This window comes from Centroberyx gerrardi, chromosome 21, assembly GCF_048128805.1.
Source record: "Centroberyx gerrardi isolate f3 chromosome 21, fCenGer3.hap1.cur.20231027, whole genome shotgun sequence".
Lineage (NCBI taxonomy): Eukaryota > Metazoa > Chordata > Actinopteri > Beryciformes > Berycidae > Centroberyx > Centroberyx gerrardi.
The window spans coordinates 3569677-3713855 of NC_136017.1; the positions used below are offsets into that span (position 1 = coordinate 3569677).

Below are 144179 nucleotides of genomic sequence, written 5' to 3' on the forward strand. Positions count from 1 at the left end.
GCATTCATTGTGTGGTAAGCCCCACCCATCTGGTATTCCAAGCAGGTTAAAACAAATGCAATTAATTATTTGCAAATACTAATTTGACTCAATGAATTTGGCTGAACACGTCGGCCTGATTGCCTGCTTTTATAACATCCTTCAGATGACGGGAGTGTGTGTGTGTGTGTGTGTGTCACAAGAACATGATTCCACTTGAAATTTGATTAATTTTATGGAGGCGGCAAACATGGAAATAAAGGAATCCATTATAGCTTTAGCTCAGCTGCAGCAAAGAGATGTCAGTCCTCAGTCTATGCCTGGGTCAATTAGTGTATATACATACATATATAAGTAATCCTGTTTGTTTTAGGATAGTAGAAGCACCAGATGGGTGGGGTTTACCACATCCAGACAGTTCAGATAATGAATGTGTCAGATAACTTGTCCTGTGTCAGATAAGTTGTTTTAATAAAACTGTACACAAGATTGTTATGCTTTTAATTACATGGTACATTAATTTCAGCCCAAAACAAAAAAAACAAAGAAAATCTCATCCGAGCAATTTAATAACTTCTCCAAACAAGAGGCGTTTGGCAGTATGTAACAAATATTTACGTATATATTTTCGTGGTTGGCAGCCAAGCATCTGTGGTGACTTGAAATTAAACTGACGTCTTTCGTGTTGGGCATTTTTCCAAATGTTTGAGCTGACATGAATAGATAAACAAGGCTTTAAATTTAGAAGACGATGACAAGTATAATCAACACGCCATAAGCTTTAATGAGAAGCACATCTGAACGCCATCTGGCTTCAAGGAGGAAGGGCTCTTCATGTCATCACGCTGAAAAAAAATGTCCTTTTTAACAAGTCATTTCATCTCACGAGTTACCTCCTCTTAACAGGTGATAGCAAATCATATTGAGCTTTACAATGCAAAATATACATCTCAACAAGTCATTTAATCTAGTATTTAGTGTTTAAAATCGTATTTATCTTTTTAAAACATGAAAAAACCTGACAATAGTGAGAGATTATTCTACTGTTTCCAATGCAAATCAATGTTTTTCTAGAATTTTCTGGAATCAAGAGTCGTCTTTTCTTGATACAAGTGGAGTAATCTGCTTTATTCTGCCTTGTTTAAAGATATAGAGACACTTGTTCCTAGAAAATGGCAGAAAAATGACACTACACTGGAAACAACAAGAGTTATCTCACACTATTGGCAGAATTTTCACCTGAAAAATAAAATTTTCAGACTAAATATGAATATAAATGATTTTAGATGGACATTTTTTGCAGTGTAAAATCTTATTTTCCCTGAATTGAAGAATCTGATAAGTAGATGAGATCATGCGATGATACTTCTGATCCAATTAAATGTGTTTCTAGATCTTTTAAAGCAAGTTACCATGTCTTGACATATGGCAGATCACCTCACTTGTTGCAAGATGATACCAAAATACTTTAATATTTTATGTAAGAAAAATAGGATTTCAGCACTTGAAGTGAAATTAAATTACTGGATAAGATGTGTGTTTTCTTGCAGTTGCATAGACTTGCTGGTTGTTAAATTCTGTGTGATTTGTAAAATAAAAACGCTGTGTTGTGTTGTGTTGTTATCATCTGTATGCAAAACTGTCTCACTTCTTCAAAGCCATTTAATTAGTCAATGCATTTGTCAGCCTCTTGGACACACAATATAAAACAGTGCCAATGTTTTCATTTCATTTTCTTTCAGAGAATGGAGATGTCGATTAGCTTTTTTCTCCACAAAACACTAATAACACACACAAACTGCCTCACTAATGCTCCCAGGATGAAAAAAGGGACTATTGTTAAAGGTTAAGACACAACATGATGATTATTGGATCCCTGAGTAACGTATCTTTGTAATTGCAGTCGCACCGGCCTCGCAAATAACCGTTTGCAGAGGATTATGTGCAAAACAACAAAGTGAAGATTCCTGCAGTTGTGTGACTTGAAGCACAATAATAATAAACGATTTTCCAGCCTTCTCAGTGTGAATAACCTGCACAGCAAGCGATTAGTGCAGCCATAAAACGATTTAAACCGCAATTATGCTTCCCCCCCCCCCCCCCCCATTTCCTTGTGGATTTTTTTTATACAACACCTGCCAAATACAATGCACAAATTACAGAAAATTAACTGTGCTTCATATACACGCTGTGGAAATACGTCCACGCATATTTTGATTTGGAGTTATGGTTATTTACATGCAGGCGGTGTTTGCAGTTCACTCACAAAGAAATGCCTGTGGCTGTCTGGCAGTTTAATACATATCTGGATTGCTGTAATCCCTACTGAGATATACTGCTGCTGGTTTTGTTTTGGTGTGTTTTTTCTTACTAGAGTTGGAAAGGCTACATGGTTGTTGGGTTTCATGATGCTCAAGCACTTGGAGCCTGTCATTGTTTTGTTTTTCATCCGGCAACGGCGATGCGATGCGATGCGGTCAAGATTCAAAAACAGCTTCATAACTTATGGATGAGTTCTTCAGAAAGGAATGTCTTCCCCTCGGACCGAGAGGAGGAACAACTTTCGCAAAGCAACTCGACGCTGTTTTCTGTTTGATTTTTAACTAATAGAGTTTGGCAGTTTTACTTCTTGCACATTTTGAGAACGGTCAAAGGAGAGGCGCTGGGATTGGTGCAGTCAAATTAATCTTCTTCTTCTTCTTCTTCTTCTTCTTCTTCTTCTTCTTCTTCAGGAGGGAGAAAGGTGGCAAGACGAGGTCACAGGTTTGATCCAAGGAAAAGCCAGAGTGTCAATCAACAGCCTGTCCTTCTTAGTCTGATAAGAAGACATTTCTTAGGAGATCTCATACATTAAAAAGGCTCAGCGCTCATCGCATGACCTGGAATCTCTCTAGCCAGATGCCTCCTCCTCCTCCTCCTCCTCCCTCCCCCAGCAGCAACCTTGGGAGAGTGGCGTCCCCCCAGAATGCCTTGCGGGCGCTGACCCACCGCCCCGCCGCTCTCTCCACATGCCATCCTGTGGAAGACACGCTTCCCTGCAGCGTAACGGCACTGCCTGCTCCCCAAACACGCCTCGCTTCCCACCAGCGTCTACACACAGTCTTTCCTATTTAAATGTTCCAGCTTTCTGCATTTAAAGATGCTACATGTAGCGTTTTTAAACATCAATTATCAGTCATGCCTCATTTCACTGCCTGTGGGACTCTGCAGGACTGTTGAATTATGCAGGATTTTAAAACATCTTGCAGGACAGGCCATATTCACATAGTCAATCTGGGTATTTGTTGCTATAGAATTTGTAATACCGGTTGGACACCCTCACATTGCAAAGAAAGGCTGTCCCAACTCTTCTTCATACCTAGGAAAGTCTTTCCACAGGTATGGTCCATTACTGCAGTGATTCTCAACCTTTTTCATATCAAGGACCCCACATTTACTCCACATTAGAACCCCCATTTGATGAGATTTTGTCTCTCGGACCCAAATCTGAGAATATTTTTATTGTCAGATATGATTTTGTCCAGAATTCCCTGACTATATGATCAAAACAGCCATTATTCTGCATTTTCTAATAGTGTTAACTATCTGTAAATGAAATAATGCTGAAGTTTAATAATTCATCAATTTGCTGGGGACCCCCTGGAGCCTCCTCAAGGACCCCTGGTGGTCCCTGGACCCCACGTTGAGAACCACTGCATTAATGCAACACAATGAAATACTCTTAATAAAAGGACATGCTATAGAGACCCAGCAGCTTGGTGGATTTGCAAACTAAATAATATAATAAACCAGTTTGGATGCAGCTTCACATGCACTTACTGCAAATGTCTTTCAAGTAGAAAATGTGTCAACAATGGCTGCTCCTATGAAGGGATTTTTTTTTTTCCCCCACAAAATCTCTTTCTTATCTCATCTGACATGGGAGAGTATAGACTTGGCTGAACAAAAGAAAATGTCTGTTATGTTGATGATGAACAAAGACCAGTTTTGACCAGTAATCACTACTCATTTGTCCTCTGCAGTCCAAACACAACATGATCTCATAAAAAGTTGTGAAATGAGCACAAACTCTGAAACGCAGATTTACGTGCTGCGGATACGAATTATGTGAAAATTACGTTTCTCCACCATGAATTGCATTCTGTGACAGTTGAGTTTAAGCAACTAAAACTTAAGGTTAAAACTTGGTTAAAGGATAAAGCCGGTGTTTTTTTAATGCATTGCTTACCGTCAACAAATCCTATGAAAATAACAAAATCAACAATGCGTTTGCTCTACTCCCGCTACTTTCTGACTTCCCACGTACCGTTTTTAGCCGTCAACCCGGAAGTCATTGGCTCCAATTGTAAGTTAAAAACCTTTAAATACAGCTCACAAAGACATAGTTTACATTTTAAAAATCGCTAACTGTTACCACGAAAAGTCAGGCTGTTGTAGTTATTACCAAATCAAATTCAAATGGGAACAAATTCTTCATTACGCCGGGGACTATTTTCTGTGCTACGGAACTACTTTCCTGAGATCGCAAACGTGTTTACAGCCGGCTTATTAAGTTGTTTGAGGGAAAAGTCGGCCGGCCCGGTGCATCGTGATGATGAAATATGTTGCCCAGAGCAACGGCATGGCTCTTTGATGTGTTTTTAACCGTTTTTTTAATACAATGGAGTTCTATGGCTGCTGGGACATGAGGCTGCATTGGGCACCGACTACATGGACGAGACTTGTTGGCAAAACAAAATCATTGCTGATCAAGTGCATATCCTGTATTTTTACTGCTGTTTCAGACACACAGTTGAGTTTTACTGAAGCTCATTTTGTGGTTGGCTTTGGTCACGGTCAGAAAATGGAAGCCTTCTCCTCCTCCTGTTTGAAACTCTCTCTCTACATGCCTTTAGAGGCATTTCAATGACAAATTAGACTGCCATGTTTCATATTTTGACTCATGTTTTCCCTTCAGATCAGGGTTCAGTTTAGCCGTGTCTTACCGGATTTCCCATTGACCCGTAATTCTCCTCACTCTCTCTCAGACCTGCATACCTTTCTCATGAAAATGTCTATCTTTCATATCAATCTTGCTAATAAACCGAGGGAAAACAGAGTTGCATTTAACCCACTACTATGCCAGGTAGTATGTCAGGGTTTGATCCAGAGTTACTCATTAATTTTCCCAGGAGTACTGTTGAGTGCAACCAGCGACAAACATATTTTTAGGTGCAAGTATTTCATGTACAAAGATGAGTGAAATCTGGCACGTTTTTCCATTGACTGTAAGGTGGAAATTTGGTAAAACGGATATTGTTCATAGTTAGAGAGGTACATTTCTTACCTAAATGTGTCCAGAATATTGCTTAAACTTGTGTTATGTGATAAAAAATGAAGTATTATGTGTAAGATTCATCAATTTTCTGACTCTAATAATAACTGTATTGGAATGCTACTTTTCTTACACAGTCACAAACTGCTGCAAAATCAAATTAGTGTCAGAAACAACAAAAGTTATGAGCCTGAGACACTGATGTAGTAACAGCAACATGCTTCAAGCTCCTGGAGAACATTTCCACTTTTTTTTTCACTCAACCGCCCGTTTGAAATGTCTGTTTTTGGTCACAGCAGGAGATTACCATGTTCGTCTCCACATGAGACGGCCTGCTAGGATTCTCCCATAAGCCCCGGCTGATAAGAATCGATGCGATGGGAAACGGCGAGAGAGAGAGAGAGAGAGAGAGAGAGAGAGAGAGAGACGTCTTTGAAATGGTGTTTTTGCGTTGAAGTTGAAAAATGTGCTCTTATTTAACTCCAGCCAAAGCATAAGTGTGTCTGTGAGAGTGTTTTCATCTGATTTCTGTGTGCACTCCATGTCTGTGAGTGGGTTGGAGCGCCTGTATTTGGGAGTGGAGTGTGTTTGATAAGGACTGAGCGCAGCTCGATATCGCAGGGAGGATTGGAGCGCAGCAACAAAGTGGAGAAAAAAAAACAAAGTCAAGAGGATGGGGAGCTGGAGAGTCTGGGGAGCTGTTAGTCAGAACGTGGCGAGCATGCGGATGAACTGCCACACAAACTAGGCCGCTCACAGAAGTGGAAGAACGCAAGTCATCCATATATAACTCTATACACTCCATCTCATCTCAAGTCATTCAGTCTCATATTCAGCCTTCAGATCTTATTGTTCTTAAACCAAGAGAAACATTCTGCAGTGAGGAGAGATAACTCCACTTGTTTCCAATGCAGCTTCACTTGTTTCAGGAGTTTTCTAGAAATGAGTGTCAGTCTGTTGAAACCAGTCAGAATAAGGCAGATCACTGCATTGCTGTCAAGAAAATGACTCTTGACTCTACTAAATTCTTCAAACAAGTCGATTTGCATTGGAAACAAGTGAAATTATCAAACCTCACTGGCAGATTTTTTCACTTATTTTAAGAAAATTATGCTTTTAGGACGCAATAATCGACTAAATGACTTGTTAAGATGGAGATTGTTTGCAGTAGGTTTGATGCACACAGGAACACTGGCTGCAGAGACAATTCAGTAAAATTACAGGCTTACCGTCACATTTTACTTTACTAGGAACACCTGTACACCTGCTTACTCATGCAATTATCCAGTCAGCCAATCATGTGGCAGCAGTGCGATGCATAAGATCATGCAGATACAGGTCAGCAGCTTCAGGTAAAGTTCACATCAAGCATCAGAATAGGGGAAAAAATGTGATCTGAGTGACTTTGACTGTGGCGTGGTTGTTGGTGCCAGACGGGCTGGTTTGAGTATTTCTGAAACTGCTGATCTCCTGGGATTTTCACGCACAACAGTCTCTAGAGGTTACACAGAATGGTGCGAAAAACAAAAAACATCCAGTGAGCGGCGGTTCTGCGGACGGAAACGACAGAAAAGCATCTCAGAACGCACAACACGTCCAACCTGGAGGCGGATGGCACTTTGGTAATTGATACCTACCCAGTATTAGTACTGAGCACTTTATTAGGAACACCGTGTTCCTAATAAAGTGCTCGGTGAGTGTACAGTGTGTATGTAGGCGAAGAGATAACAGAGATAATAGAGATAATAGAGATAAAAGGGATCAGCTGCCGGTCCTCGTCTCTCTCCGCCTCCAGCCACTCAGCCCCGCCCAGCCTGCCACATGCAATATGCAACTTTTCTGACATTAAAATAACAATAAATGCACAGTATATATTCTACATGATCAGTCTGTCACCCTGTGTGTTCAGGCCTAAATCCCCGGTTTGCCTGAAATTGGCTTTTCAGTGACATTGGCAACGTTTTGGGGGCGTGTACCATCTCCTGTGGGCGTGTCTTTAGGGGCGTGGCCAGCGGCGAGCCGGTTGCGGCGACCAAGGAACGCAAGGAAGTCATAACAACAACGACAACAACAACAATGAGAGGAGAGGGAAGCAGGAAGAAAAGAAAGAAGAAGAGCGAAGCTAAACGTTCAGAAACACGGGGAACATCAGCGTCAGATCGGCTGTGGAGGCGTTACACTGCCTGATGACATCATCAAGATGACTGACAGGTGTTGGGGTGGTGGTGCAGTGTGGCGATGGTTGTGTGCCAGTAGCTCGATTTGAACACGCCATTTTGATGTTATCGTCACATGAAAAGGTTCGCTAAGGGTTACGTTTAGGCAAGTAAAACAATGGTTCAGGTTAGCTTCAGATTTTGCTCATGGTTCAGTAAATGAAAACTTGTTGTCATGAGTTGGGAATTGAACCATCCGTCCCCTTTATACATTTCTTTTGGCTTAGATGATTATGAAAAACTTGAACTGTGTTTTAGAAAGTGCAGCTTCCATATTGCTCGCTTCATTTGTAAAGCATGTGGGGAAAAAGGCAGAATATTTTGTTTGATATCTTTGTGATATCTTTTTTTTTATGATGTACACCCATGTAACTAAGTGATAGTCTCATGTAAATCCATGTGGGCTGGGCACCTTGTGTGTATGACACTTAAATAAACTAATCAATCAATCAATCAATCAATCAATCATCTTCCGGTTTCTAGTCGTGTCTCCTCCTCCTAATCCTTTCCTGCTGGGAAACACATTTCTCTCACTTTTCCTGCACGGAGCTCCGTATTTGCATTTTAACACATCATGCTCATTTCATGAAATTTCTAAAGACCGAGCTGAACTGGAGGATCTGGATTCAAGTTCTCGTTTTGGCAAGCATCTGCTGAAGTGTCCTGAACCCCTACCAGCTCCTCTGTAGCTCAGCCTGACCTCTGACCTCTGGTGATGAAAGGGGAATTTTCCTACAAAGCACTTCTAGACACAAATACACAAAGGCTGCCTTGGTGTTTGTGGTGTGCAGCTTGCAGCGCTATAAGACAGATTGTGCAGCTAAAGATAAAAATAAACCCCCGAGAGACTTTTAAAAGCACCTCATCTCAAAAAAAACATCACACACCAATCCAGTTTGAGGTGCGTTTGAGATTCAGCAGCAGCAGAACGGAGACTCACGCTGTTCTTTTATCAGCAGACAGAGTATTCAGGCGCTCCATCGATCTCCCAGACCGTCCTGAAGCCGAATCCGAGGGGAGAAAGGTTTGTTTTCCTGCTTCCCCGTGTTGCCTGGACTGCATTGATCCATAACCTTCACCTCCCCAAACACACAGACTGCCTTTTGAGGATTAACTGCTTTATTGGTAATAGACTCATGAATCATAAGACATGTCCACTGCAAAAAACATCTTATTAGGTCATTTCATCTAGTATTGACTCCTATGTTTGAGATAAATTCATTTTTTTCCAATACAAATCAACAGTTTAACTTGAATCAAGTGTTTTTCTTGGTTTTAGTGGTGGGATCTGCCTTATTCTGCCTTGATCCAAGAAAATTCATGAAAAAAGTGTAAATTATCTCATCCATTTGGAAGATTTTTTCACTTGTTTCAAGAAAAATGAGATTTTAAGACTGTTAAGATGGACAGGTTTTGCTGTGTATCCCTCAGCCAAAGAATGCATGAGGGGTTGTTTGCATTTTAGCGGTTATCTAATTCATCATTTAGTCCTAAAATCTTAAATAATAATAATAATGATCTGCCAGTGTGGGGAGATGATTTCACTTGTTTCCAATGCAAATCAACTTGCTTCAACAGTTTTCTCGAGTCAATTTCCGTGATACTTGTGGAAATATCTGCATTATTAAGAAAATTCATGAAAAAAGTGGAATTATCTCATCCTTTTGGATTTTTTTTTTTCACTTGTTTTAAGAAAAATAAGATTTTAAGACTGAATACGGGGCTAAAATACCTGTTAAGATGGACAGTTTTTGCTGTGTATCCCTCAGCCAAAGAATGTTTGTTGTATGAATCTAATTCATCATTTAGTCCTAAAATCTTCAATAATAATAATCTGTGGTGAGATGATTTCACTTGTTTCCATGCAAGTCAATTCATGACATTATATCAAAACATGTGCCTTATTTCTAGATATATTGTCACTTGTTTCTGAAAAACTCTTGAAACAAATGAAATTGCCTCAGAAATAATGAAATTCATTTATTTTACCCTACTGGCAGACTGTTCCATTCATATTTAAAAAAGAAAAAAGGAGTTGAAATTGTGATTAAACGATCTGTGAAGGCGTTTTTGTCAGCGCAGCAGGAGGATATCTGCCATTTGACAAGACTGTTTCCCCCGCTAACAGATCATCACATTTGCAGAGAAGTGACATTTTCTCTCTGCTGAACTTTTCACAGCTTGTCTAGGCAGATGAGTCCTTTTTCATTCGGTTGCCATGCGGGGTGCGTTGCCATTTAGCGTCTTTCTCTATACCTGGAAGATGTTGTCATGGTTATGCAACGCTGAGTTCGACATTTTCAGCACAAAGCAAGCAGGCGATCAGATGACGTCTTATCTTGCCGGGGGTGTTTTCTTAAGCATTGAATGAAGCGTCCAGACACCAGAGGAGATTATGCTTCCTTATGGCTCCGCGCTGGTGTCTTGCGTCAGCCCTTATTCTGCGATAATAGGCAGCTCACTGTGTATTATCCCGCACTTACGACACGGCTTTGTTGAATACTCAACTCTGATTGGCCAATGAAGGCATTCTGAGGTCTGATATTTCTGAATAACAGGCCGCTGTTTCACATCTAGATGTCTGGTCCGTTTTGATCATTTCTAATCAACTGGCAACACCTTGGCAAAAAGACGATACTGCCTGGTTACTGCACAGTCCTATTGGACTAGTTTTTTGTCAGAAGCTTATCAATTTAGCGTGTAATTAGCTTGTAATATTATCAACTGATTAATGTCTTTGGTAAGCATGTAATAAGTGAGATAATATACAGTGGGTCTCTCTGCTTCACATCATACTGCAGAAAATGGCAAGTTGTCCAATCTGTTTCCAGACCTATCAGCTTATTTCATGATATTTTTAGTCAAATTCTCTCACTGCACTGGCAGATCATCTGCTGGTTTCAGTAAATTTCACTTGATTCATGCCAATATGACTTCTTCTTTCAAGAAATCATCATAAAACAATGAAGAAAATCTGGAAACAAGAAACTTTCTCCAAGACAATTTCACTTTTACCAAGAAAATGTCCTGAAACAAGTTACATTCTCCTGGGAAAAAAGTCACATTTGTTGAAACCGGTAAAATTATCTGTCAGTGCAGTAAGATGGTTTCACACAAAAAAAAAAAATCCTAAAATAAGCTTGATGAGTCTGGAGACACAACACTGTTCAAGTCAATGATGTTCAGGGCAAACTGTTGAGAAAACTGTGAAATTTCACTGATTTGTTTACGTGTATGTGTGTGTGTGTGTGTGTGTGTGTATGTCTGTGTGTGTGTGTGTGTGTGTGTGTGTGTGTGTGTGTTACTGTCAAAATCAATAGAGTGGGAGAAAGACGAGAGAGAGCGATATTGATCTTGATGCTTCGGCAGCATTTTTTTCTACTTTCATGCTAGTTTGATAACACCAGGAGTTACATCACAACGTCACATAGTTACGAAAGCGAGAGGGCGTTATTTAATGCGATTAGTGATGCAACAGTCCCCATAATCACAGTAAACAACATCCTCAAGAGTGTTATGGTGTTTATACAATGGGTATACCGATGCATGTGTACTTTCTGAAAGGCTTTCTCCAAAGTAGTGAACATACATACAAATCAAAAACAGGAGAAAATGAGAAAAGATGGCTAACTAGCTCCCTGGTTACCACAACTTGGTATATGATTGGAGTTGCTGCAGTTTTCTTTTAGGTTGGTGGATTGGAGTTGCTGCATATATTTCCTGCCTCATAGTACAGTAGATCTCAGCAGCTGCCACAGGATCAAGCATGAGTCTCTGGTGTCTTCTGTTGGTTTTGAACCACTTCCAGGTTAAACAAACAAAGCTGCTTTATGGATTATTGTATTGGATTTTGGCAGACTGTGTCAGAAGTGTTGTGTGAAGTCGTGCTCACATAAAAAATGAAAACAAGAACAAGCTAATAACTAGCTCCCTGGTAGCCAATATGGGTTTTATCAGCATGGTTTAGAGTAACCCACGGTCAGAATATTTGTAGAAATGTTGTAGAAATGCCAATAAAGCATGTTGAATTGTACTGAATTGAGCCTATCAGTCAACACAGTGTACGCTAAAGTGTTAGCATGGAGCCTACTATCGCTCAACATAGTGTATGCTAAAGTGTTAGCATGGAGCCTACTATCACTCAACATAGTGTATGCTAAAGCGTTAGCATGGAGCTAATATCACTCAACATTGTGTACGCTAAAGTGTTAGCATGGAGCCTACTATCGCTCAACATAGTGTATGCTAAAGCGTTAGCATGGAGCTAATATCACTCAACATTGTGTACGCTAAAGTGTTAGCATGGAGCTAATATCACTCAACATTGTGTACGCTAAAGTGTTAGCATGGAGCCTGCTATCGCTCAACATAGTGTATGCTAAAGCGTTAGCATGGAGCTAATATCACTCAACATTGTGTACGCTAAAGTGTTAGCATGGAGCTAATATCACTCAACATTGTGTATGCTAAAGTGTTAGCATGGAGCCTACTATCACTCAACATAGTGTACGCTAAAGTGTTAGCATGGAGCCTACTATCGCTCAACATAGTGTACGCTAAAGCCTTAGCATGGAGCTAATATCACTCAACATAGTGTATGCTAAAGTGTTAGCGTGGAGCTTATATCACTTAACATAGTGTATGCTAAAGTGTTAGCATGGAGCCTACTATCACTCAACATAGTGTATGCTAAAGTGTTAGCGTGGAGCTTATATCACTAAACATAGTGTATGCTAAAGCGTTAGCATGGAGCTAATATCACTCAACACAGTGTATGCTAAAGCCTTAGCATGGAGCTAATATCACTCAACATTGTGTACGCTAAAGTGTTAGCATGGAGCACCAGAGCAAATTATCTACTGGGGACACATGGGTGATTTTGGGGTCTATATGTTCTCATCATTCCATGGCTAAGTTGACCAACATCTCCCCAAAACCTGGTGTATTAAAAATCTCTTTTTCAAGGGAAAACTGTCTGAGAGAGCGGCGTAAAAGTTGCCGACAAACAACATACAAAAATGTGCACAAGCAAAGTAGAGTACAAAATCACATACTGTAAAAGATAGCAGTGCCACAGTGGATAAAAGATGAGAACTGCCCCTTTAACCCCGTGCTGTATTCCTTGATCGTCAGGTAAATATGTTTCATCCAGGATGCTGCATGTGAGATAGAGGATATCAAACACTGCCTCCCTGCTGAAAAGAGAAACTCATTCACTCATTCAGTCTTTCATTTATTCAGTTTGGTCCCATTTAGGTCAAGGATGTGTTTTTATGCGGGAGACCAAACAAGACATAATGAAAACATTTCATAATAAAAAAAGGTAGAGAATGAAAACGAGAGAGAGAGAGAGAGAGAACAAGCAGAGAACAACATCCTGTCCGCTATTATATTTTCACCCAGGTCCAGAGAGTGTATTTCTCGAGAGATGGGTGACTCGTTGGTATAAATTTCATTACCGATCACTCGGCCCGCTTAAGCATTCAGTTTGGTCGATGCGTCTCGGCACCCCAAGGCCCTTTGGTGCTCAAGGCCGCATGCAATTCATGAGCATAAAGCCGCGCATCTCAAATACACATTCATATGCTTCACTTGTGCTTGAGCGATGCAGTTTGCGGCCCTGGATGAGAATTCATTAAAACGTCATTTGAAAGGAAAAACATGGCCTGAAGTTCATCATTTCTCTAAAAGGATCTAAGATGCCGACTATCTTTCTAAAAACTGCCATTATTTGAAGAGTTTCCCTCTCCTGATCTTGAAGTAATTGCTGGTATCAAAGTAATACTCATTTTGAAAAAACACATTCAAATTGTTAGCTACTTTAAGATCTCCGCATGTCAAATTCAAGTGTTTTTGAAGAATACTTGAGAGGTTTTTCCACTTCTGAGCGATGAATTTCCAACAGCACCGCACTCTAAAAATGGATATTAAGGGATTTGGAGCGAAACCTTTCATTCGTTTGAATTTTGTGCGATCAGTAGTTTTGAGTGGGTGTCACTTTTTACAGAGAGAAAGAAAGAAAGGGAGAAAAAGAAAGAAAGAAAGAAAGAAAGAAAGAAACACACAGATTGGCTTGCCCTTTGTGTGACTCTCTCTTCCTCACATCTCCCTGCAGGATGAAAAGACAATTTCACCCCAAACATGTATAATTAAATATTTTAAATAATTAAAAAGAAACTTTGGAGAGTGAACTCGAGCGTCTGGAGCCGCATATCGATCACTCAGCCAGGTTCTCTCATGAGTTTCAAAACTACTGACCCCGGATCTGACCTCACATTTCATCACTCTCTTTAATTATCCAGAGGAGGAAAAACATGCTCAGCTCAGATTGGGAGTTCAGATCTGACACCAAACTCTACCTCCTCATTTATTTGTTTTTTTTATATACTTTATTTATCCAGGGGTGGATGTTGCTGAGCATATGTTTTTCCAGCACCGCCTTGCTTTACATTCACACAGCTACATACAGCACAGTGGTGACTGGGAGCTTCCCAGTACAACCAGTCTGCTGCTGCTGGCCACTGAGCCGCTCCAGAGTCAGGACTGGGACCGGGTGCCTTGCTCAAGGGCCGCTAAGGACAGTCAATACAAAATTTATGACAAGCTTTTGGTCTGTTATAGACCTTCAACAGAGCAATATATCCTTGACTTTTACGATTATTATTGTTAGCATTATTGCTAACAGGAGGGACTGACTCATTGTTATCATAATCATATTACTGTAAACCAGAGGTGTGACTGAGTCAACTCTGCTCGAGTCCCAAGTCAGTCTCAAGTCTTGAGGCGCAAGTCCCAAGTCTAAATGTAGATTACCAAGTCAAGTCCATATCATTAATGTCAAGTCTTAAGTCTAAATGTAGAACAGCAAGTCAAGTCAGAACAAATCAAGAGTCCAGTATCAATTTAATATCTTAAAGAAAACTAAATATCTAGGACTTTTCAATGCAATATGGTTTTAATAGGATAAAAACTTGGTAAGAGCATCATGAGTTTGATTTCTGTAATCAGTTTCAACTTCAATAAATTCAATCATTCCATACAAATTCAGAAAACAGAATTTAAATTCAGTCGTCCGCTGGAACAAATCTCATCACTTTCAATCTAAGTCATTTACACAAACACAAGATCTCAAGTCAAGACTTTAGAAACCTTTTCAAGTCATCAAAGTACAAGTCAGAGTCAAGTCCCAAGTCACCAGAACCCAAGTCAAGTCAAGTCTCAAGTCTTCTCTTCATGCATCAAGTCAAGTCATGTGACTCGAATCCCGACCTCTGCCGTAAACATAAAGTAACGATTATCTGACAAAATTGATTTTTGTTTGTTTGATCACTGACTAAAGGTCAAAGTTCACCCACCTTTTTATTTACCACTACATCACTGACTGTCACATCCCCCAAACTGTCGATTGCATCTTCACTTACCATTAAAAATCACAGTAACTCATAACTGCACACTTGCGTAATTTTCCTCTGTAGCCTGTAACTGTTGTTGGTCTAATGTAAGTCTAATTAGGAGTGCAGAAGTGTTTTTTCACCACCTGTGTGTTAGCACAATATCTCCAAACATTACAAACAAATTTGGCTGAAATCTGGTGGACAGAGAGCGTCTGGTCCAGCCATTAGACAATTTTTGCGTTTTAGCCATTAACTATCATGCTCTGTTCATGTACTGGGAGGGAAAGTCTGACATCCGAGACTTCCAGACAAATGATAAACAAACTTAAAGCATTGCAGAGGCTACTGCTTTCCAAATTGGAGAATTATTCAGCGTTGATGGAGGTTTGTAGTCCTGCTGAATGCCTTGTAGTTTTACATTTGTTTCCTTTCTTCAGGTAAGGTAACGCTACATGAACAGCATTTCCGTAGCGTGTAAAGACCGCGGGAAAAGACAGAACATAAATAACAGTGAAGGTGTGCTCTCTCCTGCCTCTCTCTCTCTCTCCCTCCCTCTTTTCTCTCGCTGAATGAAAGCAAATTGCCTTTACACAAACATGGAAATCTGCGCTTCCACATGCCACCGCCTCATCTGCAGCTGGCGGACGGTGGGCGGCTGCTAATGTAACCGCTCGGCGTCTGATAATATTGAGTGACAGGCTAAATAAGACGGCCTGTCACATCTTAATTCGGCGTCTGGATAACTGCGACACCTGCCAGCCGAGCGCTACATCCACTCCGGTATCCATTACTGCAGGGCGAAACCCCCGGTAACTTCTCGCCTTCATCCTTTCTTCAGCTGAAAAAAATGAAAATATGTGACTCTATCGTCTATCGGCTGAGTGAGACTGAATTATTCATAATGGGAATACGGTGGCTTCTTTGTACAAGAAGAAGCCGGCTTTTATGTTCCTATTACTGAAGCCCAGACTTCTTTGAAGACAGGTCTATACGTAGTTTCCCCTGATCTTAAGTAGATTTCTTCTTCTGTCTGTCATAGAGGTGCAGAGATACTCAAACAGATTACTCATGCCTCGTCTCCACTTAATCATTTCCCCGAAACAGAATAGAACATGAGTCCTCGCGGTGAGAGTGCTCAGGAAGGGTTTTATAACGCTCATGCAGGATGTGACACTTCACGCTTCCCTCCTCCTCTAATTTCACCCTTTCTGCCCTGATTTCCCCATCAAGCACTTCACCTTTTCTCCTCTTCTTCTTCTTCTTCTAATCTTCTGAAAGACGCAGGAATGTTTATTACATCTACAGTCTGTTGGTTTGATCCTTTCACACCGTACAAATGGTCGCTTGTAATGTTGGGAATCAAGGAATTTAAAGAGCAAATCAACACTAAATCACATAAGAAAATTGTTGCACTTTCAGGCACGTTGCACTTCTGGTGCACCTCAGTGATGTCGACGCAGGTGTTTTGCATCCATGCAGGGGCGCGTTCAATCGCCCCAACACACAGCAAACGGGAAGTTCAGAGGGAAGCGGTAGTGAGTTGAACTCCTCTTCGAAGAATTCTCTGAGCCAATTGCGGATCTATGTGACAGCCGTTTGTACGTATAGCCAATGAAAATGCAGAATCACCCCGAACGGGATCAAACGCACCTCAAAATCCGTTGCAAAATGTTTGACACCGTTGGGAGCAAAACACGGAAAACAAGGCCCAGGTGCTGTGATTGTGATTGTTCAAAAATCTGTGATGTTTTATTGGTTGGAATCTTTATTTATTTCTCCTGGTACATGATGAGGTCACTAGTAAAGATTTTCTGTTTTCCATGAAGTAAAAGTAATGAGATTTTGATATAAAAATAAGATAAGATACAATTATTGGCAGTTTTTTGGGGCAAAAATTGTCAAATAGGTGTATGGTATGTATGATAGAAGGAGCTAAAATGATGAAAAAGTAATTTTTTATTGCAATTTTATTTATGTGACTTGCATGAATGAAATGCATAACGTAATTCCTCCATATAATGTTCCTTCTTTCAGGCATGAGTCCGGCAGTCTATAAAAAAAAGACGGAGCTTTTTAGGTCTGCACATGTCCTTCGTCTTAGTCTGAGGAAACGACTGAACAGACTCTTCACACACTTCCCCGTTCACCAGCTGCCATCCACAGATTCACATCTCGCTCCTCTGCAGCTGGACGTTATGAAACTCCATCATGGTGTGGAAAAAATTATTTTCTACAAATCAAGTCTCACGTAACCTAATATATGTAATATCCATAGAAGAGATGAAGGCAGTTGATCAGCTAGTAGGGAGGCAGAGAATCACATTCAATAAACTGATAATTGATTAGCTCTATATGTGGGCGTCATAAATGCACCGTGGGACCGGAAACTCTGTACTTGATTTTGTGTCTTGTGTAATAGAGACACACACACACTCATGGTATAAGACATGGTCCAGACTGGGATTACACACTTGTTGTAATGCCACACAATCCCCTAATCTGACCAAATTCAGTCTGAACCAGAGTAGAAAGCAAAGTCTTTGGTCTGAACCGTTCAGACCAAAGAAAACGAACTGCACACTGCAAAAAACGACAAGCTGCCCAGTGATTTTCTCTTGTCTCCAGACCTATCAGCTTATTTCATGATGTTTTGAGTCAAATTCTCTCACTGCACTGGCAGATAATCTGCTGGTTTCAGTAAATTTCACTTGATTCATGCCAATATGACTTCTTCTTTCAAGAAATCATCATAAAACAATGAAGAAAATCCTGAAACAAAAAACTTTCTCCAAGACAATTTCACTTTTACCAAGAAAATGTCCTGAAACAAGTTACATTCTCCTGGAAAAAAAGTCACATTTGTTGAAACCGGTAAAATGATCTGCCAGTGCAGTGAGATGGTTTCACAAAAAAAAATTGCTTAAATTAACTTGATAAGTCTGGATACAAGGTGTCAGTTTTTGCAGAGTAGGTGTGATTCCACCCTAAAAGTCATGTAGTGTGTCCCCAGCTTTAGTACTGTAGTCACTGTAGATCGTTTTCCAGTGTTTTTATCACGTTACGAGATATTTTTTCTCATCTCGTTTTTTTTTTCAAATTCAATATTTTTAAATAAATGCTGTATAAATATTACGAGGGCAGCAGTTTTAAGACGTAATTGTGTAAAATTTAGCTTTAATTTCTGTTTCATTTCACAGACTATAGCTGGCGGAAGCGTCTTGGTTTACTTTGTCTGTTGGTTTGACTCTGGGTTGTGACTGACAGGAGGCGGGGCCTAACGTAACCACAGAGGACAATTGCTATTGGTTGAAAGATTTACTTTGCAGAGGAAAACGTGGAAATCAGAGAAGCAGAAAACAGAAAGAAGAATGAATGGGAGTGAATGAGCCTGAGAGGCAGAACTGATTTAAAAGCATCTTAAATCGTGGTGCGTGCATGTAAAAACTGTCAGAATTAACATTAAAGGCGTGGAAAATGTAAAAAAAATGAGGGGAAAAACTGTCCGTTAAGCAGACAGTGACACAGTTGGGGGTCAACTGGGTGCAGCGACGCCTGTGTTCAATCAATTCAACTCAGCTTCACGAGATCCATTTATCTTCCTGCTCGTCCTTTGTTTTGTCAAGCGCTCCTGTCACCATCCCTCTTTTAAAAACAGACATGAATTATTCCAGATTACACATTTCCTGGGGTATAATTTGCTGCGGGGCCTGGTGAGGTCATGCGTAAACACGGGCGGCGGAGGCGGACCCATGTATTGTCTCGTGCTTCGATTAGTGTCATCCACACACACACACACACACACACACACACACACACACACACACATGCAGCAGAAAACCTAACAAGGTTAATCGATGCGTTGTGACCGAGCCTACAGGCCTTCAGAAATAGAATTTATCCATAAGGAGCGGGGCGACTGCAGGAGCATGACTAGACATAAAGGATGGGGGTGCGTGGAGCGTAAATCCACCGCTAACAGGATCTCCACACACACAGAGACAAGGGCATCCTTCCTCAGCGCGTCTTCCCTGCGTCACGTCACCCGTCCTTCAGCTTCTCATGCTACCACATATACATCCATCTTGGTATCTTGGGTCGTGTCTCTTCCTCCATGATAAAACCCCCAAATCAGTGATTCTGTGATCTGTTGCTCCGGTAGAGGAGACCGGAGATATTGTGTTTTTTTTCTCTCTCCATTCACTGCCATTGTATGGAGGAACAGTCTGAAAATCACTTCTAGCACATAAAGGAACGCCGACAAAGCAGATTCTGACAATGTATAAAAAACTACTCATGCTGCTGAATTGTTTTGAAGTGAATCTCTTTCTTTATGTTTATTAAACCTGAAATCCGGTCATTTACCAATACGTGTAAATAGGAGAAAAAAAGGTGGGAGAGAGGCCTTTGACATTTCTGCCAATATATAAAAAAAACAGAGTCTCTCACTCCTCCCCCTCAGTGGCTCGAGTTCCCGCCCCCATCCCCTGTCAGTCATCTTGATGATGTCATCCGTCCCGAGGCTGCGGTCGTAAAGCCTCCACATGGCGCTGAAGAAGCAGACGGAGGAAGAATGCAGCAGATCATTCAATCGTTTTGTCTCAGTCTCATTTTGCAGAAACACCGAATCTATTGTTTGGTTTCAAATATCCTGAGAGTCCACTGAGTTTGTTTGTCTCTCATCAGGTCAGGTTAAAACCTCCAGGCTGTAACTTACATCATCAGCATGATGTCACAGATCACCGTCTCAGAGTGCGTTCAGGTGCTGCTGGGAAAGTCCGACATCCTGGACTTCCGAGTCGTTGCATTCAGGTGCGATTTTGTCATAAAATCAAACCAGGAAGACAAAACAAACACAGAAAAGGATGATGTGTATTTGCTTTTAAAATGTTATATGAAGGTTAGTCTGGCTTAATACAAACATGTAATAAAGGTTAGTATGTGAGTATTTTCTGACATGTTGATAAGGTTAAAGGTTATTATCATTGCGCCGTAACTCGGCAACTCAGGTAGCAAAATTTTCTCTGACTTTATGACTTTATCATCCAACTTTAAATGCCGTTTATGTGAAATTTAGGAAGTAGGAAACTAATTTTTCTGATATTTTTCCGATTTCCAATATTAGGAAAAGAACAGCACGTGTTTTTCTTTTCATCTCCTGTGATAAATACTCCATAATATTCGAAATATTTTATAATAATCCTGTATTTATTACTATAATATTTCTACAGTGACTTTGAGTTTTGCTGTGCCGTACCCCCAGAAGATTCCCTAGTGTTTCCTTGTGTTTCCCCTTCCCAGTGTTCCCAGTGCTCCCCTGTCTCTCTCTCTCTCTGTCTATGTTTTGTTTGTGTGTGTGTTGGCGTGGGCGTGGTCTCCCTTCCTCGTTCTCCTGGCTCCCGGCTCTGCTCGTCCTGCACACCTGTCTGCGATCGGCTCATCGCCTCTCCCAGTCTGCTCACCTGCCTCTCATCAGCTCACCTGCCTGCAGTATATCTGCCCCGGCTCTTCAACCATTCTTCGCCAGATTGTTGTTTCAACCTCAGTGGTAGATACGCTTCCAGGCCAATTTAGTTTGAACTAGTCCTAGTGATTTTGTCTCTTCGTGTTTCCTGTGACTAACCAGCCTCTCTCGTGTCCCAGGATCATCACCTGTCTTCCTGCCTGCCTGCTAGCCACCTCCTAGCCTCCAAACTCCCCCTGCCTCCCCTCATCCCACGCTCACGCCAAGCCCCGCTCCTCCTCATCATCACTCCCCCCCCAGCTGCCACCGGATTCCCACTCCCTGCCATCAGCCCCTCATCCAGATCCTCCTTCACAATAAAACCTTTTTTCTTACCAACACCACTCTGTCCGTGTCCTGCGTCTGGGTCCCTCCTGTGTTCGTAACAAATGTATTATATGGTTATTGCAATTCTTTTTCATGAGGGACATTTGTTCTCTAGAGAAACACAGTCTGTCAGGTCCTGATGGGTGTCATGATGGGTGTCATATTCTTCATAAATCCTCAGAGAGAAGACAGAAGTGAATGATGCTGCATCACTGCAGACTGCAGCCTCACTGCAAAAAATGACAAACTTGGCGAGACGATTTAACCTTTATTTTATCTCCATTTTGATTTTAGACTTTATTATACTCGATTTCTCGACACTGTCACACCTTATTTTACGTTTATCATTTTAATTTGGTTCTTTATTTTAATCTTTATTTATCTTTACTATTTTTTTTATTTTATTTTATTTTATAGGCTACTTAGGCTATTTTTACACTTTTAGACTATTTTTATACTTTATGTAATTAATGAGGTTATTTTATTTATCTTTAAACTTAAGCTAAAATGATCAGATAATTTCACTGGTTTCAATAAATCAGACTTCATGATGATGTAACTTGATCCTAATGATCCTTGAAGGAAGTCACACAGACTCGTTAGTGTCTATCAAGTGAAATTTCTCAGCAAAATTATCTCCCGGTGCACAGTCAGCCTGTATTTGACTGACGATACATCCTGCTGTGAGTTTGCCAAGTCTGGACAGAGGATAAAATCATGTTCCTTGCTTGTCATTTTTTGCAGTGCGCGCAACAACAGCCTATTTAATGAGCGAGCTGCCGGAGAGGAGCCGTCAGTTCATCTGAACGTGGGAAACGAGGCTTTACAAGCGTCAGCAGCCAATTACAGTGGAGTTTAGACTGAACACGAATTAAATCAGATTATTTGCGCGCATCAAACCGAGGAGTTACAGCTGATGTGAAGTGGGGGCTTCAGTTACACCGGCTGCCTCATCCTCATCGGATGCTGTTCCATTTACAGATATGTTTCATGTTTAACTCTTCTACCGGGGTTGACGCCGCGTTTTGGGAAAATGAAGTTGGACTCTTCTGCCGCGGGAACAGAAATGCTCTGCCGCTCAGCTGCAGGCTGCCGAAGGACGCTGGATATTGAGAAGCACTGGTTTCACTCACCTACATTGCATCAATATGTGAATTTATAGACTGTGTGTTTTTTTTCTGCGAGGGGAACCGAGGCTCTCACCGCGCCGTGCGTAATTGGATAACCGAGCTGTTCCACTTTACGCGCAAGCCCGAAATCCAACAAACCGAGGCGATGCCACGCGTGTAACCCACAGCCGACCATGTTCTCCGAAGTGACCGACGTCAACCTGACCGCCAACTTCAGCGATGACGACCCGCTGACCCCGCTGGACCAGGGGTGGAGCGACGGCCCGGCGGAGCGGCTCCCGCGGACCTTTCACCGGGTGGTGTCCGTCTTCCTGGGCTCCATCATGGTCTTCGGCTTCCTCAACAACCTCGTGGTGCTGATTCTGTTCTGCAGGTTCAAAACGCTGCGGACTCCCGTCAACATGCTGCTGCTCAACATCAGCGTGAGCGACATGCTGGTGTGCGTCTGCGGCACCACGCTGAGCTTCGCGTCCAGTCTGCGGGCGCGCTGGCTGTACGGGCGGCACGGCTGCATGTGGTACGGCTTCGTCAACTCCTGCTTCGGTAAGTCGCTCCAGCTCAGCGGTGTCCGAGCTTTTTTGGGATATAAATGACCTCCATTCTCTCAAAATTGGGTAAAAATCGGGTCAAGGGTCCCGTTCTGCAAAAAATGTCGCTCTTAGCGAGTCATTCAGCCTCATATTCAGTGTAAAAATCATATTTTTCTCGTAATAAGTGAAAAATCTGCCAATAATCCCATTTCTTTTCAGTGCAGTTCACTTGTTTCAGGAATGTATCTCATCCCAGTGGCCGATTTTTCCACTTGTGTGAAGAAAAATAAGATTTTAAGACTCAATTCTAGATAAAACGGCGTGTTAAGATGGATATTTTTTTGCAGTGTAGTGGAGAGAGTGAAACCTCTGATCAGAAAAGTCTTTCTCACACATTCTGTTATTTTATCATTCTGTCACTAACTACATGAAACAATAGTGGAATTTTGATGGAGGGGGAAACCTGGGAAAACCTCAAAGACTTTGGGAACCGCTGCCCAAACTCATTTATTACCACTCTTAATCAGAACTGATGTGCCATGAAGTCCTAAGGTGTGTGTGTGTGTGTGTGTGTGTGTGTGTGTGTGTGTGTGTGTGTGTGTGTGTGTGTGTGTTTCATTCACCCCCATAGCCTATACAAACAATAGTAAGGCTCTTATCAAATGGGAAATGTGAGGAAGGTGGTATATTAGCGGCATAGGTCAATGGCAATTAGACTCCCTGATAGGTAATTAACCAATCAAATCAAAACTAATGAATATGGTAATTAACACTGTAATGCCCAGTGACAGCTGAGTGGCCTGTAAGGACTGCAGCAAAGGCACTATAGAGCTTTTTCAGGGCATTTTCTGAGTCTCAAGAGCCTCAAGTCTATAAATACTAAACAGTATGAGGAGGTTGGTCCAGTGGGAGACATTCCCACAATCCACCACTGCTGAGTCTGAATGTGCCCCCCCCCCCCCCCCCCACCCTCACTATTGTGAAAATGTGACTTTATTGTTTGCGGATAGACGTAGATATTTAAAGTTATATCGCGAATGCAATAAGTGTCAAAACTATCCAAATCTGATATTTTGTCCATATACCATGTAGCCATAATAATTGACTATTTTCCACATACTCTTCCCTTACTGCTCTACTGCACTTATTAGTGTCAACATTGTCTTAGAGCGTGAAGCCTTTAGGATGATGATGTCACAAGGCAATTTTTGAGGCAATGAAGATGGGCAACGCCTCCAGCAACAGGCAACAAAGTGAGACACGGGGTCAAAAATGTATTCAATAAGGAAATAAGTTGCTTCTGTATGATTACACTGGCAATGCTGAGGCCCAAAATGTTCCCTTGTTTATCACTGCTCATCACACCTACAGTTCATTTTCTTTGGTCCAAACCACAGTGGAAACTTTAATTTGTTCCATGTTTGTATTTAGTTCAATTACTGACCAATTACAAGCCAACCAGGGCTTGTAAACAAAATTCACGACTCAAGTTTATTGGACAGAGTTTTGGAAACCTCGCCAGGTTAGAAATTCAAAACAAATGTGCTTCCAGTTCCTGTAACTTTATCTCAGCCTGATGGACTTGTCTGTCTCTTCTTCTGTGGTGTTCATACCAGTTAAGAACACATGAAGAAACAGCTGAATATGAACATCCGTCCAGACTTCATTTTGTTCTGCTAGGCTTTCCAAGCATGAGGAACTGCATCCCGTCTCCTTCTACCCATAATCCCTTGCGTTTCGGGGTGGTTTCCTTCTAGTCGGTTGGATTAACGAACCGCACCGCAGTTCTCTTGTTAGAGGACTGAGACTCTCGGTGCCATTATTTGGTGCCACCAGAGTTCAAAGGTCATCGTTCTCACCTGGACAAACAACCTGCTCAGTAAACCTTTCCTGGATAAGTAAAAGTTAAAATTATACACTGAAGAGAGAGGCAAAGCACTGGAATATGTTCTTTTTGCTTCACATGCAAGTCATCAAAGGGTAATTCATATTTTGCATGTGATATTCAGATGGCTCCTTTGACCTGATGGTAATCTATGATATTGAACTGGGATGTACAGCCTGTTTTTCATTGAACAGCCTTACGAGTGTCAGCAAAACCTCACAATGACAAACCAATGGGAGTCACAGGGCCGAGTGTGAAATCAAATGGGCTGCAGATCATCTTCATGGAGCATGAATTAAAGACTTGTTCTTGATGTAAGGTGATTTAAGGCAATTTACACTAAGGATTATAAAACACAAATTATTCCCGTTTATTTCCTCCTTTCCTTTCTCCTGTTTTTTTTCCATGTTTTTGTTTTTATCGTATTTTATTGCTACATTTTTTGTGGTTTTATATTGTGCAAATAAACAAAACTACCCTTATATATCCTTAAAAGTGTATAACTGAAGCAGTAGTATGTGTATTGTTACCTTAGAACAAAACTATGCATCCCAGTTTCACCTGGTTCTTAGTGAAGAACCAGCTTTGTTGCTTTAATCACATAAGAGCAACTTGCCAGGAAACATATGAATACAGTCTCAACCCTTTTCTCACTTTGTTGCCTGTTGCTGGAGCTGAGATTGCCCAAAATAGTTTTGTTGAAGAGTGAGAAGAATGATGGTGTGAAGACAGAATCTACTTGATATATGGATTCATTCTCTGCACATTCACACTGATCTGGGTCCAACAGTATTTGCAGATAATTTGGTTTAACCTGAACGGGTCCTGCAGCAGGTAGAAGGTTCAGTGCCTTGCTAAAAGACTCTTCAACACATGTGGACACTGGGACTGAACCTGCGACCCTCTGGGTACGGGACAGACTCTCTACCTTTCATGTTGCTCCTTTCAAAACCTTTAACGTTGCATCTCCACTCTCCTCCACACACAAAGGATGAAATGAAAAGGAACAAAACAGAAAAACATTGTGAACTTCCAGAGGGTTTAAAACTTGCACTTTTTCCCCTCTCCATCCCTCAAATTAGGTGAATAAAATGCCTGAGATTCCCAGTTTAGATGGAGGATTTGTGGCAGTTGATGCAACATTTTCATATTCCGTTTCATTTTCCCACCATGAGTTATTTCAAGAGATATTACTCCACTTTCTGTGGGCCGGTGTGGCTCAGTGAGTAGAGCATGGCACTAACATTAGCAGGGTTAGCGGTTTGATTTATAATGGGACCACCTGTACTAAAAATGTAAGCACTCAGGCCACTGAAAGGCACTTAGAAACACAGATTATATGGCATATGCTATTCACACACAAAATACTGACAGGGAAGAGATGGTTTCTTTATACCTTTTGATCGAAAAGCTAAAAGTCACCGCCTCTTCTCTGGGGGTTTTCGATGGTTATTCTGGGAAATGTAGGGAATAAAGTAGAAGTAGACGAGGGAAAGTAGGTTCACCCAAAAAGTAAATTACAATATTTCATCACAAAATAACTCGTGGAATGAACCGAACATCACAGATTGATGATATCTAACAGTGTATGACGATCCGAGGGGGGATTCTCCTTTTAACTTTGTCATCTAAGTCACGGCCCTGTGTAACTCAATGGGTAGAGCGCTAACTCTGAAGAAGAGAAGAGAAAACACACACCTATATCAACATATATTGCACTTGTTTGGGATTAAACATCACATCATCTCAGCGGCATATATAGTCTACAAACAACAGGTGTTCCAAATCACAGGCCAATCAGCATGAGCCTAGAAATTGAAAGAGCGTCTAGAAAGGCCATTCCACAATTTAACATTGCGATGCTGTCCCGCCAAAATATTGCGATATACTATATTATTTCCTGCCTAGAAATTTGATCTTACTATTCAAGCGAAAACAATGGTCATTTGGTGTCATTTGTATGGAAAAGTGAATATCGCAGAAAATATTGCGATATTTACCGTAGACATTAAGCTCGGGCCAATATTCGATAATATTGAATGCCTACAATATTCAACGAGTCACCAGATTTAATGTATATAATAATAATAATATTCACAGAGTAGAAAAAACAGTAGAAAAACATACAAGTAAGTAGCTATAAATGGAAAAAAGTAGTAGGTCTACGACAGTGGAGAGTTCAATAATGCAGCCCAGTAAGAAATGCATGAAATCTTCCATCAAGTAGAGTAGAAAAAGAGCAAAAATAAAAAAATTTGAGTCAATGTATACATATAACTACATGCATTTTTGGATAAAAGCATCTACCAAACAGCGCACGTTAATGAAGAAGATGAAAAACCAAAGATGAAGGTTCAGTCTCAACACGGACACTCGATGGGAATCTGTCACTCAGTTGCAGGTGCAGCCATGAATGCAACACAATGGCGTTTTAGTTGGAAAAAGGAGCGGTATGCGGTTGGAGCTCGTCGCCTTTCAGAAGCGGCCATGTGTGCAGACCGCCACAAAAACCCGCGAGGGGAATTAGCAGCTCCGACACGTCTCGCTCCAGTTAACGTGCCAAAGGCCAGCAGGACGCACAAAGGGAGGTCAGGGCGCCGCGGCGGCCGGCGCTCCTGTGATGATGAGGTCAGCGGCGAGGGCGACCGGACCGGATGCTTCACCCGAGCGTTCTTATTCTGGGTACTTTGTTGATGTTCTATCTCGTTAGCAGTATTTCATCTTTGGGTTCCCACTCTATCTGCACCCATTGCACTCCAGACTGTCTCACATTTGATTTTCTTAATGAGGTTTTTGTGGGGTTTTTCCTTTTGTTCTCATTGAGGATCTAAGGTTAGAGGTGTTTTAATTTCCGTGTTCATGTCTAGTTTACATTTACAGTTGATGAAGTGATGAAGGATTATGCAAATAAACCGGACTCACTGTCTGGGTTTAATCATCAGCAGAACAGGAATTATAATTAAATGTTCCCTGTCTACATTTCCTGTTTTCTGTCTTCTTCTTCGGGACATTTTCACGCTCTCTATCAGCGCTGTATCTGTACAGACCAACACCACACACACACACACACACACACACACACACACACACACCACCCTGAAGCTGCAGAACAAACAACTTGTTGAAAATCAGATATGTAACTGAGTCAGGCCCAGTACATTGTAATTATGTGTATTTCATGTGTATCATCTGTTGCACTTATCGCTTATGACATTTTCCTGTAATAGTACTGGTACTGCTATTACTACTACTATTAACACTACTACTACTACTACTACTACTGTGACAACTACCACTACTACTCCTATTAATACTATTACTACTCCTCCTACTACTACTACTATTACTACTAGTTCTACTGCTGCTACTACCACTGTTACTGTTACTACTACTACTATTACTACTACTATTGCTACTAGTTCTACTACTGCTACAACCACTGTTATGATTACTATTACTACTGCTTGTCCTACTACTGCTATAATTGATGCTAATTAAATGTTAGAGTCAGAGGTGTAAGCTGTGTGTAGCTCCGCCCCCCGGCCCTACAGCAGCAGCAGGCCATTCTGTATCTTCAGGTTTGGTCGGACTGTTTTGCCAACTGACTGAAGGCTGTTTGCAGTTGATAAGATCAAACGGCTTTCCAGATAAGAGCCGCGGCCTCACAGAGCAAATTCAACTGTTGAGCACTTTGTCTCAGTGGGCTTGTTTCAGGAAAGAGCTGCTGACAGTGCGGAAAAACCACACAACTGCAATTGTGGTGTTTTTCTTACTTGAATGGAGAGTTTACACGGTCAGTTTGTTGTGGTAAGAGAGAGAGTGAGGTTACAACTTCACTGTATGATTTCAAAAATACACAGGTGTCAAGTAAAAAATACATATTTATTTCTTCAGTCCTGAAAAATATACTTTCTGCAGATATACTGTATGGTAATCGATGTGACTGTTAGCTTGTTTCAGGATTACACAATGTGTGGTGGAAACGTGCTCGTCCTGCAGTCACATGCACTCACATTAAATAACACACATACTGTATATGCATGTCAATTAATTTGTTGCACTTACTTACTTACTGCAGTGTTAACTAATGAACCTCACAAGAAGGAAAGGTCAACATTTATTAAGAGTGTGGGAAGAAAACGCTTCAACAAAAGAGATTCCAGTGAGAAGAGCTGGGACCAAAAATGTACAACATGTAATAATTGCAGACGTTGTTGGTGATTTTAATCCCGATGCAAATCTGCCGTGTTTGTAACTTGTAAGTAAAAATTAAAGCTGCAGTAGATAACTTTTATGGATTAACATTTATTTAGAAGTAATGAAAATAAATCGTCACGTTTGGAGGCCGAAGACGAGCAGGATAATCTGTCAGAATCTCAGAAACAGCGGCAGCCCCGTTCCTCTGCTGTTCTCATTTCAAAGTGAAATATGTCGAAACCCATTTGACCAATGAGGAAGAAGTCTGAGGCAGAAGGCGGGACTCTGGCCTGTCAATCACTCCTCCTGTCACTCACTAGAAGGAGTGGGAGGCGTGGCATTCCTTGTGTTGGGTTTGAATTTCTGGAGATTTAAGTAAAAGTTTGGTAAAGACAAAGATCCTCTGATAATAATCCCATCCCACAATAAATCCCATGCAAGTCAAACGCTTTTTGGTGCAGAATTTATTTTTCTTCTTCATCTAGACGCACAATTTTTTACCTTCATCCTGTCATGAAAAATAGAGGCAGCGGTGGAACCTGTAGATGAAGGTTTTCAATGCGTTTTCGGCACAAACTTTAAAGTTTTGCAAGCGACTCATTTAAAAATCGTAACCTTATACAGTTATACAGTATCCAGGTTACTGTGGGGATTTCAGCGAATTTCATTATCCTATGCAAATGTATCTCATGAAAGGCAGAGCTTGGGGGGAGTAATTCATTAATTACACGAGGTCTCGATGTAATACTAGTCCCATGCAAATTAAGATGGATATCTCTGCAGTGCGGTAGATTTAAAACATTTAGCCGATGCTTTTATTCAGAGCGACTTACAAGGACGAGGAAAGTTTGAAAAACACGCGGCTTCTGATGGGCTGGGATTGAACCTGCGACCCTCCCGCTGCAGGAGAGAGTCTCTACCCGCCTCTCCGTCCCGTGTTCCTCCCTCTCATGTTCCCCATCAAAGGCGGATTGTCTCCCTCCTCACCTCTCACAGAACTGGACTCAAACCCCGGAGTGGAAGTGAAGTAATATCCCAGCATCTGCTCTCTGAGACCCCAATTTCCCGCGCCGTGCTCGCCAGTCAAAACAGATGATGAACGGTGCGTCGATCAAAGCCAAGGAACTCTGCATAATCGCGCTGGTGTTGAATAATGTAGCCGTTTCTCTTTGATAATTGATCATTTTGTTCGGGGGGGATCTTTGATGGCTGCCAGGCAAAGTCAGCCTGACTTTGAGAGAGCGAGCGGGAGGTTCGGCTCCACTGATCACAGTGGGAGAAAACAGGTGGAAACACTGTGAAACCCGACGGTTTGGCTAAGCACACATGACAACTTATTTTATCTGAATTACTTTAATCGGCAAGCACAGTAAACATACAGAAATGTATGTTTTCAGTACAAAATGAGGCATTCGTCATTCGAAAAATGTGACCTGCTCAGACAAAACTAGTGATATTGGAAAATTAAAACAACTTGTGGCACTTTTTTAAAGGTCTAAATTTAAGTCTGTTGTTGACAAAATTACAGACTGTCTTCTTCTTATTAGTATTGCCAGTAATCTCTGCATTAATATCACCAAATGACTGACAGCACACGTATTATTCTGTGCAAAAAAATGGATTGTGCTTAAAATTTTAAGCTTAACTCCTTAGAGTATAAACAAATGTCAGTTTTCTTCCCCTTTATCTCAGACTGATTTAACACAATAGTGATTCAGCCTATATCTTGGTACTTGGACAAAGACAACAAGTCAAAACGTGTCAGTTTGTAACAATAAAGAGAGCTGTTTTAAGAGAAACAATGTTGCAGTCAAGCAGCCCTATCCCAAGAAAATATGTTTTGTTGCACCGGCACAATACAAGAAATCAGCCTGTATCTAGTTCATCCAATATGGCCGCCAGAGGGTGTGTCACATCACCTGAAAGCTTTCTAAAGCTACAGGAATATTGTCAGAGCCTCAATCCTGCTGCCTTGTAATTTTGAGAAATTGAAACTTATAGTCTTGACTTTATTGTAGATCATTCTGGATTGAGAACATCAGCTAGTTAAATTCCTAAAAACGTAGGGATGGGACGATATATCGAAATTCAATATATCGCGACGCAAAAATGTGACAATACGTATCTTGGGGCAGAAAAATAAATGGCGACATTATCTCCTTTTTATTCTGCTGTAGTAATCACAACTGAGACGCTTGACCATCACAGTTTCACACGCTCTCCATCCAAATTATATTATTGTCACTTTGTAATGACATTTTTAAATTGTTGTTTACATTCTAGCAGCCAATGACATCGCTGGAAAGATTTGTGTCTCAGAAATAAACAGAATTCTGCACAGTGTATAAAAACTTGATAAATACATAAATAAATAGAAATATGATGCTGTTGAACAATGGGATTGGTAATCTTTTTTTTTTGTCAGACATGAAAAAATGTCCAAAACTTTATTGCGATTTGCATTTTTACCAGGCAAAAGTAGACACTTACTGGCCATGCAAATTCAAATTTTGATGATGTTAAGTAAAACCTGTATGATATAAATAGACATTTAGCACGCAGAAATGTTGAGCATATGTGTGAGATAATGAATGAAAGCTCCACAGGGAGAGGTGGGAAACACAGTGGGATTAAAAATGCATCCCCTGCTAGTAGATTCCCATCCAAACCCTTTATTTCTACATCATTAATACACGATAAACATCTTTTAACACTTGAGACTAACAGCTGCATTTTCAAATACACCAGTTAAAATACAACTATCTTGTGGAGGGAACTAAATATTTGAGAAGGGGGGCGTTGCTATGACTAAATACTCGAATTGAAAAGCAGCAGTAAAAATGTTTATTATCATCATTTTATTATCTGTTAACCACTAAAAAAGTCAATGGATTTTGATGATCTAAGAGAAGCCGTTAATCGAAGAGGATGAATATATTTATGGCTACTGTTTCCTTGTATGATTTGGTAAATCTAACAACGCTGGTTCGCACATAAAGTCGATTTAGGGAAATTTCTAGAGGGACATTTTGAAAGCTGACATGTTTCATTGCTAAAATTCAAAACAGCAGAATCGGCAGAAGACTGAAGAACTGAGAAATGCTAAAAGGCTTAAAGAGACAACAGCAGCTGAGTCCCACATTAACAGCCCTCTAATCGCTCCTTCACTGCAATTCACTATTGATTTTTGTAACTACTCTGTAAATATCGGCACTCGATATCTGTACATTTTCAGGTCTCCTTTTTTACATTGTATCAATTTAGCTGGCACTGGCACATCCACAATGACTTAGATGACAAGTGCAACAGTAAAATAGGATTTAACTCCTACCGCACCAACCAATGCAATCAATCGATCAATAGTAAGAAGGTGAAGGGTCAGAGTGAAATAATGACTATAAATAATATTCCTGTAACACAGTTGTCAAGCTCCTTTTAAAGTCTAGCTTTTAGATAACTGCTATACAAATAAAGTGTATTATTATAATGTATGACTGAGAGCCTCCTACCCAAATTCCCCTCCACAAAGCTCTTCTCGTCTCCAGTGTAGAGATAATATTTTTCCAACCACAAGTCTGGAGAACGGCCACCATGACACCCACTAAATGTCAGTACAGATTTCAGTTGCAAATGCGAGCCACTTATCACAGCAGGACTCTTCAGTTAGCATTGGCACATATTCCGTATTCAACAAGCCTCATTTTTCCAAATTGTCCCATTACCAGAGAGTTTGTGTTCCTGTTGAGCAGCAGAGCTTTTAATAAATGAACTGTTATCCCACCTGGGGCTCCACAGCAAATCCTAATGACTACATCTCCAAAAACACAACGAACAGCTGAGCAGGTAGAGAACAATTATTACATTTCACACACACACAATGTGACTGTAGAAGATTATTACGTTAAACAAAACTCACTTTTCACAGAAGTAAATATCCATTCTGCTACTCTCTGTTGCTGATTGATTTAACACAACAGTGATCCGACCTCTATCCAGTTCATGAAAGCTTTTACATTTGCTGTTGCTAACAAGGTGAGAAATGCTACATGCTAACAAGCTGCTAACAAGTTTATTGCTGTCTTAACGTACACATATTTAACAATACACGCCTAAAAATGAACACAATTTTCACGTTTTTATATCAAAACCCCACTACTTTTCCTTCCTGGAAAACTGCATATTTTTTGTGGTTGCTGCAGATTTACAAAACAATTCCTCCCATCATATAAAACCTACAATTTTACATCTTTCAAGGCGACAACAAAGACAAAATCGTCCTCTTCTTCCACTTCCAGCTCTCAGAGGGTTTCGTCTGCTTTCTGCTCCAGCAGCGGGGTGATGGAGGTGTTGGAGGAGGAGTGCAGGCTGGCATTTAGTTCTTCTGAAACACTTTCCATGATTGCTACGGTCCAGGCTTTCCTCAGCACTCTGTTTCAACTGGAAATATGTCGAATTCATGCTGTTTTTAACCCTCGTGTTGTCCTCGGGTCAAAAGTGACCCGTTTCTGAGTTTAACAGCAGTGAAAACCTCCTAAATTTATTTTTTTCTGCATGAAATTCGATGACTTCTCCTGGAGTGATCTTACAATTAGAATTTAGATTCAATTTTTTTATATAAGCTGTACACTATCAGGGACAAAGATTGTCTTCGGGTCATTTTTGACCCGACAGTTATTAAATCAATTACAGACTAAATAAAATTTTATAAAAAATGTATAAATGATTTGTAGTAACTACATATGAAGCACTCTTTTTCTCGCGAGAAAAATGGTTTTCTCGCAAGAAATAGAGTCAGGGGTGGTTCAGTACTTATGATGTATATTTTACAGTAAAACCGTACAGCACTGTATGTACACTGAATAAATACAGAACACCTGGACTGTGAGGTAGGAAAACACAGTTATTCCCCAAGCTGTTGATATGTGACAGGTTGTTTCTTCATGCAAAATAGATTTTGGGTTAAAAATTAAATGAAGAGGCTTTATAGGTTACTAGGAGGGACAGTGAGAGTGGGTAACTTTTGACCCGAGGACAAGGGGAGCATACAGAATATGAAGACATCACAGGGGTGAAGTGCAGTGCTGCAGAAGGAAACCTCACTGAACACACTCACTCTCTTTCCCACGCAGCGCCTCACTTCAGATTCACACAGGTACACACATTCACACCTGGGAGCCGCCCAGTTCAACCGCGGCGTTTCTCCTTCACTTTTCTCTTCCGCTTCCGGAGCCTCTCTGCCGCTCAAACCGGCGCTCTCCCGGTCGGCTTCGCTGACCTTTACGCTCCCGCCGCCGCCCGTAAATAATACTTCGACTAGACAGGGGCTTGAGCAGAACCTGGGCGCTAAATCAAACCCCGCGGACGGTAATATGATGTACGGCTGGCGGCGGCTTGACGTGTGATGAATCTCTCTCTCCCTCTCTTCTCCTTCTTCTCTTCCTTGAGAAAGCCGGTAGATAAAAACACAGGGTTAAATGCAGTTGATGGATCAAGCGGCCGCTCATCTGCTGCGACAGGTTTACTCCCTCGGGGCCGATGACTCTCCATCCTTTTCCACAGCCCCTCCCTCCCCCTCCTCCCCCTCCCTCCTCCTCCTTCTCCTCCTCCTCCTCCTCCTCCTCCCCCCCTATAGACATCTGCGCTCCTGTCGGATCCGATGCCGCCTGCTTTACCGAGTCAAAGACATGGAAGTGAGGAAATTCAAGAAGTCCTATGTGGAACGGCACGCTCTAATGCCCGTGTGTTGCCTGTTCACACACTCAATTCCCGAAAACAAGACGTGCTTTCCCTCTCTGGGTGCGTTTGATAACATTTCAAACACGCGAGAGTTGTCAGTCTAGAGAATCTGAAGACAGAGTTTTTGAAGATACAAACTTTTGAGCTTTTTTCCGCCACGTTCAGCCAATTCCAACTCTCTAATCTCACTTGTATTTTCTGTTTTCTCGTGCCGCTGTGAATTTGAGTGATGCTGAATTTATTTTCCCTCTCTGGTTGTGACTGAAAGGCAGACATTTTTGATTGAAACTTGCATGCGTACGTCAGCTGCAGCGCTGTACTCTTATCTTGTTAGACTTGCATTACAGTAAAGCCGAAGCATACATACGGATTATTTTCTTTTCATAAAAACACTTCTTGCACTTCACTTTCCTGGCTTATTTGAAAGGGGAAAACATAACATTCACACCATGACAACCACAGCATCCGATTGCACTCTATGTTCGCTGTCAGGTGAAAAACTCAGGGTTTTGAAAGGAATTTATCAACACAAGGATGGTACACTGCAATCCATTTAAACAAGTCCATCTCAATAAGTCATTCAGTCTCATATTCAGCCTTCAGATCTTATTGTTCTTAAACCAAGAGAAACATTCTGCAGTGAGGAGAGATAACTCCACTTGTTTCCAATGCAGCTTCACTTGTTTCAGGAGTTTTCTAGAAATGAGTGTCAGTCTGTTGAAACCAGTCAGAATAAGGCAGATCACTGCACTGCTGTCAAGAAAATGACTCTTGATTCTACTAAATTCTTCAAACAAGTTGATTTGCATTGGAAACAAGTGAAATTATTAAACCTCACTGGCAGATTTTTTCACTTATTTTAAGAATATGATTTTAGGACTCAATAATCGACTAAATGACTTGTTAAGATGGAGATTTTTTGAGGATTTTTCTCAATTTATAGACGACCATGTAATCCTTCAATTTAAGTTAAAATCAAAAGTGGAGTTACAGGTTTGTTTGTTTTTTGGCAAAAAGAGACTCTGAGAAGAATAGTTTCATGTGAACGTTTCATGTGTACTTTGCACTTGAACACGGAGCTTCCCATGCTCATAATTACATGCATCACTTTCTCCTCAGCATCACTTCCTCATGGCAGACTGGGCCGACACACGGTGCCGCATGTGGGCTGCTTCAACACACACATTAAATATATAAATAGACGGAAATGTGCTGTATGTTCCACTGTCTAGTGTGAGACTCTGTAAGGTGTTGATGGGACTAAATTTGCGTTTTTATTCTGAATATCACTGCTGTCATTGGAAAAAATGACAACAGTAACTCTCATTTTGGTGATTCTCATATTTTCCCATGAACTGAAGATTTAGAAGGAAAGTTTCATGATCCAACAGCTGTTAGAAACCATTCAAAAGCTGTGATAACGTTTCAAACATGCTGGGTTATCAATGTTAAAGTGATGATGAACTTTGGTAGTAGTTTCCCACCTTTTTTGCCTATTTACAATTATTGGTGAACGTATTATTTTCTTCGTTCCATCGGCATAAGTTTCCTCCGATCAGATTTCGGTGTTCCACTTGTTCAGACTGAAAGGTTTAATACACATAAAGAAAGAGATTCACTTCAAAACAATTCAGCAGCATGACTAGTTTTTTATATATTGTCAGAATCTGCTTTGTCGGCGTTCCTTTATGTGCTAGAAGTGATTTTCAGACTGTTCCTCCATATAATGGCAGTGAATGGAGAGAGAAAAAAAACACAATTCTCCAGTCTCCTCTACCGGAGCAACAGATCACAGAATCACTGATTTGGGGGTTTTATCATGGAGGAAGAGACACAACCCAAGATGCTACCAGAGTCACACAGCACTTTAACATAACTATCTTCTTCTGAATCCATATAAAAATTGACTTTTTGAAAAATACAAAGTTTTAAGGACAGTCAAGGAGTTACTTTCAGCACTTTTTGACACCTAGACAGTAATTCACATGTTGCATAAATCACAATTTGCCAAGACAGCATGGCAAATGTATGCATGCATATAGATAGCCTGTCATTTAGGTTGACAAATAGGAGGTGGGAGTGGACCATATGGTGCAGGATGCTGTGTTTCCTACCTGCACACTCAGGATGACAGGTCACTCAGCAGCATCCTGATCCCCCGCTCCGCCTCGCCTCCTTTCCCCCGAGTCGAAACACGCACACACACACCCGCTGATGAAAACAAATCCATACAGACACAACGGAGATGGGAATTATTTACATGGTTGTGTCACAGCATTTAGCAAAAAACAGTCAATATTCCATTAGGAGGAGCCCGAACATCTGCATAATGACATCCTGCGTTGAGGGAGAAACTGCGGAAAATGGATTTTTCAGTTTAGGATGAAATTTAAGGATATTTGGTATTACAGAACCACGATTCCTAACTGCATTTAGGAAAAAATCCTATCTTAAGATAAGAATTTAGCTGTTACAGAAGCGTCCTAACTCTGAATCCTATTTTTAGAATAACATGTTTTGACCCTATTGTCCCATTGTTTTCCATCACATTGATCGATTCTGGCCAAAATGTAGTCCATTTCCTCATTATAGAGCTTTACGTCTTGCTTGACAGTGCAGCTCAACAATATAATCAATACAACCGATCCAGTCCTAACGGGGCAATGGACTCTCAATCAGCACCCAAAGCATTTTTCAACATATTGATGTTCACTATTTAATGAGACATGTTGGTAAAAAGATGTAAATGAAAATAATGTTAAGTCAGTTTTGATGCTACCTTGTATGGTGTAAAGTAATGCAAAACAAACAGTGAAAGTTAGAGTGCATACATATAATTTATTTTTTCATTCTTGTTTCATCTCCCTGTAGATTTTTCCTTGTGTTTTTCCAGAGGAAAAACACAAAAAGCACATTTCCTCTCAGATTTCTTAGCACTTCTGCACATTGCTTCTCATTTAGACTTATGATTAGTTGATTATTTAGTCTTTTAATCTTGTGTATTTCTCTGCAAATAGACTAAAATGACACTAAACCATTACAAACACACTCTCAAACACACTAGACCTAACACATTTGAGGTTTGAGTCGGGTTGAATGCGAGTACAAAGAATTTCCCCTCTTGCTGCGCTCTACATCTCTTCATTTACAAATCCCCCCTGCCTCGTTCCCACCGAGATTAAAGCGAGATGAGTCACATGTTTCTGTGAACGCCACACACTCAGCTCCACGGGAGGCTTTCAGAGACGAGTTCGACTGCAGCGAGGAGTCAAGACAGAAGTGTCAGGGACGCGTTGACAACTGACAGTAGGCCTACAGACTGTACTGACACAGTTCAGGGAAAATAAGACCTCACATACAGTTCAAGGCATGTGATCGACTGATAGACACTGGACAAGACATAATACTGTACATATAGACAGCAGAATATGCATATAAGTCTATAGAGAGCAGCTGTAACACCCAATTCAAACCTGCAGCGATTAACAGCTGCAAAAGGAAGAAATTCAATTTATTTCCTATGTGAAACAGCTGCTAGTCGACTTCCTCAGAGTGTTCAGAGCGGCAGCCAATCAGAGAGCAGAATTACCCGTCACCTGATTTTGCAAGTTTAAGCAAATATTTTACGTTGTACAAAGAAAATGCGTCTGGTCAGGGATTTACAGATGTGATGTGATGTGATGTGATGTGTCTTCACATGGGGTTTTTTTCCACATGTGAACTTCATGTGGTTTTTCTGTAAGGGCCGAACCTCAGCAGCCAATCCGCTGCGTCGCTGTTGGTCTGAATTGGCTGTAAAACTCCAATCCGCTATACATCACTCTACATTTAAACAGCAGACTGTACTCCATCCCTCCATGATAAAACACGGCGGTTAGGAGTTAGGAGTTTAATGGTAATCGCTCCCGGGCCAAGAATGTGTTATAAGTCTTTCAATCAGATCTGCAGTAATCGCCAGCGAGCGATTGCCAATTACTTTCAGCCGAGGTGCTCAGAGTTTTTCCCAGGAGTCCTTTCTCTCTCCGGCGCCGCCCCGCCTGCCTCGCTGACGGGATACATGTCTGATTTAATCAAAGCCGCTCACTGATGAAACAGCATTTAATATATCAGCGATGGATCAGCTGGACGCCTTGGGTAGTTTTACTGAAAAACATGAACATGATGCCTGAGACAGAAGTTGCATTAAACATATGTTCCTAAGTCTGAAGACAATATTTCACTGCTTTAAATTTACAATCTTTAACAGTCATTTTCCACATTTCACTACGAAGCCACACCCCTTAATTTTATCCCTGAAATATCCTTAATTTCTCCATTACATAAACATTAATTATCCATTAAAAATAACAGCTTTTAAAAAAGTAAGGTTCGTATCATGGGTTTTATAAAGGGATTTATTCATGGGTTCACAGAAACTTCACAGAGATTTTTTTATGCCTTTTGTGCAGGTTTACAGAGTTATTAATGGAAAGTTCCTGTCTCCCTGAATTTTTCATTCAATTAGAAAGTAAGGAGTCAAGATTAAAGGGGTGTTTAAGAAGGTTAAGAAGGTTTCCATGGGGTCTACTCCATTAATAACCCCCTTAATTAATTTCTAAGGGGATTTTGCATGAATTAAGGGGTGAATTCATGTAAACTAACGAAAATGTAAGGTTATTTTAAGGGATTACTGGTTCGTAGAGATTTCCAGTTTGGGACGGTGCATGTTTGAGTTGCAACACATCACTATGAACCACTAAAGATCAGAGGAAAAGATCACAGCTAACAACGTTCTCTTCTCTAAAAACTGACTACTTCTACTGAAGTAAAATATCAAAGTAACAGTACTTCTACTTGAGCAGGACACCAGTGGTTCTCAACGTGGGGTCCGGGGACCACCAGGGGTCCTTGAGGGGGGTTCCAGGGGGGCTCCAGCAAATTGATGAATTGTTAAACTTCAGCATTATTTCATTTATAAGAAGTTAACACAATTAGAGAATGTAGAAGACTGACTATTGATATAGTTTCTCTGTTATCTCTCTACCTACAATACAGACAGTCATGGACTTCTGGACAAAATCATATCTGACAATAAAAATATTCTCAGATTTGGGTCATCAATGGGGGTCTGTGGCTCTAATATGGACTAAACTAGGGTCCTTGATATGAAAAAGGTTGAGAATCACTGCTTTCCACCCCTGTTTCTATGAAGATGTGATCGAGTCTTACCTGTTTTAACGATGCCGTTGTCTCCTCAGGAATCGTGTCTCTGGTCTCGCTGGCCATTCTGTCGTACGACCGCTACAGCACCCTGATGGTGTACAACAAGAGGGCGCCGGACTACCGCAAGCCCCTGCTGGCCGTGGGCGGGGCCTGGCTCTACTCGCTCTTCTGGACCGTGCCCCCCCTTCTGGGCTGGAGCAGCTACGGGCTGGAGGGGGCGGGGACCAGCTGCTCGGTGACGTGGACGGAGCGGACGTCGCGCTCGCACTCCTACATCATCTGCCTGTTCATCTTCTGCCTGGGGATCCCGGTGCTGGTGATGGTTTACTGCTACGCCCGGCTGCTGTACGCCGTCAAGCAGGTGGGACACACACACCAGACAGATATTTAAGTGCTTAAATGCTTTAAAGGGGCGTTAAGTAACTTATGACTTCTGTCGCCCTCTATGGGCGACCAGCAGGAATTGCAACAACATTGAGTTGCAGTTCAACTCATGTGGAATATGTGGAATTGTTTAGATGTAGAAATCAAACAAAGTACAAATATATAAATCAGTTTAAGAAGAACTACAAAAAAAAAAAAATTAAAAAGAGGGGAGAATAAAATAAGTTTTTACTTCTTCCTACTCCTTTTGGATGTAATATTGGCTACTTTTGTTTCTTTTTTTGCCTATTTTGGATGGATTTTCTTGTTTTGTTTCTTTTTTTTATGTTGTTGTTACAACATAAAACAGACATAAAAATAAATCCACATAAACATAAACATCGACAAGTCTAGTAACCCGTGAGTTACGGCAGCCTGTAATTGACTCAAACAATAAAGTCACATTTTCACAACAGAAACGACAAAGCTAGCTAATTAGAGCAGGAAGCCAGCATTGATTAGGGCTGCAACTAACAATTATTTTTATTAGTCTATTGATTATTTTTTCAATTGATCGATTTAGTGTATAAAACACCCATCACAAGTCACCAGAGCCCAAAGTGACTCTTCAAATTTCTTCCTTCTATTCTGACCAGCAGCCAAAAAAAACCCCCAAAGTATTGATGTATTAATGATATGAAACGGAAAAAAGAAGCAAATCTTAGCATTTTTTTAAGCTGTAACCAGAAAATGTTTAGTGTTTTTATTTGATAAATGACTTAAACGATTACTCGTTTATCAAAATTATAATTGGTTAATTTTCTGTGAATTGACAATTCAATTAATCAGCAAATCGTTTCTGTTTTCCCGCTTTATCAGGAGAGAGAGAGAGAGAGAGAGAGAGAGAGAGAGAGAGAGAGAGAGAGAGAGAGAGATTTTTTTGTCCTTGTGACCAAAGTCAACCACAAAATGTGCTTTGGTAAAAGCTCAAGTGTTTTTCTAAAAACACAGAACGAGTAAAAACAGTGTGTGTGTTTGAGGTAGAAATAATATTAGTAGTAGAAGTGACAGTGTGACCAGCATCAGACCCTGAGTGTTCGCCTTCAGGTCAGAGTTTCACCTGCAGATACGGAAGGGATTGATTAGGGAAAAACACGCTACAGAGGTGGCAGGTATTTTTGTGTGATTGGGCCTGAAAGTGACATCTGGTTGCTCTACTCTACTTTCAGCAGCACATGTACATGCACAGAAAAATAAAGGTGTGAACTGGAACTGAAAAATGGTTCTTCGGAGTGATGCCATAGAAGAACCATCTCCAACCAGATATTAAAAGGTCCTTAACACTTAGTTATTCTTAGTTCTCCATCGTTACAAAGTCTTTTCTGTAAGTTTCTACGCCCTAAAATAACAGAAATGTGCAGATCGTCTAAAAGCGTACGCTGTATAGAGAGTCGAGAGGTGAATCTTAACTCCATTCGTTTCTTTGTTTAGTTGCAGCCCATGAAAATCGCGTTAACCACTTAGCTGCTAGTCAACAGCGGGAAGGCTTCAGCCTACACTTCCTTTTCCGGCTCCCTATTGGCAGATAATTCTGAGTGCTTGTTCTAACCCACATGGAGTGCCAGTTGGGTGGGGTCTGCCACCTCAGGACTGTTCAGGCAGGTTGCAAATCAGAAAATGCAATTTGCAGAATCGTTCCAAATACCATATAAACCAAACCTGACGCCATGTTGGAAGATCACTGACAACACCTCGTCGTTAAAGAGGTCTGCTGGTCAACCTACATGAATATATGAAAAACGTAAATTTACATAATACTATGGACTTACACCAGAATAGACAAAACATAGCATTTAAACCAGAGAGAGATTTCTACAGTTAGTAAAACTTCACTCTTTCTTCATCTCTTCCACACCTCACTGACGTGGCTGTTAGAATAAACAAACGTTAGTATTTTATGTAAGAAACCCAGTTTAACTGACCTCTTCAACTCTGTTTTCACTATAAATAAAACTTCTCACCCTCCCTCTCTCTCTCACCTCTCTGTAGAGGCTTTTGAAACAGACAAAGATAGCATTTATATAGAAGTGCCAGGACTAAAATAAATCAAGATAACATTGATTTTTAGAGCCACTACTACTTTTCTGAGTGTTTTCCAGTCTGTACTTCTACTTGAGTGGTTTTTTAAGTATGTACTCTTACTTTTACTTATCTTTGTCCAGGCATTTTTGATTATTTATAGCTGATGCCACAGCTTTGCTGGGTTAAAAAGGAGGCATTACCAAACCTTACGCTGATACCAACCCATTCAACTATTTGCAAGCACACCAAAATCTTATTTTTGGGGAGACAATTTGAAGTAATTTTAAGTACACTCACTTGGACTTGGTTCAAATGTAATTGAATAGTATAAAGTTGTACTAGAGTAAAACATTTCAGTATTATTTCAGCAATTTGAAATTCACTCCTTCTCACTTTGCTGAAGCGACAGGTGGCCAGTTCATTATATCAGGTGAAATCCAACTTTTATGTGTAAGTTTTGTTGACTTACGCTGAACTTTTTCACAAGAGAAGCAGTCTGTCACAGTAACGGACAGATGGGACTCAAGTGATTGATTCAGCAACATTTTGCCCTTTAACTCTTCGCAATTAAAACCCCAAAATCCTTGAAGTAAACATCTCGTTAGCGCTGTGTATTGACAGATGTTTCAGAAGTTTGTCTCTGTGAAATCTTTAAAACATGGTTCAGGAATCTCACACTAGAGCTGGAAAGTTACTGCATGAGTAAAAGTGACTACAACAGCAGCCTGAAGGTTGGTGAAGCAGGTTTCTACACATCAGCTGGAGAAATCAGGGTGGAGGGGAAGGTGATTGGACATCCAGTTTCTGTTGAGATGCCTTTAAGCAAGGCACCAGCCCACAGAGGACCTGAGAGTGTAAATATGTGTAAATGTCCTGCCCTCTTAAACTACTTTCCCCAAGATGTTGGTGCAAATAAGAACGTATTCCTGGTCAACTTGCCCGTTCAATAAGATCAATATTAGCCTGCTCCCCTAACCTGTGATGTCACAGCGATGTAAAAATGAAGTGGCAAAAATAAACCGAAAGATTTAGTCAGAAAAAGGTGAACCGTTTCTTCGGATCTGAAAACACCAGTGTGAACTAATCCTGAAATAAACTTAGCGAGTCCACAAAATCAGTCTGTGTTTGCAGATTGGAATTTTAGCCCTAGAAACATTTCTCAGAGGCAGAAATAATCTCATTGGTTGAGTTAAACCTCAGTGGGCGGAGCCAAAGAACTAATAGTTTTTCTTGCAGAGTTACTTTAGAATGAAGCCCAGTCCAGGAAATAGTCAGGAGTATTGTTCAAGCTCATACATTTTCTCTCATTAGAATAACATTATAATTATTTTTGAATTGATTTAATTTTCATTGTACATTACAGTTTAGATTACAAGCAAACTACAAGCAACCAAGGCATCAGGCATAAACAGAGGAGGAAATTAAGAGTAGCAGGTGATGTGATTTTTTTTTACTTTTGGCTTTATCCCAAATTCCCACCACGGAAATTTGTCTTTTAATTATCTGGACATGTGACCTCCCCTCCTCTCCCTTCGGATTACCATCCAAAATTTCAGAGCTTGAGAGCCTAAAGCCGTAGGTACTGTACTGCCAGACACAAGCTTGTCCCTTTGTGAATACCTTGAGAAAGCCTCCCCCACCCCCCCCCGCATTCATTTTCTCCTCCATCCAGTCATTACATAACAGGGCAGGAGAAGGCAGCGTACCAGAACCATACCTTCAACCTGCTCAATCATGTCTGCTAAATCCTCCAGGAGGAAGGGGGGATTAGAGCAGCGAGGGCAGTCTGGGGAAGAAAAACCCGCCTCAACAACACGACTCCCATTTCCTCGTACTTCATTCGCTTCTCAAAGGATTAGCTGGAGGAAGCAGCGGAGCGGAGCAGTCACATGGTTTTCCTGCTTCATTTGTAGCACACACACTTCGACAGGTGGCTCCATACATTCCTCTGGTTCAACTGATTATCATGCAATAAAAAATGGTCAAATATTGCAGTAATACCTGTTACAATAGGTATCAAACCTATTGCTTTCATTGTCTCAGGAGTTTGGCTCAGCTTGGAGTTCAATATGGTTTCTCAGCTTTTTCAATGGTACAAGAGCAATTATTCAATTTATTATAGCAGATTTTTTTGTTACTCTGCTTTGTTTTTTGTATTATACATTTGTGACTTGTTACACAGGAAATCAGTAGGATTTTTACTCCCCCGTAGCACAAATTGTCCATAATATACTATCTGCTGGGTTCTTGATCAGTACCAGTGACTCAGTGATTACTTGGGCAGCTGATTTCTGTCTTTCAAAACTCACCTTCCAGTCTGTTCTCTGTTTTGGAAGATAAACCAATTGGAGTTTTTTTTTTAGATTTTGGAAAGTTTCAAGACACTCACCTACTGGCATTTTCCACTGTTCAACGGACTGTGAGCGACCAATGACACGAGACATTTCAGTTACAAAGGCTAAAAAAGCCTAGTTTTCAAGCCAAAAAAGAAAATGCCAAAGCAGTTTTTGTTATTCCAGTAATCAGCATGGTGATATATTAACTCTTCACTAGACATTTCTGTTTGATCTCTGCTCTAATAATAAGCTTACTGCTCTCTATTGGGAAAATGTGACTCAATTACAGGCCAGCGTAGGTCAAGGGGACAAGAAGGTTGGGGGGCTTTGCCGGACACTCACGAAGGAAGAAACAAGATCTGCTGATATCCAATTCCTTCTGGATATTCCCCTTTAAGAAAAGCACCATACAAACACACTGATCATTACGTTTCCATCCCACAAGCTCACCTCTCTCTCTCGCGTTCCCCCTGCAGGTCGGGCGGATTCGCAGGACGGCGGCGCGGCGCAGGGAGTTCCACATCCTGTTCATGGTCATCGCCACGGTGGTGTGCTACCTGCTCTGCTGGATGCCGTACGGCGTGGTGGCCATGATGGCTACCTTCGGCCGGCCGGGGCTCATCACCCCGGTGGCCAGCGTGGTGCCGTCCATCCTGGCCAAGAGCAGCACCGTCTTCAACCCCGTCATCTACATCCTCATGAACAAACAGGTGAGCCAATCACAACCTTTGAATGCCCAATGTGCATCATGTGACCAGAACTAATGTTCACATGGAGAAGCAGCAGAGAAACCTTACATAGGGCATCTTTTGAAAAACGCAGTAAAAACCAGTAAAGTGAAAAAGAAGGGATCGGCCCGACGTTAGAGAGGAAAATCCTGAAAATGTTGTAGTTCCTAAAAGTGGATCATCGTCTGTCATCTGGAGACACTTTGATTTTAAACCAGATGAACACAAACAAGTCCAGATTCTGGGGAAAATAAGCCTTACAGTTGTAGCTTCAACCCAAAGTGATAAAGTCATAATTATTTATTGAGTTAGGACACAAGAGTAAGACAGTAAGAGTGAAAACAAGACTTTCTAGCTGCTGCTACTTTGAGAGATACTGCAATGAAAAAAGTGAAAAAGTGAAAATATGTTTAAGGGCAAAAGTACAAAAAAAAAAAAAAAAGTGTTTTCTGTAACCAAGACAAATAATGGCATGATCACATCGTGATCAAATCATGATCACAATATTAGCAAAAATAATCAGGATTATCATTTTTGTCATAATTGGGCAGTGCTATGTTTCAGCTTGAATGGGCCTTTGTCAGGGTGTGACAGTGTGTGATAGTGTGTGATAGTGTGTGACAGTGTGTGATAGTGTGTGATAGTGTGTGATAGTGTGTGATAGTGTGTGACAGTGTGTGATAGTGTGCGATAGTGCTTTGGACCCTCTTTTTGGTTTTACAACATATATTGATATCAACACATCAGCACAATATGAGTTGGATTGAAAAGTTACACAAATGTATGTTGTGAATCTATAAAAAACAGAGTCATACACAAGTGTTACAAGCTAGTACAATTTTATTTAGTCTAAGTATAAAACAATATACTGAGTTCCAAATGTGAAATACTGCACTTTGTTTTAGTGCCTACAGAGGCTTTCTACACTAGAAAAAAACGAGGACAATTCTATTGCTGTCTTTTTGTGCAATCATTAATAATATACACCAACGAATGGAGACGCAGATTTGACTCCGTTATATTTACAACACGCTGAAGCCTGCGCCTTGAGATATATGGCTGCTGTTGTGGAAAAAAAATAAGTAACTGCAATTTTGGGGTTCTTTATTTTTCTTACTTGAACAGAAAGCTCACATTGTCAGATATGTTTGGAGTGAGTTTTATGAACCTTGGGCAGTTCAAATCTGTGAAAACCCCACTGTATGTGTTATTTAAAAAATGCATGTGCATCCGTGAGAAAATGTGAATTCCTTTCTTCATTCCTGAAAGGCTTACTGTACTTTTTGCAGATACGTGGTTTTCATCCAGCAACAGCGACATAGTGGTTAGGACCTGTAAAACTCATTGTAGCAGCAAAGGCTTCACCCAGCAATCATTTTGGCACAATATCAAGTCTATTATCGCTGCCGGAGGCCTCCCAAACTATTCATGGCTGTGTTTTGTTACAGCTGACTTGTTTTCCCAAAGAGAAATAAGCCAAATTTACCCCCATGTTTACACAGTGCGCCATATTTGGACGCCAAGGCCATGAGAAATAACAGCAGTAAGTTTTACAATCGGGTCATTGTGGGTAAACAGTACTTTCTACACTCTGTGGAGAACAGAGGCATTAACAAGAGGCAAGCGTCATTATCTGTGACGCACTTGTCAGAAATTGGCTGTTCAGTGTTGAAACACACAGGTCCTTTTGTTCCTTTTAAATCAATGCACATGTAAGAACTGTCAATGATGTCATTTATATACAGCATGCGTGAGACAGATTGATTCCAGAGGCCGGTGAACACAAAGCCGCATCAGTCTGAGTGTGATCATACAGTGATGAGGAACAAGCAGCCGACTGTAGCAAGAAGAACTTTTCCTGTCGAGGTGTTTGTGTTTCTCCGCAAGGCTTTCTGCTGTTTTTCAAGGGGAAATCTACCAATCGAGTCTCAAGTCCCAAGTCTAAATGTAGACTAGTCCATGTCAAGTCCATGTCTTAATGTCAAGTCTCAAGTCTAAATGTAGAACAGCAAGTCAAGTCAGAACAAATCAAGAGTCCAGTATCAATTTAATATCTTAAAGAAAACTAAATATCTAGGACTTTTCAATGCAATGTGGTTTTAATAGGATAAAAACTTGGTAAGAGCATCATGAGTTTGATTTCTATAATCAGTTTCAACTTCAATAAATTCAATCATTCCATACAAATTCAGAAAACAGAATTTAAATTCAGTCGTCTGCTGGAACAAATCTCATCACTTTCAATCTAAGTCATTTACACAAACACAAGATCTCAAGTCAAGACTTTAGAAACCTTTTCAAGTCATCAAAGTACAAGTCAGAGTCGAGTCCCAAGTCACCAGAACCCACCCACCTCTGTGTTGTGGGACTGTAGCCTACTCCTTGACTTCAGATCTCATAACTCAAAACTCATAAAAAAATCTTTTTTTTACTATTTCTACTTTTACAGAACAACCAACTAAAAGTCAATTTTGGCAGAATCCCCCTATAAGGATCTGACCAGTGTCTGGACTAGTGTTACATCAGATCAATTTTCCTAAAATAATTAAGTACTTCAGTCGATTTGAAGTCTTTCATGCTTGCTTTCAACCAAAGTGATGGAGTTGGATTTTCAATTAAAGTGTCTAGACGGCCACAGATTCAGAGCCCAAATGTGTAAAAAAAAAAGTCCAAAACTGATCTGAAGGCATGCTCCCTGATCTACGATAAGCTAATATCCCTGAATTACATAATAAAATTAAGAAAAGTCAGAAGCTGACCAACGCTGGCCCCTGACAACAATCAACTCTCCACAAATAAAACACAATCACATTCTTGTGGTTCTGCAGAACTCCTCAAAAATCTCCCAGAACACGGGTCTGTGCATAACTGAACTTACCTCACACTGACAAACAATACAATCAAAAGTATATATTTGAATTCCATTGTCATCCTTTTTTTTCTAAGTGGAGAAACTATGTTTAGTCACTGACTATAAAGTTAAACCCCTTAAAGCTCCACTAAGCATGATTTTTATGTAAAAATAGTCTAAATTACAAAATTGGGCTGCAACAGAGAAGTCCCATCTCTGGTAATTGAGACGCCGTCGATTCGCCTTATTTTCCCAAATTAAATTCTGGTGTCAGGTACGGATACTGGCGGGAAATCTCCTCCGCACAGAAAGTGACGAATCAAAACTCAAGATGGAAATACAAAGCGGTCTCCTAAAGAACGAGCAAGCTTTCCGTCCAGACAAAACTGGAATCACCGTCTAGTTTACTTACGTCACCTTACATGATTTCTGGGTAATGAAGTCCTTCAAACTTTCAAAAATCCTTGCAGTTATCGCCTCCTGCCACTTGGGGCCGCCAAAGTGCAAAATTGCCTAGTGCAGCTTTAACCATCCACCTCAAAGCCCCAATCCAGAATGAACATATAGCACCAACTGTTGAAACAAGACTGCCGCCCTATTGGTTTTCGTTATTTCTCTGGTTTGAAGACATTTTTCCCTCTTGAAATGATAGACCAAGCTCTTCTTACAAGGAGTAACACTATGTAACAGCAATGCATGAGTTAATGCATAATTTAAATGTGTTTTGGACCTGTAACCGTTTTGTCTGTTGTCACCGCAGCAAAACCGACCTGAATTTTGAATCAGTAGGTTTTGAAAGTTGTGAAGAGGTTTGTTTTTCTGTAAGAAGTCCCATCGCTGCAATAACCCGCAGGATTTGTGCTTGGATAAACTGAAAAAATATCTGGATTGGGGCTTTAACAAAGGAGCCGTTCCTCTGGAAACACAATACAACAACATGACACCCGCATGCCTTTAATCCTCTTACATGTCTGCTATCGCTAGAGGGATCGCTGTTGTTTTTTCCCCAGCCCCAAGAAAATCAGCTGACATTTCTTTGAATTATCTTCTCTTATAACTATTTTTACACCCCTGTTGTCAGGTCTGCCTTAAATGTGCGCTTGTAAAAGTCACACTAGAAAAGAAAAAAGAAAAAGATTGTTACTGGCTCTCTGTGTTGCAGCTGCCATCGCCGACACTCTGAGATCTGACAGTTAAGGCAGAGAATGACAGCCGTTGATTAAATCACTGGCCTTTCACTTAAAAGTTCAAACCTTCTCCTTCTCGTTTTTCACCGTCTTTTCCTTTCAGCAGTATATTTGCCCCCTTGTGGATTTAAAAAGACAGAGACGTCAATCATCCGCTCCTAAATCTGTGTTAGGTAGTGAAGAGGCTTGAAGGAAAGAGAAGGACTTGAGTTGAACAGCGGATACTTATTGCGATCCTTCCTCTTTGTGGCTAAGGTTTGACCGATATGAATTTCTGACGGCCGATACCACTACTGATATATCTGGATTGAAGCTGCCAACAGCTGATATTTTATGCTGTATATATCAGTTTGACCATTTTGATGACAAAAAATGAAACAAAAATCCAAGTCTTTTGTCTCTGTAGTGTGGAAAAGCCTCTGAAACAGCAGTTAGACCATCATGGGACACTAAAACTCTCCACTGAAACCCATGCTAATGAAATTCTTAGGTGGGTTATCCGTTAATCTGCTCCTTAAGGCAGGTGAGGCAGGTTTCACTGCAGGTTTTGCCACTTCTGAAGCGCGTTGAGTAAAATCCTCACCTCTGTCACATCAGCAGCGGGCAACACTGACTCACCACTGTCTGATTTTTATTGAAAGGCCAAAATCGGCCCGATATATCGGTCAAAATGTAAAAGTTCGAACCCCGGCGATCACGGCCCGCAGTCGACCGTGCTGAACCCGCGGAGCGTGACTTTGCCCTTCCGCCTCACGTCCTGCTCCGGGGCGACGTTCATGCGCTGGACCAGCAGCTTCTCGTACAGCAGCGGGTGGTAGGCGCCCAGCGTGCAGGCGGCGTCGAAGTAGCGCTCGTGGTAGTGGCACAGGTCCGTCTGCCTCACGGAGGGGATGTACTCGTAGACGTGAACCTCGCGGCAAAGCGTCATCATCAGCAGGATGCCTGCAGCGGAAACAAACAAGCGTAAGGCTTTCAGTTAGTCCGGTTATCAGGTGGATCTGACCCGCCTCACCGCCTGGGAGGAAAGCCAGACCGTGTCAGTGTCCGTTCTGTGGAAAGTAACGGAAATATCTTGAATCTACCGGACGAATCTTCTGTCAACTCTTCTGACAAGTTAAGAACCTTACACTACACTGCAAAAAATGACAAGTTGTCAATGATTTTAACTTGTTTCCAGATCTATCAAGCTTATATATATATATATATTTTTTTTTTTTAGTCAAATTCTCTCACTGTACTGGCCGATAATCTTGCTGGTTTCAATAAATTTCACTTGATTCATGCCCATATGACTTCTTTCAAGAAATCATCATAAAACAATGAAGAAAATCTGGAAACAAGAAACTTTCTCCAAGACAATTTCACTTTTACCAAGTAAATGTCCTGAAACAAGTTACATTCTCCTGGAAAAAAAAGCTGTTTAAACCAGTAAAATTATCTGCCAGTGCAGCAAGATGATTTCATGAATAAATCCAATACAATAAAGATAAAAGATAAAATACAAGATACAAGATAAAATAACAGTAATAGTTGTCAGTTTCCTGTTGCATCTGGTACTTCAAGTGGGTTAAAACAGGCGATCAAAATTATTTCCAGCTGCTGCACAAGTTTAAAAGCGCCGTGCTGCCATGAGATATGATAGATGATAAGATAAGAGATGCTGTGACTATAATCTTTAATACAAGGAACATTCAGTGTAACTCAACAGTAAAGAAGATTTACGAGTGACGGAACTGGAAAATCGATTTCCCTTTTCACTACCAGTGTAATTACAGAATTGTCACACAACACGCAGTTAGGAATAATCAGCACAAATATGAATGATAAGATCACAGTTATAAGTGTGACCGTGTCTGTGACAGAAGGATGTATTTGCGGCTGGAGTCTGTATGGTTCATCTTGTGCCTGTAATCCTACAGCTGACCCGACGTGACTTTTGTCATCTGTTCACAATTTCCTGAGATCTTTAAGCACAAAGTTCACAGTGAACTACTGTGATGAGAAACCACACGCAATAAAAGGCATCAGCAAGATGTCATGCTCAACCATCTGTTATTGAAACACCCAGCTTCTTGGCCTTACATCTTAAGAGCTGCAATTTGGCCCCTAAACATGGCAATAATCTCCCATATCTTTATTTTTATTATTATTTATGATTTATCTCCTAGTTGATTGATTGTTGATATGTTGATATTGTTTCCTATGTTTTGGTATTTTTATTTTACAGCCCTTTGTAAATATAAAATGTGGTATATCATTTTCTTTTTTAAGTTTTTCTGGCTAGGAAAACTATTTTAAAAAGGGAGACACTGAGAGAGAATAATGCAGCCATTGCATGATAGTGGAGTGCAACCAAATATAAACTCAACCACCTTTGACCCTGACTTTATAACAAAATTAATGCAATACAACAGCAGGAAATTACTTTATTCCTATAAAGGTAAAGTAATATGTATGCAAAACAGATAACAATAAAGAGACGTATAGTCGTGTTCATATATGATGCCTTGTAATAATCTTTGGATCTAGAATACAAATTAAGGCAAAAGGTCACAAGTTTTTCTTGGAAGTTTTTCCTCGTATGCTTTCAAGGTATAAGGTTGGCTATGTAGAATAGACAGGCTGTTATGTCCTGATAAAATATGCTTTTGTGTGTCTTGCTGTTCCTGATGTTTGTCCTGTATCATTCTGTTCTATGGTTGATTGTCGATCAGTTAAATCTAGTTAGGCTCTTTGTCTGTAAAGTCCTTTGAGACATGCATGTTGCTGATATCTTGTGAAAACCTTGTAACTCCAATTTTGGTCATTTTCGTGACCTTTAATTGTTCTTGATTACATGTTCTTCTACGGGTTGACAAAATTCTACAACCCCTTGGCCTTATGAAATCTTTTTAAAACCCACTGGGTAAAGTCTAAAATGCATGGTGGTCAATCTGAAGGTAAGGCTGTTTTTCTTAGTTCCTGAAAAGTTGATATTTGGGAGATACAAGGTTTTCACTCGACAGCGACAATGTGATTAAGGGCTTTATAAATAAATCAATTTGAAACTTGATAAAGCACGACTGGCATTAGTTCACCCTCTGATATATTAGCAGTTCAGTCAGACTGAAACTCACGTAAACAGATTTGTTAAGAATGAATTGTAACTATAGGTACAGAGTTCAGTATGGTGTCTAGGATCTGATCTTTGATCTAGACTCCCACCCACTCGTACGTTCCTCTCTGACATTCACCCTCTCTACTTTTCTCTCCCACCCAGTTCTACCGATGTTTCCTCATCCTGTTCCACTGCAAGCACCAGATGGCAGAGAACGGCCAGTCGTCCATGCCGTCCAAGACCACCATCGTCAAGCTGAACCGACGAGCGTACGAAAGCACCCCGGCCGCTACGGCCCACATCTCCGGATCGCCCTGCACCAACAACAAGGAGTGTACCAGTACCGCGGCATCAGAGAAGACAGACAAGTTGGACCCACAGGACCCATCGGTTCTGCCCAACATCACGCAATGAGTGTGGCAAAAGTACGGACCCCAAAGAGACGCCCCCATATCTCTACGTTTGCCCCTTTTACAGTGTGACAGTGATCCGCCTTTCAGTGGTCTGTCTTTCGGTAGCACCTAAGAACTCTTGGTCTTTTGGACGGAGCGGGACGGGATTGTCCGCCCTAAATCACTCGACTGAAGGCTCGTAATGTGTTGCAGTACATCAACCCCTCGGAAAACTCGACGATGGCTTATGCTCGGTGTCACCCTGAAGTCTCGGTGCAGTGATCGTGTGAAGTGTCACCCAAAGTCTCAACGCCATGACCGTCCCGGGGGTGTCGAGAACTCTTTACCGTTGTTGTGTCGCAAGAACTCATGGACAAACTGTTCAGGCACTGTTGCAAGGTGTTCCCCAAAAACTTTGATTTGTCCATTTTAGGTCTGTTACATTGTCAGCTGCGCTATGTCGTTTTAGGAGGGGAATTTGAACCTCTGGAATACCAAAACAATCTGTACTATACAGATAGAGCCATTGTAGAAGATCCACTTATTACTGCATGCTGGCTGAGCTCATTTTGCTCCATTCCCAAGGGGAATTGTTGTTGTTCTGCTCTTACAAGTTACAAAGATCTGTAAGGTAATTGGCTGTGAAACAGAGTTTTGTTTTACAATACACTAATTTGGGTCTACTTTGTAATATTCAAGAAACAATCGTCTGCAGTACTACAGTACATCAGGATAGATGCAGGATAAATGCATGAAGTGGGGCTTGTACAACAGCTTCCACTAGTGCTGAAACGATTAGTCGATTAATCAATTAGTCGATCGACAGAGAAATAATCGATTAGCAGTAGTAAAAAGTAAGTAAACATACCAAACATTTGACAAATATTTGCTGGTTACAGCTTCACAACTGCTAAGATTGGCTTTCTTTTCTCTGTAGCTTTAGTACTGAATGACTAAAGCAGTGGGACTCAAACTCAAAGTTACTTCAAAACATAATTTCTTCTCAACTTGTGCTGAGATTCAAAATAACTATCAAGCCTTTGCAAATGGTTATTCAGAGTCATTTCTTGAAACTACATAGTGCTGCTCTAAGGTGAAAACACACAGCATCACAATGTGGCAGCGATACGATTCATTGTTTTCTGTGCCTAAATGAAATGTGTATATTTTTATATATTGTCTCTTGCTTGTTGGACTTCTGTGTGCGTTCAAACCGAAGTTGTCTGTCATCTGAAAGGAAGCTGCTTCATGGTGCCGTCGTTGTGTCTGTTTGTTGGGGCAAGTTTTGAATAAAGTGCTGTGAGCTGCATGACACGGGTCGACCTGTTGTTTCAAATCATGAATTCACTGGACAAAAAAATCCACCCTAACACACTTTAACACTCAGCGTTGTCATGACAACACTCTGCCCTCTGTAGAGCGGTTTAGTTTATTCGATGGATGCTTGTCGTGATTAGGACACTGACATCACCACGATTCCTGCTGTCTGTGGATTTTTGGAACATATCGAAGGTAAGGAGTCGCTATTGTGTGTGTGAAGTAACACCATTTCCTCGTTAAAATTCGAGCTGTTTAGAGGATTATATACATGCCGAATTTACCAGAACACCCTACCGATTAGTAATAAAGTCTCAAATTATATTTTCCGATTTGTGTTTTTTGCCGGTAAGCAAGGAAGAACAAATTGGCAGATTTTTGAAGGGACCTTGGTGTGGCGGGAGGGCCTTCAGCCTCGGCCCACTCCTGTGTTTCTGAATACAGAAATCTCCGCAGCGTGCGCCGGCTGTTCACTTTGTTTCACTCACTAACATTCAACAACCTCTGCTGATTCACTAGTCATATTGTGCTTCAGTAAAGCAGAAATATTACACATTTAACCTTTAAGTTTAGGGTTAGGAAACTAAAACAATTTGGTTAGGGTAAGATTGGTTAATGTGTTAAATAAAATCTTAGAAAATGAAAACTTCACTCACAGTAGAAGCTATTTTCATCTATTTCAATGTCAAACTACAGCCTCCGTCATATCAGAGGTGGATGACATTTACTGGCCAATATCTGATATTTTTAATAAAAGCCCAATATGTGCCCAATAAAGTTAATCGTGACTATTTTCAACTATAACTGACATTGAATGTTCCAATATTCTATGATTATTATTTGAGGAAACTAAAATCGTGACACACAGAATTAAATGTACAGCACAACTTCAAGAGAGAAATCCAAAGATCGATGCTCGTGACAGCAGCATCTCCACCCACACAGTTGTACTTTGTGATGTTTTGTCTGGTAGATGCTTTGTATGGCAAAGTGCTCTGTGCATAGTGTTAGAGTGAACTGAACAAAAGTCAAAGTACATGTTAATGAAGTCACTGTGACTATAAAGCCGACACAGCGTTCATCAAGGCTAGGCAAAGTTTTTTCCTTTTGTCCAGCTGTCGAGCGCAAAAAAACACCACATTCATATCACAATAATTAAAACATACTTTTCTGGTGCTGCCTTGAAATTGAAAGTTGACTGAAATAGCACTGAATAGTTGAGTTCTTTAGTTGGTAGTTGTTCTAATGTGATAAAACTCACTGAGTTCAATCAACAAATGTCCAGTCATGTTGACAAGTATTTATCAGTTGAATCCACTAATTGATAACTGCATTCCAGTGTTTATTCTTTCACATGTAAGCAGTTCACAGAGCGCAAACCTCCACCAACGCTCAACAATCCTCCAACTCGCTGTAACACCCAAACACATCATTCCTACCACTTCAGTTTTAAGTTAAACTGATTTCTTGACCCTGCAAACGTCCCCTTAGGATTAGGAATCGAGTCTCTATCTCTGTTGGTTTTATAGTTATGGCTAAACATGATAAGCATCTAATGGCACAAATCCCAGATCTGGATCATTACCAAAAACCTAATCAATTGTTCCTTGGCCCAAAGCCGATCTGTCCACCCAATTTCATGCAAATCCAGAAGTTTTTTCAGATTCCTTCCTCAAGAGGCATTTTGCTTCTTGTTTCGCCGTCATTGCAAGTAAGAATTTGTTCTTCGGTGGTTAAATAAATATCGGTCTAAACTTTCTTGTAACTAATCTACAGACCTGGGCCAAACAGCATTTGTCTTGACTCGTGTGTTGTTGTTCAAATTAATATTCATCCACCAGCTGTGGTTTTATTTGACCCACAGCGGCTCAATGAGAACAAACCACTCAGAATGAGACACATTATTATCCTTCTCCTCTCTGCACAAAGGACGAATCAAAGTGACTGATTAAATCCGCTGGAGGGTCAAAGACGGACGACCCAGACATCAGATGAACGGCGGCGCTGGACAATGCGAACACATCAACCTCAGGTCAGTCGCTCAAAACACTGAACAGGAAGCTTGTTGAGCTTTACACAGACGCAGAAGGCTGGAGATCAGAGGTGAAGTGAAGTGAAGGGAAGAAGTCCAGCTTTCCACTGAATGCTGGTTGAACTAAGGTTGCACCAGAAAGTGTTGAGAAAAAAATGAAAAGAAGAGAAAAAGTTTTGTTCAATAAAGTTTCAAGGAAAAGTCTGTTAACACTAAAGTTTTGTGGTTCTACTGCACTAAAACATTTAAAAAACACTGACTTCTACAATGGCTACCACTGCTTACTGTATTCATGCATGATTGACAGAGGTGTGATCAAGTCAACTTTGCTTGAGTCCCAAGTCAGTCTCAAGTCTTGAGGCACAAGTCTCAAGTCAAGTCCCAAGTCTAAATGTAGATTACCAAGTCAAGTCCAAGTGAAGTCCATGTCATTAATGTCAAGTCTCAAGTCTAAATGTAGAACAGCAAGTCAAGTCAGAACAAATCAAGAGTCCAGTATCAATTTAATATCTTAAAGAAAACTAAATATCTAGGACTTTTCAATGCAATATGGTTTTAATAGGATAAAAACTTGGTAAGAGCATCATGAGTTTGATTTCTATAATCAGTTTCAACTTCAATAAATTCAATCATTCCATACAAATTCAGAAAACAGAATTTAAATTCAGTCGTCTGCTGGAACAAATCTCATCACTTTCAATCTAAGTCATTTACACAAACACAAGATCTCAAGTCAAGACTTTAGAAACCTTTTCAAGTCATCAGAGTACAAGTCAGAGTCGAGTCCCAAGTCACAAGCCAAGTCTCAAGTCTTCACTTCATGCATCAAGTCAAGTCTCAAGCAATTAAAACTGTGACTCGGGTCTGACTCAGCAGCTGGACAGAAGTTTGTGTGTGAAACTAAACTAATATTCTGTATTTGTTGTGACTTATGGATGTGGATTATAAAAGAGACACTTCATGCTAAAGGTTAAAACAAATGATTTGATTTGCATGTTAACTTGATTGGTAGCAAAAAAAAGGAACTATGTACCTGTTCATTTGAGTTAGATGTGGTGAGACTACATTACCCATAATTCTTAGTGCCAGAGCTATTGTGGGAAGTCTATAGGTAAAGACGATCTCAAGAAGTGAAGTAAAGTAAAGCAAAACAACAAATAAATGTAGTAGATCTGCTGTTCTTAGGACAGATACATAAGAAAAGATTTCTTGAATCTGTAAATCTCATTAATGTCTAATTTATTTTAGTGCTTTAGGTAACTTTCTCATTATGTGCCAATAAATACAAAAAATTGAATCTCATCTGGATGATTAAGCCCAAAGTTTCTGTCTGAGCCAAATCTTTCAGATCGGTTTATTCCATAAAGCCTCTTAGGAAAAGCATGGTTTTCTAAATTTATATGACATGACGGTGTTTCCCACAGAATTTCAGGATATTTTGGGGAGGATTGCACATCTGGCGGGAGTTGATAAGCCATAAAACATGTGTCTTGTTACACTAGAACCTCCATATTTGTGCATTAAAGGTCTTTGACATTTACAACAACACATCCCTGGCTCATTTCTGACAGATGTCACAGCTATTTCTAGTGCGTTTAATTTTCATGGGCTTTCTAAAGAATAGGTCAAGTACTTTCAGATATGGAAAATCCCTCGGTCCGTTGATTGAAATCCTCCGGCTCGCTGCCAAGGTGCATCAGTTTGGATCTGCATGCAGGAAAGCATGGGGCGAGCCGTTTGGCAGAGGTGGGAAGTAACAAAGTAAAAATACTTACATACTACATACTGTTACTGTACTTAAGTAAGATTTTCAAGTATCTGTACTTTACTTGAGTTTTTCTTTCACTTCAGACTCTTTACTTTTACTCACTACATTTCAAAAGAAAAAATAAATACTTTGTACTCACTACATTTTGAAAACAGACTCATTACTCGATTTTTTTTTTTCCCCCGCATCAGACAGATTCTGTCCCGGAAGCAGCTGATCACGAGCCAAACATGATTGGCTGCTTGTTCAGCAAAGCGACTCCAAAAAGGAGGGAAAGGGACAGAGAGAGAGAGAGAAGCAACTGGAAGAAGATTCAGATCAACAGAGTAAAAAAAAAAAAGATCAGTGCAGTTTCTAAAGCCTTCGATGAATTGGTTCCTCCCTGTTCGTGGCAGAGACGCCCCTCCCACCGTTTAGAGGAGACAGGAGTTTTCTGCTTTGAACCAAACTATTTTAATCTTTGTCATGTGTCTGTTATGTACGAAGTCACCTTGAATGCTCCCTTCCTTAAGGACAAGCTGCTTGAACGAATTGCACTCCTGGTTTTTATGCGAAGGCTGAGCCAGCTGCTGAATTTGGTGAAAAGCTTGATGGGAAAAAAGGTGGTGAAAAGACTGTTAAAGCTCTCAGGACATGCAGCTGCTGAAATCTCTGCCTCAGCTGCTGTTCAAGCCTCTGTCTGTAAGGCTCGGCAACCCCAAAATCAACAAAATTGCCCATCGATTTCTTCATTTGCTGTGGCCCAGCTTGCAAGTCAGACTGGAACAAGCCATGTGAAAGCAAAACAGTGCAAAAAAAAACACGGATCTCAGGATTACCAGTAAATGTCAAATTTAAGGACACCAGATACAAAATATTTCACACTCTGCAAAGCGAGAGACATATAATCGATAAAGACCCACTAAGGCAGGAATGTTGTCATTTTGTATAAAAATTTGCAAAAATATAGTTTTTTTTGGAAAGTAGTGCTGTGGCTGTATGTTTGCTCTCAGACTGAATTTCACTGAACCTTGCATCTGACAGAGGAAGTGTGTCTATCTGTATTTACTGAACACTTTGGAGGACCAAATTATGTATTTATTTATTTTTTGCATAGGGCCTAAACTGCCTTTCGAGAACTCAAACACCAACAGATGAGATCCAATCCATGAATGGACTCACCAATTCTGATTCAACTGAGGAATTGGAATTTGAAAAAATACAGAAAACAGAATTGGAACTGAATTGGAATTTCAGGAATTTAATTCTGTGAAATTCTTTGAAATTCCATGTTTTTTTTTTTTTTTTTTCTTACATTCCACATATCAAGGAATTCCATTCTGTTTCCTGACATTCACATTCCAACTCCAACTGCAGGAACTGAACTGGAATTGACCGCGAGACGTACCGATGAATCCGGAGGAGGGCGGGTTGGGCTGGATGTTCTCCTGGGTGTTGGCCTGGATCACGTCCCACAGGCGCCAGATGAAGCCGGGGTGCAGGATGTAGAAGGGCTGGTCGGGGCGGCGGCGGCGGCGCTCGCTGTACGGCGTGAACAGGTCGTAGTCCGGGTTCTCGAACCACTGAGAGAGAGAGAGAGGAGGGAGAGAAACCAGACGGCTGCCATAAGATACAAGATTAACCCTTCTGCCTCATTCCACCTGGCATTAAAGCTGCAATATGCAACTTTGTCCACATAATAAATACAACACAATACAATAAATAACTAGGATGCATTATACATTATCAGTCTGCCCACATGCTTAAATCCCCGTTTGCCTGAAAATGGCTTTTCTTTTCTTTTTTTTATTGGCTTTTCAAAAAGATATTGAACATAAACACGACAACACATGCAACAAAACAGAAGATGTCACATTTATGAATGGTCCATATAAGTAATGTATTATTACAGTGCACACTTACCCAACTAATCCGCCCCTCTCCCCCTCAGACATACAAACACACACACACACACACACACACACACACACACACACACAAGCATCTAGACAATAGAGACACAGAGCTGCTTGACAGGATAAGTCTGCTATGACAAAACAGATGTCAAAGGAATTAGTAAGAGAAAGAGTTTTTTTTTGTGTGTGAAATAAATCAATCAATACATAAATATGAAATACCGCATCTGTACAATGTCAGTAAAGGTTTGCCAAGTCTTGAAAAATGTATCAGTGGAGCCACGAAGAGTGAGCCTGAGCTTTTTTTCTACTTTAAGGTGTTGCATAAGGTCATTAATCAACATATTATATGTACGGCTTCGAGATATCAGATGAAAGTGGCTTTTCAGCAGGTTTCCCTCACTCACTTGGACATCAAATCAAATTCATGGACTTTTCAATGACTTTTAAGGTCTTGTTTGATTCAAGGACTGGAAATCTGCATGCTTTGGGTGAGGCATGACATTGGGCAGAACTTAGACATCACAGAGGTCTCATTTTTTACTCGCGATTTTGTCAAGTCAAGAAATCTGCTAGTGAAATCGTTCATTTTTAAACCAGCTGCTGCATCAACACAAATCTCCATCACAGGTCTTCCTCAGGATGGTGAAAAATGAGCGAGGCGGCTTTGTGATCGCCTGCAGCCCGACCACACAGTCAACAACTTATTCAAAAAAGAAAACACACACTCACAGAGCAACAAAGGCCTTAAATAGGGATAAAAAACTGAAAGAAGTTCTCTTTTATGGGAAACATTCAACTGTGAGGGATAATAAAAATGACAGTCTGCTCCTCTCTTTAATCCACAAAAACAGAAAAAACTTTTTCCACTAAACATGAACCAATTCTACTGCATATGCTTCTCACATAATCCTGGGTTGCTGTGAGGAATTGGAAAATGTAAAATCCCGTCTTCTGGCAGTCAGAAGTGTTTCACAGTCATCAGAGTCGGCTCATGCTTTCCTTATCGTTACGTTCCAAACAATTTCTTTCTGCCCTTTCGTTCTTGTCGTTTTTAATTGTCCGCCCTCTCCGTTTTGACAGATGTCAGACGGCTGATCCTGAATTTGAACACAGAGTGTGTAATTGCAGAATCTGAAGGATGCGTGAAGTCAATCTGCAGCCATGAGCTGCAGTCAAAAAAAATGAAACAAAATCAGTATTTCTGTCTCAGTGAGAGTCCAGGAACAAGTCGAGAATTCGAGCACTAAACTATCCCACTTTGTTCAGTTGGATTTCATGCACACACTCTATTTCTGGACCATTTGGTAGACACATTTATTCCAAGCACATTTTTAGTATTGCTGGTTAGTTTTGACGGACGTTGCGTCTGTCATTTCCACTGACAGCTTCTGGACGGACGGATGCGTCAGCGTCCGTTCAGCTGATCAGAGGCGTTCCTACATTTGTTTTGGAAAAAATAATGGCAAACACAGAGACGACGGTCCGATCAAAACAAAGATAAAACAGAGAAAGCCTGGCATAGACGGCGCTTTTTTCTACTTTTAGAAAAAAATTCTAAATTTGTTACTGTTCTTATTACGTATTACTGTAAGTGCCAGGGACCTTAAAACCAATCAAACGCCCCCCCTCCCCAAGCAAGAGATCGATCTTATTGGCTGAGGCCCGACTGAAAGTCTTCATATTAAGCTCATGTCCACACAAGAGAAGAGAGCCACATTCACCTTTGTATTTATTACATTTTATTTTGATATTCATGTGCTGTATCTTATAGCAGGCAACAAAAACACACTGCTTTAAACACTATATTTTTACTCTTTTTTCTTCGTTATGAGCTAAGCTTCCTGTTCTTCTGCCTCGCTGCCATGTTGACGCTCAGAACAAACCAACACACACAAATCCATCATCAATAAATCTGTGCTTTCTGATGGATCAGTGTGTCCGCCGCCTGACCCCGGCACTGCTGCTGCCATGTTTTACCTACTGAGCTACAAGCAGGACAGTGAGCGTGAAGTGCTTCAGCGTCAGTGCTGCAGAACATTTTTCAAAAAATGGATGAATGCAGCCTTTCTACAAGTACAATGATTGATTAGACATCTTTCTTATAACCTATATAATATGGCCTTTAACCTGCGTCACAAGTCTCCCCATGCATCAGCAACATACAGCATCTCTTTATAGGACTGGACAAAGCCCTCACTCACATGCACACTGGTAAACACATATATTACTTATAAATACGCAGACACACACACACACAATCACACATAGTCTGTTCTCACACAGGCTCTAGACACCAAGCACTATGATGAATGTGTTTGGTTAAAGGCACCGTACGTATATAAATGTGACTGAAAAGGGGAATACCGCTAATTTTCAATAGAAAAATACGTCTTTCTCTCCCCTTTGGTCACATTTTCCTGATGTAGAACAGCAAGCTAGCTGAAACCTCGAGTGAAGAGGTAATATAATAATAATAATAATAAACTTTATTTATATAGCACCTTTCTTAACAAGGTTACAAGGTGCTTTACAATAAAACGAGAAGAAAAAATAAAAAATAAAAACAGAAAAACACCAAATACACATAATAGATAAAGGAATAAAACAAAGGTAAGAGCAAGCAGTACAAGTGAGATCCAAGGAACTGAAACGTGTTGTGAAATGTGTTATAAAAAGATTTAAAAGAAGATACAAAGCAAAACAGCAAATCCCCACATTACATTAAGATGTTAAAAAGGCCTTTTTTATAAAAATATGTAATATATCATCATATATCACTACACTAAACACCGGAATAATACTCAAGACAGAGTTTTGTGAGGCTTGCACACAAAACGGCAGCAGACTCAACGTCACACAATCAATTTTCCATCACAGGTCAAAGAAAAGCTTTCCTTTCCTTTTAACCTCTGCACTGTACTGGAAAATGTCAGCGTGACGTGAAGCCAGTGGAGCGGCAACTTCACTGACTTATTATATTACTTGCAAATAATTAATAGTGTTGGTTTTACCCTGTTTGGAGTGCCAGATGGGTGGGGCTTGTCACATAGAAGGAAACACGGCGCTCACCCTTACTTTGTTTGGTGCGTAAAAACGATCTTCAGTAGAAAAAAGATGGTTTGCAATCAAAAAGAAGTAGGATTTCCAAATCTTTTTTAGAAATGCAGAAGAATCATCATGCACAAACATTTTGGCTAGTAACTAAAATAAAAAAAATAGCATAATGAGAACAAATAAGGTTTGGAAAGCCTGCTTTTCGAGTTCAAATCATCTTTTTTCAACACAGTGAGTACCAAGAAGTATTTGGATACTTTTCTGTTATTGACAATTTAACTGACTTTATCCGTCCAGATCCTGTAAACTCCTTCTACTTGGCACTCTGAGGAATATAAAGTATGTATTTTCAAAACTGTTCAACCCAGTTCTGTCCTGTTCACACAAACCAATGGTTCCCAAACTGGGGTCCAGGCACCCCAGGAGTCCTTGAGGGGGTTCCAGGGGGTCCCAACAAAATAACGATTATAGTTACATTTCAGTGTTAATTCATTCACTAGAAGTTAACACAACGAAAGAGCGTATAAGAACAATGATACTGATCAGATCGGTTTACTGTGTCTCCCCAGCTACAGTAGAGACACTTAACATCACATGTACGGCTGCAACTAATGATTATTATCGACTATTTTTTAGATTAATCCATTAATCATTTAATTTATAAAATATAAAAAAATAATGGCGAATGCCATTGGGGGGGGGATAAATTGTCAAATAGGTGTATGGTACGACAGAATGAGCTGAAAAGGCACAAAAGTCATTTTTCATTTCAGTGTGACTTTAAAGCCAACAGATTGTTAAAGCCCACTTTGCAAAACTCAGAAAGCAAATTCAATACCTAAAAAAACTACAGTGTCGTGACCAATAGGATTAAGTGAACATGCTGGTATACGCTTGTCCTTTATCAATGTATGAGCCGTTTACTTGGTCAAACCCTGACTCAACAGCCTAATTTATAGATCTTATAGGAAAGCAGAAACTCATAACTCACGTTCACTGCAAGAAATGAGAAAGAAACGCTGTGAAAAGTGAGCAGAACAGCATCCTGCCTGCAGCTGAACAGCCGTCCCGCCTCATGACAAAGTACCAGAGCAGCTATGTGCTTTCAAGGCTGCGGCGATATTGTGACTTTGGAGAGATGGTTCAGCAGCGCACATCATGAAGGGAAGACGCCGGTGACGATGTTTTGCCTCCCTGTCACATCCTCTTCACACCGAGATAAAAAGCCAGTATCTGTGTGACACTGAGAGGAAATGAGGCACATGCGTCTTGGTCCCGATCCCGAATGTGCAGTTCCCCGCTGTTTTACTGATTTACTGTATCTATTAAGGCACCGACACTTTGTTTCATCATCCAGTTACTCCATACGGTTTCTCTGGCATCACTGCTTCGAGTCAGAGAACGCTCTCTGCACGGGACTAGTATTAAGTGTGGAACTCATGTAATTAAAGGAATAGTTCACCCAAAAATTGTCATCTACTCATCCTCATGTCCTTCACTAGCCAACATACAGCGAGTTAGCTGGCACACCTTCATGTCAGGGTTCTCCAGAACAACAGAAGTGGCCCGGTCCTGGTTCTTTAGAGATTAAAAAAAAACGATTTTGGAAACTGAAAAGTGCAGAAAATCTAGGAGATAATGAGTTAAATGGAACAAAGAAGAAAAACAGAGAGTGCTACAAGAATGTGCAAAGTGTCAAACAAAAGTGTCAAAAGAAACTTGCTCTTTGGTTTGGAGTAAATGAATGAAACAGAAGTCCAAGGCACTCTTTTTTGAAAAGCTTTTTATTTTCTGGGCTCATTGAGGGACATTTGAAAACACTTACAACACTCCAACGTGTTTCAGCATTGTCCTTCATCAGAGAGCTTCAAACAATAATGAGGTACTGTAAATATTGGACTTTTGGACCCACAGTGCGATCGTTTGGCTTCAGAACACTTGGATTATGTCATTTTATGGTAATTTTTTGGAACTAAAGAACCAGTTACCAGCCACTTTAGTTCTTTTGGAGAAGGCTGATACGGAGCAGCGATAGTAAACCCCCTGTGTGTTATATTGACACACAATATTCACTGGTGTTTTGACTGATATGAGAATGAGGAGATAATGACAAAATGTTTATTTTTGGGTGAACTAGTCCTTTAAGGAATGTGTTTTGTGAAACACATTCACACAGGATAATGAAACTTGCTGAAATCACACATATGCCTTGGAAATAATTATATAAGGTCAAGAGTTTACTATTTGGCACTTCCTGACTTAGTAAAGCATTTAGCAAAAAAAAACAACTCATTGCTGAAATTACTGAGCGTTTGATTCACACAGTGTTAGTTTTATTAGGGGACCTCTGTCTGCAGCAAAACAAACGAGCCGTATGGGATTAGAATCACTAATGATCTCCACAATTACAAATCACTGGACGTCCCCAGGTAACATTGGTCCAATGCCAGTAAGACATAAACTGACTTGTGATTTATTGATATATTGATTTAAAAAACTAAAGTCAAGCAATCAATCATTCCGTTTAGGAATTCAGTCCACACTCTTATCCAGTTACACAATGATGGAAAATCAATAAAACACTTTAAGTTAATTTAGATACACTGTCTGAATTGTAAATTGCCTTAAGATATATCGGCTTCAACCCTGAATGTTGTAAAAAGTGGAAGCCATATTTCTCCCTCGGCTGTGGCAGAACATAACTCTGTGTCCTGTGTTTTTTTCACGCCATTAGAGCGACCGCCGGGAATCATCCTCCAGCTCTTCCTCATCAAGGCTCCATGGATAGCTCACTCATTAGTGCAGACGACCTGACCGCAATTCATCACAGACCGCAGACGGTGTGGTCATCAGCCGACTTGGATACACTAGACAGTAGACCGTCTGTGGCATTGTGTCTCATACCAGGAAGGTTCAGGAGTTTTTGTAAACCGATCCTAATCATCACTAGAGAAGCTTCGTTTCAGGACGTAAAATTGAGTTCACGCTGGTTCCATGACAAATTAGCCCAGCCAGGTTTAGTTCTACAAACATGAGCTTTTCTGGCAAAAATAATCTGATTGGTTGAGTTAAACCTCAGTGGGCGGAGCCGAAGAACTACAGTTTTTCTGGCTAAGTAACATTAGACTGAAGCCCAGTGAAGAAGAGAGGTAAGAGAAAAGGAAGCTAAAATTATGAAGCCTAGCACTCTGCTACTAACTGCTACTATCTAAGTTAGCTAGTTAGCCTAGCTGACCTTCCAAGTTCAAACTAGCCATACTAGCCTATAGCTATCTAGGTAAGCTAGTTAGCTAGCTGCTGACCTTCAACATCATGAATGAATGAAAAAAATAAGTCATTGCCATTTATATTTTTATTTATGTTTCGTCCGGATTTCCTGTTAACCAGTTAGCTAACTTGCTCTCCCAAAAACTGTGGTTCTTTGGCTCCGCCCACTAAGGTTTAACTCATATATAGTAATATTAAGCATGTAACGAGTAAAACAGTTTGAAAAGATTTGAATGTAATTTTGACAGAAAAGGATTCATCCCCCTTTGACTAGCATTCCTAACACCAGATTGCTTTTCAATAGCCATTAACACTAAGCCAGTTTTTCATGCAGACATCACCAAACATTTGATGAGGTTTACTTTTGTCTTGGACTGTTTTTCATTGGTAAAAAGAACATTAAGCTTAGAGTTGATTTGGATACAGAGAATCGTTTTGGACAAAAGTATGTCCTACACTGTAGGCTACCTCAAAACTAAACCTTTCATTGTTCATTGCGGTATCTTCTAGAAAGGGTCTGAATGTTTTGTAGTGATGTCTTGTCATGTAGTGTTTCCTGAACCGCAGGCATCAATTCATTCTGCGGCGCTAAAACGAACCCTTTCACCTTACACTCAACCTTCACGGCTTCCCACAGTGTTCACCAGGAACACTGTGCCATTACAGCTGAGGTGATAATGGATCCCTGACAGTGTAATGGATGTATGACAGAGCGGAGAAATGCCTCACGCTGGGCCTCAGGAGCAGGAAATGGGAGGATTTCAAGTATCGTTCGTCTTTCTGCAACAATTTTGAGCAATTTGCCTTGGCGCTGACTTTATTGAGCAGAAATGACAGAGCGTACCTGAAAACCGACAGTCACCGGAAAGAGTTGAACCACTGCTGTGTAATTCATGTCAATTAGAGTCTTTTAAGACGCCGTTACATAATGAAACTATTCATGCAATTTACTGTTACACAATGCATTTCAATTGTAATCAAATCCACACGCAACATCACGCTCTACAGTAGTTTAAACGGTTGAAAGTCATGTTTTACATTATTATTTACATTGTTGACATCAAGTTATACAGTGTTTGTACAACTACATACATTACATTATGTACAGTGTTGACATCTAGTTTAAAAGTGGGTGTTTCAGCGTGTTAAATCTCTTCACTGTGGTGTAATATTAACATAACATAAGCTGTCCACAGTTAGCGGTTAAGCTAACGCCAGCTACTGTCCAAGTTAATTTTCTATATGGGAATACTACCTGGAATACAACAATATTTAAATGTAAAGTTAATCCACAAACCTTCAAAATACTAGATGACTGATTTATTTTTCTTGGATGTTTGCCACAAGCTGAATGCCATTTCATTGTTTTTCTAAGTTACCGTATCAGCTGGCTGTAGTAGTACTGGCCCAACTGAAAGTCACATGACATTAAATCAGTCTTAGATTGACAGGAGGTCCATTATTTATCCGTTGTTGTGTGTGTGGGGCAGTAAAGCTTACGTACCTTCGGCAGGTCGAGGGAGTAGGGAGCCGGGTCCCACGCCACCAGAGTCACATCCTGGTACAAAGAGCTGGTGTTGAACTGGTGTTTGGGCCGAGCCAGGATCTGGAGAGGGAGAGGTGGAACAAGAAGCCCGGGTGTTAGTTATGAGTGATGTTTGGGTTAGACTGCCGATATACTGGACCGATTGGCCTTTCAGTAAAAAACAGACATCAGACAGTCAGTATTGCCCGGCGCCAATACGCCAACTAAGAATTTTGTTAGTTTTAGTGTCCCATGATGGTCTAAATGTTTTAGAGGTTTTTTGGGGGAAAGCATACTGAAAGCATACTGAAAACATTAAATACTTACACCAAGTCAAACATTTATTAGAGCCAGAAAAGCCTCCGGCGCAGAAAGGCCTTTAATGCTGCAAACATCGACTTGTTTTCATACTTTGGTCATGAGGAGGCTGTGCGAACTTTATCATATGTTGTTTTTGCCGCATATTACGGTTTATGCTTCCAGTCAAGTGCAACAAAACAGAGTTAAATACATGAGACATGAGCGTCACTCGAACCTCAGCGGGAGAACAGGAGCCGTTCCTGCCGGCGGCCACATGTAACCCGAACCTGAGCCAAACGGCTGGAGCTGCATGAGAAAACAGGAACCAGATGTAATGAGAAGATCCGGCACCTTTAGCCCCGCGGCCGAACATACTGTGAGGATCAGACCTTTATAAAGATGCTGAAGATGTAAGGGCAGGGGTGTGTGTGTGTGTATGGGATAAATGCAAGCGAGGGCATTTCATTTCTGTGAAAGCATGTAGATTGTGTTTTTGTATTTCCTGTTTTTCTATACAATAAGAAGAATTTAATAATAACCTGATGCTTTACTGATTCTTGTAGGAAAATTGCCAACGGGGGAAACTGGATCATTGCAGCAGAAAAGAATATGATATAGATGAGAATAGAGCAAACAGAGTATTTGGAATATTTATAACAAAAGAACATATTGAGGATGCACTGCAAAAAATGAAAAGAAAAAAGTTCATCTTGTTTCCAGACCTATCAAGCTTACTTCATGATATTTTTCAGTCAAATTATCTCACTGCACTGGCAGATAATCTGCTGGTTTCAGTAAATTTCACTTGATTCATGCCAATATGAAACTTTCTCCAAGACAATTTCACTTTTACCAAGTAAATGTCCTGAAACAAGTTACATTCTCCTGAAAAAAAGTCACATTTGTTGAAACCGGTAAAATTATCTGCCAGTGCAGTGAGATGATTTCACTAAAAAAATCCTAAAATAAGCTTGATGAGTCTGGAGATAAGAGAAAATAACAAGTTTGTCGGTTTTTGCAGTGTGGAAATGAATTAAGGATGCAGTCCTGGAGCTGTTAGGGATTCAGTGTCTTGCTTATGGACACTTCAGCAGCGCGGCTACTTGTCAACATGGGAGTTGAACTCGTGTCGTCTAGCTCAGTGGTTCTCAACGTGGCGTCCGGGGACCACCAGGGGTCCTTGAGGGGGTTCCAGGGGGTCACCAGCAAATTGATGAATTGTTAAACTTCACAACTAACACAATTAGAGAACGTAGAAGAAAGACTGTTTTGATCATAGTTTCACTGTTATCTCTCTACCTACAATACAGATAGTCATGGAGTTCTGGACAACATCATATCTAACAATAAAAATATTCTCTATGTTGACTAAATTAGGGGTTCATGATATGAAAAAGGTTGAGAATCACTGATGTAGCCTATATGTATATACACAAAGAGGCACAGGTCCAAGTCCAGGCCCTGGTCCATGCCCATGAACAGGCCCAGGAAAAGGCACAGATCCAGGTCCAGGTCCATGCCCATGAACAGGCCCAAGAAAAGGCCCAGGACCAGGAACAGGCCCAAGCCCAGAAACAGGCCCACAAAAAGGCACAGGTCCAGGTCCAGGCCCAGGTCCATGCACAGGAACAGGCCCAGGTCCATGCACAGGAACAGGCCCAATTCCCGGCCAAGGAACAGGCCCAGGAAAAGGCCCAGGCCCAAGCCCAGAAACAGGCCCAGGAACAGGCCCACAAAAAAGGCACAGATCCAGGTCCAGGTCCATGCCCATGGACAGGCCAAAGAAAAGGCCCAGGAAAAGGCCCAGAAACAGGCCCAGGAAAAGGCCCAGAAACAGGCCCAGGAAAAGGCAGAGGTCCAAGTCCAGGTCCAGGCCCTGGTCCATGCCCATGAACAGGCCCAGGAAAAGGCCCAAGTCCAGGCCCAGGAAAAGGCACAGATCCAGGTCCGGGCCCAGGTCCATGCCCATAAACAGGCCCAGGAAAAGGCCCAGTTTCAGGAACAGGCCCAAGCCCAGAAACAGGCCCATGAACAGGCCCAGGAAAAGGCACAGGTCCAGGCCCAGGTCCATGCCCATGAGCAGGCCCAGGAAAAGGCCCAGGAACAGGCCCAAGTCCAGGCCAAGGAACAGGCCCAGGAAAGGCCCATGTCCAGGCCCAGGTCCATGCCCATGAACAGGCCCAGGAAAAGGCCCGGGACCAGGAACAGGCCCATGAACAGGCCCAGGAAAAGGCACAGGTCCAGGTCCAGGCCCAGGTCCATGCCCATGAACAGGCCCAGGAAAAGGCCCAACTCCAGGCCAAGGAACAGGTCCAGGAAAAGGCCCAAGTCCAGGCCCAGGAACAAGCCCAAGAAAAGGCCCAGGAATAGGCCCAACTCCAGGCCAAGGAACAGGTCCAGGAAAAGGCCCAAGTCCAGGCCCAGGAACAAACCCAGGAAAAGGCACAGATCCAGGTCCAGGCCCAGGTCCATGCCCATGAACAGGCCCACGAAAAGGCCCGGGACCAGAAACAGGCCCAAGCCCAGAAACAGGCCAAGGAACAGGCCCAGGAAAAGACACAGGTCCAGGTCCAGGCCCAGGTCCCTGCCTATGAACAGGACCAGGAAAAGGCCCAAGTCCAGGCCAAGGAACAGGCCCAGGAAAAGGCACAGGTCCACGTCCAGGCCCAGGTCCATGCCCATGCCCATGAACAGGCCCAGGAAAAGGCCCAGGAACAGGCCCAGGAAAAGGCACAGGTCCACATCCAGGACCAGGTCCATGTCCATGAACAGGCCCAGGAAAAGGCCCAGGAACAGGCCCAAGTCCAGGCGATAGAGAAGAAGAAGAAGAAGAAGAAGAAGAAGAAGAAGAAGGAGAAGAAGCATAGCTTGCTGCGTAGATTCGCTGATGCCCTTACTCCGAAACGCAAGGAGAAAAAGAAGAAGAACAAGGGGGACAAGATGGAGTCGACTTCCAACTCAGACTCCAACAAATCCTCCAATTCTTCAATGTGAGCATATTGGCACCTGTGCTCACACACACACACATCCATTTCCAGCCCCCCCCCCCGACCCCTTTACATCCCCCAAATTCCCACAAACCCTTTGCCTTGCATTTTTCCTCAATAAACGATATCACAAATGATATCTAAAATAATATGCTGCCTGTATAGTTGTATTTCTGTAGAGATTTGTAAGTTCCACTACAGCCAATAGTGTATGTGTAGCTAGACTATCAATTGTTTGTGTGGTTTTTCTATTTAAATGCTGTTAAAAACAGGACCTGCTCTTCTCTCTCTCCTAAATGATCAAAAACAAATGTTACTCTACATTTGTCTCATCCTGGAGTCACATTGTGACCTTGGAATTTGAAGGTTCCAGTTGACAATTTAATCCAAAATAATTTACTCATATTATGCAGCTCTAAAAGAAGTCTTAATATATTGCTGAAGTTTGATGTAGATGGGTATATTAACTTTGCAATAGTGGTGACATTCGAAAATGTAACTCTGACAGCCCATAATTACAACCAATAGAAAATAATGAGAAAAAACATGGAGTTAACTTAAATTCTTAAATTGTCAACATTATAAGCAACTATACTTTTCCTTCACTACAATCTGCCTACAATACAGATAGTCATGGAATTCTGGACAAAATTGTAATTAACAACAAAAATATTCTCAGATTTGGGTCAGAGAGAAAAATCTAATCAAATGGGGGTCCGTGGCCCTAATGTGGACTAAATTAGGGGTCCATGATATGAAAAAGGTTGAGAATCACTGGTCGAGCTGAAGGACAGTTTATCTATTCACGAAGCCGCACTGCTGCAAACAATTTACCCGAACGGGATAATAAAGTATACGTCGACCTCGACTTTGAAGCTGCGTCGCTGACAGATCAGAGGCGACAGCTGAATGATCTACAGAGGGAAGACCGTCAGTGAAATCAAGGCTGCGTTTCAATTATACAGAGGAGTTACGGGCTGTTTGCACAGTGTGGAACGTACATCAAAACTGTTAGTAATGTTGAGATTGAAGGTGAGGTCGGGGGGTTCTGGGATGATACGACACAGTAAGCAAAACTTTGTACAGCACCTTTCTAAACTGTGGTTATAAAGTGCCTCACAATGAGATACTAGAAACATAAACTCACTTAAAACAGAAGAATAATACTAAAATATGAATAGTAAAGCATGGTATAATAGTAAGACAAGGAGAACTCATAGTACAATAAATAAACTACAAGGCAAACACTCACCAACACTGAACCCATAACAGTTTTCTTTATCGTTTTGCACCTGAATGCAACGCTGTTTAGCAGCCGACTTGGAAGTCCCGAATATCAGACTTTCCCACCAGCACATGAACGCAGCATAATAGAGAAATTGCTTCATCCCATATTGCCTTGTGATAGTGTTGATTACTGGCTGGTGCCAATTTGTCTGAGGCAAATCCACCAGTGTGAACATACAGTACTTTAATGTCCTAAGGGGGCTTCATTAGTGATGAATAGCAGGCTTATAAAGAGAACAGAACAGAACAGAATTTTCCTTTTATGAGACAAAATGCTGCAGATTGTCTAATCCCAGCAACACTTAGATGTTGAATAGATGTTGATAAGACGGCCTGCACCAACACTGAAAACCCATGTAAACGTAGCGGCAGAATTAAAGTTGAGACAACAACATCTATAGCTGCTACCTGCATCATTTAGTGGGATCAGGACCTAAATATCTTTCTGATATCAGTTCAAAACAGTTTCCAAAGCCACAAATTTCTACCATGTCATCATATCATACAGTGAAAAGTTGGTGCTCTTCAGGGTTGATGCTTAACTTCTAACCAACTGACCAACTGTCAAATGCTCACTGGTTACATCACATCACAGGGCGCTTTGTAGGACCAATCGACTACAAGCTCAAATAGACTCCAACTACGTCAACACACTCACCGCACTGTAGGACGACAGAAGTGCCATCATCACTGAGAAATATATGAAATATGAAATATATGTCTGCTGATCTGTGAGGGTCGTTAACAGTGCGCAGGCTTCATGCAGGAGGTGAATGTCATTTTGAGGAACTGCTGATCGCAGTACAGTGTGGAGGGAAACATGTGATGTAACCATGACCAGAGACAGAAAGATGGGTGGGAGTCGGACCAAAGATGGTACAGAAGAGAACCGAGCCCACTAGTCTGAGAGTCCGAGTCCAGGTTTTGAGACGTGCGGAGGAAGACTTGGTGATAAACTTCTCCTTTCCTGCAGACAGGCCGCCCTCTACTGGCCAAAAGTGAACAGAGTCATGGAGGATCAATAGTAAATGGATCTGTCAGGATTCAGGACTCTTGTCTGCCCACTTTCTTACACAAATAGTGTGCAGCAATTAATTCTTCACACGTTTGATTCAGCAAGGAGAGGAAAGGAAGGGAAGGGAGAGGAGAGGAGAAGAGAGGAGAGGAAAGGAGTGGAGAGGAGAGGAGAGGAAAGGAAAGGAGTGGAGAGGAGAGGAAAGGCAAGGAAAGGGAAGAAAAGGAGATGATGAGAGAGGAGAAGAAAGGAGAGGAGGGAAGAGGAAAGGAAAGGAAAGGAGATGAAGAGAGAGGAGGAAAGGAGAGGAGAGGAAAAGAAAGAAGAGGATGAGAGGACAGGACAGGAAGAAAGGAAGAAAGGGTGGAGAAAGAAGAGGAAAGGAAAGGAAATGAAAGGAGAGGAGGGGAGAGGAAAGGAAAGGGGAGAAAAGGAGATGATGAGAGGAGAGGAAAGGAAAGGAAAGGGAAGAAAAGGAGATGAAGAGAGAGGAGGAAAGGAGAGGAGAGGAAAAGAAAGAAGAGGATGAGAGGACAGGACGGGAAGAAAGGAAGAAAGGGTGGAGAAAGAAGAGGAAAGGAAAGGAATGGAAAGGAAAGGAGGATAGAGCAGGAGAGGAAAGGGTAGGGAAGGAGAGGAAGAAAGAGGAGGGGAGGAGAGAAGAGCAAAGGGGGAGAGGAGAGGAAAGGAAGAATGAAGAGGAGAGGAAAGGAAAGAAAAGGAAAGCAGGGGAAAGGAAAGAAAGGGAAAGGGGAAGAGGACAGGAAAGGAAAAAGGAAGAGGAAAGGAAAGAAAATGAAGGAAGGAAGAGGAGAGAGGGAGGCAGGAAAGAGGAGAGGAAGAGGGGATGAGAAAGGAAAGGAAAGGAAAGGAGAGGAGAGGAGAGGAGAGGAGAGGAGAGGAGAGGAGAGGAGAGGAGAGGAGAGGAGAGGAGCTGACCTGGGAGTTGATGATGCGGATGGTGGTCTTGTTGCCCACGTCCTTCTCAAAGCCCTTGGTGGGGGCTGTGTTGAAGCGAAGCACTGCATCATGGGAATCTGAGGACAGTGAACGAGTTAAGGTCAGTTTTAATTAGGACACAAACCCACCTGACGTCCCCTCAGTCTGTAACACCTGCTGCTGAACGGCTCCCTCTAGTGACAAAATGACTAAAACACAGTTGAATTGTCCTGAATCTGATAATTAAAGGGGAAATAACTGCATCAATGACTAAGTAATGACTGCGTTTACATGCACGCCAATATTAATATTCAGGTTATTGGAGTATGCCGTTTCTCTGTTGGTGCATGTGGGAAGTGGAGTCAAGGAAGTTAAAACAGAAGAGGGAAGTAACACCTGGGAGAATTACGATTATTGGGAGATGTGTATGGATACAAGGATACTAGAAGCATGTAAACAGCGTATCCCAAATAGTATCTTAAATGGAATATGTGTTAGATTCTTTGCTCAAATCCACAAAACTTTATCTGAAATTGTAGTCAAGATCTCAAGGTTTCCAAAGACACCAAATATGTCATCTTGAATTGCAGGGAAATGTGTATAAAATGATGCACAAACATCTAGATTTTTTTCCATTTGATGTAATGGTGCAGCCATAAAAAAGGCGGCTTGGGTTTGAATATTTCACTCGATATAAGCAGCTGTAGCTTCAGTGAAGCGTTGGAACAAGCAGATACAGAATATGGATGTGACACTGTTGTACAGTATAGAAACAAAGATTTTTCTAACTTTTAAGCTACTTAAGCGGAAATTTAAGGGGAAACTCAGGGTGCAAGGGGTTAAGTAATATGAAGCCATCTATATTCTCTATTGGCAACCAGCTGGAATTGCAACAAAATCAATAAACCTCCTCCTTCAAAAGTCTCAGCGAAGCAATGTGAAGCAGGACATTACTGCAAAAGCATATGTATGCATGTATAAATGTAAAGATTTAACATGCTTCTTACAGCGTTCGTTCTAGTTTTGCACATTTACAACATCACTTATGCATAACTTTTAAAGGTCATGACATCAGGAGCGCATGACACCATCTGCTGGATTAATGAAAGACACAGTTTGCTCACACAGGCTCTAAAAACATATGGAGGGGCTTAATTGGAAGAGTAAAAAAAAACGCATGTATTCCTTTATCCTCACTGCAATTAGACCGCTCAACTTGAAGCTGTAATGATGTAGCTCCCTTGTGCTGCATCTGTTTTTTGATTTCTGTTGTGTTGACCTGCTGTCTATGCAAACTAAACATTCCCCTGCAGAATACTAAAGTTTTGAATTTAAAAGATGAAACAAATCCAGTTCAGTATCACTGCCATTACCTTCACACACCACTAGAGGGCAGCAAACTCCCATCTACAGTCTAGTATTGCTAGTTCCTGACCCCTCCGGTGTTTCCTCTCTTTGGGAAAACTCCTGGCTATCGAAGGTTCCTGCACATTCCCAATTTTCTCAGACGTTCAAAGGTTTAAACAGAGATGGTCTGTGGTCTTGCCAAACTTATCCTCTCCTCCAGTGATCAGTATTCTCCCACTTTAAGGTTAATGTATCCCTCCGTTTATCCCGCTTCACATTCAGTAGTTGTTGAAGGAGGGGAGAGTGTTACTCATTCACTCTCCCCACCCACTTTCCCATTAAAAATGAGGTAAACTGAATGTATTCCCAGAAACTGAAATGAAAAAAGAAAGAAAAACAACAACAAGGGAACATTTCGGGTTTGACAGATATGGGTTTTTGAAGGCTGATACACTCTTTCATCACCACACTGCCATCTTGGTAGGAAAACAGGTGATTGTGATAAATTAACAGGTGATTATAATCACATGACAGTGACAGCCAATGAGGTAAAGCACCATATTGTTAGGAAATGCATTTGACATCATGGGAATACTATGAATTTGTGGACTGAAGTTGCCGATAGCCAATATTTTGTGCTGAATTACTTTGAAAGCCTCTGAAACAGCTTTTAGACCATCATGGGACATTAAAGCTCTCCATTCAAATCAAACTGATGAAATTGTTTCAGGGTTAGCAGCTTCTGCCAATATAGAAAAAACAAGTCTCACTTTTTTTGCCTATCTACAAGTAAATTAACTATTTTCCTCCGACACTTGTTCAAACTGAAAGGTTTAATAAACATAAAGAAATCGATTCACTTAAAAACAGCAGCATGACTAGTTTTTTTTATATATTGTCTCTATTAAAATTGTTTTATCCTGTGTTTGTAAAGCACACAGAGAAAAGCGCTATAGAAATGTAATGTATTATTATTATCATTATTGTCAGAAAATGCTTTGTTGTGATTTTCAGACTGTTCCTCCATACAATGGCAGTGAATGGAGAGAGAAAAAAACACAATTCTCCAGTCTCCTCTACAACAGATAACAGAATCACTGATTTGGGGGTTTTATCATGGAGGAAGAGACACAACACCAAGGTACCAAAGTTCACCTGAAGCTGTTGAGTAAAATCAGATCCTCAAAGGCCAATATGATCGACCTGATATTTTGGTAAACCGATATCCAGTCTAACCCTGGTTTACTGACCTATTTCTTGCCCCAGAGAGGAGTTGAGGATGGCTCCAGCTGAAGTGACCACGGCGCAGGTCTGGTACTCTGAGCCCTGCAGCCGGTCGAGGGGTCTTGAGGGCACCAGCTTGTCCCACCCCAGGCTGGCGAAGGGCTCCTCCGTCCCGTCCAGCGTCCGGAGCCGGGCCTGCCTCTTCAGCTCGCACTGCACCTCCTGGCCGCTCTGCCAGCCCCTCCGCCGGCCCTTGTAGGTCACATGGTGCTTGTTGGAGTTCAGGTAAACCTTCAGCGCTTTCTGGAGCCGGGGGCTGAGCATCCCCGCCGACATGTTGCCCCTCCACAGCCTCTGCAGCACCGCCTTGGACCTGGAGCCGTAGTAGTCCTCCTCCTCCGTCGGGCCGCCGCCCCGCTGGGCCACGCGCCACCTCCTCCTCCTCCTTTGGCGTCTCCGCTCCTCCCAGTCCTCCTCTGAGTTCCAGGCGGTCATGCTGCTCCTCTGCCCCGCCCGGACCACCACCCGCCCCTCCCTCGGGCCTTCGCGGATCTCCAGAGTGAGGCCAGGCGGTCCGGCTCGCTGCTCCCCCCAGCTGGAGCCCAGGTTCAGAGGGGCTAAGGAAGAGTTCGGGGGCCCCTTCCCTCCAGGCTGGCCCCCCTGGATGGATGCCAGGCGGCGGATCTCGGTGCGGGTGAGGGAGGGGCCGGACGCCATGAAGCGGGTCCGGGACACCGCGCTGGATCGCAACTCCAGGAAGTGAGACAGCAGGGACAGGAAGAGGAGGAGCCACACCAGCATGGCCACCAGGAGCAGCTTCCTCCACTGCTTCATGGTGGGGGGTGGGGGAAGGGGGGGGTCCCGTCCGCCGGCTAGCAGCACCCAGAGGTCACCCCAGTAGAGATCGGGGTGAGACCTAGGACAGAGGTGAGGAAGCAGGAAATAGTTCATGGGAATTTCCCACAGATTTGCCAAACTGTACTTCAAGGTGCTGTTTTTTTAAATATGTACTTATACACAGCACATATTTCATATTTAGTAATCCATAGCATAAGAGGCTGTGCTTACATGCTATTATACCATTTGGCTGCTCCATGAACCCTCCATCGATCCTACACAGATCAAGGATCGAGTCTAAAGGCAGTGACACACATGGGAATTTGAATGCCTCAGTTGCCTCGGCTTTGTTGCTTTAATCACTTAGGAGCAACTTGTTGCCAGGAAACACTTGAATACATCCTCAGCCTCGAGCCTCGCTTGGTTACAGATTGGAGTTTTAGTTAGAGACAAACATTTTTAGGAAGTGCAGCTGCTCAGGAGACAGAAATAATCTCATTGAATGAGTTTAACCTCAGCGGGGGGAGCCAAAGTTTTTTCAGAGCGCAAGCTAGCTGGCCAACGAATGGCAAAGAAGGAACTCTGGTCAAAATATACATAAAAAAATAAAATAATAATAATAATAATAATAATAATAATAATAATAATAATAAACTTTATTTGTATAGCACCTTTCATACAAGAAATGCAGCTCAAAGTGCTTTACAACAGAGAAATTACATGCACCAAGTGCTTCACATAAAACTTGATAATGATAGTGAGAATAAGATAAAGAGGAGAATAGAATACATAAAATGCATCTTCACATGAAAATAGACATAGAATGAGCATAACATAAGATGGAAAATAAAACCCACTGAATAATAATAGTAAAAATATGAGGAATGCATAACATAAGATGGAAAATAAAATCCACTGTAAAATAATAATAAAAATAAAGTTAAAAAATAGAGTACATAGGATGCATAAAATCAAGTAAAATACAAATTTTAAAAGAAGTGCAGCAGTGCATAAGTGCGAAGCAAAGTGAGAAAAAAAAAAAGAGTTTAAGGCCTGTATCGGGAAAGTCATAGCTAGTTAAGACAATGACTTATTTTTTTCATTCATTCATGACCATGGCATTCATGATGTTGGAAGCTAACTAGCTTACCTAGATAGATATAGGCTAGTATGGCTAGTTTGAACTTGAAGGTCAGCTAGCTAACTAGCTAACTTAGTATAGATAGACTGCATTTTTTCAGTTAGCAGCAGAGCGCTAGGCTTCATAATATTAGCTTCCTTGTCTTGCTCACTGGGCTTCAGTCTAACGCTCTGCCCACTGAGGTTTAACTCAACCAGTGAGATTATTTCTGCCTCTGAGAAATGTTTGTATAACTAAAACTGCAGTCTGTGTCTCTTGCCCACCTGCGTGCCTGTCGCTGTGTGTAGGTACACTAATAAATCCAAAACAGCATCATTTTCTCCTGTAGCTTCAGAGTTTACCCTCGGGGTGTGAGTCATGTCATATGCTGCGGTAATTGAGTCCCGGGGGACGAGGGCACTAACATTACCCCAGACTGAACCGACTGGTGAACAAATGTGCTGTGCTTCTGGTCAGATTGTGTTATTCACACGGTAAAAACACCCGGTGCCAAAGCCAGTGGTGAGTTGCCCATTGCTAGGGATATTCGCTGCCTTGTTTTTGGCTGATGTTATCCTTATTTTGATGTTCGCCGCTGAATCACAGCGAGGGGAAGCAGCGGGAAATCAAAGTGCGCTCCAAAGGCAGGCGGCATCAAAATAAGGGGAGGAGGAAGAAACCAGCGCCAGAAACTTTACTGAACCATTTATACAACACACACATAGACATATATACATCGAAAGTGCTGCAAGATCTGTGTTTTTCGAATTCTTTGCGACATTTTTGATGCCGAGTGGTCACTTCCCAGAGATCGCCTGTCAATCAAACGGTGTGGGCGGAGCTTGGATTTTCCGTTTGATGCAGTTTGAGTTTCTCTTTTCTTTGTCTGTTCAGTCATGGTGGCTATCACTGCTCATGCTAACTACCCAGTTCTTCTTCTTCTGTTTATTGCAAACAAACCGGACATGTAAAACGCATCAGGATTTTTCCCAGGAAAGAGCTACCACACACCGGCTGTTTAGAACAGACAATGGAAAAGCTTTCATGAACTGGATATAGGTTAGAGTAGAAAAATGGACATTTATTTATTTGAAAAGGTCACTAAATATTTCTTTACAAACATCTAAGAAGTTATTTTGGGAAATTGCATGATAAAGCACATTAATAACATTCTTGATTGTGGAAAACCAAGCCAAAGTGTTATTCTTGGCTCCATATCTGTGAAGAAAACCCCCTTTATCAGCCAACATAGCTGCTATAGATGCACACAGAGGCAGGGCAAATTTTGAGTCTGTTTTTCCAAAAAAGTATCATATAGGATCATTCTAAAATCCACATACCAAAAGATCAAGATTATGAAATCCAGCTCTGCACAGACCTCTATCTGTCCGTCTGCTGCACACATAACGTTGCATCATGTTGTCAGGTCAGAACGACATGACTGAACCAGATGACAAAATGTCAACTGACAGCTTGGATGTTTACTTTTATTCACTTATCTGCACAAGTATTCACTGCATAAGAACTAATTAATTCAAGGATCCTTTCAAAACTAAAGCTTCAGCTGGTCCAGCAGTTGGTGTGAGACTTTGTTTTGAAGGTTTCTTTCATGTAATAACATTAAATACTATTTTTAATCTATATCCAAGATGTATAGGCTGTATTTCCCCCACATCCTCACCAGTCAAATCACGATTTCTTGGTTCTATATAAAGCCCTTCATGTCTCTAAATCCCCCCTCAATCCTGCCTTCCAGTGGGATCAAGGTTATCCTGATATTTGGCATCAAAACTCTCCTAATCTCTGCCTTTGAGTTTGGGAAAAACGGAGGAGCAACATTTGAGCTTTATTAAAAGGTGGGATCGGATTATCCGGTCCAAACCCCAATCTGAATGATCTGAACCTCTTTTTATCAGTTTGAAATACCCAATTTTCACATTTAATGCAATCCTACTGCTGAAATCCTGTCAGAGGGGGTTTTGAAAAGTCGGGCCCAGGTGACATAATCTGGACTTTTACCCCCAAACTCCCCTGATGGGTTTCAAACCAGCAATCCTCTGCTCAATACATGTCAACTTGATCCGCTCTCCACTTCTCCGCCAGCTGAGCAACAGAAAAGGTATTGATTCGGCTCCGCTGAGCAGCGACTCTACACTCCACGCTACAGTACGTACTCCACAATTTTTATGAGGGAAAAAAAAAGGAGTGAAAAGGAAAAGAATGGCTCTCCGAGGAATTAAACAAAATATACAGAGCGATCCGTGCTCCGAAGGCAGGCTGCATGTCTTTTTTTTCTTTTCTTTTTTTTTTGTTTAACAAGTTTGATTCATTCAGGAGGAAAAAGAGGAGAAGACAGATGCCATCATCAGTTTCATCTCCCACTGCTTTACTGTAGGCAGCAAGTGCAGACAGTTTCTCCAAAGCCAAAAAAAGCAGAAAATTAGCTTTTCACAGACAAAAAATAAAGGGATGATCTTGTTATCCATTTCACCACTTCCACTGCAGGGATGTGACTTGAAGAATCTGCATCACTTTCATATAAATAAATGTCTGTTTTGCTCTTCTTTGAGCGATTTAACACAACAGTGATCCAACCCATATCCAGTTCATAAAGCTTTTCCATTGTCTGTTCTGAACAGCCGGTGTCTGGTCGCTCTTTCCTGGGAACAATCCTCTGCTGCACAGGAAGTGATGCGTTTTACGTTTCCGGTTTGTTTGGAATAAACAGCAGAAGAAGAACTGGGTAGTTAGCATGAGCAGCGATAGCCACCATGGCCGAACAGACAAAGAAGAGAGAAACTCAAACTGCAGCAACAGAAAATCCAAGCTCCGCCCACACTGTTTGATTGACAGGTGATCTCTGGGCAGTGCAATGCTTAGCATGAAAGATGGAGACTAAATCATAAAAAATAAAATAAAAAACAAAGATTACCGCTTTAAGCTGGCGGATGTGATCATTCGTTTGAAATAGTGTATGGATCGCTACAGTAAGCAACTTCAAACAGGAATGGGATATTAAATGTTGTTCAATAATGCAAGGGAACCCTCAGGGGCGATCAGGTGTCAAAACGCATATTACAGGAAGAGAGAGAGAGAGAGAGAGAGAGAGAGAGAGAGAGAGAGAGATACTGTGGTCAAGTGTTGGCTTGTCAAACGGCTGCAGGGCAGGGAAATGCAAGGTGTGTCTTTGTGCTTGTGTGTGTGTGTGTGCTTGTGTGTGTGTGTGTGATTGAAAACAAACTCTGCAACCCTAAAGCCGCTGTATCCTCTCACACACTATCTATCCACACACACACACACAGAGAGAGAGAGAGAGAGAGAGAGAGACACACACACTCACTCTCACTCGCAGCCGCTTTTTACCCTAACAAAGAAGCCGCCTTCAAACGCTCCTTTCATCTCTGACAGCGAGCCGGTGCGCCGCGCCTGCATGGGATGACACACAAGGTTAAACGGAAACAATCCGTCCTATCTGCTGCGGGAGTCGCCGTGCGCTCCGTCCTTGGGCGGTAAAAGAAAAAAAAAAAAAAAAAGGGAAAGTTCGATTCTTTTGAAAATAGCTGCGACAAAGACGTAGCCTGCAGCGGCGGCTGATGAACACGCCGTGAACCACAGAAGAAGAAAGCAATCAGTGGGAATTTGCTGCTGTTGTGTTCAGTTGGAATGAGATTTTTGGTTCTTCCTCATCATCTTCCTCCTCGTCGTCTTCTTCTTCGTCATCGTTTTGACATTTATGGACTTTTTTTTTTATATAGTGCTTGTGTAAAATTAGATAAATAAAATAAGTTTTCAAAGGGCATGAAAACAAAGCAATGTGACCCGAGAGTCTGCTGCAGCACAACAGCAACTGATTAGCTTCTTCTTCTGTGGTTTGTGGTGTGTTCATGAGTGAAATCAGCTGCTATAGTGTTTGTTTGCAATGAAAATTCTCCTTCATCTTCCTCTTCTTTGCCATTGCCTTCTTCACCACATTTATGGACTTTCTATAGCATTTATGGAAAAATAAGATAACTAAAATGAGTTTTCAAAGGAGGAGTTTTCAAACCCACTCAGCACTAGATTTCAACAGCACATCTCTGCTTTATCTCTCATACAGCCCAGTAAATACATTATTACATGTTTAAACAACGCATTAAGAGCTGTAAATACCAAACAACATGCACCAGAGAAGTCCATATGTACAAGATAATGCTTAATCAGAAGACACAGTCTAAGACGTTGACTAAACTTTCACTTTTAAAGGATAAGTTCGGCAATTTTGGATCTATATATAAGGTAATTTGTTTCTTCCATCCCTGTAGTACTTGGACCCACAGACAATATTGGCTCCAGAGTCAGCTGTCGGTTGAAACTGCGACCTCTGGGCGCCAGTGGCATAAAGATAGACCTGGTCTTAGACTTAAATGTGACTTTAAGTCAAACTTGCTATAGACATTTATATTTACCCGTTCCTACTACTTCTTGGTTGTTGTAGATCTCTAATGGGTTGTTTCTGTCTCTAAAGACTCGCTCTCTTCTTCAGACTCTTCCCAAAAACCAAAGATTTGGCATCTTGTATGAAAACAGCTTCAGTATTTAAACGTCCACTCTGACAGTTAGGCCGACTCGTTGCCATAACAACAAAGTTCTTAACTAAAGATAAGCCGGGGGGGAAGGTGGCTAACATTCCTACCTCAAAATAAGTCAGTTGTAATATTTAAGTAACAACCTGAGAATCTAAGACCCGTCTAAGGCTTAGACTAGTCTTAAACTAGCTTTATGCAACTGGCCCCTGTTGCCTCTTGCTGCTGACAATCAGTCCAAACAGAATAAAATATCTCAAATCAAATATCAAAAAGCCAGTCTGTGAAAACGAGACGGAAACTGACCGCCGTATTTCTACCCACAGCCCGGAAAGCAGCGGCACCACGCCATTTCCACTCAGTGGATCGTCTTCTACCGAACTCTACTGTTTATAATCTGACCTGACCGTCCAAAACTAGATCAGGAACCACTTTTCACCCCACAGCGGTCTTGATCTGATGATTTCCTGATTAGTGACAATTGCATAATGGAGGAACTGAGTCATGTTTCCTCTCAACTCCCCTGTGGAGCCACAAACTGCTTTTTTGGAGATATTTTGACAAACAGTTTGGACTCATTGTTGCAGAAAGAGGCAGCGGAGCTCGCTGCTTCAACTGCCAGCTGACTGGAGACAATATTGTCTGTGGGTGCAAGTACTACAGGGATGGAGAGACAGGCCCAAAATCACCGAACTTATCCTTTAATCAGTGAAATCAGCTGCTGCAGTGTTTTGTTGCAATGAAAACCTGCACACTGGAGTATTCAACAGAGTAATATAGATATATTTTGGAAGCCCAGATAGCACCAATCTACCTTCTTAAATTAAAAAAAAAGAACTAAAAAACACATATTCAGAAGTTGCTTGAGGGAAACTCTTGCACAGGCGGGGGAAACGACTTGTATTACAACACATTGCGTGGGAAACACAGCGACCCGCGAGGAAAGGGAAACCTCCTCCCATAGGTAGAGCTGTTGTCGGCCCGGGAGAGAGGGGGATGATTATTATTTCACTCCATTACAACATCCAATAAGTGGGACAGCGAGGGCAAAGGTCATACATCTGTGTTGCATCAGCCAGAGAGCGGGAGAGAGGGAGAGAGAGAGAGAGAGGGAGAGAGAGAGGGAAAACAATAGAAGATAGAGATGGAGGGTGGGTGTGTGTTGTGTATGGTATGTACAGTATGAGCATATATCACTTACTAAACACACACATATACACACACACACACACACACACACACACACACAGACAGAAAGACAGAAAAACACACACCGGTATGACTGGCTGTCTGTCCAACCAGAGTGACTATATGCCTATTCACTCTTAAAGTAAACTGTTAGTAACTAATTCCAAGTGTGTGTGTGTGTGTGTGTGTGTGTGTGTGTGTGTGTGTGTGTGTGTGTGTGTGTTTAGTAAGTCATCCTGATGTCTCACCAGTGACAGTAAGTGAACATCTTCAGTTTTTTTGGCCTTTTTTGGCCACTGGCACTCTCTCCAAACACCAGCTGCTCTCACAACAGGCCACAGCATGGTTTGGTGCCTGGCAGTTTGGCACCATCTCACACACACACACACACACACACACACACACACACTGACTCTTTCAGTGACCAAAATGAGTGTGCACACCCACTTTGTTAATGAATGATGTGTACACACATTCTTAAAACTGCAATATGCAACTGTTTTTCCACATTAAAATAACATCAAGTAAATAGGATATATTGTGTGTTCGGGCCTAAATCCTCCCATTGTGCTTTTGGGCAGTATACCATTTGCTGTGGGCGTGTCATATGGGCGCACAGATTTAGGTTTTAGTTCTGCAAACATTTCTCAGAAGCAGAGCTGCTCTGGAGGCAGAAATAATCTGATTTAAACTGAGTTAAACCTCAGTGGGCGGAGCCAAAGAAGCACAGTTTTTTGGAGCGCAAGTTAGCTAACTGGCAAACTTAAATGGCAAAGAAGGTCAAAATATAAATAAACAATAACAATAGCAGTTTCATTACATTTTCCTTTTACCACGGCATTCATGATGTTGAAGGTCAGCAGCTAGCTAACTAGCTTACCTAGATAGCTATAGGCTATTTGGCTAGTTTGAACACATGGAAGGTCAACTAGGCTAACTAGCTAACCTAGATAACTTAGTATGGATAGATTGTATTTCAGTTAGTAGCAGAGTGCTAGGCTTCATAATATTAGCTTCTTCTTCTCTTACTCCTTGCTGTTTCACTCGGCTTCAGTCTAATATCACCTGAAAAATCTGATTATTTCTGCCTCCAGAGCTGCTCTGCCTCCGAGAAATGTTTGTTGAACTGAAACTGTGATCTGAGCTGGCTGTGGCAACGAAGGGAAGTCACAGCTACAACAACAATGGTGGAAAGAAGAAGAGAAAGAACAGTGACGCTAAACATGCAGCAGATAAGACCCAAAAACATGGTGAACATCGGCATTATTTTTCCACACTGGCTCCACCTGAAAGGAGACGAAAAGGGCCGAGAAGCAATGCCAGTTTAGCCAGTTTAGCCAGTTTAGCTAGTTTAGCGCAGTTTTTACGCTAAGCTAACGGTGTTAGATTACCCCACCGAGTTCATCAAGGTGAGTGACAGGTGTTGCCTGGCCAAATAAGGGGGAGGAGGGCGGGACTTGCAATGCCCTTTGCTGCCTCAAGGTAAAAAGATGCATATTGTACCTTTAATGTAGCCTATAGACCCCCCCCCCACACACACACACACAATGAATAATACATACATTCTTAGCCAACAATATAAACACTTACTGTATAATGCACACAGTCTCAGTGGTATGGCATGTACACACACACACTTATTATTATCGTTATTACTACTGAGGAGTATAAATAGGAAACTACATGTGCAATTTGTTAGTGAATAGAGTCGTGCAGTCGCTCTCTCTCCCTCTCTCTCTCTCACACACACACATTAGTGAATACACACAATCTCTCAGCGAGACACTGTGACAGACAGTCTCATGTGGACGGCTGCAGCGAGCCGGACTGATATTCCCAGTATCGTCTTTCTGCTGACAGCCCCCCCCGTCCTCCGTCTCTGACATCCGCCTGCAGGCACTGTCACTTCTCCTCTCCTCCCTCATACGTTAAATGGTCATTTACAGCTGAGCGTACCATAGAAATGACTTGTATTACAGCAGCGTACGTCCCACTAAAACCTTCCTTTCCCTCCTCGTGCCCTTGGTTTTTCTCTCCCCTGTTCCTATAAGGTGACGGGGCAGCTCTGCTTCACGTGTCCCATAATAAGAATACACTAAAATTACATGTTAACCTTTATTTTGTCAGGGAAGGTCTTTTTTAACGCACCTCTGCAGGAGCAACCGGGGGTTAAATGCCTTGCTCAGCGGCTCCTCGACAGTAATCCCACGCTCACACTGCAAGCAACACAATCGACATGTAACTGGAAGTCCATTTGTTTGCTGTACAGCTGAGAAAAGTCGGCCACGGCTGGATCAGATTTCTGCGCTTTCTTGTTTCCCTACCGTTTTTATTTCATGAACAATAGTTCCACCTGGCAAGTGCAAAATGGATGAAAAGTTGATAGCAGCTATTCAAAGCGTCCCAGTTCTCTACAACTTTTATTTGAAAGGCGAGGGGATAAACGTCTCAAAGACGATGCTCGGAGAACGGCTGCATCCATCGCTGGCGGTCGATGGTAAGCTCTGAAGTCATTTTATTGAGTTTTTGCTGTTTATTTTTGATTAATGCTAACTTATTAGCGCTTGCTAACTTGTTAACTCATGGTAACTCAAAACAAAGCAATGTTACGAAAGGCAATACAAAAGCGGTGAATAATAGCGACCAAGTTTTTGCAGTGTGAACAAGCAGTTACCCCAAACCACTTTTGACTGACTTCACAACGACTTTAAAACTTGCATAGTTCTTCATTTACAGGTGTAGCTTCTTTTAAAGTCCCAGTTTTTCTACTGACTCATACCGACTGAACTGCTGCTGCACTTTGGCTCCATCCTGCAGAGGAACTGTTTTGAAAAATTATAAAATCTGACTTTTCAGCTGTCGAAAGTCACGTAGAATGATTTAGAAACTAGACGGTTGGTCGGGCAAATTGGTTTTCTTTTGCAAAACCCTAATTTGGTTCTGTGGTATAACATTTGAGAAATGTTTGCAGCATTAATACAGTACAGATGGGGGATTTCTACAGTGCTGGATGGATGTTTGTGTGTGTAAATCGCCGTGTTGTGGTCCCTGTGTTAGACTCTGTGTGAACAGTTTAATCCAGCATCCACGGGTGGCGACAATCTGAGGAAGCGGGGTCAAGTGAAATCATTTGCACTTCATTTACTTGCGATGAGTTTTCGCAGAACAACAAATTAGATGTGACAAAGCTAGCGCGCTACCCGGGGGGAAAGTCTGTCACATTAAGCCCCGTGTGTCGCACCTCTCCATCTAAAGTGCTGCCTCTCATTCTGCCAAACCTGACACCTTAGCAGAACATCCCGCCCCGGATCAAAACACAGTAAAAAAAAAAAAATCTGTCAAGCCTTTAGAAACATCCAGTATAAAAACAGCAACGGCAAACAGTATTGTTTCAGTGAGTTTGTATGCCTGGAAATTACACTTCATATTCGGATAGAAAATTGTAGCACAGTTCAAGTTAGATGAAGATGTAGCATCTCCTTCATTCTTTGTAATTTATTGTATTTTTACCTGTATTCTATCCTTTCCTGCTGCAATGTCCCACTTTCCCCTTGAGGATCAGAAAGTCCGTCTCAATCTTGATTTCCATTTCTTCATCTAGATTTCTCAACAGTTTGACTTGCACATAAAATAAAATAAAATGGCTTTTAACCATCTCTCCCAAACCCATCCCGACGATTCCAGTCTGGTCTGTTCCAGTGTTGACGGACACAACACAGCAAATGTTTTGATGTTGAATAGATGAAGACCAGTGTAAACACAGGACCAAAATGAAAGCTGAGACGACGCCCGGAGTCGCCCACAGCTGCTGCCTGCATCGCTTTGTGAAATCAGGGCCTAAATATTTTTCTGATATCAGTTCAAAACGGTTTCCAAAGCTGTTTTTACATTATTTTTTTACCATGCCGTAATATATTCTGGAATTTTTGTGCTCATTTGGGTTGATGTTGAACTTGGCAACTTTCTACATGTCGCTGTCTCTGAAGTGCATGCTGGGTAAGGACATACACAAGCCTTTTACAGTTATAAAGAACATGATGTTGAACTGATGTTTAGCTATCACTTACTGTCAGACCCACTATCAACGGCTCATTCAATCGATTTGAGAGCGAGAAATGTCTTCAATCAATAGAAATGTCTTCAATCCAATGAATCAGTTGATAGCTAGAGCCAGAAAAGGCCCAACAGTGTTTCAGCAATTACAGATTAAAAACTTTAAAGATGTGATGTGAAGCCTTTTAAAATATCAATATCACATTGTCAAATTAATTGTGATATCTTGGTTTAATGACTGTAAACCAATGAGTCCATAGTGGAGACAATTGTTCTCCTCTATCTCACTCCAGTAGTATTGTTAGTTCTAGTGTTTCTCCACATTAAGACTACATTTCCCATAAGCCCCGTTGCTTCCTGCCCCCCCCCCCCCCCCCTCCCTGAAGAGGATCAACATGTTGGAAGTGATTTCTCCATCGTCCCTTTCCCTCCTTCCACCATCTGCTGCCAGAAACTCTTTCAGCTTTAGCTCCGTTTGCTCTGGAAGAACAGAACCTCTTCCTGTTTTGTGCCGTAAAGCGATCCAGCAGATTTCCCTCCAGATCCACCAGGTGAAGGAGAAACTATGGAGGATGCAGAGTAGAGGCTGATAGAGGCTGACAGTGGTCTTGTTTGTTTAATGATACTAATGTCTCAAAGCTAATCTGGTGATGATCTGATTGGTGTTAAAATGTGACGCGTGGCACCGTGATACGTTTCAGTCGGCAAACACAGCTGCAGTGTACGAAGACAGCCAGGCTAAACAGACAGATAGATAAGGGATGATAACGGATACAGATCCTGTAGACAGACAAACAGATGACAGCTACAGACAGGGAGAGGCTTTATTCATCCCCAGGGAGACGCTGGCAATGAAAACGGGGGGGAAACCCGATCTAAATCATATGGTTTTAGATCAAACTTCTCCCCGCGTCACCTGCAAATCCTGACAGACGTCGATGCCACGGTCTGTAACAGCCTCAACGGGATGAGGACAGACATGAAACTTAATCCTGTTTCTTTGATATACAAACCAGCGCAGAAATACACACACACACAAACACAAACTCAGTATCTTCAAATTTGTCCTCTCTTTGTTTCTCTATGAAGCACTTTGCGGCGAACGTCTTTGTTGGAGGAACTACGTCAATAAATGAGACTTGACAAACACATTGGAGTCTCCCCGCTCTGTTAAAACCGGCTCTAAAGGTAATCAGGCTAATCTGATATCTTTGACTCGGGCTAAATCTCGGCGGACAACTCTCTTGCCTCTCCTCTCGTTCCCAAAATTCGAGTCTGAGTGACAACAGGCGGGAGATCAGAGAGCCGTTTTACACGTGCCAGGAGTCGACTAACAAGGACCGCCGTGACCTTTGACCCCTAAATCCAGAGGACTGGTGAACAGGGACTGGAGAGTTTTACTCCAGATTTATTCCACATTTAGGAGGAAAGTCATTAGCAGAAGTTTGTTGTCTCTAGAGGATCCAGTCTGTCTGGTTTTTATTCTCTTTTAGGATTTTGGTTGTTTTAACATTTTATCTATTTTTATCTATCTTCATTAGGTTGTTTTTTATGTATTCTGTGTATTTTGTGTATTTTGTGTATGGTCTATCGTCTTGAGTGTTGCACTGAGGCAAATTCCTATCAACTTTGTTGACAAGGCAATAAATCATTGAATCTAAAAGCGTTATCCATCCTGTCAACCGAGGACTTAAGTTACTTTCTATCCTTCCAAAAGCATGATCATTTCTATTCATATTGTGCTGACTTTCATTTTTATATTTGTGTTTTTCCAAGAGGTGTAGATCTAATTTTGGAACTCTGCAATTATAGAGTGATGCCTCTTGTAAAAGTTTTCAATCTTTTACACGTCCACTAATCAAATCTGCGGCTTGTTTAATGTAGATACAATGGTCCGACAAATTTATTGATGTGCACATTAAGGTTAGACCAGAATATCGGTTTGCCAATATACAGTATTGGGCCGATATTGGCCATGGATATCGGCCAATCAGTGTCTTCCACCTCTGATATGATGGAGGTAATGTCTCCCAGAGTTTCTCCTGCCATTGAATAGGTGGGTGTGCTTTAAAGAGCTGCTGACATTAAAAGGATTTCATCAGTCTGGGTTTCAGTGGAGAGTTTTAGTGTCCCATCATGGTCTAAATGCTGCTTCAGAGGCTTTTCCACCCTTGATGAGAAGAAAACTCTGTGGGGAAACACTGAATATTTGTTGTCATTTATTGGAATTTCCTGGGCAATAATTGAATATTGGCACAAAATATCAGCGATCAGCCGCTTCAGTGGAAGCATATCCGTATGGCAAAAGCCCATACCGCTGGAATCCCTTGTGCACATATTGTTGCCCAATATTAAGAGTTTCACAGACATACTGTATCTCACCGTCCAAACAATGGTTGGTTGCCGGCCAAAGTGGCTAGTACAGTAGGCAAAGGTCACCGGGGGGGCTACGCAGGAACGTCTGGGCATGTTCACTGATCAAAGGTTTCACTTTTCACTTCATATCCAACAACATAAATCCTCTCAGATCGAATGACAGGAACATTTTGAGGATCTCTGAAGCGGAGAATCAATTTCCATGACTGTAAATCCCTCAAAAAAATGCCATTTATCGTTTTCCTTTGCTCTCATTTTATTCCTTTTCTTGTGTTTCTCTCACTGTCTCTGACCCTTGACCTCCTCAGTGTTGATTGTTTTGTAACGCTGCTGATCAAAGAACTGAAGCTCTATCTGCTGTTTCTCTCACAAGCCGCTCAAGATAAGAGTGTCAGCTAAAGGCCCCCCAGAAACGGGCAAAATGTAAAATACTGTGTGAATGTGCTGTAAATTGCCTGTCAGGTGAATGCCGACAACATAAAACGTGCATGTTAATGAGGATCGGCTAATTTGCAGGCGGTGTGTGTTCACCTCTGCGGTTCTGGTCATTCTCAGGTATCCAGGCAACATTCAAGCAACGGGACAAACTCTTTTCTCCGGTTCCAAGTTGGCACCCACTCCGACTCTCTTGGTTAACTTTCTGGGGAGGAAAACAGTGTATTCTCAGGGCCTGTGTGTAAAGCCTGGCTCAACAAAATGGCATCTCCTGACAGCTTTTTTTTTTTTTTTTTGTCCTTTCTTTCCTTTCTTTCACGGCTGGCACAAAGTCGGGGTAAACAGAAAGAGGCAGGCAGCGCTGAAAGTTTCAAAAAACATGGGAAAGTTGGAGTTAAAATAATCAATGCTCCTGGGAATGCCAGTGGGTTTGGGAGATTTAAGAGAAATAGATCATTTAAGGTGTTTAATATAGTTATAACTGGTATTTCTTTGCATGGTTTTGAATGTTTTACAACAATGGTTTGTTCAGAAAGTGGGTCTATTTTGAAACCTGAGATATTTCAATTGTAAAATTCAAAATAGCCGTCAACTCACTATAGAGCTCGGCCTTTCTAGTGCTAAAACTGAGATGGGAGAGGTTGTGTAATATTTCACACATGAAACATATCGCTCCATGTCACATATAAGAGTGATGATGAGAGATTCAGACCGACACCTCAGATTAACTCTGTATACAGGCGTTAAATTGATTAAATTGGTAAACAATTGGTTCCTGTTGGCATATTTCATCACAACATATTTTCAGCCATTCCCAAGTTTTTGAAGCTGATAGATAGATAGATAGATAGATAGATAGATAGATAAATAGATAGATAGATAGATGCTTTATCTCGCAAGGAAGTTCAGTCATCGCTGCGGCAGCAACACAGTGAGAAACAGTACATAACATGATGAAACCCTATAAGAAATATTATTATTATTAAGTGTTTTTCTACTTGTTTTATAGCATTTCTTCCTAATGAACACTGAATAATGGACAGTGACACGAAACCAGGCAGCAGAGAGAGAGAGAGAGAGAGAGAGAGAGAGAGAGAGAGAGAGCGAGAGAGAGAGAGAGAGACAGAGAGAGAGAGACATGCAACAAAGATTGTGGCCCAAACCCACAGTGTTTGTAGCACACAGTTTGTGCCTTTGCCTACAATAAAGTACAATAAAGTCATTAGAAACTCATTATTGAGTCTCGTAGACACACTGTAAGTCACTACAGGAATATTATAGTGATACCAAAAGAGCTACAAATACCAAAAAGTACAATAAAAGTCACTATAAAGTCAATATTGTGTCCCATTGAGACACTATAAACCACTACAGAAATATTACAGGAATATTATAGTGATACCATAGGAGAGACAACACAGTAAAGTCCCTATAAAGTCACTATTTAGCACCACAGTTGGTCCCTACAGGAATATCAGTTTGATCTGTGTGATTTTCCAGCCTTTTCCAGAGTCAACACTGCTGACCATATCCGTACCTGCAGCAGATGTGTATTCTCCTCATGTTTGCTTACTGCGTGTGTGCTATTCAAACAAATATGGACCGCTGCCAGTTCAAATCACAATGCATGCATGATTGCCTTTATGGAAATCAAATGCAGTCATCCTTGAGTCAATTTTAGAAGATAACTGTACAGATACCACAGAACAATAACCATAGGAATATTGTAGGAATATCATAATAATACCACAGGACATAAAAACATACTATAAAATAGGGTATGGTCACTATAAAAATACCATAAACTACAAAAAAGTCATCATAAACTCACTATTGTGCACCATAAACACACTATAGGTCCCAATAGGAATATTATAGGGATACCATAGGAAATGAAAAATACTATAGGTCACTATAAACTCACTATTGAACACTACAGAATGACTATGAGTCACTATAGGAATATAATAGTGATATAATTGGACATAAAAATAGCATAAAGTACCATAAGGTCACTATAAACTCACTACTGAGCACCACAGACACACTATAAATCCCAATACTAATATTATAGGGCTTATGCAAGGGTTGCATATAGTTCCCTACACACACATTCATCATCATCATCTTCTTCATCATCATCATCCTACGCAGTGCACTGGCATCCACTTAAATCCCTGCAGGATACGGAAACCCCATCTCTCCATTCACGCTGCCTTGCATTGCAAAGCCTCCAAAGCATTCCGGCGTGCTGCAAAAAAAAAAAAACTATTTCTGATCCGTGTAAAAACCGGATTGGAGCGGGAACTGGGTGCTGAATGGAAGAAAAGGCGCATTTTTGGTGCTAAATTGGCGGATTACGCGCACTTTTGAACGCATTTAAGTAACGGCGTGGTGCGTCCGTCCTCTCCGTTTGAAATCACGGGTTGTTCCAGTCCCGACATGCATGCAGCCCAGCGGTCCGGCTGGTTTTCTTACCTGGTTTACCTGATGTATCCCCGCATACGGCTCGACATGACTCCGGGCGGACCGGCGGAGGTGGAAACATTGAGGCGAAACGTCTTTCAGTTTTGGTTACATCTTCCAAGTACGCGCAACGGTCACCGGAGAGAGTGGAGAGCATACTGCCATTCACCAGCACGGACCCCGCTGTATTAACTGAGGCTGAGCGTGTGTGTGTGTGGTGGGCGGGGTGTAACTAAAATCACTATAGGATTCCCGTAATATTCCTATAGAGATTTACAGTGTGTTTATGGGACTCAATATTGAGTTTCTATTGAATTTTTATCGGCTAGGGTATTCCTATAATATTCCTATAGTGATTTACAGTGTGTCTATGGGGCTTAATATGGAGTTTATAGTGACCTTAGGGTGCTTTATGGTATTTTTTTTATCTCCGTGTATCGTATAATATTCCTATAGTGATTTACAGTGTGTCTATGGGACTCAATAGGGAGTTTATCATGAGTTTATTATGGTACTTTATTGTATTTTTTTTTTTTAATCTCCTATGGTGTTTCTAAAATACTCCTATAATATTGTTGCAGTGATATATAGTGTCTGTGGGTCTCATAATTTAGTTTAGAGTGACCTGATGGTATGGACCCTATGGTACTTTTTACCTCCTATATTATCACTATAATATTCCTAGAATGAGTTATAGTGTAACTGTGAGACTCAATAGTGAGTTTACAGTGACCTTTATTTTTATTTTTTTTATCTCCTATGGTGTTATCATAAGATTTTCTGTGATTATGTTTTGGAGCTGCAGGAGTTTATAGCTTAAAGTTTTGCTGTGATATTTGTGTAGTATCTTTCTAAAATGTATTATAGGATTACTATGGTTCTTTTCCGTGATGCTGAAGCTGCCAGAAGTGTAATTAAGGGAACAAGGGCCAACATGAATGAAACTGAAAACTGAAGGAAAATGAAATTATCCTGGGCTGTGTGCCTCATTGCCCCACACATAATTTCCAGTGTCGAGGTGGAAAGATTTTAACGGAGTTTATGGACTAGAGGCTTAACTGAAATCCATCCTCTACTGGAAAAAAAACACAACAAAAAACATCTCACTTATAAGTATGGTGAATAGGTTTAAAGATTTGTTTCAAAATGTACAAAAAACTGGGCAAAAATGTATTGTGCAAGTAGAAAAAAATGTGATGTTTACATTCATATATTTTATACACTGGAAATACATTTTCTCCCGCACTGTTAGAAACACTCTCTATATCTGTAAGTATATCCCAAATATATTTTGGCCATTCAAGCTCATATATTTTAATGAATATCATGTGCAAACACATTTTTGGACACTTTTGAAACCTATTTATAAACATATTCTGAATTATAGCATATTTTTGCATGTGGTGTCATCAAGCATGTAAAAAGAGTTTTATTAGGTTTTCCTTTCATTTTTATGGACATACTTAGTCCTGAACAGTGATACAAATCAAGGGTTTCGTTCAAAAATAGAATATCATATCCATTTTGGGAAAAAAGTTGACTCATCACTCAAAACCTCCTATAAAATATTAATATTTTGAAAGCACACGGGTCATGACAGCTAACAACTTAAACAATATTCACTGGTGAGTTTCGTGCCAGTCATTATTTTGTCAGATTAGGTGTCACAGGGCGGAGATCTGATATTTGGAACGAGTCTCTTCTCTTCACACTTGATGCTGGTTTTGAATGACAACAACTGCAAGTCATTTCAGGCCAAAGGGGATTTCTGTCAATAGTCCCTTGTAACAGAGTTTGCACATTTGTCTTTATGATTATAAAAGCCTGTCAGGGCAGCGCTCCTTTCCCCTGAACTGCTGCCAAAAACCTTTAAGGGCTCGTCCTGCTGTCTGATGCCTGCCATTTGTTTTGTTTTTTTTATTCCTTCATTTATCCAGGAAGGATTTGCTGAGCATGCATTCTCTATTTACACAATACTCTGATTCAAACTCACAGACATGCAACTGGGAGCACACCAGTACAACCACAGTCTTCTACTGGCTGCCACTGGAGCAAATTTTAAGGTTAAACAACAACAACAAGCTTCATTTGTATAGCACTTTGCAAAACAAATGCTGCAAAGTGCTTTACAGCATAAGGACAGGCAAAAAGTCATCAAGTGCAAAGTACGAGTGAATAAATAAATATGAAGGTAGGTACAACTTTAAACAATAACATTTTCAGTTTTCAATTTTCCATGTTCTGGAAGTATATTTTAGTTTCCGAATTTCTGAAACTTGCATGTACGCTCAGCAAACTTTCCCTTATAAACAAAGGTTAAGATAAATGCATACCTATATATAAATAATTTTAGTATATTTTTATTCTGGGACACGTGAAGCAGAGCTGCCCCGTCACCTTAGTAACCAGGAGAGAAAAACCAAGGGCACGAGGAGGGGAAGGAGGGTTTAGTGGAACATATATACGCTGCTGTAATACAAGTCATTTCTATGGTACTCTTCTTCATCGAACCCTTAGCAGCCATTTCATTGGATCCTTTGCAGTCGCAATATGCCAGAATAATCACTTTAAAGGAATACAAACCACCAACGCCTCTATGCAGATGATGTGTTATTCTATTTACAAAATCCACAAATCTCACTACAAGAAGCTATCAAACTATTCAACGCCTTTTCCAAAATCTGGTCCAAATCCACAATCTTACCACCCAAAGGCCATCCATCCCTTTATCTACTGGCACCATAGCAGCTAATAGCAGCTGTTAAGATTATTTTCAATGATTCCAGCACAACCACTCCCCCATCTGGTTTAAATCTCTAGACCCAATAACAGTGAAATTCTACTGGAAAAACAAGAAACCTAGAATCAAGTTATCCACTTTACAAAAGCACAAGAATCAAGGAGGTCTAGAATCAACACATTTTTACAATTATTTCCTGGCCAATCAGGCTTAGAGCCAATGCGTTTCGACCCTCAGGTCTTCATCAGGGCAAGAAATTTGATGATGAAGACCTTATGGTCGAATTGCACTGGCTCTAATCCATGACAATCAAGGTCTTTTAAATGTTAAGCTTTTAGTCTCTTCCCTCCTTACTGGATTTAGAGAGCCTTGGACTTTGTGTATACAGCTCAGGAGTTTACTTTTTTTTTCTCACTGGAGGCTTTCAGTCTTAATCTTTCAATCATAATAATTCTTTCTTCCGTGTTCCATTCAAAGACGAAGTGGAAATAGCAACAAAAGATTAATGACTGGGAGAATTTAAGAGCCACATTTTTGCCCCGTCTGTTTAGGTCTTGTGCCGTGACCGTTGTGCTCATTTGCATGATATTAAACTTTTTAAACTTTTCTCGTCGATATCGAAGGCCCGGTTCGCATCGCCGCCTATCCCATCATGCCCTGCACGTGTTTCTCGCTCCTCAAGAACAATGAATGGAGGCGAACTGTTCACCCCATGACATCAGGTCTGCTGTGCAGCCGACGTTAAGAGAGGCGACTGCCATTGAAACATTTTCCGAAAAGCCGTTTGGGACGACAGCGACACGTGCGTCGTGTTTCCAAAACACTCGCAGCTGCTGCTTATCTGAACGCAGATCAGAGGAGTTTCTCTGCGTTTCCCAAAATGAAGTTATTATTATTATTATAACTAAAGTTCGGGAACAAGGCCACGCCTCAAGCACACATTCAATTTCCTGCTCCACCCTATTTAAAGGCACCTAACCATGACCTTTTCCCTCTCTTGTATGTCTCAGTTCTCTCATCCCTCCCTCCCCCCCCCAACCCCTTGCTCCTCTCTCTCAGTACAGGACCCACAGGGGGGATATGATGGAGCCAAGGCCCCCACCCTGAGTCTCAATTCCCTGGTTCCTCGAGCTAACCATCGACCCCGACTCATTCGACCCCCCCTTCATCTCGACCCCTGATTCATCCCTCCACCCTCGTCCCTTGTTTCATCCCTCCATTCTCGACCCGAGCTCTTTCCCCTCAATAAACCATCTAAATACATCTCATAGTGGCGTGGTCTTTGTTAGTGAAACAGTTTTTGGACACGCGGCAGTGTTGTAGTGGATTTTCTTCTTCTTCAACTTCCACTTCAGGTTCGAGGAGCTGAACACTGAGTGAATGAGACAGACTCTGATTCTTTTTCTTTGGCTTTATTCTTCATATAACAACTGATATGTGAAGGGTCTGACCAAGACTTCTCATCTTCATGTTCCTTTCTACCTTCTAACCCCCCTTCATACCATGCTTCCACCTATAGGGATAGTCTATTCCTAAACTTTACCTATTATGGCTCTCTAATTGGTCTAATTGATCTCTAACTGTTTGAATGTGGTCAGTGCGTCAATCCAGCTACTTCTGACGTCTTCCTCCCTAATTCCTGTATCATACTGTCTCTGATCAGAGTGCTCTCTGCGTACAATATTTGAATATAACCTCTCTTTCTGACAATAACAATCCCATTAATTTTATTTGTTTGTGAGAAGCTAACTGGCATGAGCTGGTATCAAAGGCCTCTTTCTCTCTACTCTCTCCTCACTGTGCATAGTACATGTACATGTGCTGTCTTGATCAAAGGGATGTGTTAATATATTCTCCTTGATTATATCGATTAAGTATAGATTATGCATTGATTATGACGATAACATCATTTCCTTCAACAGCAGGTACAGCGGGGGAACTAGTTTGAACCGGCCGCTCCTGAAAGCCTTCCCGTTCCTCGGTGGGACTGTGTTTGGTCATGTTGCATTAGGAAGGAATGGGAAGTGGATTAGATGGAGTGTTTGTGTGTGTATTTTGAGTGTGTGTGTGTGTGTGTGTGTGTGTGTCCTCTCACCTCCTCCTCTCTCTTTTTTTTCCCTTTCTCACACATATAAACACACACACACACATTGCATGGTACTGTAAGGCGTTGGATGAAAGCATAAAAGCACCACATTGCATGTGTTATGCTACACACACTCACACCTACATTTGTATTACTATCTTTGTGAGGACCATCTGCTGACTACGCTCATTCCACCTCATCCTAATTCTAGTTTTAACCCTAAACCCAAGTCCTAATCCTAAACTAACATTAACTTTAACCTTTACCCTAAAATAAACCGAATTCTAATCTTGAGTTAACCCGAGTCTTAAAAGAGAATAAATGGCTCAAATATAAACTAATATTCACCTCAACCTTGAACCTGGCCTAAACCTAATAATACTAATTCTAATTTCTAATTCTAATCCTAAACTCGCCCCTCAAAGAAGTGAAGGATCTTCCTCATTTGGTCCTCACAAGTATAGAAACACAAGAACACACACACACACACACACACACACACACACAAAGCCACAGCCGCAGCTGTCCATCACATCAACCTCATCTTTAGACTTTTCTCCACAGGCATCGCCACGGTTCAGCAGAGGTTTTCCTCGTCAACGGAAAACCATACGTCGACGCTCGCAGCCGCCGTATAGCGAGCTGCAACGCCCCGCTAATTCAATTTACGATTTGACAGCGTTTTTTCGGGATGCTCTGAGGCCAAAGCCTGCTTTATAATTAGCTGTTGCTGGCCCCTCGGGGTAACAGTGGGCTATTTGATGTGGCACAGTCCCTGGGCAGTGCCCCAACGCTTTGTTTGGTTCAATCCCTCTCAAAGTGCCAGCACACAAGCCCCATGCCAGCCGGAACTAGGTTGTTGCCATGACAACTTTGGTAATGATGGAGGTGTGTGTGTGAGCATGTGTGTGTGTGTGTGTGTGTGTGTGTGTGCGTGCATGTGAGAGAGGGAGTACAGTGCATGTGCGTGTGAGAAGAAAACCACAGTGTGTGTCTGTGTGTGTGTGTGTGTGTGTTTGTGTGTGTGTGTGTTTGTACAGTATGTGGGTGCAGAAGAGATAAAGTATGTATGTGTGTGTGTGAGAGATAAAGCAAAAATAGCGTGTGCATGCATGTGTGTATGTGTGTGTGTGTGTGTGTGTATACTGTATGTGTGCAAAACAGAGTATGTGTGGAAAAGAAAGAAAAGCAGTGTGTGTGTGTGTGTGTGTGTGTGTGTGTGTGTGTGTGTGTGTCTACAGTAGGGATGGAATGGAGGGTAAACCCACTTAAACTCATTTTACCCACCTTTTTATCTGCGGAATAGAGTTTACCCACATTTTAAAGGGCTGGCATAAATCTTTCTGACCTACATTCACGGTGCACATCATGGTAAGTAGTATCAAACTGATCTGAAGTTCTATTAGAGCTGCACTAGGCACGATTTCCATGCAAGAAAATACTCCCGTCTTATCAGTTTAAATCTCAAATTTGGGCTGCAACAGAGCAGAGCGTCACATTCCCGCTAATTGAGACGCCGAAGATTCGCCCCTGTTTGTCCAAATTAAATTCCGGTGTCGGGTATGGACACTGCCGGGAAATCTTCTCCACGCAGTAAGTAAAGAATTGAAATTTAAGAATGAACTGCAAGACTGTCTCCTAAAGAGCTCCATGCAGAGAAATATCAAATCCAAGAATGCCGAGTTTGATTCTTCCCAAGTCGTCTCGGAGAAAAACAAACTTCTCAATCAAAGCCAGAACAAAGAAGCATCTTCACAGTTAGAGATGGACTGTGTGCTTGACGTCGCGCTATCAATTAAAACACACACATCTGTTCATTTTCACAGCTGTTTCTACCGGCTCTAGTGATGTTTGGAAAAATGATGCGTCGTTCTCGCAATGAATCTCGGGGATTTCCATTCGTTCTCATCGGTCAAGTCGCCATCTGGTGCTTCCTCGTCTGGCAGGTAAACTTCCAGGATCTTTATCTCTCCTCCATCCTCTGCATTTTTTGTTTGTCGTTAGATATCACATCAAACGCATCAAGAAAGCAAAAGAGAAGAAGTAAGAAGAAGAAGAATTCACATCCAAGGAGTGACGTTACATTACGTGATTTCTGGGTAGTGAAGTCCTTCAAACTTTTCCGAAATTCAAGCGCGAAGCTGCCTAGAAAAAGGTATTACAGTAACTAATGGATTTCTTTTCTCTAGTTTCGTTGTTTATATTGGCGGTTTTGGCGCCTTATGATGATCACCGACTTGCAGAGCATGTTTACCCACCTTTTCATTTACCACGACATCACTGTTTACCACAGGAGAAGAGGTGTGAAAATGTCCTGTAACTGCTCAAACTGTTATCCCTGGCAGTAATTGGCAACTGTAACCCACAAAGAGCGAGCGAGCGCTTCAGCAACAAAATCTTGTTCCATTTCATCCATTGTAAAACAGGCTTTTATTCCCCAGTACAACTTCAGCCACGAGAGCAGCATCCTGATGAGAAGCCACAGCTATCAGCTATATTCACCTTTCATGCTTGTGTGCTTGATCCTATTGTGAGTGTGTGTGTGTGTGTGTGTGTACACTTCTAAGTTCCTGTGTTTGTGTGTGTGCCTCCATGTGTACCAGTTTGTGCCTTTGTGTGTGTTTGTGCGTGTCTGTCCTTGCGTGTGTGTATGACTGTGTCTCTAGGTGTGTGCCTGTGTCTATGTGAGTGTGTGTGAGTGCGCGTTTCCCTTTGTTTGTACCTCTGTGTGTGTGTGTGTGTGTGTGTGAGAGAGAGAGACAGAGAGAGAGAACATGTATCAGTGCATGTGTCCTTGCACTTTCTCCCCAGACATTTTCCTCTAATGGAACATTTTCAATGGGCAGTCCACTCATGTTTAGTGTCTTTAATCTTTGTTTAGGCAGCGGGCAAGTGGAGGGGGAGAGGCAGCAGAGGACGCTCAGATGGGATTCAAACCTTCGCCACAGGGGGAACATATGTGGTTTGGACTCGTCACTCTTAGCCCCGAGCTCCAATACAGCCACCAGCCAGGGAGGGACTTCCACTGAAATGAATGAAAGCTGCTCCACTGTTGCAGTGAAGGTGTTTTGGCATCGCAGTGACGCTGTGTCGGCGTTGTGTTGGTGTCACCGCTGCATTAACATTGTGGTACATTGACATTACGTTGGCGTCGCATTAGCACTGCAGTGGATTGGTGTTGTGGCAGTGTTGCATTGGCATTTCATTGGTGTTGCGTTGGTGTTGCGTTGGTGTTGCATTGCGTCTGATGGAAGCTCAAAAGTCCAAATTCTAAAGTTCAAAGTTCGCAAAGGTTCAATCCTCTGTGGCGTGCATTCATCCTCATATAGTTCACTGAAGTTCATCTTTTCTGGTATGTTTTCTGGCGTGAAGTCCTAAAATCAATCCACATGGGCTATGGTGTTCAATAAAAAAAAGTCCTATACGCTCCAAAAAGCAGATAACTGTGATGTACTGTATTATTGTCTGTCTGTAGTTTGAGGTTTTTTTTTAGTTTGCTTCAGCTCAGTTTTTATTTACATTTGTGCACATGGTGAAAAAACCATAAAAGCTCTACTTCTGCATATTGATGAATGTGGCACCGAACTTTTCCCCTCTGCTCTTCTTTCAAGCAGCGAGAGCATCACAGAGACGCAACGCTGACAGCAACGCATTTAGAGGAATTTGAGGGTTAGGGAACTTTTGAGGCTCCGTTTGCCCTTGACAGAAAGGGGCGACAGACGGGTCTCCATTACCGAGGAACAGGTTCGGGCAACTTCAGGGTCAGGGAAACGAACGCAGCTTGTCGTTGGATTTACATGCGCGCAGTATTTCCGGCTAAAAGTGAATCGCCCAGGGACGGTCATATTCAGGAGGAGCTGTTCGTATGCATGTTTCATATCGCAGAAATCCCCGTAGACACGAGCCAACAGAATATTCTGAATATTACCATAGAAATTGAGCTTATACAGAGCGCAGGAACCCGGCGGTAAACAGAGCGAGCAGGAGGATATATGTTATGCCTTTTGTGTCGCTGCAGATAACAGCGCTATACGGATCAATCTCCCATCTGCTTTCGTTTCCTCGGAGCAAACCTTATGAAATTGTAATCTCCTGACTTTTCGGAGTGCGGCTCGTAAATGCATTCTGACAATACAGGCGTAGGTGCATCCATATTGGATGAAGGAGAGCGAATTCATCCTCCGCGAGCCGAACCGGGGTCCCGCTGAGAAATGAGATGGAGCTTGAAGTTAAGCTCGTTGAAAAAAAAAAAAAAAGAGGGGATTTGAGACCCGAGTTCGATCAATAACGCACTTTCTTCTCGATATGCTTTGAATGCCGCATTCAACGAGGAATAATTGAAAGGTTTCTCTCCAAAACGCTGTTATATCCGTTTTGGCAGCGGGGGGGAAAAAAAAAAAAGTTACCTGATGTTTGTTGCTCAGTATTTTAGAAACACAGATGATGACATTCTCTCAAATATCACTGTTTTTAAATGATACATGAGAATAAAATGTATTCAATAGAGAGAGCTGCTGTCCAATTCAGTTGTGGTCTCAGCTGTCAGCCTCATTTCTCCTTTTTTTATCTGATGTGAAATGTTTTTAAAAGCCTCTTGGTGTTTCTTTACCTGGTTCATGTTTTTGTTCTCTCTTCCTCCTGTGTTTTATCATTTATATGTGCGACTAAAGGGAAATTAAACTAAAAACCTTATAAATGTTTAATCTCTTGTCTGCCCAATATTAACCTGTCAGGGAGTTTTCAGGTGTTTTCTCACACCGCTTAAGTGTAAAGATTAGAGGACTTGGATTGAAGTTATCTGAACCTGGATCAGGACAAACTAGTCGGGGGAATCTTATCTCAGATCTAGTGCTGCTGTCCGGTAAAAAAACTCATGAATCAAGCTTTGTTTTTTTTCCCTTTTCCATTTTAGCCTCAGGAGCTCTGTCCATGCTCCACATGAACCTTTTCAATGCATTTCCATCCTACTTAGCACTACTATCACATGGGAAGTTGTTGCATTGCACTACTGCACTGTCACCTACAGTATGTACAAGGATCAGACTGATATATATTGTCGTTTTATTAAATATCAGATATCAGTTAGATTTGTCCACCTCTGATATGAGTTCCTCCTCCAGCTACAGGAAAACAGCCTGCAAAACATATGACATTTTAGTTTCTTCATGTTCTTTGTCTCTTATTTATCCTTTTAATCATTCAATAATGTTTTTTGGGGACATTAATTCTTTATTTAAAGGCAGCACCACGCTTTAAAGAGCTGCTGACACTAAAACAATTTCATTATTCTGGGTTTCAGTGGAGAGTTTTAGTATCCCATGATGCTCTAAATGCTGCTTCAGAGGCTTTTCCACCCTGACAAGAGCACAGTTCTGTGGGAAAACACTGAATACTTGTAATATTTTGGCATGAAAATGGAAAAACAAATAAAATATTGATGCATGTACTTATGTTACCATGTGAGTCAGGTATTCTGTTTCTGAGTCAGTGAGCATGTCTACAAACCTCAGGACATATAGTAGACTGTATAATATATTTATCACTGTGTGCAGCGTGGCATGTAGGGGAACGCAGCCGTAGGGATTGCAACAGCAAACTCCAGCGCAATGAAAAGTCTGCCTCGTCTCACAAATTTGTTTACATTCGAAAAGTGTCACAAGAGTGTCAGCTCCCTGCGACGGCAGCTCTAAAATGGCGGCAATTTGGGATAAATTAAACCGTAATCGACAATGTTACTGCGCAGGAGAGGATGATGAAAAAGCTCAGACGCGGAGCGACACTGACAGACGCTCTTCTCCTTGCACCTTGCCGCACTCAGATGAATGCAAAGCAGCTCATACAAATTTCAATAGATGGATTCAAAGAAGAAGGAAAAAAAAAACAGCATTTCAAAGGACGTGGGAGTTGTGTGCACCGAGAAAGACGGGCAGAAAGGCCCTACAGCGCTCATTTCTTATTCGGCACACATGTAATCGCGGAGCACTTCGGCGACTCTAATGAGATCCGTGCAGGAGAGGAGAGGGGAGCCGAGCCGAGCGTCGCCCCGACTCAGCCTCTCGCCGAGTGTGAAACATGCAAATGGGATTCCTGAAGTCGGCGGGGCGAGCCCGCGTCCCGCTGACACGGAGGCAAGAGCGCGAGCGCTACTGTATTTGTTTATGTAATGGGAATGACTGAGCGTCGGGGATCGGGCCGACGCGCCGTGACCCGCACCCCGGGGCGAAAAACAAGTCCGAAAACAAGTTGCGTCATGCTGAGGCATCGCATGGGACAGGAGACTCTTCTCCTTCCTCATGGGACTTTTGAATTGAAAACTGCACTGCAAAAAATTACAAGCTGTCAAGTGATTTTAACTATCAAGCTTATTTTGTGATGTTTTTTGTCAAATTATCTCACTGCACTGGCAGATAATCTTGCTGGTTTTAATAAATTTCACTTGATACATGCCAATATGACTTCTTCTTTCAAGAAATCATCATAAAATAATGGACAAAATCAAGACAATTTCACTTTTACCAAGTAAATGTCCTGAAAAAAGTTACATTCTCCTGAAAAAAAGTCAAATTTGTTGAAACTGGTAAAATGATCTGCTAAAAATCCTAAAATAAGCCTGATATGTCTGGATACAAGAGAAAATAACTGAACAAATTTGTCAGTTTTTGCAGTGAGGTACAGATAAGAGTGTAGTGTGTAAATTGTGCTTCACTGCAGGTTGTGTGTGTGGGCCTGCTGTGCATGTTAATCCCTAAAAATCCCCTCCAACAACAACTACCATCAAAGTTTCCTGGATCAAGGCACTTAAGCCCCCGACCGCCGTGCCGGACTGCGGCTGAACCGGGCCGCTCCGAGGCCGAAGACCCCCTGCAGCAGCCTTCGTCAACCCGCCTGGTTAAATAAAGGTTGGAGGATTTCTCTGACGGCGGCGTGAAGGAGCTGCGAGACAAAACGATCCGAGGAAAATTCAGCCTCAAAGGTAGAGCGCTCCTTTGTTGTTTGGCCAAATTTGAGAGGATTTTATGTTTTTTTTTCCGCTGCCTCCACCCCCCCCCTATGATTAATCATTTAATTGATCAACCGGCACAGTTTTCCGCTCGAGGGTTTGGCAACGAAGATGACTCAGCGAGATGACTCAGCGAGATGAATCAGCGAAATGGGACTGAGGCAAACACGACTGTGCGTTATTCTGCCGTTCTGTTTAGGTTGTGTGACTCACTCGGAGTGAAGCCTCATTCCAGTTATGATGAGATGCTTCCCTGCCGCTCCTAACGTGTCGGGTCATGTGAGTCGACTTGACGGACGGTGATGTAATCGCTTTCTCAATCTTCCTCTTTATCAGTCATCAGTTTCTCTGCAGAAGGGGAGAATACTGGAAGTAGATGCACTGCCAACGTTTAAAGGTTTTGAGACATACAGGTAGTATAATTGCCCTAAACGAGTGAGATGTTTGCTGAAAAAACTGCCAGCCTCTACTCCGCATCCTCCATTGTTTCTCCACCTGGGGGATCTGGAGGGAAATCTGCTGGATCGTGACATGTTGATCCTCTTCAGGGAGGGGGGAGGGGGGGAGGCAGGAAGCAACGGGGCTTATGGGAAATGTAGTCTTAATGTGGAGAAACACGAGAACTAACAGGAGTGAGATAGAGGAGACCAATCAGCTCCAACATGGACTCACTGGTTTACAGTCATTAGGCCAAGGTATCACAAGTAATTTGACAATGACATACTGGTGATATAAAAATTCCACACATAGCAACTTTAACTAAAACTTAAAATTGACTGTTTTTACATTTTAGATGCTCTTATCTAGAGCAAATTACAATGAGTGAGCAGTTACAGGTTTAGTATTTTGCAGTTGATGGACACATTCACGTCTCCTAAGGCAAACCTGTGAGCTTTTGAAAAAATTCTACACAGGGCAACTTTAACTAAAACTTAAAATTTAGCGTTTTTACATTTTAGATGCTCTTATCTAGAGTAAATTACAATGAGTGAGCAGTTACAGGTTGAGTATTTTGCAGTTGATGGACACATTCACGTCTCCTAAGGCAAACCTGCGAGCTTTTGTTCCTTATCTTTGTAAATGACGTGGCAGCTCAGTATCAAAGGTTAGGTGATGGATTCAAAACCACAAAGCTTTAGTATCAGTTATGGGAGGTTAAAGTCCAGAATGACTTTATGCTTTAATGTCACGGATCACATTACGAGCTCGAATGAAAGTATACTTGGAGATGACTGAAGTTACAGACCGACTTGTCGTGTCATGACTTGTGACGGACATACCAACTCGGTCTCATCATCATCAGCCTTTTATTAGTTCATATTGGCTTCGATCCATTTCACATCATTCTCTGAGCAGACGAGACCTGTGATAAACACTATTTTGCAAGTGAAATGGAGCGCTTGTTTCAACCTGCTTAGAGTACATGATGGGTGGAGTTTACCGCATCAGGAGGACAATGCAAAAACGGATGGGTGAATTGTTTTATACAAAAAAATTGACTTTCAAATACGTAATATGTAAATATGTGTAAATCTTCTGGTGCTCACTGGGTTTCCCGGTGTGATGAACTCCATCCTGTGGGTTAAAGTGAAGGGAAAGAAATATTTGCAAATAATATTTCTTCCAGCTCTCGAGTGGTGAACATAATTTCATATCAGCGATCACCCTTTCTTGTCATCCTTCTTTTCTCTTTTTTTGTTATTTGTTATTTCTTAGTTTCTTACTTTCTTACTTGGGGTTTTTGCATCTCATCTGGACAAATTAGTTTTCTCTCTTTATTTGTGTGTTTTAAACTAAATTAAAGCTGCACTAGGCAACTTCGCACTTTGGCGGCTCCGAATGGCAGCGAGAAGTGATTAAAACATTTTTACTTCATTACCCAGAAATCCTGGAAATCCTTGATCTTGGAAATCCAGGAGAGAGTCTGGATTTCACTCTTAAGTTTCAATTTCCCACCAGTGAGCATACCGACACCAGAATTTAATGATGAGGATGAATCTACAGCGTCTGAGGGTGTGACGCTTTTCTCTGTTACATCCCCACTTTGTGATTCAGGCTGAAACAGGTGTATTTTTACATTAAAATCTTGCCTAGTGCAGCTTTAAATATTATTCCCTCCCCAGGATATAGCCGGTACAAATGGTGATTTTTCGGTCAGCTTTCTCTGGACGGAGCTCTAGGGAAGTTTCTGAAACGTCCCTGGTGACAAAAACAATCCTCCCACTAGTTAATAGTGGATACAGCAGGTGGGGGCGGCCATTACTGCTTCTAATCTGTATATACAGGCTCCGAATTTCGTTCATATTGAGAACTGATGAAGACCCAGTAGGGCTGTGTGGAAGAACATTAGGGCCACATGTGAAAAATCTATTTGAGTTCTAAGGTCAAGATCAGAATTCTGACTTTATTCTCAGAATCCCAGAATTCTGACATTAAACTCAGAATTCTGACTTTATTCTCAGAATCCCAGAATTCTGACTTTATTCTCAGAACCCCAGAATTCTGACTTTATTCTCAGAATCCCAGAATTCTGACTTTATTCTCAGAACCCCAGAATTCTGACTTTAAACTCAGAATTCTGACTTTATTCTCAGAACCCCAGAATTCTGACTTTATTCTCAGAATCCCAGAATTCTGACTTTAAACTCAGAATTCTGACTTTATTCTCAGAACCCCAGAATTCTGACTTTATTCTCAGAACCCCAGAATTCTGACTTTATTCTCAGAATCCCAGAATTCTGACTTTATTCTCAGAACCCCAGAATTCTGACTTTATTCTCAGAATCCCAGAATTCTGACTTTATTCTCAGAATTCTGACTTTATTCTCAGAATTCTGACTTTATTCTCAGAACCCCAGAATTCTGACTTTATTCTCAGAATCCCAGAATTCTGACTTTATTCTCAGAATTCTGACTTTATTCTCAGAATTCTGACTTTATTCTCAGAACCCCAGAATTCTGACTTTATTCTCAGAATCCCAGAATTCTGACGTTAAACTCAGAATTCTGACTTTAAACTCAGAATTCTGACTTTATTCTCAGAACCCCAGAATTCTGACGTTAAACTCAGAATTCTGACTTTATTCTCAGAACCCCAGAATTCTGACTTTATTCTCAGAATCCCAGAATTCTGACTTTAAACTCAGAATTCTGACTTTATTCTCAGAATTCTCACTTTATTATTATTCTGAGATTACAGTTTTCACCTGGCCCTAATCTTCTTCCGTTGGGGTTGAATCGTTGTCTATGTGATTCTATTAAATAAAGGTTCCATTGGTGCATGGTGTGCAGGTTCTACACTCTTTTATCGGAGAAACATCCACACCAGAATTTCATTTGGGCAAACAGGGCAAATCTTTGGCATCTTGACGGGACGCTCTTCTCTGCTGCTGCCCAAATCTGTGATTTAAGATGACTTGATGGGTCTTTTTTCCTACATAAAAGTCTTGCCTAGTGCAGCTTTTAAACTAAATCACAGCTACACTAAAGTAAACCAAACCAAACCACACCAAACCGAGCCGCCCGGGCCTGACAGGCATGTTGTGCAGGAAGAGGGGAATTGGCCCCGCGCTGCTCGGCCCAATTACCTGCATCCATCCACCTTCTCTCCGCTCTGTCTGGCGGAGCTGCCCTGCCCTTCACCCAGATCAAGCCGCAGCTCAGCAGGATACAAGTCACTCAGCGGCTTCTGTATCTCGCGGCTATTTTTTCGGAGCTTTCAAAAAGCTCCTCGGGTTCATTACTTTTTGTCGGGGGAAAAGGAGAAGCTGTGCTCTACACTCTTTCACCCGGGTTCCCGCGCCCGTCTGCAGAGTGAGGGGAAGAATGAAAAATGAATTTGATCATCTCTGGGTATTGAAAAGTTTGAGGCTTGCACACAAAAAAAAGGAAAGGAAAGGAAACTGTTGTTCAGTGCAGATAGACAGACAGACAGACAGACAGGCAGACAGACAGACAGACAGACAGACAGACAGCTGGCAGGAGTCTGGTCCATCTTTCATCAGAGTCTTTTGTTTGTTATTTGTGCTTGTTTTGAGGTAAGATGTTTTTCTCTTGGGGTTTTTCATCTCACCGGCACAAATCTGTAATATTTTTCCTCTTCTTTCCTTGTGTGCTTTAATCTAAATTACAAAAAATTACCCCCCAAAAAAAACCCCAGCACTCTCCTGTTTACCAGCCCATCTTCAGGTCTGGAAGCGTGGAAAGGTACGGAAAGAAATCTGTTGTTCAGTGCCAATAGACATCTAACTGCACCTTTTTTTAGTTTTTACTCATTAGAGAGACTTTGCATTTTGAATCTTCATGTCTGGTTTTTCATCTGACTTTTTTCCCTACACTAAAACTACTCCATCAGGTTTATTCTATTCATTAAAACCTCAATCTGTTCTTCTAAATTTAAACATATGCCAACAAAAGTACAAAAGAGATACCAATCTGCAGTTGTAGCCCCACTGTCATTTCACAAATTGTGATATTTGTCATTTTGAATAATAATGTTCAGCAATAGATTCATATGGTCTAGATTACAGCTCAGCCATCATCAACATGAACCATTTTCAACAACAACAAACTCTTTAAATCCAGTCAAAAAGGGAAATGTATGCGACTTTATAATGGAAAATGTACAGAAAGAGCCTTTACTCCGACATACTGGCTCAGTCTCTAAGCCCTGCTATTATGCAGATGACTCACTGAACACCGGAAGATGTCAACTCCAGCCGGGACGCTTTCAATAGAAGGCTTTTTAAGTCAAAGTCCAAAAGCGCTGAAGCATGAGACATGAATGGAACCGAAGAAAAAAAAAACAAAAAAAAACTGAATATTTTCCTTGTCAAATGTAAAAGAATGAGACTGGAGGTTTTAGCGCTGTGAATGATTCAAAGGTGATGACAAGAGGGAGTAAGAAGTGAATGGGAATTTGAGCCATAATGTTCTGTAATGTTCACTCTCAGTCATGAACCACACACACACACACACACACACACACACACACGGTTATTGGCTCCATTCCCACTGGGGCCATCCATACTCAAAATGTAAGCACTCGTGGTATAAGGTGCATTAGATGGAAGCATGAAAGCACCAAACTGCTTATTATGCTACACACACGCAGACACACACACACACACACACACATAAGCATGCAGAAATGCCACATATGTTTCCACACAGCACACACTTGCTGCATTCATGTCCTATCAGATATATCAGAAAAATGAATTTTCTACTTGGAAATTTCACACAAGCCCCACTCAAAGTTAGATGATGAAGTCGAAAAATTGTGCTGCCCGAATTTCCAAGTTGTGACACAATGAACTTTCTCAACATGGCAGAAAAATCTAGTTTTGTGTCAGTCAACAGTAAGAAAACACTTCTATACACATGCAGCTTTATTATATGTTTGTTGTTAGCCAGACTAACCATCACAACTGACATTTGTTTGTTGAATTAGCTTGTTAAGCTGCAGGACGGCCATGTTTGTTTATCGTTCGTCTTCCTGGTTTGATTTCCTGACAAATTAGCATGTGAAAGCAACGTTGTTTAGCAGCCCAACTTGGAAGTCCCAGATGTCGGCCTTTCCCAGCAGCACCTGAACACATCAGGGTCAGAAGTTACCGGGGGCTCGGGGCAAAAACGGCCTTGAAAATTAATAAAATGCCTGCGAAATCAAAAAATACCCCTGTAATTAGGAGTAGGCTTTTTTGCATTGCAAGTTTTTGTTGAGTTGTCATATATTTTCATGCGTGAATGTGACTGCTGTCCCCTGTGGGCCACCGTAGGAGATTTCTAGGAGCAGATGACCAGGCGATTCTTCCCAGTGCGTTCTGGGAGAGAAAAATGGAGCGTTTTCTGATCAGAAAACAAGCGAGTACGCAGCCTGAAGCTGTAGAAACTGCTGAACCAACACAAACCACTGAAGCAACAAAAAATAAAACAACCAATACGGTAAAAAAAACTCAACAATGGAGGGTGAAAAATGGACTGGTTGGGGACAGAGAGTCTTCTGGAAGGTCTGATGTCAGTTTGTAGCAGTGGGAAAGAAGAAGAACTAATCTTAGTGCTACAAATTGAGCACAAATGTTGTTTTATTTATTTCATTTCATTAAAATTGGCCCTAAAAAGACTAAAATGCCTCTTTAGGAGTCAAGGGACAAAAAATGCTCTTTGGAAAAAAAGTTAATTTCTTACCCTGCCACACACACACACATATCCAAACAATTCCCCAAAACATCTTTTCACATTCATCTACATTAGTGATGGCAGTTATAATGGCTCTGTGCGTGTGTGTGTGTGTGTGTGTGTGTGTGTGGGTGTGTAGAGTGTGCTCATCCCCTCGCTTTGCCTGCTGCCAATGCTCGAGCCACCGTGATACACAGTGACAGTGGTGGCTCACACACACACACACAAACACACACACACACACACACACACACACACACGTGCACTCGAAACGTGCCCTAACACAGGAACATGCATTGCAGAAATGGCATACAGCACATACCGCCCACCTCCCAGACACAAACACACACACACACACACACACACACACACACACACACACCAACCTACATGAAATTTCATCCACTAATGTCCTTTGTCTGCTTGGTTCTGTATCCTGCCTCCACTCTCATCCAATTCAGGGTTTCAAAAACATTTTCATGTCACAAACTCGCAAACAGACAAAAACAGACGTCCATTTCATCACATTTTGTCCCATTTTGGAAGATTTTTGTTGTTTGTCCCCCACAATCTCAGACGCCACTGATCAGATTTTGACGAAACTTCGGGGAGTGATGCGTGTCATCGCTCCGTCCCGGCATTTTCAAAATTACACTGATTGGCCTAAAGGGGGGGGGGGGGGGGGGGGGGGGGGGGGGGGGGGGGTTTGTTTGTTTGTTTGTTTAATTGTGTGTACGTCACACACAATATGTCGGAGGCCGCAAATCGGATTTTCATGAAACTTAAAGGATAAGGCTGGTGTTTTTTAATGCATTGCTTACTGTCAACAAATCCTATGAAAATATTAAAATATTCAAAAACAAATTGCACTGATTGGCCTAAGGAGGGCGCTACAATGTTTGTTTACTTGTTGGATTTTGCCGAAACTTGGGGGAATGATGCATCTCACCACTGTGTTCTCACATTTTCACAATTACACTGATCAGTTGAGGCACTGATCAGATTTTGACGAAACTTCGGGGAATGATGCGTGTCATTGCTCCGTTGCGGCATTTTCAAAATTATGCTGATGGACCTAAGGGGGGCGCTACAATGTTTGTTTAATTGTTGGATTTTGCCAAAACTTGGGGGGGATGATGCATCTCACCACTGTGTTCTCATGTAAACGACTTCTTAGTCAAAACGTTGCTGTTTTAGGTGTAAAGGGCTTCGAATCGCTCCTGAAATGTTCTATTTTATTTTTTTATTTAACCTTTATTTATCCAGGTTAGCCTCAGTAATGTTCTACCATGTGTTTGGTTTTCATGTCACTAAGACTTTTTCAGGAGCAGGAGTCGAGTTTTTCAGGTGGTGGATGTTTCATTTTTGGAGCCAAACTCTTCAGCTATTTATTCTCTTTCACTGTGTTTTGACTTAATTGTCTTATGTGATTGTCAAGGGCATGTTTATGATTATATTATATTCTGTATATATATAGTCTGTAACTCCCTTTAAAAAGATATAATAACGGTCGGAAGGGGGTAATACATCCTGTTCGCTCATCCATGTGTCACTTGCAAAATCTTTGATGCCACTGATCCAATTTGGACAAAACTTGGGGAAGTGATGCATCTCACCGCTGCGTTCCAGCTTTCAAAATGACTCCGGCCCAAGGGAAACTACAGCCCAAAACAAGGTGACAGATTTGTTCCTGATTGGCCCAGACAGACTTCAACATTCATGGGAGAAGACAAGTTTACTGTTGCCTTGTTTAGTATTAAAATGTATAACTGTCTACTGTGAGGGTGAAACCTATGATGAGAATAGTCATTTTTATACGTTCTCTACTTGGGATCCATTTCAAGTTAGTCAATTTTCAATTGTATTACAGTGAAATTAAATGTTGGAAGCTGTCCAGTGATTTTCTCTTGTCTCCAGACCTATCAGCTTATTTCATGATATTTTTAGTCAAATTCTCTCACTGCACTGGCAGATAATCTGCTGGTTTCAGTAAATTTCACTTGATTCACGCCAATATGACTTCTTCTTTGAAGAAATCATCATAAAACAATGAAGAAAATCTGGAAACAAGAAACTTTCCCCAAGAGAATTTCACTTTTACCAAGAAAATGTCCTGAAACAAGTTACATTCTCCTGGGAAAAAAGTCACATTTGTTGAAACCGGTGAAATTATCTGCCAGAGCAGTGAGATGATTTCACAAAAACAATCCTAAAATAAGCTTGATAAGTCTGGAGACAAGAAAAAATGACTTAACAAGTCTGTCAGTTTTTGCTTGTTTCACTAGGGACTCTCTGAACTCCCCTCAAGGACCCCTGAGGGTCCCTGGACCCCACGTTGAGAACCAGTGGTCCATACCTCAGGTGCTGGCCTTATTTCCTGGTGACTTTCTTTCTGATGGTCTGTCTGTCTGTTTGCCAGTGAATCTCTGTTGCTTGGCCGGTTTAAAAAAAGCCCAGACTGTCTCCGTCTCTAAGTAGAGCACTTCACAGTCTCAGCATTTGGCTCATAAGCCTTCCTGTCTGAAATTAAATCTCCAAGAGATAATGATTGTTATTACTGGAGCTAGACCGATATAGGGGTCTGTATCAATGTGGTCCATCGCTGATATCCTGGAGGTTGCTCTCTGACCAGACACAAGAATGTCCTGTGGGCAGTTTGTGGTCTGTTGCAGCCAACACTGGGATTTAGGCTGATAAGACAGGTGTACTTTACATATAAATCTATTATCTATTATTATAATGCAGTCCATGTAATGTATCCATGAATGTTCATATGTTAGATATCTAATTTTCGAATGAAACTCTGTTCTATTCATTCAGATTCTCTATTATTCCTCAAGGGTGTGAAAGTCCCAATTACCTGAACATGACCTGAGCAAAGAGGAGATATTACAGTGGAGATATTACAGGTGAGACAGGAGGTGATCCTCCTCCATGATGGGAGAAATCCAGCAGTAGTAGTGATAGTACTAGTCATAGTAATGGAAGTAGTAATAGTAGTAAAGTAGGGGTAAAAGGGCTGTATAAATAAACTTGACTAGAAGTACTAATAATAATAGTAATGATAGTAGTGGTAGTAGTCATAGCAGAGGTAATAGTAGCAGTAGTATTAGTGATAGTGGTAGTATTAGTAGTAGCAATAACAGTGGTGGTAGTACTAGTAGTAGTAATAGTATTAATAGTAGTTGTAGTAGAAGTAGTAGTAGCAGCAGCAGTAGTAGTAGTAGTAGTAGTAGTAGTAGTAGCAGTTATGGCAGTAGTAGTATTAGTAGTGGTTGTAGTAGTAGTAGTAGTTATAGTAGTAGTAGTAACAGCAGCAGTAGTAATAGTAGTAATTGTTGTAGTAGCAGGAGTAGTAATAACAGTAGCAGTAACAGTAGTAGCTGTAGTATTAGTAGGAGTAATAACAGTTGTAGTAGCAGCAGTAGTAGTAGTAATAGTAATAACAGTAGTGGTAGTAGTAGTAATAGTGGTAGCAGTAGTGTATTAATAGTAGTAGTAGTAGTAGTAGTAATAGTAGTAGTAGTAGTAGTAGTAGTATTAATAGTAGTAGTAGTAGTAGTATTAATAGTAGTAGTAGTAGTATTAATAGTAGTAGTAGTAGTAGTAGTATTATTATTATTATTATTATTATTATTATTATTATTATTATTAGTAGTAGTAGTAGTAGTAGTAGTAGTAGTAGTAGTAGTAGTAGTAGTAGTAGTAGTAGTAGTATTAATAGTAGTAGTAGTAGTAGTAGTAGTATTAATAGTAGTAGTAGTAGTAGTAGTAGTAGTAGTAGTAGTATTATTATTAGTAGTAGTAGTAGTAGTAGTAGTAGTAGTATTAATAGTAGTAGTAGTAGTATTAGTAGTATTAATAGTAGTAGTAGTAGTAGTAGTAGTAGTAGTAGTATTAATAGTAGTAGTAGTAGTATTAACAGTAGTAGTAGTAAATCCACCCTTCCAGAAAGACAGATGAAATGGAAAGCCAGAAAGTCAGATTTTTTGTTCCTGTTTCTGTAAATGTGTGATGTCTTGTCTGTTTAATCTGAGATATATTGGTATTATGTTTTGCACTGGTATTGTATGAATGCTCTCATCGTGCCATTGAAGCTCTTTAAACTGAATTGTCCTGAGCTGAATCAAAAGACACAGACGAGGACAGTCAGACCGTCCGTGTTCTCTGCTGCCAAGGCGGGACGTCGACATCGACATCAGCGGCTCTGTTTGCTCATCCGCCTCCGCATCTCAAGACGGTGGCTCCTCGTCCCGGGGAGCCTGGCGCGAGCCGCGGCGCCTCGGCTGCAGCTGCCGCGCTGCCTTTGAACAGATTGCGGCTAATGCAGTCTCTTGTTAATTCAGGCCGTCAAACAGTGACAGCCGGTCCCTGGAAACTGTCACTGGAGCTCCGAGCGTGAGTGAGAGTGCTGAGGCAGCGAGGAAAATCTGACATGAAACGTCTGCAGGAGAACATCAACACCTGGATGGAACCAAGAGGAAACTGTTGAAAGTCAAAGAATGCACTTTTATAGGTTGAAACAAAATGTGCTAATAAACACGGCTTTTTTTTAATTTCCTAGTGTACAAATCCAGCGACTATGCTGCATGCTCATGGGCTATAAAAGCATGACGTTTGTGAGTCTGCAGCTGGAAGGGTGTTGGTTTGAACCCCTGGACTGATGGGTGGAGTGAACCCTAACAAAACACCTAAAATCAACAGCAGAAGCAATAGAAGCAAGGTAACAAATGTAAAAGCAAGGCAAGAGTCGTAAAAGAGAGGTCAAAAACAATAATAAAAGGCCATTGCATAAAAGCAAAATGGTAAAGATGAGTTTTAAGAAGTGACTTTTTTTTATAATTCAGATGCAGCCAATAAGGGTTGAAAATTGTTGATCTTCTAACACCAAGGTGAGGCACTGATACCTGTTACTCATATTATACAGTGAACTGCAGAGGAAAGGCTTTGGATCAACATCATTAGGATTAAAGGACATTAGGTGTAATGCACATCACAGAATCTAAATTACTTATTATTCACTGTGTACGTTAAGGTTGCGATCACACATACAGTACATTTTCTTTGGTCCGAACCAGAGTGGAAAAGTTTCCTTTGTTGCATTTTTGTGTTTGGTTCATTTAGGTTCACGCTGTGCAGTTACAAGCCAACCAGGGCTTGTAAACAAAAGTCACATGACTCACAAGTAGCTTGTTCATTGGACAGAGTTTTGGTAACCTGTCATCAAAACAAATCTCCAGTCTCCAGTCCCTGTAACTTTATCTAACACGATGGACTTGTCTGTCTCTTCTTCTGTGGTGTTCACACCAGTTAAGAACACGTGAATTAACGGCTGAATATGAGAATAAGTCTAGACTTCACTTTGTCCTGCTAGGCTTTCAAAGAATGAGGAACTGCTGGCTATCAGATGTCGACATCTATTGCCTTATACCTAAAATCCTTTGTGTTTCAGGGTTGTTCCATGTAGTGAAGGTTGGATTATGTACAGAAGAAGACTGAGACTTGTATTTCCAGGCGTTTCGGTGCCGTTATTTGACGCCACCCAAATTCGTCTTTGGCACTGGTGCAATATCGACATCTTACATGGTAACACAGTACACACTGACGCATGGTGCAGGGACAGTTGGGCCTAACATACGGCGCAAAGCGACAGTTCAAGGCATACAATAGACAGTAGACTATTCATATCACTCTACAAATATAACTTTACACAATCAGTCACTACGCAGTGTGGCATTCAGTGTGGCTGCAGCTGCAGAGGAGGTGAGATACAGTTCATCAGTTCACAAGGTAAAAAAGGTAAACAGTTTGGGATAAAAGTGATTTGACTCAAATGACATTAGGTCAAAAGCAAGCGTGGCGCCGCTCAGCTCAGCTCAGCTCAGCTCAGCTCAGCTCAGCTCAGCTAGGCATGGCTTATGTCAGCAATGTGCAGTGGAGAAAATCAGAGGAGGAAAACAACCGGTGTACTGTTGAGAAAAAATGAGCATGTCTAGAGGTGGTGTAAATAATAGAAAAATTTAATTTAGATGACACAAAGCGCTTCAACAAGAAAAGTGTGAGAACTAAGATGTTTTAGTTTAAACCGTGAGCTTCTTCTCAGTGCTATAACCATTATATTTACATTTTAGGCATTTAGTCAACACTATTCAACAGTAGAATATGCTTAAATTTCGAAATCACCAATATTACAATCAACCTAAGGAGTGCAAGGGTTGGAGTAGATATACCAAAATATTCCTGTTCCTAGAATGATCATGTATAGTCAAAGAGTTCTACGAAATGTAATAATAAAATTGCAGATTGGAGGCAGAAATAATCTCATTGGTTGAGTTGAACCTCAGTGGGCGGAGCCAAAGAACCACAGTTTTTCTTGGTTAAGTAACATTAGTCTGAAGCCCGGTGAAAAAGACAAGAGGTAAGAGAGGAGGAAGCTAATATTATGAAGCCTAGCACTCTGCTGCTAAATGAAAAAATACAATCTATCCATACTAAGTTATCTAGGTTAGCTAGTTAGCTAGCTGACCTTCAAGTTCAAACTAGCCATACTAGCCTGTAGCTATCTAGGTAAGCTAGTTAGCTTCTGATCTTCAACATCATGATGCCATGGTCATGAAGGAATAAAAAAATAAGTAATTGCCGTTCATATGCATTTATATTTTAACCAGAGTTCCTTCTTTGTCATTCAAGTTAGCCAGTTAGCTAACGCGCTACAAAGAACCCTTCTTTGGCTCCGAGGCTTGAGATTATTTCTGCCTCCGGAGCAGCTCCGTCTCCAAGGACAGAGGCAGATAAGCTTTTTTTTAAACGTCAGACAAGAACATATCAGAGCCAGTCAAGGGGGACGATATGGGTTTTTTGGCCCAGCAAGGTCATCGGCTCAACTGAGGGTTATTGACAACCGATCTGATCGGCTCGTAATGACGGGACCTCCAGGAAGCAGGAGGAGAGATTCTCAGAAGCCCCGGCTACAGGGGAGGAGGAGGAGGGGTGAGGTCAGGGAGGAGATGAGGGATAAGAGCCTGAGATGGCAAGGAGGAAGATTTCAGACTGTCACATCCAAGCTGAGTCTCCTCGGTCTGCTGATATTCTCATAAATATTCAGGGCTGAGGGCGGGCCGACAGGACGCTGTGTGGCGTGCTAAGTAGGCTACTTCTGTCAAATCAGCTGTAGGAACAAAACATGATTTATGAGTTTGCATATCATGGACACACACCGCTGTACACTTGTGAACTACAAACTGATCTAAAAATAGTGTTTCATCCCAAAATGAGACTGAACAAAGTGACACCTACTCTTACAAAATGATTGGTAGGACAAACTAAAACTGTTGTACTTTTTAAAAAGTTAGCGATGGAGTCAAGGTGACGGCACATAGAATTGCAACAAACAAAAGTGAAGTATTGTAAACAAAAAAAACACAATTTGTAAACAAAACCCAAGTATTACAAACGGAAGTGAAGTATTGTAAACAAAACAAAAAAACACAATTTGTAAAGAAAGCCTAAATATTATAAATGGAGATTGTATTGTAAACAAAAATACAATTTGTAAACAAATCCTAAGTATTGTAAATGGAAGTGAAGTATTGTAAACTTTAACAATTTGTAAACAAAACCGGAGTATTGTAAATGGAAGTGAAGTATTGTAAACAAAAAAAACAATTTGTAAACGAAACTTAAGTATTATAAATTAAGTGAAGTATTGTAAATGTGAGACAGTTGCCTAAACTGAACCGCTAGTGCTCTTGTCTTATGTTGTTCTTTTGTACTGTGCAGTACGCTGTGATTCTCAATTAAGTTCCTTGCAGGACACCGTAGTTCTCAAATCCATTTTTACTATCCTGCAAGGTAAGCCGTGTTAAATGGCAGAATCAAATATTAAATATCAGAACGAAAACAACTCACCCACTTTATCTGTTCATACCGTTTTATTGTTGAATGTGTTTGGTTAGATATGGATGCCGGTGCGAGCAGCAGATTGATTTATCAATGCTGAAAAAATAGTAATTGTTGTTGCCATCATTTTGGCTAGCATGTAGCACTTGTCAATGTAAACGATGCAGGGTGCTGCAGTAGTTTAATTTCAACTTAGTTATTTCTTTGTGTATTATTATATCTAGAATGCAGTATATGATTTTATTTAGGTAACCTGCAAGTTCTCAAATCTGTTTTTACTGTCCTGCAAGGCTGCCGTACCTGATGACTGATACAGAAGAGTCCATGACAAGATTATAAATAAAAGTCTCACCGCAATCATAGAACCACGACTCTGTTTCTCTCCTGCAAGACACTCATCCATCACCACACAACGCAGAAACTAACTCCAACCGGGTGTGTGGGAGAGGCGCCTGCCGACTTGGGGGCACAGAGCGACTCTTTGGGTTACATAAACAAAACAAATATACTTGAAATAGCTAATTTGATGTTTGCAAGAAATGTATCACTTTGGGCTCTTTTGTTACGTTTGCGATATTTGTTTTTCTTTGCAACACTTTTGCGGCATTACTCATTTTCTTTGCAATACTGCGTTTTCACTTTGTGGCGTCTTTTTGACGTGGTGGGGGCGGGGTCAGAGGAGGGAGGCGTGTCCCGTGAGAGGAAGAGGCGGGGCTTGGGGGGGTCATCGGCATTTTACCGTCACCAGCTCGGTTGACAGAATACTGACACTTTTACAGACTACATCCTCTACATTTACTGAATACTGATTTTTCCTGCAGAGCGGCTGTGTGCTGTAGTGTTTTGGAAACAGATATTCCCAAGGCTTGTAATTTTGTTTGACTCTCTTCCCGTCTGTTCTCTCTGACGAGACTCGTCTGGCAGAACGCCTTTCCTTCCTGTCTGATTAGCTTGTGCTTTCAGATGCACATTTGTATATAATTTGCATCACATTGAGAACAACACAGTTTGAATGAAATCCAAACCCAGAGCACCCCCCCCCCCCCCCCCCCCCCCCCCCCTTTTCCTTCCTCCTTCTCTTGTGCATTAGAGTGCACTTTGTTTACCACTATATACTGCTGAGTAGAAGTTTGGATTAAAGTGGAAAAAGTTGTATTACCATGCAACATTAAAGGGGCAATAAGTAAGATTTCTACTCTTGCTGTATTTTTGCGATGTTTCTTTTTACTGCCCGTCTGTTAAGTACTTTGTAACTTCTATTTTGAAAAGCACTACTTTTAAAAAAAAGTGTGATTTTTAATTTGAAGGCTGTGCCCTTATGGTATAAATTAAGAATTAAATGTGACTGAGTTTTTCTTTTAGTTTTTATATATATAGTTTTGAATGCTTATTACTACTCTTGAATGTATGGTGTTTTATTGTGTGTGGCCCAATAGGTTTGACATATGACTTATATTTGTGCCTAAGTCCACTAAAGTGGCCATTTTGACTGAAGTGACCATTTCAGAAAAGTATCTAAGATCCATTGGCTGCGTTCAATTCCACATAAAAAAAATAAAGTGGAATTCAGTTCCAACTTATGTTAAGCAAGGCAACATTTATTCTCCCTCGTTCTTCCTCCCTTCCATGAAAGGTATGAGGTGCAAACTTCCAGCATGAAGTGTTTCCCACAATCCACCACTCCACCAAATCTGCAGCCAATCCATGCTGAATCAAGAGATGGATGATAAGCTCACATATAAATATAAGCGGTTATAATACACTTAATATTTGGTCTCTATAATACAGGCTACAATAACATCAAATTTAAGCCCGGCGAATTTTTTATATATTCCTTTGATAAGCTCAGTCTGCAGCCTCTTGTTTAACTGCTTCTCACAATGGCATTTTGTTTGCAAGATGGACTCTGTCCTATCATACTGTGTAGAACAGCAGATGTCTCTTTGACTAACCAAATATCCTGGATCTGAACTAGTTTAAACACAGAAAGCATTTTGCCCCTACCAACATACCTCAGCTTATTGGGGAACTCCATAGGAAGATTAGCCAGGACCAACAGCACTTCCTTGACAGATGGCAAGCGCCGTTTAGTTTCAGCTTCTGTTGTTCCCTCACCGCTCAGGTTCACTTCGGTACATCAGACATTGCGTCACTAAAGGGCTCACAGAAGGGAAGAGGAACCTCATATCTCCAAAATATCAACTTTTCAGGAGCCTCGTCTTTAGCTTGACCACGATGCGTTTTTTTTTAGTATATCCAATGGGGTTTGAAAGGATTTTTTAAGCCCAAGTATGATACAATTCTGTCAAATTATAGAAGATCCTTCAATTTAAGTGGAAATATGAAAATCAGCGCTGGAGTTACAAGGTTTTCACACCTATTTCGCTTTTTCTGTACCAATAAAAACAATATTTTAGAGCATCCATCAGCCTCCAAGAATAGCTCAATTTGTTCTTCCTTGAAAACTGATACATGTAGTTTACAAAGTTCACATAAGCTGCAAAAAGTGCAAAGGGCAGTGCTGCAAATGTTTCAGTCAAGCGACAATCTCCAGTGGATACTACAGTGTTATTCTAATAATATTCTATTGTAAAGACCATAACACCGTGGCCTCTAGACAACAAAGATCCGGTAAATTTCCTTCCCTTCCTGCAGCACAGGACTTCAGTTTCTGGGGGATTTCTGCCGCCACCGCCGCCGCCTCGCAACCTCCCGGTGTGTTTTTGTGATGCGGAGCGCCAGACAGACCGACGATAACAGCCAGCCTCAAATGAGAGCAATTTGTTGACCCTCAGTGAGAATATAAAAGACTATTATTGATCCGCACTCCAAGGCCGAAGTCCTACAGGGAGAGAGAGAGAGAGAGAGAGAGATCTGAGCTCCCAGTCTCCCTCAGTATCGAGTGACCCAAACACACTTTATCCATGAACACACACATATACACACACACACACAACTCTCTCTCTTTCTCTATGTCTTTCTCTCATATTTGCAGGGATGTAGTGGATGTAGTAAACTCACTTTACCAGCATTTTTATTTGCAGAATAAAGTAGCAAACTGATGTAACTTACATGAGGATCTGTGGCATTTTCATACAAATGAATATCTGTTTTGTTTCTCTCTATCGCCAACTGATTTCACACAACAGAGATCCAACCTATATCCAATTGATAAAGCTTTTCCACTGTCTGTTCTAAACAGCCGGCGTCTGGTAAATCTTTCCTGGGAAAAATCCTTTTTATGTTTCCGGTTTGTTTGGAATAAACAGAAGAAGAAGAACTGGGTAGTTAGCATGAGCAGCGATAGCCACCATGGCTGAACAGACAAAGAAGAGAGAAACTCAAACTGCATCAACAGAAAATCCAAGCTCCGCCCACACTGTTTGATTGACAGGTGATCTGTGGGAAGTGCAGTGCAGGAACACCACATCAACAGACCTTCACGCGGTAATCCTGACATCATCAAGGTTCACCAGCTGTTTTGACCGTTAATTTGTAGCACTCAAATTTCAAAACAATATTTCGTGGATTACCACTTTAAGGTAATAAGCATAATTGAAATCTCTTCTGAAAATATAATTGCTTTTGTTTATATTGGTGGTTGTTTGCCTTATGATGATCACTTACTGGACTGACTTTTCATTTACCACAGCATCACTGCACCCACACACACACACACACACACACACACACACTCGTTCCCTTTCCCTACCCAGCTGTAAAATCCGGAGCTTCTCCTGCCAGCATGTGTCTAACACAGCAAGAGCCCATATTTTCCGATCAGATATGAGCAATAACTTTCTCGCTGAATTGATTGGCCCGTATCTGCGCCGCACCGAGCCAATGGCTTGAATCGGAGATAAGCTGATGAAAGGGGTCAGCTTGCACGGAGCTTACCGTTCGGCGAGAGCCAGTCGCATGTGAAACGGCGAAGCCTCTCGTCTGCGTCTTCAAGAGGGGAAAGCAGGGGGATTTTATGATTTATTTAACCAAAGAGAATTCAAACGCACCTCACTGGAACAGCCAAGCGCTCCTCATTTGTGGAGGGAAACATGTCACTGTCAATGATAATTTGGGAACATCATCAAGTTCTAGTTTTTCTACCATTTCTAATGTATGTAAATCTTAATTTTGACTTAGAAATCTTTAAAACTTGGGACAAATTAGTGTTTAAATACAGATACTAAAAAACCAGTGTGCCATTCATATTATATCTAAAGTGATATGAATAGTCTGCCGTCCCTTTGCATTATACATTAGGAACTGTTGTCCCTGTACCGTCTCTGTCAGTATGTACTGTTACTGTGTGAATGGCCAATGTCTTTATGCACCAGTGCCTCCACAGCAAATTCCTGTATATATTTATTGCACTTGAGTTCAGTAATAGTCTGATTTACGAGTCTGATTTTTCTGTCTAACATTTAGACCTTTTCAACCGTTCAGTTCATCTCAGATGTCAGTATGGGTTATGTGGAAAGGAAATTCATGACAGACAAGTGCTTGAATACAGATAGATGACTAACAAGCAACAGTAAAATAAGATTCATTCCTAGATCATCAACAGCACAAGCAACCAATAGAGGGCTTTCAGGTGACATAACACACCCTCTGGCGGCCATATTGGAGGTCCTCACCTCTGTGAATAGATTGTGCTTCTAAACGTCCAACATGTCCGTCTCAACAGAACTGATCAGACGGTTAATTTCTGTCTGTTTCTGACTGAACTGATCATTTCATCACTGATCCATCTGATTGATTTAGTGTTTAATGTCAGCTTGTTAGCTAGCTAACCATAGTATCTGGTCAGCTAACATCACTGTCTTGTTGTTAGCACATCTGATTAGCACACTAGCTAACGTAGCTAGAAGCTAGTGTTAGCATGTTCACATTAACATCTGTTGCTTTGCTAAACAAGTAAACATGTCGTCACACTCAAATGATGCAGGCACCCCTAGGGCCAATCAGTGACAAGTTAACAAATGTTGTAGCACCCCCTTAGGTCGATCAGTACAAATTAAAAAATACCAGAATAGAGCAGTGAGACACATAATTCCCTGAAGTTTTGTAAAAATCAAATCAGCAGCGCCTGGGATATTGTGTGTGATGTACAGACAATTAAAAAAACATTGTAGCGCACCTCTTAAGCCGATCAGTGTTACTTTGAAAATGCCAAAATGGAGCAATGACACGCATCGTTCCCCAAAGTTTCATCAAAATCCAATCAGTAGCGTACGAGATATTGTGCGTGAATCCATCGTCCCTCCCCTGATTACATCATGGGGGACAGTTAGCCTGATGATTAGCTAACAAAGTATAACAAACTATACGGCTAAAGACCACAGTTGTATCACACAGTAAACAAAATTAGGAAACAAATCTTATCAGACTATTCACTTTTACTCAGAACGTTACTGAATTGACCTCCAGCCACACAACAAGCTTTTCCAGCTAGCTCTCTTTTTCTTGTCATTTTCTTGTCTTATAAACAAGACAGGAGAGTGATGAGGTCATGTCAAGGAGGAAGATAGGGGAGAGGAGTGTGTGTGTGTGTGTGTGTGTGTGTGTGTGTGTGTGTGTGTGTGTGTGTGTAGGGTGTTCTTGAGGTTCAGACCAGATCCCATTACAGGTAATATGGCCCTGCACTTAATCACCTCCCTGCCTTTTCCCCTTTCTCATTACTTACTACTTAAACGCTGTGCGCCGGGCAGATTAGCCTCTCTGTGTGGATCAATCAATTTCCATGGCAAATGGAGCTCTCAGCCCCGCGGAGGAGGGGGGGGGGTTCGCTGTCGTCGAATAAAAACCCTGTATCTCCACAAAAAAGTACATTTTTCAGGAGCGAAGAAAAGAATGCTCGCTTTCTCACTGACGCTCATGTATTTTTGAAATCGTACGACGGGGAGGTTTAACAGCTTTCAAAACCACGGGGTCGTGAAACTTAGCCGATGCAGAAATGACCGTGTGAACTTTAATCTCCAGAAAGAAAAGGGGAAAAAAATAAGGGGAAATTGCAGTTATGTGGTTTTCCCAGAGCAGAAGTGGTTTTACGCCGGGACACTGAAGGATCTTCTGCTCACAGGACGGGTTAAGAGGAGGGGAGATTGTCCCTTGAGGTGTTACGGGATAATTGTTAGTCAGAGGGTGACGGAGAGAGGCTCTCCACAACCGGGAGAGGTTAATATCGAGGATTAAGAGCCTGCAGCTAGGAAGAGGAGATGAGAGGAGGAGGAGAGAGGAGGAGGAGGAGGAGGAGGATGTTAACTCTTTCACTAGCTGACAGAATTAATATCTTGGAGTAAAACACACAATGATACTTTTTAAATGCAGCTAAAAAGGGTTTTTGCACATCAACGCATCATTGACAAATTAATTGTGATACCTTGTTAGAATTATTGTGAACAAATCAGACAATCAGAATTAATCCGATTGGTTGAGTAAAACCTCAGTGGGCGGAGCCAAAGAACCACAGTTTTTCCGGCTGATGTTAATACTGAAAGCTCAACGAAAAAAGTAAGGGGTAAGAGAGGAGGAAGCTAATATCTGTTACTACTAGCTGAAAACATGCAATCTAGTCATACTAAGTTATCTAGGTTAGCTAGTTAGCCTAGCTGACCTTCCAAGTTCCACCTAGCCATAGCAGCCTATAGCTATCTAGGTAAGCTATGTGATTGGAAGTGATTTCTCCATCTTCCTTTCCCTCCTTCCACCATCTGCGGCCAGAAACTCTTTCAGCTTTAGCTCCGTTTGCTCTGGAAGAACAGAACCTCTTCCTGTTTTGTGCCGTAAAGCGATCCAGCAGATTTCCCTCCAGATCCACCAGGTGGAGAAACTATGGAGGATGCAGAGTAGAGGCTGAGAGAGGCTGACAGTCTCCTCCATGATGCTCTGGTTTGTTTACCATAATTGTACTAATGTCTCAAAATGAATGTGGTAATAATCTATTGATGTTAAAATGTGACACATTGCACCTTTAAAGACTGATTTTGCAGCCAGTGTTTGTAGAACTTTCAATAATTTAACTCATGTTAAGCTGTCACATGTCAAAATCTCAGAAAACAGAAGTCAGTTCCATTAAATCACCATGTAAACAATGGCATCAGTGGCGTGACGGTCTCGTTTCCCTTTTCTAGAAGTGACCGAAACCTTATGCAACACTTTCCACAGGTCACAGGAACAGGGGGGGGGGGGGGGGGGGGGGAGTGTAGCTCAAAAAATACACATTCACAAACAGATGATTTCCTCTTTCGGGAATCACTTCTACTTCCGCAAAACAAACAAAGCAAAGACGTACACCACAGTTCCTGGTTTCTTCTACCTATTGGCACACAGAGGGCTCTATGCAGGAGCCGGTTCACGGAGTTCAGACGCCGCTCGTCGCCTCTCCGCCTCCTGACCAGCGCTCAGCCCCGCCTCCGCTCTCCACACTTGACATGTTTGTATTTGTTGTGTATTTTCTGCTTCACAGTACGTGACCGAACAGAATGAGAAACGGGATTTGCTGAGAAATCCTGCATACCCGTGGGTATAATTGTATTAAGTTTGCTCACTGCAGTTGGCACATTGGCACGAGCATAAGCTTCCGTGTTAATCCATCAAATTCCAACACTTCTTCATTTTCTGTCCAAGTTTAGCTGCACCTGAGGCCCTTGTCTGTTTGTGGCAAGCGGGGGAGGAGCTGAGCAGTCTTTGATGCCAAAAATCAAGCGAGTTGCTGTGTCGGAATGTGTTTTGTTTGTTTCGTGGAAGTTTGTAGTGCATCCAAAAAATAAAAAAAAAGGCTGCTTATTTGTCGAGCGATACCCCGTCGCCGGCGTTGGCGTGTCCAAGACTTTTTCATTTGGTTACATTTCTGCAAAACAGACAGAGAGGAGGGAAAGGCAGCCGAGACGAACCTGCTGAGCTGCAACAAATAAAGAGCGGGTTTTTTTTTTTTGCTCACTTTGCAGTACTGCTGTGTGGAAAAAAACCCTGTCAGACATGTGGCTCTGGTCCAAGCCAGCTGTTCTTTTATGGAGGTCTTTTATTCGCTGTAATGACCCTCTTTATTCCACCGCTCACAGAGCCAATCGCTGCTATCTGTGCCGTTCATTCCTGCAGCTCACAGACCAGAATCAAGTCAAGCTTCTAGTTAATTGAGTGTGTGTGTGTGTGTGTGTGTATGTGTGTGAGAGAGAGAGAGAGAGAGACCACCAGTTGCCACAAAAGCACTTGAGACCACATTAAATTAAAAGACGATAAGTTCTGTGGTCTAGTCATTCCACATTTATACACAAGTGTGTTTTTGGGTGTTTGCATGCACCCACCCACACACACACACACACACACACACACACACATACACAGCCAGGCAATTCGATCCCAGCTGTAATTCATGCACAGCGTGACACAGTAAGAGGCTGAAGTCAATATGGTGTAATCTGGCTCTAAACCGGCGTCATTTCACCCCTCGTTGCGCCGAGGGATCGATGAGCGAGGACCGAGTCGAACCTTGAGAAACTCCTCCGCCGCTCCTCCGGCCCGACAGTCTGAGTCGCTGACGGGTCACACTGCTGCTTTCAGGGACACACGCGCCTGCTCATTCTCAGCCATTAGTGAGCACCGCCAAGCAGATGTAATGTCATGTAATGGATGGAAAACCTCAGTGATTGTTTGGCGATGGAGAAACATTTTCGACATTCGACATCAATGGAAAGTCAGAGATCTTTGCTGAAATCGGGCGCAGGTTTATACAATTTATAGAGAATAACTCATTGAGAACAGTTCTGTGTACCTGATGGTGAAATTGTAACACAGATCTGCAGTAACCTCTTATTTATGATGACAACAAAGTAAGAAGTGCTCCGGCTTGAACATAAAGTTGAGGTAAAAGCTATTTGGGAAGCAGACACTTCATATTATATAGATAGGCTCTGTCTCTTTTGGAAGATTGCTGCCTTCTTCCTTGATACCTAATCAGCTTCCTTGTTTGAAATAACTGGTTTGAGACAGACAGCCTTCCTAGCCAACGTCATGTGACTACAGCTAATGTCACACTCTGCCAACAGCCAGTCCAAACTGCTTTTTCAAAACACATTCATAGAAATTATAAAAAATATGCTGCTAGCTTTGTTTAGGCCTACTTGGCCATGAAATATCAGCCATGTGGTTTTTATCTCTACAGAGAAACCTGCAGCCAGTTAATTTATCCTCGATGCTAGCGTAATGCTACCGCTAGCTAGCTAAACTGCAGGACGTCTGACCGCTAAAAGTCATTTCAGCGTCTTTCCAGAAACAACTGACTGTAGTAAAATGGAGTAATGTGATTTCCTAGTGACAATTTTCACATAAAATTAATTGAAAACATTACAGGTATTTCATTTTTTATAGTCATTGGTTTGTTTTGGAAAACTTTTTGTCAAAGTGAGGACTTGCATCCGTCATTAATTTTAGCGGATGTTTGGGAAGTTTTGTTCTTCTTCTTCTTCGCTGATGTTGCAAGGTGTTGTGGGATTTCCTGCTCCGCCTGAGGAACCGCTGTATGTTTCCTTCGGCCAAAACAAGGAACCTTAAAAAGGAAGCTTCCTATGTGTCCTACCTGAATGAGACAGAACTACAACTAGAAAATTTATTGTAAGTTTCGGTTTGAGAATTCCAAGACACTCTCTCTTTTTAGAAAATCAAAAAGCTATTTTGCCATTTTTTTTTTTTCAATTATTTTGCCTAATGCATAGCAAAAGCACAAAAATAACGCAGCTGCGGCTTGACTACCTTCAGATGTTTTTGTGAGTGATTTTAGAACATTTAATTCTTTCACACTTTTACTTCGTCATTGTATGAATTTTTTACACAATGTTTTTATACAAACATTTTATGCATTATATTGTTATTCTAAGCGCGTCCGGCCTCCACTTGTTCAGATATTTTTCCCAACATGTCCCCTCTCTGACCCTCTGTCCTGGCAGGAGGAGGCTGATGTTTTCCTGAGAGGTTACGGAACAGGAAGGAGGCTGTCAGTGTTTCGGAAGTGGATGGTTCAGATAAAAGAGCAAGTGTCTTCTCCCATAGAAATTCAGTCTTGGCAATAAAGCAAGTCGAGAAATTGACTTCAAAATGTTGCATAATGTACGCAGCACCCCAGAAATTTACTTCCTACTTAGTTGCCACCACATTATTCTCTTTTGTAATGACTTTAAAACGCATTTTTAAAGTAATGCAGGCTTTAACCTTATTTTGAACCTTAAAGATGTATTTTTTTTGTAGTTGACTGACTACCCATTGCTGAGTGTCAAGACCTACACAGTTATGGTGGCATACGTGATATCACATTGTCTGCACTGTTAAGGCCCATTCACACCTAGAGCGACAACTATAAAGATGACTCCAACTATAACATGTTGCTCAAGCATTCACATTACAACGATATCCTCGGCGCCGAATATTCAGAGGAAATATGGAGCGTGATGACTTTACCGACGTGCTTTTATTATACTTTTATTATACCGAAGGCTTTGGGTTCATGAATTCCACCAAGCGACCTCTTAAGTGTTGAAGCGCTGGTGCTGAGCACTTTGGCAGCGTCAGGTGAGCGCCGGAGCAGGGAGCTGAGAAGACGTCTCCTGGTGTTGCTATGGTAACCGTAGCCTAGCTAGCGTTAGCTACAAAACAGCAGGATGCCGGCTCTTGGTCCTGCCCCTGCTTCATCCTCATTGGTTGGTAGAACTCTGAAGTGACATTGAGTTAAGTTTTATATATGCAACTGTATGTTTTTAAATCCCCAAATTTATCTAATTTAAACTGAAATTCACATCATTCCCAGACTTGTTAATGAAAGTCCGTCAATGCTTAATGGGCTATGCTTTGATTGATTGATTGATCAGTTTCATTAATTTCAATGAAACTGATTTATTAATTTTTGTCTGGCTTATTTGTTGCATTTTTGTAAGTTTATTATATTTTGTCCATCTGAGTTTGGATTGGCATTTCTGATTTTTGCACTGAATTGTTTGTACTTGAATCTTTAAATTGAAGAAAAAGAAAAAAAAAAGTACAAAAGAGTGACGGGCCACTTCGCCGTCCTTTCCCTTCAGCTACCAGGCCTTTACTTCACTCAACCAGAAGTCTTAAAATCCTTAAATTCACCATTATATGCAACCAACAGATAGGCAGAATCAGTGACTTCTTTTAAATCACTTCTTAAAACCCATTTTTACAGACTTGCTTTTATGTGATGTCGTCTTTTTATCGTCTTTTATCTTTTTATCTTAATTTTATCTTACTTTTATTTTATGTTAGCGCTTATTTTGGTTTTCATCTTACGGTTATCCCACTATTTACTTGAACACTGCTCTTTTCCACCTCTGTCCTCCTATCTGAATTGAATCCCTGTTTATTATTGTTCCATTGCTTTTTAAATTCATTTTTGAGTATTCTGCTTTTATTTTGACTGTCAAAGCACTTTGTAAACTCTGTTTTTAAAGGTGATATATACATGAGGTTATTATTATAATAGTAAAAAGTCCAAAAACTAGAGCCACAGCGCCCGGATAATATTCCCAATATCCCAAGAACAATCATAGAGAACAAAAAGCAAAGTGCTATGGAAAGAAATAACAGTAATAAGACCTAAGGAGAGAGACTTTACTTTGAGATAGAAGCTTATTAAAAAGGGAGCGAGGGACACCATGGTAATTTTGACCACTGCTGAATCAATATCTTCCAGACAATTACCTACAAAGTTGTTTTCCTAACTTTAATTCGCCTGTTCTGTCGTGATAAATTAGACGAACCCGCCTGTCCGGTGACGATCCCGCAGCCACCAGCCAGACAGCGGCTGGCGGCCTAATAATAGCTGTTTCCGCTTCAGCTTACAGGAAGTGGGTCACAGGAAGTCTCAGGAGGGTCATCTATCCTGTTTTAACTTTGCTTTGCATGGGTAAGCATGAAATAGGGCACAGGATTAAGCTCATGCTATTGAGGAGGGAGATATTTTCTTGTATGCTGCAAATCCCTCGATTGACTTGGAAGAGGCTCCGCGAAGCTTCCTCAGAAATGTGATAAATATACAGAGTGCTGAAATGTTTCGCCGTTAAGTAGAAGCAGTTGTATTTTGCTCAAGCCAGTAGAACTTAACGTGGGTAATTAATCAAGTGAAAGAGCAAAAAAATCAAGTGAAAGATAACAATGTGAAGGGACATTTTCAGGCCGAGGTTTGGGGACGATTTTATGTTCTGCTCACAGCAACAAAGCTACAGTTTGACTGTAAATGATGTTTTTTGTATTCACTGCTCCATAACTGCCCCCTGGGCTCAAAATGACCATAATATACCTGTATGGGGGTTGATAGGGTTTTCGATCAATATTACCAATGATTGCCTCACCTGCTGCTGAGATTTCTGCCTTTCAAAACTCACTTACTGGCCTGAACTCTGTTTTGGGATAAAAAAAAACCCTCACTCATTTGAAGAAAGAACTTCAACCCAAGTTGTTTTAGACGCCTAAACCTAACTGCTGGTGTGTAAAATTGTCCTCCATTGCAGTCTGTCAGACAGCTGGGCGGGACCATGATTCACCAAACAAGTTGTCCCAAGACATGCTAGGTCAAAATGCCTGCAAGACAAACATATTAGCTTACTGAATAAGAGGTGTTTGCTGTAGATTTGTCTGGAAGACGCTCAAATTGGAGGAGTGATTGGAGGAGATTGGAGAATTGCGATTATTGGTAAACATATAATTTTCTTCGTTCCATCGGCATAAGTTTCCTCCGACTGGATTTCGGTGTTACACTCATTCAAACTGAAAGGTTTAATAAACATAGAGAAAGAGATTATGTGCGGTTGGCGTTCCTTTATGTGCTAGAAGTGATTTTCAGACTGTTCCTCCAGACAATGGCAGTGAATGGAGAGAGAAAAAAAACACAATTCTCCAGTCTCCTCTACCAGAGCAACAGATCACAGAATCACTGATACAGGATTCTGTGGGGGTTACTGGGGGTTTTATCATGTCCAGGAAGGAAGTCATTCCTATGTTCCCAGGGTCCTATGTTCCCAGGGTCCTATGTTACCAGGGTCCTATGTTCCCCAGATTTATATGGCACATAATGGGAACATGACAAAGGGTCCTATGTTCCCCAGTTCTAGGGTTAGGGTTAGAGACCTTCAAAATCAAATAAAATGATAACCATTGGTTTTGTTGTGTTTATATAGCTGTTTTGAAGCCTTGTTCCAATAAAAAAAACTGGATAATATTTATGAAATATTTTAACTTGAAACGGGTCAAATTTGACCCGAACACAATAGGAGGGTTAATGTGTGTTAACAGAATATTGAACTGGGGAACATAGGACCCTGGGAACATAGGACCCTGGGAACATAGGACCTTGGGAACTTAGGACCCTGGGAACATAGGACCCTGGGAACATAGGACCTTGGGAACTTAGGACCCTGGGAACATTGGACCTTGGGAACCTAGGACCCTGGGAACATAGGACCCTGGGAACTTAGGACCCTGGGAACATAGGACCCTGGGAACATAGGACCTTGGGAACTTAGGACCCTGGGAACATAGGACCCTCGGAACTTAGGACCCTGGGAACATAGGACCCTGGGAACTTAGGACCCTGGGAACATAGGACCCTGACCCTGGGAACTTAGGACCCTGGGAACTTAGGACCCTGGGAACATAGGACCCTGGGAACATAGGACCCTGGGAACTTAGGACCCTGGGAACATAGGACCCTGGGAACTTAGGACCCTGGGAACATAGGACCCTGGGAACTTAGGACCCTGGGAACATAGGACCCTGACCCTGGGAACATAGGACCTTGGGAACATAGGACCCTGGGAACATAGGACCTTGGGAACTTAGGACCCTGGGAACATAGGACCTTGGGAACATAGGACCTTGGGAACAAAGGACCCTGGGAACATAGGACCCTGGGAACATAGGACCTTGGGAACTTAGGACCCTGGGAACATAGGACCCTGGGAACATAGGACCTTGGGAACTTAGGACCCTGGGAACAAAGGACCCTGGGAACATAGGACCCTGGGAACATAGGACCCTGGGAACATAGGACCTTGGGAACTTAGGACCCTGGGAACATAAGACCTTTTGAACTTAGGACCCTGGGAACATAGGACCCTGGGAACAAAGGACCTTGGGAACTTAGGACCCTGGGAACATAGGACCCTGGGAACATAGGACCTTGGGAACATAGGACCCTGGGAACAAAGGACCTTGGGAACTTAGGACCCTGGGAACATAGGACCCTGGGAACATAGGACCCTGGGAACATAGGACCCTGGGAACTTAGGACCCTGGGAACATAGGACCCTGGGAACTTAGGACCCTGGGAACATAGGACCCTGGGAACATAGGATCCTGGGAACATAGGATCCTGGGAACATAGGACCTTGGGAATTTAGGACCCTGGGAACCTGGGGACCCAAAGTTCAACAGACCTTTAAGATTGAGGTGAAAGCTGACCAGTCCCAGTGCAAAAGTCAGCAGCCTCATCACTGGGCGATAGAGGCCGAGGACATGGAGATAAAAGAGCAGCAATGTTTTTGCACCGCAGGGTCGGGCTCAGCTAAGATAAATGGAAAAATGTCTGGTGTACAGTCTGTTTATATAGTCGTAATATACCCAACTTTATCTCATACATTTTTGTGAAAATGAGCAGGTCTGAAGTGCAGACTACATGCTGTGGACACGAATGCTGTGAAGATTATATTCCTCCACCATAAACTGGATTACCTGTGTATGAATCAGACATGTCATTTTCACCGCATCAGTTAAGTAGCTTGTGTGTAAAATTGTCCCCCATCTGTCTGTCAGAGAACTGGGCGGGACCATGTTTCACCACCAAGCTCCTCCCCAATCACTGTTGTCTATTAGACAGTAACGGCTACAACAGGTATCCGAGGGAGGCGGGGCTTAGAGTTAGAGTGAATTGTTTCGCAATTTCTACCAAATATTCTCATCTTAGACAAAGACACATTTCAACAATTGAACTTTGGATACATAAATACAGTCTGTTCTGCTTTCGGAGCGCTACCTCGATCACTCACAATGAATTTTGACTTTTCACTTACTTGTATGTGATTTTACTTTTATTTTTGTGCACATTGCTGTATGTATCTGTCCACACAGCTTCTATGTTTGTCATGCTTACTTGACTTTAAATCGTAATGGGACTAACCTGGTGAAATAAGGCTGAAACAAAAAAAAAGACTATAATCCTGGAAATATCCAAGTGTAAAGAAACCTATATGGCTGCAGCTGTGATTGAGGCTGTGTAGAGCGGGTCACATTGTGCTGCTGTCACTGTGTTTTGCAGCAGAGGAAGCGTGTTTCCTCTGGCTGGCGGAGGTTCGGCTGCACTTGTTACAACATCTCACCACAGCAGACCGGCTGGAGAGGAGCCAGGCAGGAGATAAGCAGAGCTGCTGCTCACACAGCAGAGAGGAGCAGGTAGGAGACGGAGGAGGGAGGAGGGAGGAGGGAGGCGCTATGTTCCGAAATGCTACATATCCATTTTTAGGAAGAATAAATGTCCTCTTCCTTCAATATATTCCTTTTTTTAGTTCCTTTTTATTGCAATTGTAAGAACTTCAAAGTTTAATATGTGTATAATGATGACGTTTTATTCCTGACGATAGTGATGAAGTGAGTCGCCTAGTGATACAACAACAGAAAAAAATAAAAATAGTGAAAAGTAATTTTAGAAAATAAAACGAAATGACTATTTAATTGAACCCCATTCAATTAGTTATTTCATTTTATTTTCGAAAATTACTTTTCACTATTATTTCATTTATTTGTTTTATATTTATATACAGTACATACATAACCTGCCTCGTCTACTTCTACTTCAGTTTGTGATTTCCTACGTTTCCCAGAATGCCTTTCAGCCCGCCCCCCCTGCACCCAGAGTATGGGCCTGAACTTGTTGCATTCAGCTGTGGGTTTTATCTGTAGGTGGAGAGAACAATAGTAATAGCAGAACGTTTTTTTACGGTTGAGAAACAGTGACAGCTTCCCCCTTACACATAGCTCAACCTGTCTAACCTGGTCTCTCTCTGGCGGCTCTAGAAAGAAGCCCTCGCTCTTTCATTCTGAGGGACTGACACCAAAACCTGACGTTTACCGCTGAGGTTTTACATCCTGAAACATTTTCGCATGTCAAACTCCATTGGAGTTGCTGGAACGTTTGGCCAGTTACCCATGAAGAAGAAAAATACAAACTACTAAGTGGGCCCAGAGATGCAAGGCACATCGCCAAGAGCTGTTTTAAATAGTACAAGGCAGAGTTACCTCAGACGGAGGCAATGAGGACTGAGCAAAGATCCAAGCTTCAGCCTGTGGATAAATGGAATAGCAATGAATGCTGGGATTCAGCCAAATGGGTCTCAGAGAGAGTTTGTGTCCCAGTAAAACACAACGCTACCTGTCCGCCAGGAACACAAAGTAGTAGAAAAATAATTGACTTGAGTTGGAAAAACAGAAGAATTCAAGAAAGAGTGCTAACTAGCTCCCTGGTTACCTGCTGCTGCACCCTTACAGCCAGAATCACAGTCAAGTCTTGGCCAAGTCTCCCTTGAAAAAGAGACTTTTCAAATAAAAAAATAAAGGTTTAACAAATAAATAAAAAGACAGCCCCTTCAGGTATTATTGCTACATTCAAACCCCAGTGACTTTCTCAAACCAATTTGAAAGATTGTAACATTTCTTTGTTTACGAGGCAAGAGGATAACGGATAATTGCGGTCCTCAGTTCTGATTGGCTGAGACGTTCAAAGTAAAATAAAATACCTGATAATAAACACACCTGTGTGCAATTTGTGTGTTGTGCAATTTAAACATTAATATGCTCACCAAAAATCACTGTTTGTACCGGCACTACATATGTTGGAGAAGGAGTGATATTTAAAGCTGCACAAGATTTTCATCTAAAAATACAGCTGTGTTAATCACAAAGTCGGGCAGCAGCAGACTAATTAGACGCTGTAGATTCTCCCTGTTTGCTCAAATTAAATTCTGGAGTCGGTTGGGTTACTGGCAGGATTTTTTTTTCACCGGACAAGAAGTGACGAATCAAAACTGAAGAGCAAAATATAAACTTGCCTCGTAAACTGCAGCTAGCGAGCGCTCCGTCCAGAGACTTTCTCCTCCTCTGCCCCTACCAGCCACAAAGAAGAAGAAATTTCAGTCTAAGGTGTTAGCTGACATCACGATTCACGATTTCTGGGTATTGAAATCCTCAAAATTCAAACAGTTACCTGTCGCTGCCTTTTGGGGGCGCCAATCTGCAAAGTTGCCTAGTGCAGCTTTAATCATTGTTGTCATTAACTACAACTGACTAAAAATAAAACATCTGTGGAACAATTGTGGGGTTTTTTTGTATTACAGTGTCTTGCCAGTTTATAGAAGCAGTAAGGCACTTGACGCCGTGCTTACAGTGAGTTTACAGCAGCTAACAGTGTTGATAGGCTCGACTTGAAACAAGCTAGTTGCTTAAAAAACTGAATCCTACTGAACAGACTCCTCTCTCCCTCCCTGTTCCCTGCTGCAGATCATCAGACAGCTGGACTGTTTTCAGAGAAGCTGAGGATTAGCAAAATATCGCCTCCAATTATCTCTTGCCATTCCTTATCCAATGTAAAATATGCTACACCTGCTGTTTGGTGAACAGCAGGTACAGATTCAGTCTGTATTTGTGGCAATAACATACAGATCTTATTGATTATCAGTTTATTTGAATATAATCTCAGCTTTCTAGTTGATCAGCTGCCTTCGTCTCTTCTCTCTTCTTCTGGCCTTCAAGCTAACGTTAGCAACTGAACGGTTAGCAAACAAAGCTTATAGCATATATTTAGAAGCATTGTTCATACAACTGTTTTATTCTAAAATGCTAAAATGCGTTGTCTTACAATCATAAAGACATTTAGCTTTATATATCGCTGTATAAATCACAATATCACAGCAGTGAAGCTAATAGACAAAGAACACCGTCAAGTTTTGTCACGTGATGTCATTGAAACTCTGGAAAATTAGCATGCTAAGAGGATTGTGGGACATTACAATTGCAGCTAAGGAGTGAAGATCTAAAGTTAAAGTCAGTTTTTTACAATTATACAACCAATTATATTAATAAGGTGCAGTATAGAGGATTGAAGTGTCTCGTCTCCAGTTGCCCTGCTGGATTTGGCTCGACTGTGCCGTGGTTAAAAAAAGAAACTTTATTCTTTTTAATAAGCTGTCATATCGCTGTTTATACCTTACTTCACCAAGAGAATTGCAATTATTGCCGCTTCTACTCTACTGCTGAATGTGAGTGTGTGGCTTGAGCAAAAGATTAGATGAAAGTCACATGATGCCTGTGGGGAAACGGAGTAATTGGAGATGAAAGCTGTTAAGTGTGCTGTCCCACCTTAGAAACCACCGAGTGTTGCAGTACAAACAGCCTAATTGGGTATAATCATGTCAGGTGTTGTGGTTTTGAAACTAAACTGACGCCTGTAATTATATGCAATGCATTACTCAAAAGCCACAATTTATGACTTATCATTTGACGTTTGCTTTCTTGATGTTTTTTCCCCTCTTTGTCTTACAGGGTGACACATTTGAGGGAAATTCTTTCATCTTACATGTTTGAATTTCTTCTCTTCTCTCTTCCCATTCATTCATGAATTGAATAGAAAATGCATGGTAAATACCAATTCACTTCCTGGAGTTGGAGTAAGAAAACAAAATGTGAAACAGAATTGAATTCCATGAAATTCCAGTTCTAAGAGAGTTTGTCTCGACTTGCTAAACATTATTAATGAAACATTATGAATCAAATAAAAGACAAATTCAACAAATCAAACACATTCAATCATAATGTGTGGATTACCATGACATGTTCTGCATCAAATACCAGCTGAAAGGAACATTTAACATTTTATGATTTTCAGTATTGATCATATATATAACATGTAATCTCAGATATGTGGTGAGAAAAAACAAAAAACATGGAATTTCACAGTATGATATTTGAATTAAATTCCAATTCTGTTTCCTGTAGATTTTTTTCAAATTCCAATTCCTCAGTTGAATTGGAATTGATGAGTTCATTCATGAATTGACCCCAAGCACATAAATTAAAGGTCCCATATCATGTAAAGCAGGACTCCCCTTGCCTCTGTGATGATAAAGGAGTTGGATGTGTATCTAAACATGGTGAAAGTATCAAAACTAAATCCACACAATCCATATTAGAAAAGCGAGCCTCTAAACGAGCCGTTTGGACTTCCGTAACTTTGTGGCGTCACAAAGGTTCGCTCATTATCATTTCTGTAAGAAATAATAGACTAACAAAGTGTTTTTTTCAAAGCGGTCGAGCGGTTGTCATCGTTTATTACCGGAGAGTTTTCCCTACCTGTAGCCGCCGGGCCGCGGCGTCTCACGTTTCACTCTCGAAACGGTTAGCCAATCGGAACGGAGGGGTCGTTAATATTAATGAGCCTTAAAGACACGGCGACAGAAAACAGCCTGTTCTTGGTAAGGCTCAGAGAGATGCTGGAAAATGAACGTGGAGAAATGGATTGAGAGTGTTTTTGGTACATGACACCACACACACAGCTTTGAATGGACCTCAAGACACAAAATAAAACTCTGGAAAGTGGAGAATATGGGAGCTTTAAAGTAAAACGAGGACTTGTAAGCAGCAGAGAGAAAGTGTTTGTTGTGCAGCAGCTGCTGTGGGTTTCCCTCCTGTCAGCTCGGCCTGCTGCTGCTGCTCGCTGTGAGGAAACAACACAGTGTTTCTGTCTTATCTGCTCCGCTCCGCTGGGGCCGCAGACGAGCAGACATCCAGGGAAATCCCACCCAATAACTAGGTTATCTGTGCTGCGTGTCGCCACAGTATATATCCAGTATACTTCATGCGTTTTGGAGAAATTGTGATATCTGAAATTTTCTTTTTAGTCAATATTGATTCCATACATAGGTGTAATTTTCATTTCAACTTTGGGGGAGACATCACTACTGAGAACTGCTCAAGCCACTACAATTATATGTGTGTAATATACTGCATGTAACCTTTTGGCACTTAAGTTAACTTAGCTGATAAGTTACAGATGCTTCACAGTGCATGGCTAATTAAACTCAGTTACAACTACATCTTTGCTTAGAGATCACCTGTCAATCAAACAGTGTGGGCGGAGCTTGGATTTTCCGCTGCTGCAGTTTGAGTTTCTCTTCTCTTTGTCTGTTCAGTCATGGTGGCTATCACTGCTCATGCTAACTACCCAGTTCTTCTTCTGTTTATTCCAAACAAACCAGAAACGTAAAATCCTGAAGTCCTGTGGGATTTCAGGTGATTGGCACAAACAGTATTCTCTTATTGGTCTGAATATTATCAATTGAAGAGCCAAGTTTGGGGATTTTTTGAATATTATTCTCGGTATAGGTTTCTCATTCGTAGGTGAATGTTTTCCAAAAAGAAAATCGGGATTATGAAAACGTGGCCATCTGCAAACACGTCATCAAAACAATCAGTGTCAGATGTTCACTCCTCTCTCTGACAACAGTCCACAATGCTTACATCAGCTCAATATTTAATGTACAGACTGTCCCAGTAATTAACAACTTCTGGTATAATCCAGAAGACTGTCAACCTCCACCAACGCTGAACAATTCTCCATCTTGCTGTTCCACCCAAACGCATCACTCCTATCACTTCCATTTGAACTGCAATTGATTTCTTGTCTCAACAAACTTCACCTTTGAATTTGGAGTCAAGTCTCTGTCTCCGTTAGTTTCATAGTTGTGACTAAACACCGATAATCACATCAACACCAAAATCGAATCAGTTGTTCCTTGGCCCGAGGCCGATCTGTCCACCAAATTTCATGGAAATCCGGCAGTATGTTTTTGCGAAATGCTGCTGACAGTCAGACAAACTAACTGACAGGATGAAAACACACACACACACACACACACACACACACACTTCACTCCTGTGTATTTTCTGATTAACATACATTAAAGATATGGAAACATGAAAGCAGCCAAATACTTTCTTTGTATCTTTGTATGGCCAGATGAAGAGTTTTGTTATAAAATGAGATAAACAGAAAACAAATGAAGATTCCTGCACACAAAATTCACCTCTGCTGCTGTTGACGTTTTGAGGTGTGACCAGCAGGTCAACTCTGCTCGAATCCCAACTCAGTCTCAAATCTTGAGGCACAAGTCTCAAGTCAAGTCTCAAGTCAAGTCTCAAGTCTAAATGTAGAACAGCAAGTCAAGTCAGAACAAATCAAGAGTCCAGTATCAATTTAATATCTTAAAGAAAACTAAATATCTAGGACTTTTCAATGCAATATGGTTTTAATAGGATAAAAACTTGGGAAGAGCATCATGAGTTTGATTTCTATAATCAGTTTCAACTTCAATAAATTCAATCATTCCATACAAATTCAGAAAACAGAATTTAAATTCAGTCGTCCGCTGGAACAAATCTCATCGCTTTCAATCTAAGTCATTTACACAAACACAAGATCTCAAGTCAAGACTTTAGAAACCTTTTCAAGTCATCAAAGTACAAGTCAGAGTCAAGTCCCAAGTCACCAGAACCCAAGTCAAGTCCAGTCTCAAGTCTTCTCTTCATGCATCAAGTCAAGTCTCAAGCAGTTAAAACTGTGAGTCCTCACCTCTGTGTTTTGGTGTAAATGTCTTGATAAATGTCTTTTTGTTGCCTATGTCTGATTTGATGAGGATCCTATAGTGTTCACGCTTCATATTCATCATAAAATTAAATATCCACCATATGAATAAAGTGCTGCCTTCTCTCACAAAATGATCAATACGACACAATGAAACTAATCATGCTACTTTTTAAAAGGATAGTGGGTAATTTAAGTGCTTGGTAGACAAACTGATAACACTTCTCCAGACTGGATCCTCTATATTTTACCGATACTGAATCACGGACTTCAGGTAATGATTTTTTCACCCTCAAAATCAATATATATTGGAATAGAGCTGGTGAAATATTGGTTTGTTCAGGTCAGAAACACGCTGTGATATTAAATGTGGAGTGATGCTTCCCCCTGCTGGAAGAAAGCAAAATCACAGGTTTGACTGCATGAATCCAAATTAACTATTCTTTCTATTTTTTCTCCTAAACGCACTTCTCTTATCCCTGCATTCAATCCATCAGTTTTAATTCATTTCATCTTATGATTAAGATCAGCTGAAACTTTATTGATCCCCTCGGTGAAGTGAAATCAATGCAGCAGCAAAAGGATTGAGCTGAAAAAAAAGAGACTAAAAGAGAACAGAATTTTATTGTCTGGATCTTATTGTTGTTGTTTTCCACCTTGTTCTTTTCTGTTGTCGTTTAGTTTTTAGTTTCTGTTCTTGAACTCAGTTGTGTCTTTGCTCATCTCAGTTTTGTTGTTGGGTCTTTTTGCCTGGAAGTGAGATGCTTTAATTCGATCTTTTGTATAGCATCTGCATAAATTTGTCATTTCTTTCTCTTCTGTGTTTCTCAGCAGTGAAATACTTGCAAAAACTGAGAATATTGGTGGATCTTTGTGAGACACAATTGTTTTTTTTTTTGCAAAAAAAAAAAATAGCAATTAAGAATTATTTGGCTCATTCAGATGTGAGTCTCAGTCACTGAGTCTCAGTTTGCTTTCAAATCACCAAGTTCACTTTTTAGATCCAAACTCCCATTGACATTGCGTTGTATTGAAAAGGGGGCGTGGCATATTTGCATCCGTGCTACATAAACTGGTCATGTGACCCAGCTGGCCTGGTGATTCTGGCTCTGGAACCCATTCAAATATCGTTCTTCTTCTATTGCTTTATGGTCACAGTACTGCCCAAAAAGCAGAGAAAGATATATTGTATTTTACAACTGAAAATGGGCTGCATCCCCCTTTAAGATGATTAGCTACATCCAAAATGGCAACTTAGGAAAGGCCTGCAGGATAAATAAATTCATAAAAGTTACAAGTTATGGATACAATTAAAAGAGTAACAAATAAAACACTTACTGGAGGCACAGAGTCAAACTGGAACTCAAACCAGTCAGCCAGGGAACAGAGAGCAAAGAGAGAGAGAAACTGATAAACTAAATTAATAAGGAGCAGCTGGGCAACTTCCCCAGGAGGGAGCGCTTCTTTTCCTCTCCCCTGTCTGGTTGGTCAGGTGAGCGCTGAGGCTGGTGCAAGAAATTCCTCTACTGACAATACTTTACCACCTTTTAAATAGGGAGGTAAAGCCAACGTCACATCTGGTACAGACTTTCCTACTTTATACAGCATTAATCACAAAACAGAAGCAAACTATGCAATGACTTCCAATATGTGACTGGATTTTGTTCCCACTTATATAATCTGAGGGGCAAATAAAGCACAAATACACAAGTTTTGATGTCTTGAACATCACAGAGATCAAGTAGAACTTCATTTCCCATCATACACTTGATTCACTTGAGGTATCCATGTCTTCCTCTGCTTGATGTCTGATGTAGATCTATAAAACAAACATTCACTTTAGGTATAAAACACCTCATTTCAATAGTAATTCTACTCTCTCCTATCTATCTAACGTTAACAACCTGGACGACAGATGAAGTTTTGGTGTTTTATAAAACTGGATGATGTCACCCTGCCACGATTAGAGACTCCTCCATGTTGGAGGTCAGCATGCTCAAAGCAGCGTTTCTATTGGCCAGATGTGAGAATTTGCAGGTCAGAAAACATTGTAAATGGCCACATAATGTTAAGTCCTCTAAGTTGATTCATGATGGGAACTGAAATGACTATATAGGCCTTTTTTTCACCAACATGGCTGACGTTCTTCCTCAGGTTATAGATCGGTTCTCAACGTTGCCAGCAATGTTAAGAAGCTAACTTTCTGTCTCCTCCGGCTCTGTCTGTGATCACTGATTTAGAGTTTCATTACAGCTTAAAACCAGATCTTTCTGTTCCTGTTGTCAGACGACTGCAACACTATAAAAAAGATTTGATGGAGGGTCACAAAATGCTGACGGCACAAAGTGAAGTTTGCGCAATTTCAATCAGGAAGACGTCCTAACTCCACCCGCCTCTCTCTAGTTTCATTCATGCTTTCTCTTTACCCAATCACAGCTGACTTTCCCTCTTTTTCCAGAGAACCAATCAGAGTTAGCCGTCACTTCCCTCTCTTTTTCAGAGAGCCAATCATCATAAACACACAGAACTATGCTGTATGCTGCTGTCATTCCAGCTCCTGATTGAATTACCATTAGCGTTGGTTAGCCAGTTAGCATTTTGACTCTCAATCAAATCTTTTTTTTTAGAACAGAAACAGAAAGATCTGTCAGTGATAACACCTGTATTGTGTTATAAGCTATGTTGACACACTAAATAAGTGATCACACAGTCAGAGGAGACATTAACACAGCTGCTAATGGTGAGAACTGATCTATAACCTGCAGAAGAACGTCGGCCATGTTGGTGAAACGGTTCCAGTGGATAGAAAAGTGGATCTGGTTCTACTAGAAAAGCAGAATGAGGCAGTAGGCTGGTTCTTTTTTTTTTTTTGTACTTTGTTTGGAGCGCTGGACAAACTCCCCCACACTGAAGTGCTATACGCTTCTTGTGCCATTTCATTTTAGGAGTTTAAAAAGAAACCTTCAGCCCACACTCCATAACAGCAGCGCTCCCTTTTCACTCAAAAAACGATGAAGATACTTAACCTTCAGCTGCGACTGGTCAACAGTGGCAGCCTGTGAATTGAATGTGAATAACTGGGTGAACTTAAAGCTGCAAGTCGCCTTCCCTGGATGAAATCAAGGCTACAACAAATCAACAAG

The 144179-nt window shown here is 41.3% G+C and overlaps 2 protein-coding genes across 2 annotated transcripts; one reads left to right on the forward strand and one right to left on the reverse strand.

The window, feature by feature from the left end:
* The first annotated feature begins 22033 nt into the window (after positions 1 to 22033).
* LOC139920557 (opsin-3) lies at positions 22034 to 44955 on the forward strand. Its single transcript, XM_071910584.2, has 3 exons — positions 22034 to 22403; positions 39446 to 39771; positions 44668 to 44955. The coding sequence occupies exons 1-3, from the start codon at positions 22034 to 22036 to the stop codon at positions 44953 to 44955; spliced, it is 984 nt and encodes a 327-aa protein (XP_071766685.1).
* A 4696-nt stretch (positions 44956 to 49651) lies between these two features.
* On the reverse strand, positions 49652 to 93575 carry LOC139920556 (beta-galactoside alpha-2,6-sialyltransferase 2-like). Its single transcript, XM_071910583.2, has 7 exons — positions 93456 to 93575; positions 91074 to 91182; positions 76433 to 77322; positions 73836 to 73933; positions 67287 to 67388; positions 58951 to 59125; positions 49652 to 49899 (listed from the first exon to the last, which is right to left on the reverse strand). Exons 3-7 carry the CDS (start codon positions 77238 to 77240, stop codon positions 49652 to 49654), a joined length of 1431 nt encoding a protein of 476 aa, XP_071766684.1. The 5' UTR covers positions 77241 to 77322; positions 91074 to 91182; positions 93456 to 93575.
* Between the last annotated feature and the right edge of the window lie 50604 nt (positions 93576 to 144179).

What these genes read in the sequence shown, in the direction of transcription:
- LOC139920557 (XM_071910584.2), top strand. Translation starts at nt 22,034, where the DNA reads ATGTTCTCCGAAGTGACCGACGTCAACCTGACCGCCAACTTCAGCGAT. An exon ending in CTTCGTCAACTCCTGCTTCG is followed by an intron (nt 22,404 to 39,445) that starts GTAAGTCGCTCC and finishes TTGTCTCCTCAG; the next exon opens with GAATCGTGTCTCTGGTCTCG. An exon ending in TGCTGTACGCCGTCAAGCAG is followed by an intron (nt 39,772 to 44,667) that starts GTGGGACACACA and finishes TTCCCCCTGCAG; the next exon opens with GTCGGGCGGATTCGCAGGAC.
- LOC139920556 (XM_071910583.2), bottom strand. Translation starts at nt 77,240, where the DNA reads ATGAAGCAGTGGAGGAAGCTGCTCCTGGTGGCCATGCTGGTGTGGCTC. An exon ending in TCCGCATCATCAACTCCCAG is followed by an intron (nt 67,389 to 73,835) that starts GTCAGCTCCTCT and finishes CTCCCTCTCCAG; the next exon opens with ATCCTGGCTCGGCCCAAACA. An exon ending in GCCCTCCTCCGGATTCATCG is followed by an intron (nt 49,900 to 58,950) that starts GTACGTCTCGCG and finishes TTTCCGCTGCAG; the next exon opens with GCATCCTGCTGATGATGACG.